This window comes from Mirounga angustirostris, unplaced genomic scaffold (genome assembly GCF_029215605.1).
Source record: "Mirounga angustirostris isolate CCGP_5_RB_7025 unplaced genomic scaffold, mMirAng1.0.hap1 SCAF_11, whole genome shotgun sequence".
NCBI classification, from domain to species: domain Eukaryota; kingdom Metazoa; phylum Chordata; class Mammalia; order Carnivora; family Phocidae; genus Mirounga; species Mirounga angustirostris.
This window is the reverse complement of record NW_026991719.1, coordinates 44,608,952-44,728,819: the sequence shown is the minus strand read 5'-3', so window position 1 is coordinate 44,728,819 and position 119,868 is coordinate 44,608,952. Positions and strand designations below refer to the sequence as shown.

At 51.5% G+C, this 119,868-nt stretch overlaps 2 protein-coding genes and 1 pseudogene across 17 annotated transcripts; 2 read left to right on the top strand and 1 right to left on the bottom strand.

Moving 5' to 3' along the window:
- LOC123843858 (small ribosomal subunit protein uS2-like) overlaps positions 1 to 1,128 on the bottom strand; it is a 3,889-nt pseudogene extending 2,761 nt beyond the window's left edge.
- Positions 1,129 to 2,765: 1,637 nt separating this feature from the next.
- Positions 2,766 to 80,921, top strand: IQSEC2 (IQ motif and Sec7 domain ArfGEF 2). Of its 6 annotated transcripts, XM_045878283.3 has the most exons (15): positions 2,766 to 3,713; positions 26,854 to 26,883; positions 59,183 to 59,444; positions 60,377 to 60,778; positions 62,571 to 63,466; positions 64,933 to 65,094; positions 65,570 to 65,692; positions 66,664 to 66,830; positions 69,274 to 69,413; positions 70,124 to 70,249; positions 72,168 to 72,267; positions 72,838 to 72,999; positions 74,593 to 74,766; positions 75,257 to 75,306; positions 75,891 to 80,921. In XM_045878283.3, exons 1-15 carry the CDS (start codon positions 3,007 to 3,009, stop codon positions 76,854 to 76,856), a joined length of 4,467 nt encoding a protein of 1,488 aa, XP_045734239.1. In that variant the 5' UTR covers positions 2,766 to 3,006; the 3' UTR covers positions 76,857 to 80,921. The 6 variants fall into 6 exon arrangements, with proteins under 6 accessions (XP_045734239.1, XP_045734223.1, XP_054364055.1 ...); XM_045878267.3 differs by lacking the exon at positions 75,257 to 75,306 and having other exon boundaries at positions 2,767 to 3,713; positions 75,891 to 76,055; XM_045878276.3 differs by lacking the exons at positions 2,766 to 3,713; positions 26,854 to 26,883; positions 75,257 to 75,306 and adding exons at positions 37,272 to 37,428; positions 39,229 to 39,324 and having other exon boundaries at positions 75,891 to 76,055.
- Positions 80,922 to 84,800: 3,879 nt separating this feature from the next.
- KDM5C (lysine demethylase 5C) lies at positions 84,801 to 116,689 on the top strand. 11 transcript variants are annotated; one of them, XM_045878238.3, is made up of 27 exons: positions 84,803 to 85,465; positions 89,414 to 89,491; positions 91,756 to 91,878; positions 92,187 to 92,357; positions 92,888 to 93,022; positions 93,764 to 93,887; positions 93,998 to 94,179; positions 95,227 to 95,385; positions 97,194 to 97,313; positions 97,445 to 97,603; positions 98,206 to 98,387; positions 98,482 to 98,644; positions 104,903 to 105,022; positions 105,132 to 105,326; positions 108,911 to 109,092; positions 109,181 to 109,305; positions 109,437 to 109,584; positions 110,163 to 110,268; positions 110,936 to 111,294; positions 111,898 to 112,036; positions 112,482 to 112,661; positions 112,808 to 112,945; positions 113,137 to 113,736; positions 114,015 to 114,093; positions 114,226 to 114,425; positions 114,530 to 114,655; positions 115,807 to 116,689. In XM_045878238.3, the coding sequence occupies exons 1-27, from the start codon at positions 85,316 to 85,318 to the stop codon at positions 115,915 to 115,917; spliced, it is 4,554 nt and encodes a 1,517-aa protein (XP_045734194.1). In that variant the 5' UTR covers positions 84,803 to 85,315; the 3' UTR covers positions 115,918 to 116,689. The 11 variants fall into 11 exon arrangements, with proteins under 11 accessions (XP_045734203.1, XP_045734167.1, XP_064430147.1 ...); XM_045878211.3 differs by lacking the exon at positions 115,807 to 116,689 and having other exon boundaries at positions 84,802 to 85,465; positions 92,891 to 93,022; positions 114,530 to 115,776; XM_064574077.1 differs by lacking the exon at positions 115,807 to 116,689 and having other exon boundaries at positions 84,802 to 85,465; positions 110,172 to 110,268; positions 114,530 to 115,776.
- The last annotated feature ends 3,179 nt before the right edge of the window (positions 116,690 to 119,868 follow it).

The following is a 119,868-nucleotide window of genomic DNA, read 5'->3' as shown; positions in this document are numbered from 1 at the left end:
ATATGGTGCATTTTGTTTGCCCATTCATCAACAGATGAACATTTGATTATTTCTACTTTTTGGTTATTACAGATAATGCTGCTATGAACATTCATGTACATGTTTCTTGGTGGACATATGTTTTCATTTCTCTTGGCTATATACCTAGGAGTGGAATTCCCGGGTCATGTGGTAACTCTATGTTTAACATTTTGAGAAAATTTCAAACTGTTTTCCCAAGTGGCCACACCATTTTGCATCCCCAAAGACCACCCAATGGTTGTTCCTATCCATTCAGTGGCCAAAGCAGTGGGAGATGCGGACCAGTCTTCTGTAGTGGGCTGAGCGCTCCAGTCTTCAATAGGGAACTTCTGGAAAGGCACCAAGGGCACATGCACACCTTCAGACCAGTTTGTGACCTTGGGTTGAGTAACAGTAAACTCAGGAGCTGGAGCAGTCCATTCACCTCGAAATGCCTCCTTGGACACAGCCTTTTCAGCAGTGGCCTGCTCTTCCTCTTCAACCTCTTCAGGATCGCTGTAGAAGTAGAGATCAGGCATGACCTCCCCTGGGTGCTCATGGGAGATGATGGCACGCATGCGCAGAAAGAACTTCCTGGCCCAGCACCCACCACATCAGACCCACTGAGGGTTCTGCCTTGTTGTTGCACGGGATGGCAATGCCCACATGGCCCAGAGGAGAGTCTGTGTTCCACAGAGCGATGGCAGGCAGGTTAACATAAGACACCTCTGTGACAGGCCGGTGGTCAGCCCTGGGACCGGTCACCACCAGAAGTCATGGCTCCTGGGAGGCTGCCGCCAGCTGGCTAGGGAAGCTTCCAGGAGTGAAGCGGCCAGCAGTAGGAGTGGCTCCGGTAGCAACAGCAAACTTCAGCACAGCTCGCTGGCCACTATTCCTGGACGATATGACACTGGCATCAGCCAGGTTTTCAGTGGCAAAAATGGTACAAGCCACCAGCAGAAGGTTCTCCCAGGTTCTCTTCAGATTTAAGATGTAGATGCCTTCACTTTTCCTTTTGTAGATGTACTGTTCCACTTGGAAGTCAAGCTTGGTGCCACCTAGAAGGGTTCCTGCTGCAAGGAATTTAAGGACAGCCTCCTCCTTCATCTACAGGACACCAAGGGCTCTGGAAATCGTGAAAGTTATGACAGGAACCCAGAACAACACCGTGTGGGTAGCACAGAAAGCTCAGTGTGTGTGTGTGTGTGTGTGTGTGTGTGTGTTTCTCATTGTGGTTTTTGATCTGTGTTTCTCTGGTGGCTAATGGTGGTGAGCGTCTTTTCATGAGCCTATCGGTCCTTTGTACCTCAGAGCAATGTCTCTTCAAATTCTTCGCCCATTCAAAAAAAATGGGTCGTCTTCTTTGTTGTTGGGCTCTAAGAGTTCTTTGTGTATTTTGAACACAAAACACTTATCAGATATACCATTTGCAAATATTTTCTCCTATTCTGTGGGTTTTGTTCTCTGTGCCCAATGATTTTACCTGCTTTTTTCCAAGACCACTCCTGTGAGGCAGGTGTTATTATTTGGGGGAAATGGAAGTTCAGAGAGGAGAAGATAGAATTTAAATCCATTTTTGTCTGACTGTAAAATGGATGCTTTCTCCTCTACCCCAACCTGCTCACAAAGATGAATGAAGACATGTTTCTGGCTTTAAGGAGCTCAGCCTGGCAGGGGACATAAAACAAAGAACACAAACGAATGTGCTTTAAAGCAGAGTTCCACTTGTCCCACAGTACCCCAGGAGAAGTGTAGAGAAGTGCAATGGGAGGTTGAGAGGAGAGCGAAAGCAAGCGCTTCTGGCCAGGGAAATCGAGGTTGGCTTCAGTAAGGTGACATTTAAGTCTTGAAGGATGGCTACAGTTCCACTGGCTGAAGACGATGGACAGAGTGGAGAAGAACATTTCCAAAGGAGGGCAGAAAGTGAGAGTTGAATGAATGAATGGAGCTTTGATCCTAAGACCAACTGCCATGGGGAGTCCCAGAACTCGTTGGGATGGGATCCTGGGACTGCCTTGGTTGGAGCACCCCAGGACCAGCCAACCTTGGCGATCCTGGGGTTCACTGGGGTAGGGGATCTGGATGCTGCCTTGGATGGAGAGTTTAGGAACTGGCTGGAGTGGGGGGGGGGGATGACTGTGATGTTGTGTGTGCGGAAAAGGGGGTGATGTTCCGGGGGCTGCCTGGGAAGGGGGAGCTGTGGACTGCCTGGGCTGGAGGGACACGGGGCTGGCTGGGATGGAAGAATGGTCCACGGACTAGCGAGGATGAGAGATCCTGGGACTACCCGGGATGTGGGCGGGAGGGAGGTCGCCTGAGATAGGACGTCCAGGGGTTGGCTGGGATGGGGAATCTGACACTTGGGATTGGCAGACCCAGGGCATGCGGAGTCCGTGGGGGTGTCCGGACCCGGAGGCTGTCGGAGACGGGGGTTCCAGGGATGTCTTGGATGAGGATCTCGGGCTGAGAGGACCCGAGGGACACTGGAACGGACCGGGATGGAGGGCTTCGTTGGGCTGCGTTAGGCGAAGACCCTGGGAGCGGTGGCACGGAGAGATCTCCCGCAGCCTGTGATGCGGCCGGCCCCGGCCTGGCGCGGGTGTCTCGGGGCGGGTCCGCCTTCGGGCGCGGGTGGCGGCGGCAGGTGGGGCGCGCGGGGGCGGGCCGGGCGCGCGGGGTGGGGGCAGGGGCGGGGGGCGGGCCGGCGGCCGGGGCGGTCCCGCGCGGCCGCGCTGCGCAGTGACTCCGCAGCGGGCGGAGCGCCGTGGGCCGCGTCCTCCTGAGCCGTGGCGGTGGCGGCGGCAGCGGTAGCCTCAGCTCCTGCTCCCCGTGCCGCCGGCCCCAGAGCTGTCTCCCGGGCCCCCCCGGGCCCCCGGGCCCTCGAGCCCGGTGCGCGCCCTCGCGTCCCGCCGGCCCCCTCCCCCGGCTGGGCCCGGGGGAGGGTGGCGCCGTGAGCGAGCGGGGACCGGGCTCTCCTGCCCCTTCCCCTGCCCCTGGGCCGCCAGGATGGAGGCGGGGTCGGGGCCCCCGGGCGGTCCGGGATCCGAGAGCCCCAACCGGGCGGTGGAGTACCTGCTGGAGCTGAACAACATCATCGAGAGCCAGCAGCAGCTGCTGGAGACCCAGCGGCGGCGCATTGAAGAGCTGGAGGGCCAGCTGGACCAGCTCACCCAGGAGAACCGCGACCTGAGGGAGGAGAGCCAGCTGCACCGCGGGGAGCTGCACCGGGACCCCCACGGCGCGCGGGATAGCCCCGGCCGCGAGAGCCAGTACCAGAACCTGCGCGAGACCCAGTTCCACCACCGCGAGCTGCGGGAGAGCCAGTTCCACCAGGCGGCTCGGGACGTGGGCTACCCGAACCGGGACGGCGCCTACCAGAACCGGGAGGCAGTGTATCGGGACAAGGAGCGGGACGCCGCCTACCCGCTCCAGGACACTACCGGCTACCCAGCCCGCGAGCGCGACGTGGCCCAGTGCCACCTGCACCACGAGAACCCAGCCCTGGGTCGCGAGCGTGGCGGGCGGGAGACGGGGCCAGCTCACCCGGGCCGCGAGAAGGAAGCCGGCTATTCGGCGGCGGTGGGCGTGGGGCCCCGGCCACCGCGGGAGCGGGGCCAGATGAGCCGTGGCGCATCCAGGAGCTCCAGCCCCGGGGCCGGCGGCGGCCACAGCACCAGTACCAGCACCAGCCCGGCCACAACCCTCCAGAGAAAGTAAGGAACGTGTGTTCGTAAACCACCCCCCGCCCCGACTCCGTTCACCCCAGCTCTTCCCCTCTAGTTCCCTCTCCAACTTGTCCGGCTGATAAAGTAAGAAGCCCGTGCCTGATGCCATGTCCTCCTCTCCCGTCCCAGCCTGTCAGGAGGAGCTGGGTCCTCCTCCAGGAGCCGCCACCCCTTCTCTAGCCACCCCAGCCTGGGTTGGCCAGATGAGTGCAGGTGTCTCTTCTTGCTCAAAACCACTGCCAGTGAGGGCCTACAGCAGTCCTCGCCCCTCCACTTCTTCACCCCCTTAGCTGTACCCTTGCCAGGGGATGGCTTTTCGTTTATTTATTTATTTTGGATGTGCTGCTTGGGATTTCTATTATCTGATGGTGTCACCTCAGAGCCCCAAGGGAAAGAAAGCCCCCATCCTCCCCCCACCCCCACTTTGGGTCTCCTCTGCAGGTCCTGAGTGCAGGCCTGATCTTGTCTCTGGCGGCCTCAGCCCCATCCTTTCCCAGAGAGGCAGGTGGGGACCGGAATGGCTGCTGGAGGCTGAGACGTCCCTCTGAGGGGAACTGCAGCACATCCTGGCCAGGGGAGCAAAGATGGAGGCCAGGCCCTTGGTTAGTTCCTCAAAGACCACCCCCTCTCCACCCTGGAGAAAAACACCCCCCAGTTAAAGAGCTACCAGGAAGGGAAGTCTACAGAGCTTCCCTCTAGTTGGATCAGTGCCAGTTTCTGTGCTGGGGTCTGTGTGTTGGCCTATTTGGGACACCTTGGCAGTATCTCTTGGGTTGGTGGGCCATGGGCTGGGTCCACTTCTTCCCTGCAGACACTACCAAGAGCTGGTCGGGATAAATGTCAGGCTAAGAGAGTCAAGGGCATGCAGGCTCACAGGGCTGCCCTGAAGGCTCCCTGCTTTCCCTTTTGCTGTATTGGAAAGAACACTGAACCGGGAGTTAGCAGACCTGGGTTCCCCTTCCAGCTGTGCTGTAGACTGACTTCGTGACCTTGACTGAGTCCCTTCCTCTCTCAGGCCATCAGGTCCCCCCATATCTTGTCTGCCTTGAATGCTCTTTAAGGTCCCCCAGCTTAGATTTGAGGGTTCTGTGACTAATCCAGCCACACTACCGAGCAAGTCTGAAGTCCTCTAGCGAATGGACAGCCTTCCCCTTCCTCTCACTGCTCAGCTGGTCCTACCATGTGCCACAACCAGTGGAGTGTCTCTTGGAGGCTGGGCTGGGGGTGGGGAAGCCTTCTGCCTCAGGAAATCTGCCGGGAGACAGCTCTCTGCAACTCCCCCGTGGTGAGGCAGCAGGCTGGGGTGCTGGGTTGAGATGGCTGGGCCCCAGGAGCTGCAGCTGCAGCTCGACGGCTCAGCTGGGCTCCACTGCAGTGCACCCTCAGCTGAGTTTTGGTGTGGACTGCCCCAGAGTAGTCCGGGGCCGAGGGAGATGGGTTCTCCTGTCCAGGCGTGGTTGCTGGGAGCCCATTCCCCGTAGACTGCCTGCGTGGGTCCCACACTGGAGGAAGGGGCCAGACCCACCAAGCGAGGCTGTTTCAGGAGAGGGCCATGGTGGGGGTGGGAGCAGGAGACTGGATGGGCCTGGTGGCCCTTGAGCCTGGCTACGGACGACTTTTCTAGAGTGGTCACGCCTGCGACAGCCTCATTATGTGTGGCTCCAGGGAGCAGAACCAGGAGCAGGGGGAAATTGGGGGGTTAATCAGGGAGTACTTTGCAACCTGGCTGTCGGGTGATGCAGTGGACTGACTCAAGAGGTGGGGGGTGGGAGCTGCCTGGACGTGTCCGGCAGAGGCCCAGTGGGTGTCGGAAAGAGCTGGAGAAAGCACCGTTCCTGAATCGGGTGTAAAGCCCAGTGAAGTGACCTGGGTCTTCCCCAATTCCAGGATTCCATTACCCTCAGATTCTCCATCCTGCAGACGTGGATCTGAATCTCTTGGCTGGCTGGAAGCCCATTTGCTCTTGATCTCTGTGCTTCTGCCATCCGCACAGGCCTGTCTCTAGGTCTGTCCCTCTTTTGTGCACCCTCCCGGCTGTTCCTTGGATTTCTTTGCCTCACATTTCCTACTGGATTAATAAGAGGGTTTAGATGGTACTGTGACTCTCTCTTAACCATATATTAAATATTTGCACATCCATTATTGCCTCTTCGGGGCCTCACAACAGGCCCTGTGCGGTGAGCAGTAGCAACTCCATTTTAGAGACGGGGAAACTGAGGCTCCAAAACGAAAGGGTTTTGTGCAAGGTTATGCTGCTGGCTCCCAGTGGAGCTGGGACTTGAACCCACGTCCACCTGTCTCCGAGGCCTGTCATTTTTCCACCAGAGCTTCCAACCCACAGGAGTCTCTTGGCTTCAGGACCTGGCCAGGTCACGAGCTGGGAGAGGCCGGGAGAGCCTTAGGTACCTAGAGGACTTGAGCAGGAGGAGCTGACTCTGGGAGGAGTGGGGGCGCCGACGGGGGAGGGAAGAAGGCTGTGTCTCCCTCCCGGCTGGGCATCAAGAGGGGGCCCGTGGATGCAGTAGTCACTCCGCCGCCGCAGCTGCCAAGGAGAGGCCCCTGCCAGGCCCGTCCTGGGTTTGCAAGGAGCGGGTGAGAAGGTTACAGCTGGAAGCCGGGCAGCAGAGGCTGCAGCGCGGGAGGGGGGCGGGGGGGGGGTAGGTAGAGCGGGTACAGGCTATAGGCGTTTCTGGTCCCCAGGCTCCCTCTGGCGGAGGAAGGGGGGAGAGAGGGGGCCGGGGCCCAGCTGCTGCTTGGTGAGGGTCCCGTGTGCCCGGGGACTTAATTTAATCCTCCCTGCGACCCTGTGGGGCTGCCACCACGATCCACATTTTCTAGCCGAAGAAACTGAGGGGGCTCAGAGGAGGGAAGCGACACGCCAGAGGTCACACTCGCCCGAAGACGGACTCTCGGTCCTGTGAACTGTCCATCTACTGCAGCTGATAGCCGCGGTCGTGTCCACCCCCCACCCGTGTCATAGCCCCAGGATTCCCACATCCTCCCGCGCTGTCTCCTCTGGACAGGTTCCCGGATGCCAGTCTGCCTTCTGCTGTGCTCTGGGTGTGGCCTTTTTCGTGCAGCAGAGAGCGAGACGAGGCTCAACCTCCTTCTGGCCACTGGTCTTCTGGATGTGAGGGCTTCGCTTGTTTGTTTGCTTGCTTGTTTGTTTGTTAGTCGCTGCTGGTCTCCACCAACGTTCCTTCGGGTCTTTTATCCTTGGCATCGTCACCCGTCTCCAGATGATTGGAGAAGAGCTCTGCGTTCGTTGTTGGCCCTGGCCTGGCCCCCCTCGCAGCTCTGGCGCCTGGAATGATTTACGGGTGTGCTGGGGGCCACTGCTAAGGCGCTCCACACTGAAGAGAGCTGGATTTCCCACGCTCTTTGCATGGGCCCAGCCCCGGCTCTGCTGTAGGCGGTGGTGGGCTGAAGCTGGTGTGGTGGTAACTCTACATCCTCTGCCCCCGCCCGGCCTGCACACAATGCCCCCCCCCCCCCCCGCCCACCCTGCAAGCTGGCTCACACTGGGGGACAGCAACCAGAGGGCCTGGCCTGGTGTTCCTGACAGCCAGGGCAATGCGTGGTCTACTGCTTGGCTGCTGGGCTGTGTCAGTGTGTGCTTCCTGCGGGGGCGAGGACACCGGGAGGGAGTGTGGTGGGGGCGGGGGGAGTGAGCCCGGGGAGGGGGCCCTGGGGAAGTCTGTCTCCTCTGGGGTCTAGGGTGCTTTTCCCGGGGAGGAGGGTTTCTCCTTCTTCCCAGGAGGGTAAGCCATTTATTTTCCCCCCACTGTGTTAGGAGCATTATACTTGTGTGGGAGGAAATGATAATGTCGAGTTGAATGAGAATTAGAGGAATCTTGCTTCTCTGTCTAGATCTGGGGCAAGAATGGGGTTGTTGTCATCCACAAACATTTCTTGGCTGCATGCACAGAGCAGGAGGGGCCACCAGGCTGAGTAAACACCATGCTCTCTGCGCTTGCAGAGCCCCTTCTTCCTGGCCAGAGATGCAGGGTTCCAGGCTCAGCCCACCATAGCAACAGTGCTCAGCACAAAACGAGCAGCAAGGGTGGTGGGGTGTGGAGGTTCTGGGAGGAAGGAAGGATCAGGGCAGGGTAGGCCACTGGCCGAGGACCCGGCTGGAGGGCTTTGAAGAGAGTGGGTGTCAGATGGGGGCCTAGGCAGGAGGAAGACTGGACCCAGGCTTGCCCTCTGTTACTCTTTCATCTCACAACCCGCCCCCCCGCCCCCCGCCTTGCCTACTGGGGCCTCTGAATTTGCTGAGAGCATAGTAAAGGCCCGGAGCATAGAGAAGAGGCCACACACGTGCTGAGTGAGTCTCAGCCTTCTGTGTTCCAGGCACCACCCTCTGTGGCTTTATGTAATAATAGCTAGCACTTTTTTTTTTTTTTTACTGCATTTACTGTGTGCCAAGCACTATTTGTTCTAAGTGCTTTCCATGCATTAATTCATTCAGTCTTCATGTGAATCCTTTGATGTGGATATTGTTATTAAATCCATTTCACAGATGAGGAAACTGAGGCCCAGAAAGGTTGGTTAACTTACCCAAGGTCACTCACTGAATAAGCAGCAGGACTGAGAAAGAGCTCGAAGGAGCCCAGGTGGCCAGGCTCCAGAGTCCATCTGCAGCATTCTCACCCACCATGCAGTCCGGCTGCTTATCTCACTTGCAGAGTCCCTGCCAGGTGGGGGTTAGTATTATCCTCATTGTTCTGACAGGGAAACGAGGATCAGAGAGGTGCAGTGACCTGCCTGAGGTTACACAACCGCATGGGGCCCAGAAGTGTCTGGTTCAAGTCTGTGCACACCATTGCCTCCCGCAGGCAAGGTGGAAAGACGTTAAAGACACTCCAGGCTCGGCTCCGGCCTCCCCCATCCCCCCGAGCAGAGCTGCTGAGACCACTGCTGGAGTCAGGGTCCGTCAGGGCCGCCTGGATTTTTGCCACAGTCTTCTCTCACAGATGCCGCCCCTGCTCTTGCTCTGACAAGCCTCTGGTGACACGCAGCCAGGCCAAGCTTTCTGCAGGGCTCCCGGGGTTTCGCTCTGCCTTCGGCCTGTGGGAGAATGTTCCCACTCCTCCACCCGCCACGCGGGGCCCTCTTAGGAGCGGGATCCAACTCGCCGCTCTCCTCTCATCTTCCTCCAGGCCCCTTCCCACAGACCATGCTCCAGCCAGAAGGACTGGTGTACCCCCCGCGTTAGCCCACTCAGCCTGCTGATGGTCTCACGGGCTTTACTCATGCTGCCTCCTTCTCCTGGGCTGCAGCTCCATCCACTTCCCAAGGCTGAGCTGCACTGTCCCCTCTCGCATGTTGGTTTGCTGGTTTATCTCCGACCCGTGAAATGAGCACTTCGCCCCTTTTGATACCTTTCTGGTTCTTTGTTTGCATCTCATGTCCTCCCTACTGGATCGAGGGTCCCTTCAGATTGAGATTTAACTGACATGTATCGAGAGCATGTTTGTGCAGGTGCTCTGGGCATGAGTGCGAGAGCAAGCAACTTGGAAACACACAGCACAGCACAGCGCATAGTAGCTGCCCAGTAAATGTCGAATAGACAAATGAATGTCAGCTTAAGCCTCAGTGCACTAATGGCCAGAGGGGCCCACATCTTTCCCCATTCCGGGGCTCCTGCGGCACGAGATGGCTCCACTGCGGGTTCCTCCTGGCTCCTCTGTGGCCTTGTCCTCATGCTCCCAGGAGTGGTTTGGCCTCCGCTCTGTGCGTTTCACACTCACCCATTTTGCCAGCTGCTAGGATGTCAGGGTAGCAGAGTCAGATGAACCTTCGGGGACATCGAGGCCAATCTGCTCATCGTTACCTCTCCCTCCCATGCCGTGGCCATGTCATACCATGGTCTTGACCCTCAGTGCAAGGTGTTCTGCTCTGAAAGGAGCCAAGAGACACGCATAGGACCTGCGTGCAGTCTACCTAGTCTAGTGGAAAGTGCCTTCTTTTCCATTGAGTCTTTATTGGGCTCAGACCCTGGGCCGGGCGTGGGGTCTTAGAGTCAAAATGAGATGCAGCCCCTTTGGCTCTTTCCCTGCTGCGTTCTCTGGCAGAAATGATAAACCCTGGTCATGGGGAAGAATGATGAGTAAATGGCTTGTTTCCACTTTTGATGTAACTCACTTAGGACCAGGTAATTTGCTAGTTACTCCGACTTTCTCCTAGAAGGAGATGCTCTCCAAGCATCCACGTTGAAAGCATTTACGTGGGAAGCCTGTTCTCAAGCACTTAAGAGCCAAATCTCTCTAGGGGCCTTAGTAGTCAGGGAAAGTACAGGGCCGTGGAAGGAGGACTTTTCTGCGACTCTGGGCAAGTCATTTAACTTTGAGAGCCTCGGTTTTCTCAAGTAGCAGATGAGGATAAAACTATGTTTTCTGATAGATAAGATTCATGTTGTGCCTCTCCCCCGCCCCCCAACCCCGCCGCCAAATATATCAGAAAATTCCCTGTCTGCCTAACATACCCATCAAGGTTCTGATCAGGATGGAAACCTGAGAGACAAGGATGGAAAATAATCTGTGGGGCTGCCCTGCCCCCTAGAGGTGTAATGTAGCAAACAAAACAATTCCACCAAGATCCTCGCCTCACATCTTCAAAACAAAGGTAACAAGCCAGAGCTCTGCGGGCTCATCAGGATGATTCCTCTAACATTTTGGAAGGAAATTTATCATAATTAGCACCTGATATGTATCATTTCCCTAATATCAGTGCATTTCTTTGTAGCTATGTGATTTTTATACCCTTTTAAAGGGAGAATATGACCGCATGTCTGGGCCCTGTGATTTCCTACTGGATTCCAGGATGCTGCACTCACCTGAATAAAGCCAATATTTTCCTCTCTATAGCCACTTTAGAATCATTGTCATCATATCCGTGATGAAAACTACCTAAATTGTATTCCTTCCCCCAAATTCCCTTATAAACACTGGGAGGGAGGCAGTTGTCCATCTGATAGGCTGGCCAATTCCTAAATGGTTATAAATCTTCTCATGATCGTCGTGCAAATTAAATAAGATGACATAGGTGAAGTGTTTAGCACACAGTGTCTGCTTACTTAGCGATAGGCATTATTTTTATTAATAACTTTGCCAAACTCTGTGCTGCAGAAGAGCCAGAGGGAGAGGCCATGTGGGAGCTCACCGCGTTTCTGAAAGAGAGGTCAGTCCAGTGAGTATCGCGGGCCTCGTACGCGCCATGCCTTGTCCTACTGCAGGCAGGAAGTTCCGTGGTTACTATTATACAGCTCCCGGCTTCACGGCATTCTCAGTTGGGTAGCGAAGATGAAGGTACTGGGGTTTCCTGTGTGCTGGGCCAGAGGGGAGCACAGGGGGCTGTGGGTGCCCAAAGGAGGGACATCTACCTAGACCGTCGGGGAGAGCTTCCTGGAGGAGGTGATGCCTGAGCTGAGACTTGGGGGATGAGTAGGAGTGAGTTAGATGAAGAAGGATGGTATGTGGGTTGGTGGAAATGGAGAGCAAAGGGGAGGCTAAGGCAGAGGGACTGCATGAGTGAATGTGCAGAGACATGGAACCAGCAGGGTGTGTGTGTGTGGCGGGGGGAGCACTTTTATGAGGTCAGTACAAACTAAAGCACAAACAGCGAGGCGGGAAGGGTCTGGAGGAGGGTCTGAAGAGTCAGCCAGCCCAGATCAGGAGGACACTTGAATAGCAGGATAAGGAGCTTTATTCCGTTGGGAATTGGGAGCCAAGATAGGGTTTTATCCCAGCATAAAAGCCAAGAAACTTGGAGCTAGAAGGACCCTTAAAAATCATCCTGCTCAAGCTGTTCATTTCACAGATGAGAAGGCTGAGGCCCAGAGAGAAAGGACTTGTCCGAGGCCGCTTGATGTGTGAGCAGAAGAGTCACGTCAGTGTTAATGCCAGTGGTCAAAGGACCGTTCCTTAAGTGTGCAGTTTTATGCCTTGAGATCCTGGGAAGGTTGCAAGGCTCCTTGTCTTTGTGTCCTACAGATGAGAAAACCGGGGCTCAAGGAGGTTTGGTAACTTGCTGGGCAGGAAGCCATGAAGAGGAGGCATCACCCAAAGAAAGGGTCTCTTGCTTCCATGGCAGACAGACCCTCCGCTTTGTCTGGCTCAGCCCCTCAGAAACCTGATCTTCTAGATTCACAGTGAGGGAGGGGGCACAGATTTTTCCCTTTCTCCACCCAGGCCCACCTTTTTTCCTGCCGCTCTCCTCTGCCTTCGGGGTCCTCATTTAATGTAACAGGCAGCTCAGAAGCAGTTTTCCGCCTGAGAGCCAGGCCTGTCATCCATCCCTCTTTTTTCTGTCTTCATGGAAGAGGGCGGGCTTGCGTCTGTCATCACTTCTGTGCCCATTGCCTTGGGCAGAGCATCTCCAGCCCGGATGCCTTGGTTTTGAGGCCCCACCGTATGATACACAAAGAATGAGCTTTGGAGACAGACAGACCTAAGTTTGTCTCTGCTTTGTTTTGTTTTGAATGCAGTGGACACACAGTGTTACATTCGTTTTCAGGTGTAGGACACGGTGACTCCACAAGTTTATACGCTATGCTATGCTCACCACAAGTGTGGCTACCAGCAGACAGACCTGAGTTTGAATCTCGGCTGCGCCCCAGCCCACTGGAGGACCTCAGCTATGTCATCAGGATTAACTGAGATCATTTGAATGGCGTTCCCTGATACTTGTAGGTGCTTAATAGTCATTTCCAGGGGGAAGAAAACCTGTGAAATAATGCAAGATTGTGCCAAAGCACATGCTCTTATACTTTAATTTCTTTTTTTTTTTTGTATTTTTAAAAAGATTTTATTTATTCATTTGAGAGAGAGAGAGAGAACAAGTTGGTGGGGGGAGGGAGAGGGAGAGGGAGAAGCAGACTCCCCGCTGAGCAGGGAACCCCATGTGGGGCTCAATCCCAGGACCCCAGGATCATGACTGGAGCTGAAGGCAGATGCTTAATCAACTGAGCCACCCAGGTATCCCTCTTATACCTCATTTTTATAATCATGGTGTTACCTGAGATTCTTTAGTTTTTATAGGAGATAACTCATCCAAAAATCTGGATAACACATCATTAAAGTAGGACAAATTAAGTTTAAAAAACAAAACTTTCTTTCTCCTTCATGAAATCTCCCATGGACAGTGAATTGCAAAATTCCGTGCCTGGCAAAGATTTGCATCCCCTGAGAATGGGTGTATTTCCTCCTTCCTAATATGAGGCTATCATGGCTCATTGTATCTCGTTCTTCTTCCCCGGCTACCAGCCAATTTGAAATACAGTTTGAGCATCTTTGTTGATCTCTTTTTCTGAGCTCCTATTTTCTAGTTCATTTTTTTATTCTTTCTTTATCTGTGTTATTGGAGTAAGCCACCTCAAATCCTTTGTGACTCAGGCAGGTATAAATAACTAACGGGTGTAAATAGTCAAATGAATGGAAGGCTGGGGAGGCCGGACGGGTGATGGTGGGGCTGGAAGGGGACCGGAGAGCAGTGCTGGCTGGGGCAGCTGAGAAGGCATCCTCACGGACTACTGAGGTTCCAGAAGGAATTGAGGTGTTAGTTGGGGGGGGGCATCAGCCCTTCACTTGCCTGTCTCATTCCTGCTCTAAAAAGAAGCCGGCATTGGAGAACAGGACCTCACATCACGTGGAATCATCACCCTCCCTCTTTTGTCCGTCCCATGCAGGAGACTGAGGTCCAAAGAAAGAGGAGGGACTTGTCTTTTAAAATTAAATTAAAGCAGTACATATACATATTTTAAAAAGGCAAACAATGGGGTGCCAGACTGGCTCAGGCAGTAGAGCATATGACTCCTGATCTTGGGGGTTGTTGGGTTTGAGCCTCACGTTGGGCGGAGAGATTACTTAAAAATAAAATCTTAAAAAAAAAAAAAAAGGCAATGAGTACACAAAGACCTGTGTAGTAAAAAGCTGATGTCTCCCTGTCTCCCCCCTTTCTGGCCCCCAGAGGTGACTGCTTTTACCATTTAGGTTTTCTGGTGGCGATTTCATCTCTCTAAATAACATGCTTCAATGGTTATTTCTTCATTTATCAACTTTATCTTTTTTAAACATTTTATTTATTTATTAGAGAGAGCACGCGAGAAAGAGAGGGAGATCACAAGCGGGGGGAGGGTCAGAGGGAGAAGCAGACTCCCTGCTGAGTAGGAAGCCTGGATGCAGTACTCCATCCCAGGACCCCGGGATCATGACCTGAGCCAAAGGCAGACGCTTAACCAACTGAGCCACCCAGGCACCCTTCATTTATCAACTTTAAACATTATCTACTGACTTCTTTCTACTAGGACAAATGAGGATTTAGCTTATTTACAACACCTGACTCTTTCTCTCCCTCTCAGGTTGTGATAGTTACATTACCACTTTGGTTCCTCTGTTAGTTACCTTTGTAACTTTATTAAGTGGTGTTTTAAACTGCGATTTCCTATTCCATCCATTTTCCACAGTATCTCTTCACCGCTCGGTCTGTAAGACCTAGTTATTAGGGTCTCATCCTTCCCTCCATCTCTCCTCCACCCTTGCACCTCCCACATTCTGTGCTCCGTACTTTTGCATTCCGCAAGGTTGATTGCATTTGCATCCTATAATCATTAGGTCTTCGGTGCTTTATCAAGACAAATTGTTTTAAAAGTTGACCACCAATACGCCGTGTTTATGTGCTTATGACTATAATTGCACCTCGGCTTCCATGGTCCACTGTCGCAACCTCTGTACTCCCAGGAAGGTTTCCTAGCGTCAAGAGCAAATGAGTTTTCCTTTCTTATGCTCTGCGACATGGTTCAAAATCATACCACTGTTTACTTGGTTTTATATTTGGGACCAGGACTTTCTTTCTACCTTGTTTGCTCGCTTGCTCACTTGTGTTGTTACTGTTGTGTGGAGTTCCTTGAAACTGCAGGAGAATCATAGCATATCTTCTGGGGACAGTTGGCTTGGCAATTTCTAGAAGAAGGTTTTTGTTTTGTTTTTTTTTTTAAACATCACACTAAAATATATATAATATGCCTACAGAAAAGTGCTCATGTCACTAATGAATAGCTTGGTCAATTTTTACAAGCCAAACACACCTATGTAACCAGCTCTGTAACCACCTATGTAACCTATGTAATCAGTTCAAGGTCTGTTTTCCATTCACCTGACCTGGTACTCAGTGAGTCCATTCAATCGGATGCCTTTTGTCTTTTCTTACATAATTTCTTTGGTAGTTTCCTCCCCTTCGTTTTCTCTGTTTCCTCTTTCTGGAATGTCCGCTAGTTAGATGTGGAACTACCCGGATTGATCCTCGAGGCTGCCTGTCTTTTCTCTCATACTTTGTATTTTATAGTTTCTGACTGAGTTAGGAGAAAGTCTGATTGAGATGTCTGTATATCCAGGCTGGCTTGTCCACTTGCTGGCTTTATTTTAGGTGAGTCTCCAGGGGGCTGGCTGTTATAATGGGTGCCCCCTAAATTCCCGAATGAAAAGCACTTCATTCTGGGTACACCAGCATGCCCCTGGGTACCCTAATTCATCCCAGATTGTTTAATTCCCTTAGCCAGGAGCTCTCTGATATTTTGCCATACCAGGCAGCTTGGATTCTGGATTTGGGGGTTAGAGGAGCAGGGGAGAATTTCATGTACTTACCTTCAGCATATCCCCCCTGCCCCCCGTTTTCAGATCCTGATCATTTCTGCCCTTCCTCGTACCTACCATCTCTGAGTCTGGAGTCTCTCTGGGCCCATGCTGGCCCGATTGGCTCCCACCCTGGCTGCAACCCCCTGAGTGGCGTCCCTGGCTCTCCTTCAACTATGAACACTCTTCTTTTTGTTGTTGTTGTTGTTTTGGCTTCCAGAAATTTGTTGAAGTCTCTCATCCATTGATACTGCTCTCTTCCATCCCCTTCACTGTTATGACTTCATACCTTATTTTATTTTTTACATTCATTTTAGTGGGCTCCTGGGAGCGCAGCCCAGCCTCCTTTGCTTAGGCAGTGGGAGCAGGTAGGCCAGAGATGGGCCCCTAGCATGCAGGAGGGGGCTTTGAGGCTGAGCTGAGGCTTCTGCAACAGGGAGCTGCTCTAAGCTGCTCCCCCTCCCACCCACTCTCCTCCCCATCATGGCTGAACCTCCATCCCTCTGCCTCTAGCAGAGGGAGGCAGGAAGGGAGGGCTGGAGAGAACCAGTTCCATTATCCTTTTCTCTCTCTCTCCCCCTTCTTCTATTTTTTTTTTTTTTTTTGGCATAATGCTGAGCTGATCTGGGCTGCAATACCTGTGCCTAACCCCACCTTCCCTTTTTGGTGCTCCCCCTCTGACCTTGAATGATTGTTTCTTCCAGAAGCTCATCCCCCCCCAATGCTCACTGGCAGGGGGCGGGGGGAGGGGGCGGGCTTGGGCGGCTTGGGCTGCATTGTGTGTAGGGGAGATTGGAGCCAGGTAAGGGAGAGAGGCCAAGCTCACAGGCTGGTATGGGAGATGAAGTGCCACTTGGCTCTGACATGACAGAAGGAAACCACAGCTGTAGCAGTTAAAAGCATTGGTTTTAAAGTCAGACCAACCCAGACTTGAATCTCAGCTCTACTGCTCATTAGCTGTGTAACTCTAGGCAAATCACATCGCTGCCCTGAGCCTGAGTATTCACATCTATACAATGGCAAGAAGAATAACCATCTCGCCCAGCTGTCAAGAACCTAACACAAGCCCCGAACCGTCGTAGGTGCTTAATAAATAGTTCCTTTATTCTTTTTGGATTACTAGAAGGCAAAATATGCTAAAGACCAAATAAAGCCTGCTTGACAGGAAGGAGCATGAGGTTTGGGGAAGCAGCATTTGACCTGATCAGTCCTAGGGCTGAGCCCCCCAAGTGCTCCCCAGAAATTATAGGACAATACATTGTTGCCTGGTATTCAAGGCTCTTTGTCATAGTCTCTGCCTGTCTTCTTTTTAAAATAAAAATGTGAAGTGGCACTTGCCTCGTTATTTCCCAAGGAAGAAATTTAAAAAGTGATTGCCAAATATTTCCTCTGAAGTATGCAGCCATCTTCATCATCATCCTCAGCATCCTTGGCCTCCCAGAACTTGTTCAATGAGTAGTGGTGATCAAGGACCGTGGGAAGAGTAATCACCAGCAAAAGGATAACTGGCCCTCAAAATTGCCATGGCCTTCATTTTGCATCCCTGCCACCATCTCAGCCTTCAACGTCAGGTGGATCCATTGCTGAAAGTGGTTTCATTATCCAACAAGCTTTCTGATTTTTCCAGTGATTCATCTGGTTGTTCTCTCTTATTAACCTTTATGAGATTTTCTTGCATGTCACCATTCTGTCATCCTCCTGACCTCTCTACCTGCCTCTGTGTCATTTCTAGGTCTGATTCTGGGCTCAGATGGGTCCCCTAGGCAGGAGTCTTCTTCTCCAGCTGAATTATCTTTCAAAAGGTTTTTACAGTCACTTTTCACATTGTCATGATTTAGGTGACTCTTGAACTTGAAAGGTATCTTTGCCTCTCCCCGAGGGCTTTTCCATTCCCTGGCCATCATCACATGTAAGTCTTTACACCATTTGTGGTCTAGGAAAGCTCTTGTGTGCCCCTTTTGGCCAGGCCATGGCTCCACTCATCTCTCTAGCTACGGTCTTCCCTTTCTGACCAGTACTCAAGTTGGATTGAACTGTCTAGGGTTCCCTAAGCATAGTGGACTTCTTTGTGACCCCATGCCTATATTCTGGCTATTTTATTAGCCAAGAATGCCTTTTTACCCCTAAGTAGCAGATTATCTACTTAACTGTAGGAGAACATCTTCTCTGTTCACCTTGTTCTAGGTACTTGGACACAGTGAACAAAACAGATAAAATCTCTGCCCTGCAGAGCTGATATTCTAGTGTGTGTATGTCAGGGGTCAGGGGCAGAAAAGAAACAAGAAGATACAGAATATGTCCTATAGTTGTCAGGGCTATGGCAAAGAATAAAGCTGGGCAGGGGGATGGGGAGTACAGAAGGCCCCATCAACTCCACCATAACCAATATTTGCACAACGATTATTAAGCAGCCTTTCCTCATTTAAGCATTTTCCAATGTTATTACATATTCTTTACAACCACAATCCTTCCAACAACTCTATTGGATTAATATTATTGTTATCTCCATTATACTGAGGAGCAAACTGAGCCTTACAGATGTAAATCACATAGTTACGAGGGGCAGAGCTGTGATTGAGGCCTAGGCCTGTCTGACCCAAAGCCTGTGCTCATAACCACTAGGCCATTGTGTCCCCAGCAAGCCTCACCACAACCCTCTAAAGTTGGAATTACTATACCTATTTTATAGTTGGGGAAACTGAGGTTCAGAGAAAGGAATGGACTCATTCATGGTCGCACAGCAAATAAGTGGATTTGAACGCAGATCTGTCCACCTCTCAGTGTTAGGCCTTTTTATAAACCCTGAGGCCTAAGGACCTATGGACTTGCCTACCTCTACTTCTGCAGGGCCCAGGCAAGGTACCAGCTGAGGCCCTTGGCCCTCCCCCCTTCTCTTCCCACCTGTGGTTCATATAGAACCTTGAGATGTATGTGGACACTCCAGGCCACATCAAAGCCCTGCCTCCCTCCAACTTTCCCTTGGCCACCTGTTGGGCCTAGCAGATGGACCTGGATAAGACCACACAATTCTTGCAAATAAGCTCAAGAGATACAGGCAGGGAATTCTGGGGTTCTGGGTACCTGGAGTGCAGTCTAGAAGACAGAGGACCAAAGATCCTGATGGTCATATTCCCTTGGCCCCACAGACCCTTTACCTCATGGAGAGGGGCATCTGAAGTTTGGGGCCCAGTGTAGGGGCCTCTGTTTCCCAGTATGGCCTATGGTGTTGCGATTTGTAAGAAGCTAGACTCCAAGATCCTCCTCCTTTGGCTTCCTGAGCTAGGTCCTGCTTTTGCAGTGAGAGGGGTTGGTGTTCTGTGGGCCTGAGTCTTCAAGGCCTCTGGACGGTGGAGAACAGAGCCTTCCCAGCAAGCACTGTTGGGCCTGCACACAGACTCTTAGGTACCCCTCACAGTGTTTTCTCCATAGCATTCTCAGGACATTTACCTTCGTTTCTTAGGAGCCTTTTTTAAAATTAGACATTTAATGCATTCTTGCATTAGAAAATGTCGAAGAACTCGGAAAAGTAGAGGAGAAAAACATTACCCTTAATTACAGCACACAAAGGCGGCCACTGTGAGCATTTGGTGTATTTCCCTTGTTCTTTTTATTCTTTTCATATAGCTGAAATGATACAGCACATACAAGTTTTTCTTGCTTCCTTTCACTTGAGCGTTTCCCCCATGTAATTGCATATTCTTCACGAGCATTATTTTTAACAGCAACTGATATACCATAATGTACTTAACCATCCTCTGAATGTAGGGCATAGAAGCTGGGCCCGTTTTTCCACGGCTTTAGATCATGCTGCAGTGGGCAAGTGAGCGCATATAGCTTTTAGGGAACTTGCGGCTTTTAGGGAACTGGCTTTGGAGAGAAACAATCGTCTTCAGCTTATTTCCCTTTCTGGATGGTCTGATTCATTCTGGTAGTCATTCATTTATTCATTCATTCTATCACTGCATAGTGGCTCTGTACCTCTGTGGGCCAGAACCCGAGATCCGGGGGGGGGGGGGGGGCGCAGGCGTGACTAAGTCACAGCCCCAGACTGCCAGGGGCTCCCAATCTATACGGAGAGTCGGGCATGGAAATGGACACTTTAAGAACAGTTTGATCGGGGCTGTGATGGAAGCAAGAAAGGGACACTGCGGGAGAACAGAGGAGGGCCTCCTCATCCAGCCTAGAGACATTAAGATAAGCTTTCTGGAGGAGGTCTTGCCTAAATGAGTCACGGAATATGAATAGGAGTTGGCTGCAGTAAGAAGAGGAACTTCCTGTTAAACATAATGAGTTGAATAAACTTATTTATCTCTGCTGCTTCCCCAAATCCAACTGAAATATGAGTAAAGAAATAAAAAAGGTAGAAACACACAGGGTCCGGGATGCTGACCAAAAGTAAATCATTACGCCCAGAGAGCCCCAGAAATGCTTAGGATTCAGAGGTGCTAGGAACCACAGAAGGCTGGGTGAGGTGTGGAATTGAAAACAGGGAGAATATTGAAAGTCTGTGAACAGACCCTCTCGTCCCCGCCCTGGCCCCATCTAGTGAGGAACCTCCACCACCAAGCCCCATCTCTGCAGATGGGGGTTGATCCTTTGGAGAAATTGAAGTTAAGAAGCCCTGGGCTTGGGGATACCAGGCACAATGAAGGGTGGGATGAAACAGGGTTATAAGCAAAGGGATCTCCATCCTAAAACAGTGGGACCCCAACCTCCTGCCACTCTCCTACTGCCAGGACACCAAAGTCAGGAGCATACAAGAGAACAAAGTAGTCTTCTCTGAGGAAAGTGAGAGGCTCTAGAAAAAGGCCTCAAAATGATGACATGTGGGAGTCTTTCAACAAAAGAACAGGCTTCAGCCCAGCAACTGTAGTGAAGCCGACTACTTGGCAAGTTCCGTCTATACACAGAGCTTCCCATCTGCTTGTTAGTGTCATGGGAACCAATCGCCAAGGATCACCAGCCAAGGACCCTTAAGATAGGTATATTTGATTTTATGTACATTAAACTCAGTACAACTGACACTTAACACACGCACACACACACACACAGACACCCCACCGGTAAGCCTTAGGTATTAGGTAGCTAGAGATGATCAGATAGTACAAGGGTATTTGAACCTATAAGAGTGACCAAAAAAGCAAGCAACAAACAGAAAACAAAGGAACTTGGAAGGAACAGAGGTCAGGAAGGAGGAGAAGAAACCTGGGAAATTAAAGATAGTGAGAGTCAAAGATTTCAGCAAGAAGGATTAGAAAATAAAAGGAGACAAAATATCCTAGGAAGCAGAATAACAAGACGAAGAAATAGACAACAGAAGAGAAAAGATGAGAAAATTGGAGGATCAGTTGAGGAACTCCAACATCCAACAACAGGAGTTCCAGAAATAGAGAGTGGAGGAAACAGCAGGAAGGAAGTGATCAAAGCCAAAATACAAGAACATGTTCCAGAACTGAAGGAATGAAAATCACACTGAGTAACTAGCAAAATAAATGATAAAAAGACCCACACCAAGGTATCCCTGTGGAATTCCAGAATACCAGGGATAACAAGAAGATCCTGAAAGGTTCCAGGAAAAAAAAACCAACATTTCATGAACAAAGGATCAAGAAAGTGAATGGCATTGGATTTCTCAACAGCAACACTGCAAGCTAGGAAACAGTGGAGCAGTGTTCTCAAAATTCTGAGTGAACATAATTTCCAACCTCTAGAAGTCTATACTCAGTTGAATTATCAGTCAAGGTGGAGGGTGTAAGGAAGACATTTTCAGAGAGATGAGGTCTAAAGATTTTGTGTCCCAGGCCTCTTTTCTCAGGGGGAGCGCTAGAGAATGTGCTCCAGCAATATGTGGACATAAAGTCGGAAAAAAGGCCAAGGGATCTAGAAAACAGGAAATCCAACGCAGAAGAGAGGTGGAAGGAATCCCAGAGTGACGGGGCGGGGACAAGATCCTCTGTGCACCCTTATGCAGGTCTAGAGAGCGCCCAGCCTGAATTGCAGTCAGGACAATGTCTCGAAGGGAAAAAGAAAATCTGATGGATTATCTGAGGTGTCAAAAACACATTGAGAGGAGAAATGCACTCCTGACAGAGTTTGGGGAGAACCGATCATAGATATGAAGAAAACTAAGCAAGCAAAGTCATCATCACCATCAACACCATCAACACCAGGGAAAAGGAAAAGTTGTATGGGAAGGGAAATGTAGTTACAGCATATGCTATGGCGAGCAGGAGCAGGGGAGGGGAGGGAAGGGGAACGGAGGGGCAGAGGAACCTGATGAGGGACTCCACCCCAGGACCCTGAGATCATGACCTGAGCCAAAGGCAGGCACTTTTAAGGAACTGAGCCAACCAGGTGCCCTGCATGGGTTCTTTAGAAATGAGGAGGCAAATACCTGAACAAGCAGTTTAAAGAGTTGAAGAGGGTTTGTCTCTCAGAGTGGGGGTTGGGTGTAGGAAGGGGGTAGAGTGGGGAATTTAAGTTTTCTGTTATAATTCTCGAAGTCCCTGTAACTTGAAAATCCACATACATGTATTGCTTTGGCAAAAAAAAAAAAAATTGTAAAAGGACACACAAGAAAATAAATTTCACAAGAGATTAGCAATATAATATGAACATATACTTTAGAAATCTGAAAGTGAACTCAAAAAAAATAATGTTGAAAAGGAGTTTCATTCTGTTGAGATCCTTTTACAATTTGACTTTTATTTATTTTTTTAAAGATTTTATTTATTCATCTGACAGAGAGAGACACAGCGAGAGAGGGAACACAAGCAGGGGGAGTGGGAGAGGGAACACAAGCAGGGAGAGTGGGAGAGGGAGAAGCAGGCTTCCGGCAGAGCAGGGAGCCCAATTCGGGGCTCGATCCCAGGACCCTGGGATCATGACCTGAGCCGAAGGCTGATGCTTAACAACTGAGCCACCCAGGTGCCGCTACAATTTGACTTTTAAAACTATTTCACATATCACTTTAATACAATTAAAAGACCTAAAGAGGGGCAGGGGTTGTCCAGGTAGCAAATGCCTGATGTGCTAGAAAAGTCGATGGGAGGGCAGAGTGAGATGGAGAGCTTTGGAGAGTTTGGGCTGGACAGGCAGGAAGTCAATTGGGCGGGGGGTGTTACTGAATACTTGAAGCAGGAGAACCACGTCAGCTGATTTGCCTTTTAGAGATGTTCCTTTAGCAGTGAGAAGGGGGTTCCCCATTGAAGAGACTTGCAGTTAGACAAGGTGATGCCTAGGAGAGAGGGTGCCTGACTGCCCCACGGCTGGTTCTCAGCTTTTTGAGAGACCTGTGAGATCCCTGGGCCAGGGTACCAACCTCTTTCTCCTCAGGGCACTGCTGGAAGGAGCCCTGTTCACAGTTGTCTTCAAGCCTCCTTTTTTTTTTTTTTTTTAAGATTTTATTTATTTATTTGAGAGAGAGCATGAGCAGGGGGAGGAGCAGACTCTTTGATGAGCAGGGAGCCCGATGCGGGGCTGGATCCCAGGACTCCGGGATCCTGACCTGAGCTGAAGGCAGATGCTTAACCAATTATGCCACCCAGGCGCCCCTCCTTCAAGCCTCCTTTAAAAAAAAAAAAATCTACATCCATGGTAGATTTCTCCTCTCTGTTGGACACCTGAATTTTTAGACATGTTACTCAACTCAAATCCTGACTCGAGGACCTGTCTCTTTCGGGTAACTTTGCATGTGTCATTTCTGATGTATTTTATGTTTATTAGTTTAGCTCTCAGAGGGTGGTCTTGTTTATCTAATTCCAGGTTCTTGGGGTGAGACACCTTATTGTTTCCCCAGATACTGTTTACAGGTGGCTCAGAGGACCAAACCCAGAGGCAGGGAACCAGTCAGGAGGCGAGGGTAGAAACCCCAACATGGCAACTCAAGAGCTTACCTTCTTTTCCATTATTCTGCCCTGTTATCCCCCTAAGTCCCCGAAAGGTTCAGGAACTTTCAATATTTTGCCATTTATTGTCCCATCTGCCAGATTGCTTCTTGTACCTGGAAGCAGCAGGGTCAAAATCTTTGGTCAGAAGAGCATGAGACTCTTGATCTCGGGGTCATGAGTTTGAGCCCCACATTGGGGGTAGAGATGACTTAAAATCCTAGGTCAGATTACATAGCCAAGTTTTTGGTTCAGAAAATGTGGTCACTGTACTCGCAGGCTTCAATAAGTTACTGTTTATTGAGAACCACTCCTGAGGTTAGGAATTGGCCCCGCTAAACCTTTTGAGAACCCCGGCGTCCTAAGTGGCCTTTCATTAGGAGAAGGCTGTGGGAGTAGCAGGAGAGATGGATCTCTTCTCCTGATATGGACTGATAAAGGGAGGCCTGGTACCTTGGGTCTTTGGGTCTCTATGTAGGCAGCTGAACCCAGTTGATACAAAAGAGAAACTGGCATTCTGAAGAAACGAAATATTTTAGGGCTTGATGATTGCCTGGAACTCAACTCGCATAGCCCCATTGTTTATAGATGAGGAACCAAAGTCCAGACAGCAGTGACTTATCCAAGTCTGTGCTGCCTCCCAAAGAATGGTGGCTCAGCTCCATGGAGTAAGAGGTAGACTGATCATTAGGCAGGGCATTAGCCCCAAAGAGGTAAAGCGCAGCAATAGTGATGATTGTTATCTACACATAATAATATACTAAGTGCATAAGGGGCTGTAAACCTCTGAGGTGGGATGCACCCCTACATTGAGGGTCACACGATGCCATACACTCTCAAACTAGTAAGAATCAGTCCACAGTGAGGAGAACTGGTTAATTCATTCTGCATCATGGCTCGGAGCTCTTTTGCTCCCTTAGCTGCCGTCTTGAGGACCGTAACACATCATATAGAAATGCTTTTGGAGGGGCGCCTGGGTGGCTCAGTCGGTTAAGCGTCTGCCTTCAGCTCAGGTCAGGATCTCAGGGTCCTGGGATGGAGCCCCGAGCCCCGCTCCCTCACCCAAGCCCTGCGTTGGGCTCCCAGCTCAGCAGGGAGTCTGCTTCTCCCTCTCCCTCTTCCCTCCCCCCACCCACTCGTGCTCTCCCTCTCTCAAATAAATATATAAAATCTTAAAAAAAGAGAGAAATGCTTTTGGAACAGAGGTGCATATGTGATAACCTCTCAGAACAAAGAACCCTAGAGAGGAAGAGTCGGTCTTGACATTAGGGAAGTAGGATAAGGGAACTCACCTTAACCGTGCATATGTGCCCAGCACTGAGCCCCTGGTACAGTGGAGGGTGGTGGTAAGAGCACAAGATTTGGGCTTCATGCCAAGCTCCCCTACTTGTATGATGCATGGCAAATCATTTCCACCTCTCTGAGTCTCAGTTTCGTCATCTTAAAATTGGACGAGCAGTTCCCACATTGCAGGACCAAAGTAAATAACATAAGGAAAGAGCCTGACACTGTGCCTGGTGCATAGCAGGGGCTCAGTGATCAGTCACATGATGATGGAGATGATTATATAGGTGGCTGATGCTCTCAAGTAGATTGGGGCAAAGGGGCCAGCCCGTGAGCTCCTGGAAGGTTCATATTCCCAGGTCTGGGTCTGATTAAGTGTGTGCTGGGGGTTGGGGATGGGGTGGGGGTGTGGCGAGAAGACGAGCCTGCCTGGAGCAGAGGACTAGTGTCAGGGAGAGTGGCTGAGGGGCTTGGCCTCAATTCTGTTGGCAGGTGGGGAGTCGTTGAAGTCAGACCCCTCCCACCTGGCACCTGTGAATAATTGGGCTGAGTCTCAGAAGCAATTTTGCTGCTGCAGAGTGAGATGGAAAGTTTTAATAAATGTGAAAAGGTGCTCTGTGGCCCTGGTCCTCTGTCCCTTTAGGGGGCTGTGAAGGCCAAAGGTTAGTGCCACCATCCTTGGCTGAACACGCATCATGTGCCACGCGGACACTGTGCTGGGTGGAGCCTCACAGCCACCTGAATCTCCCCCACCCCATTTTCCAAGTGAAAAAGCCGAGGCTGGGCATAGGGGAGTGCCTTCCCCAGGATTATGTGGCTAGTAAGTAGCAGAACTGGGTGCCTGGGTGGCTCAGATGGTTAGGCATCTGCCTTTGGCTCAGGTCATGATCTCCAGGTCTTGGGATCGAGCCCCACGTCCAGCTCCAGGCTTAGTGGGAAGTCCGGGGAGTCTGCTTCTCCTTCTCCCTCTGCCTCTCCCCCCTGCTCATGCTCTCTCTCTCTCTCTCTCTCTCTCTCTCTCTCTGTATCTCTCTGTCTCAAATGAATAAATGAAATCTTAAAAAAAAAAAAAAAAAAAGAACTGGGAGGGCTGTACTCACCCAGTTAGAGCTCCAGCACCCTGATGCTTGCCTGCCCCCCCTCACCCGTGAGGGCTCCATTCACTCTTCTAACAAGTACTCCCTGCTGAGGTCCACCTCCCCTCCCTGTGCATCCCTCTATCATTTTGCACCCAACGTAGATGATGCTCCTCTCACTGAGGTTGAGTCTTGGTTCCCTCACCTAAGGACAGAGCCGATGATGATACGTGTTATCTCTGTATTCTCCGCAGGGCAAAGGCAGGGCGGGGAGTGGGGAGGGGTGTAAAGGAGGAGGAAGAAGACTAAGGGGATGAGAAAGGCGGCTTCCCACAGTTTCCCACTTCTTCCAAGTTCCCTGGTCCTTCTTCCTCCCCTTCCCCACCCCCAAGGCACGGGCTCCACTGTCCCAATCCTCCCCCCAACCCACCACACACACCCCTCTGAAGAGAAGCAACCAGAGGGGTGTGGTTCAGATTTCGCTCATCCCCTCAGTTCCTTCAAAGCTGTCCTCCACTCCATTCTCTTCTCTCGCCCTTCCTTCACCTCTGAGGGGGCCTCACAATGAAGAAGGCAGACCAATGTAGTAGAAAGGAGCCCAGCAGCTGACTCACTTACCCCCTCAGCCTCTTTCTCTTCATCTAGAAAATAAGCAGGTTGGACCAGGCAATTGGCAAAGCCTTTTCTATGTTGTTAATAATACCTGGCATTTGTCTGCTGGGTTCCAAAGGGCTTAATCATCCCAACAGCCCTGCCAGGATTGGCCTTGGGTTCCAAGTGGGGAGACTGAGGCTCAGGTCCTGAGAAGGGAAGGGGCTTGCTTGGGTCACAGGGCTGGTATGTGGCAGAACCAATTTCCCAGGCTAGGTCTCTCTGTGTTTAAAGCTTCGGCTGTGCCCTGGCCCATAGCTGCAGGCTGCCTCTTAGCCACTTGGGTTTGGGCCTCACTTCTCCCTCCTGAGCCACCAGGCTCCACATGGTTGGTTCCTGGCACCTCTCTGACCTCACCGCCTACCACTCCTCTCCTTGCTCGGTCCACCCCAGCCACACTGTCCCCCTCCCTTTCCCAACAACCCGGCCAGGTCCTTCACCATCTCCCAACCTCCGCACTGGCTCTTCTCTGCATGAAACACCCTACCCCTCACGTTCGTGACATGTGTTGGGCCGCAAGGCCATTGCATAGGGCACAGGGAGAAGAAGCATGGAGAGCATATGGCTGATTGTTGGGTTTTTTCTTCTGTTTCCCTTTCAGATCTGACGGTGAGAATTCCAGGACAGTCAGGTCAGTACCCCCTTTCTCTAGTAGCAGTTGGGAGATGGGACAGGGACTCGGGTGGGGCCCTCTGGTTTGTTACGTGGGGAAGCCACGGGCAGGGGTGGGGGTCAACCCCAGGGGTTTTGTCCCATTGGTATTAGGAGCAGGTATGGAGCCAAGTGGGAGGGCTGGGGTGAGTGTGGCAGGCGTGGGCAGGAGGTTGAAAACTGTTCCTCAGTCTCTCTGACCCTAGCTCCTCTGGGCTGGGCTGAACCTCAAAGGGGCTCATGGTTGCTGCCCTGATGGGGAAGCCAACCCACAGAGAGGCTGACTCTGGACCTGGGACCTTCTCCACCTTCTTTCAGGAGAAGGGGGCATGAGAGAAGCAGGGCTTCCCTGGTCTAGTGTTGGTGCTCCACCCCGAACTGCGCTGGCCCTGAGTAGTGGGATCCGGGTGGACTTTCGATGTGACACATTCTACACATTAGAAACACACATTATGGTGACAAGGGCACATTTTTTATTTATGTGCTTGCTAAAAAGGGCTTACAAGCTTCAGTAAGTTGTCACGGTGCGAGCAATCTGCCACTTGGGGAGGTGGGAGTAAAACTGGGGTAAACACAGGGGCTCTTTGTACCTTTCCCAGGCCTTAGCCCATCAGAGGCCTCGTGAAGACACAAGTATCAAGGACAGGGTCTAAATGGGAATGATGGGGGACTCAGGCTAGGGCCCATTCAGTCTTAGCATCTAGGCCAGGGGCGATGCAGTGGGCCTCTGAGAAGAGAGGGGCCCAGGCAACCGAGGCATGGGATGGGTACACTGTGTCCCAGCCAGGGCTGCCCAGTGCCTAGCTAGCATACACGGTGCCTTTGGGAAGGGTGGAATCCACTGAGCAGATCAGTGGGAGGAATGTGTCCTTCTTACACGGATACTGCGGCCTCTCACCAGGATTCCCGGCTCAGTGAGCAGAGCACAGGTTGCATGTCAGCCCCCGTTTGTGGCCTCTTGTCTGTGAACCCTTGCGCAGGGCACAACTTACCCAACCGTATGCAGCAGCCCGGGTCCTGCCATTCAGGCAGTGGATGTGGGAAGGGGAGCTGAGGATCCCAGCATACGGCCGGGAGTGTGTAATGGGACACACCGTGTCCTGGCATCCCAGGCAGGGGCCGTGGGATCAGCCTGCTGATGCCTAGGGCCAAGGTAGGGGCTGTGGCCGTGTGGGAAAGCAGGGGACTGTGAGGGAGGCAGTCAGGCCCAGTGTCCCGGCAAAGAGTATGTGACAAGATGCAATTAGTCCCAGCACGCAGCCAAGGAGTAAGGCATGGGCACAGCCTGTCCTAGCATTTAGGAAGGTACTAGTCTAGCAAAGGCACGGATCCTACTGTCCCACTGCGGGTTTGGAGAAAGGCAACGGGGCATGGCTCTGAGCACAGGCCCACAGGCCTCCCCACTGATAGCCCTGCTACTCGTCAAGGAACCTGATCAAAGGCATCTCCAGCTCCCAGCTCTCCCCAGCAGGGAAGTTCCTGGGACCTGTAGCTTGGGGTATTTACTACTGCTCATAATCATGAGTCATGATGACATGCCTTGGGCCTTTACAACTTACAGAAGTTGTCAGGGACTTTCTTTTGTTTGATCCTCCCAGTGACCTTGTAGGTGGAACCTGGGCTGGCCTTATCATCGCTGTTTTATAGTTGAAGAAACTGAAGCTTGGGCTGGTTATGGGTTTTGCCCACAGCCACGCAACGAAGAGATAGATGGCTGGGCCAGGATTCAAACCCAGGTCTGCCTGGCACCAAGCCCAGAGCCCTGCCCACACTGCCACTGCGGGGGCTCTTGACAGCCTTGCAGATAATAATAATCCTCCTCATCATCATCCTAATATTAGTAATAATAGTGGCTATCATTTGCTTCTCACATATTAAGAACTCTGAACATGATCTTATTGAATGCTCACAACAGCCCTGTTAGACGGGGATTGGGATCCCTGATTTACAGATGAGGAAAATGAGGTGCCCCAGAGGGTCACCGCCTTGCCCGAGGAAAGAAGAGCAAGAGGTCAGGGTGGCATCACCCTGACTCACACCTTGTGCTGTCTGGTTCTAAAGCCAGCATTTGTTTTACTAAGACATGCTTCCTGACATCCGTCCCGGGCCCACAGTCCAGGAGGCTACGGGGGTCTTGAGGACTCAGCAGTTGAGAAGCAAGGGTCACACCGGGCTGTGGGAGGGTCCTAAAGCATAGCACCTGTGGGGCAAGATCTGCCAAACGCGGTAGGAAGACCCCGGACCTTGGAACCAGGGCTGGGGTGGGGCCGTGTGGGGATGCTCCCAGGACCGCACATAGATTCTTGAGCTTACTTCAGTGAGGGGCCCGGGAGAGCTTCCTGGAGAAGGCAGAATCTGATCCGAGCTGTGGAGGACTGACAGGCCGACTCTGCATGGCGTCGGCGGTGGTGGTGGGGGGGGTTTGACATCCCTGCAAGTGGGACCAGCGTGCATCAGAAGCGAGGACAGGATCAGAGAGGGCACAGTGGGTTGGGTTGAAACAGATCTGGGCAGGAAAAGAGGTAATGTTAAAGTTGCGAACACGGACAGGGGCTGGTCAGATACCGTCTGTCATCGGTGGGAGCCAGGGAAGGCTGGAGGAGAGAGACTGGGCTCTGCAGGGTAGCAAGGGCAGTGACTGGATCCGGGCAAAGGGCTCCATTTCTGGCCAGGTCACTTTCTAGTTATGTGACTTTGGACAAATCTGTTCATTCCCTTTGGTTTAGGTGGGGAGAAGACCCGCCAAGGAGAGGGGCTAGGCCTTGGCTATTGTGGCAGCAAAACAGCAAGGAGGGAGCAGGGTCAGTAGATCGAAAACCAGCGGGGCCTGAGGGCTTCTAAGTATGGGGTGCCAGAGGAAGTGTGGAGTCTAATTAGAGCTGAACAGCTGGTGTTGTGTGAGGGCTGTGGCCAGAGGAAGGTGCCCGGACTTCCTGTGGATTTGGGAGAAGTTGTCAAGCCTACGGGCACTTGAAACCGAGGTCCGCAGAGGGCATTGGCTCAAGTTCACAAAGCATGGCTCTCAGCGGAGCCTGCCTCCTAGCTGTGCGCTCTCTGCAAAGTCCCTGAACTTCTCTGATCCTTGGCTTCCTCATTGGTGAAATGGGGACAACAATTCTGACTTCTCTGGGTTAGATGAGAGAAATGAAAGTAAAACAGTGTTCAGCATATAATAGTGCTCAATACAGGGTAGTGCCCTCTGCCCTCCTCTACCCATTGTCTTTTACTGGATAGTCAAGCTTGAGGAATGTGGAGATGCCTCCCTCCCTCAGAGGTAGGAGGGGCCGATACCTCTGCCCCCAGAAGCCAGAAGCCGAGGGATCCTAGGTTTGAAGGCCCTGCCGCGGTAGGGAGGGCCAGGCTGAAACTAGGGGGCCTTGGGGACCAGGCTGGGGTTGCCAGGCACGCAAGGATGAGAGCCGAGGAGGTGGCCTGTTGCTAGGGAAGGAGGGAGGAGGTGGGGGGAGCCACTGACACCCGCAGAGCCTGGGATGTCCCCATGGCAACGGCAGCGGGGAGGAGAAGTGGGAGGAGGAGCCCCTGCTGGCTCGGTTCCCAGAGGAGGCCTCCCACTCTGGGCCTCAGTGCCCCCATCTGTCCGACGAGAGTTTGCATTAGATAATCTCCAAGATTCTTCCTTGCTTTGACCTCCTGGCAATCTGGGGTGGCTGAGACCTCATGGACCTTCCGAGGCTCCCGCGGCCACATGTCTGAGACGCCACCAGTCCCTGGAGGCGAGCCAGCTTGTCTAAGTCTTCCCTCCCATGCTGCGTCCACCTCCTGTTCGGTGGCGTAACCTGCTTGCCCGCCCTGCCCAGCTCCCTGTTCCCAACACGTCCTGTGCCTGGAACCCTGTCACTTAGTGTCTGCTGAATGCTTTCTGGCTCTGGGGGCTCAACTCTAGTCCTGCTCACTCTGGGAAGCCTCCCCTGGCTGCCCTGGTCCACCCCGCCTGCTTCCTCCCTCCTGGGATGCTCTGGCCCCAAAGGTCTGAGCTCCTCCTTGCTGCCATTTACCTGGCAGCTTCTAAGGGCTGGGCTCCACCCGGGATGCTTGACAGGCTCAAATCTTTACAGTAGCTCTCTGGCGTCACATCACGAGTCCCCTTTGGCCTATGAGGCAGTGCTCCGTGAGCTTATGTGACTTTGTTTGAGGTTCCCCGGGCACTGCGTGGCAGGACCGGGCCTGGAACCTGGCTCTGTGTCATTGCCACTCCGCCAGGCCTGAGGTGGGGTGTCAGGAGCAGCTGCATTTAGTGAGTGCTATTGCTGAAGCTGTCATATGCCGGGCACCCTGCTGGCCACTTTACCTATACTTTCTCATTTAATCTCCATAATAATGCTGGCGGCTGTATATTCTTGTCATTTTACCGGTGAGGAGACTAATGGGAGCTGAAGTTATTTACCCCGCAGGAGAACTAGGATAGGCATTCAGACCATCAGAGTTGCCGTCCCCACACTATACTGGAGTCAACCCGACTGTATTCCAGAAGCACATGGACAGGTGTACTAGACCTGTGTTGGGTGGTCTGTCGGGGGCGGGGGTGGCAGGACAAAAGCGGGGTACAGACACCAATGAGCCGGCTCTGGCAAGCCCATATGGGAGCGTGCTGAAGAGGAGAAGCCAGTTGTAAGGACTAGAGTCGGGAGTGGGTAGAGCTGGAACGACAGTGGGATAGAGGAGGATGGGGGGGGGATGTTGGGTAATTTTCCCAAAGGAGGTGCCATTCCAGGAAGCTCCTGAGGGACAAGAAGGGGTAAGAGGGTCTTCCCTCCCTTCCTGTTTTGCGTTCCCCTGCCTCTGCCTGGCCCAGCCCCAGGAAGCGGGTGACCCCTGAGCTGGCTGTGTGCCTGGTTGGCACCAAAATAAACTTGCCTTCTCTCTCTTCCCCTCCCCTTGCCTCTGTCCCCTCTGTCCTGGCTTTAATTAGCAGCCCTGGGGATGAGTCATTTGGCAGCTGGGGCGGGAGGCTGCACAGAGCCCAGCCAAGCCTCGCCTCCTGCCCCGAGCCTCGCGGGCCGTGCCACCGTGTTCACGCGTGTCGGCGCGCTCCTGTGTGCCACCCGGTTCCGTGTCCATGTGGGTGTGGAGAGCACAGGGGTGCTGGCACGTGGCCATGTGCGTCTGGGTGTCTGCATCCCGGCATATCCAGCCATCGCTGCCTTTGTTTCTGCGTGCCACTGAATGTCAGCGTGTGTGAGTGCGTGGCTGTAGCGTGTGTCTGGGGTAGCAAGTGTCAGGAAATGAGGGAGCAATCACAAACACTTTAGAATTGCATTCCCCCCTCCCTGCATAATGTTCCCTATGCGGTCTGGCTTATGCAAGCCCTGCACTTATATCCCCAGTTTTCCCTTGTCTTAGTCTGGGTACATTTTGTTGCAGGGAACAGAAACCCACTCAAACTTGCTCCAGAATAAAGAGTGGTGGTGGTGGGGGGGGGGACTATTGTGAGACTACCTCTCACAGAATCTGAGAAATGAAGTGTATATATAGCCAGGCCTTACACCAACTGGAAGCAGGACCACGAAGTCAAGGACCAAGATTTCTCTCTCTCTCTCTCTGTACCTCCCGGGCCCATGTCTCGTCTATGTATCTCATGGCTTGCTTGGTCCCTGTCATCTCTTTGTCACTGACTCGTCTCTCTGGACTAGCCTCCTCTGCTTTCCCACGACCTGCTCTGACTGCCAGCCCGCAGGCTACGTGACCTTCTAGCCTAAGCGTCCATTCCCTATGACCGCAGTGTTTCTGTCCAGCTTGTGGTAACACAAGACAGCAAGGGGCTGTCGGTGGGAGTCCGTTCCCTTAGAAGTGGATGAGGAGAGAGAGGTCAAATACTTTTCACGGTGAGCAGTTTTCTGGGTACACAAGTGAGGTCAGCGCCTGGGGCGGGGACAGCCTGCTCAGAGCCCATGGTGGTTAAGGTTGCCCATCCATCAAGACTTCCGCTCCTACTCTAATGCAAGTTGACCTTTCCTCGCTGTGCTTTCAAGTTCCGTGCTCTTGCCTCAAAACACCCTATTTTATTGAAATAATTCCCCCCTTTAAATGCCAGAACAGCTTTTAAGTGCACAGTGAGTATTACCATTGCTACCAGTGTGTGGTGATTTTCATAGCCTCAGAACAACTGGCATAAATGCTACTCATGATACCAGCTGCTACCAAGTTCTTGGGTGCTTTGGGAATTTTCACATTTTATTAGCACAGCAACTGAATTTATAGTTATCTGCAGTATATAATTACAAGCACACATTATCAATATTATCAGCTTGACGCTTGAGCTTACTTTTCCATTAATACAAACCCCTGCAGTTTTTGCATTAATTAAGAGAGAATTAATGACCTCTTAGACAAGTTTTCACCTATGAGTAAAGAGTTTGGAACCAGCTGTGCCCATTATGACTGCTCTCCAGACGCAGGGGCAATGCCCACAGCTCTGACTTTGGCCTTGGCCTCACATCCTCTGGCTGAGATTTAGAGGCTGCCCACCGCCTCCCCAGGGGCCTCCTGTTTCTGGCCTGGCACACGGAAGGTGCTGTTGTTTATTTTTAAACAAGAATGATAGTTTTCTCATGATCGTTAAAGCCATCTTCCACGTGTAAATGGTAAATGTGAGTGGGAGAGATCATCCCAGGTTCAGGGCAGAGTCTCCTTCAATTTCTCCCCTCCCCTCCTTTTTTTTTTTTTTTTTTCTGTTTTTTTACTATTCCAAATATTAATAATTGCTTTGATCCACAAAATGTCTGTTGTGTATTAGGTACTGTTAGGGAGCATTCGGCACACATTCTCTCTAAGCCTCCTGGCCACCCTGCCAAGTAGGGGTGATTGTGTGCACTTCACAGCTGTGGGGAAACTGAAGCCTGTGGAGGTAAAGTGACTTGCCAGAGTCATCCATCCATCCATCCACCCACCCACCTGTCCACCCACCCATCCATCCATTCATCCATCGATCCATTCACTCACTCAAGGATGGTTTGTTGAGTACATCCAATGTGCCAGGCACTGTGCTAAATTAGATGCAGTTGATACAACGATGAATAATAGAGTCCTGCTCTGAGGAAACTCACTGGCCAGTAGGAAAACAGACGAGAAAACAGACTATAACCGGGGAAGCGCAGGGCGGGAGCATCTCAGAAGCGTACCCAATGCAGCCTGAGGGTCAGGGAGGCTTCTCTAAGCAGACATCTAAGCTGAGACTTGGAGGGCGAGTAGGAGTTGGCCAGGTGAGGAGCGGGGTGGGGTGAGGTGAAGTGGAGAGTGTCTGGGGCAGAGCAGAAAATGTATGCCACGACTGTGGGAGGCGTGTTTGGCGCCTGCACTTGTGAAGAACTAAAGCTGTATCTGCAGAGGAAAGGGGCTGTCGTGAGAAATGGTCTGGAACGGGAGCAGAAGGTAATTTGGGAGGCTGTAACTGGGACCCTGGTCAATTAGGCCCAGAGCTGAGGAGCTGCAGGCCCTAGGAGCAGAGTCTCCCTGCTTCCCTGCACACCTGGTCCTGGGGCCTGCCTTGGGTCTGCCTGGGCAGCCTCCGGCCAGGATTCCAGTGACCGCAGTGCCCTCTAGTGTCTAGCAGCCCATCTTGCAGCCTCCGCCACAGGGTGGATTGTCTACCCCCAACCACCACTTACTGACCTGTGTGACTAGGTGCCCTGTGCTGGGTGCTGGGGACACAGGGATAAATAAGCCCCAGCCCCTGTCCCCACAGGGCCTCTGGCCCAGAAGGAGCATCAGCATGTGAACAGACGATGCTGAGACAAGCGTGGAGAGGGAAGGAAACAGGGGAGGGGTTAGGGCGAGTTCCCAGAGGGCACCCTCTAAGCTGACTTGTGAAGAACAAGGGGGAGCTAGCCAGGTGGAGAGGGGGGAGTGGGGGCGGGGTGGGGAATGGCTTTTTGAGCCAAGACAAAGAGAAGGCTTGGACAGCCCTGTGGCTGAGAATGTAAATGCTTCTGTCTGGGTGGAGCACTGATTGAAGATGGGGGGGGGGGCGGCGGGGGAAGGCTGAGACTAGCTGGAGGGTTGGGGGGGTAGCAGCCAGCTCAGAGAAGGTTCTAGGCTGCCTGCCCCTAGCTTATGGTTGGCGCTAAGTGAACAGAATCATATTAGGAGCTTCCCTGCCCTTTGGGGATCATAAACCCGTCTGCTCTCCCCCCAGACATGCTGTTACTCGTTAATATTTTCCATACAACTTCAGGGGCTTCAGAGATACTCCCCCTTCCCCACAGTGGGGGCACCCACGAACCACAGCCTGCCAAACTGCTCTTAGTATCAATATGGAAACTTTATCGTGGCCTCCGAGGCTCTGCATGATTGGACCCCTGCCTACGTCTCTAGTCTCGCCTCTCTCCCCTTTGCTTTTTCCACTCAGCTGCATTGGCCTCCTCGCAGTTCCTAGAAATACCGCCTCAGGTCCTTTGTCCAAGTTGTTCCCTCAGCCTGGAACATTCTCCCCTGCTACCTCCACTTTTTGCCCAGCTTCGCTCCATTCATTGGTGAATGTCTGTCTCCTCTCAGATACAGGCTCCATGAGATCAGGCCCAGTGCCTGGTCCACAGGATCTGTTGAATAACTGAGTGAAGGCCCCATCAGTGCCCTGCAGCTGGGGTCAAGCTCCTCACCCTTAATTCCTCTTCCTTTCGGCCCACTGGGTCATCCCATGAGTCTACCCAACATGCTCAGATATGTCTGAATTCCAGGAGTGGCTCAGAGAGATTTTCCGAGAATTCTCCCCTTCCCTGAGACAAATAGGCTTCCCCGTGGGTCTCCCCTGTCTTCCTGGGAGAGGGGTCAGACTCTTTCAGGCTCAAGCTGACTCTTCATTATATATGCACATTCGTTTCACTGAATTCTCACAAGAACCCATGAGGTAGAAATTGCCACTTGTCTCTTAGAGATAAGGAAACTGAGCCTCAGAGGGGTTATCCAGCTAGAAAGTGGTAGAGCTGGGACTTGGCACTCACTCTACCAGGCACCCGGGTGTAGGCTCTTTGCCTCACTACAGAGGGAAGGAGCTTGCCCCGGGTCGCACAACCTCAGCCTTAAGGCCGGGACTAGAATTTCTATCTCTCAGCTCCTACCAGGCCAAGAGGAAGGTCTGGGTCAGGGGTGCTTGGGCACAAGGCACAGCTGGCTGCAGGAGCAAGAAGGGCTGCTGAAGGAGAAAGAAAAAAGCAGGGGTTGAGGCCAGAGCTGAGCCCCGAGGACCAGGGGCTTTAGAGGGTGGGAGGAGGAAGAGGAGGCCACAACCAACCGGCCCACAGATGCCAACTTTGCGGTGGTCTGGAGGGCCTATCTCTCTCAGCGGCTTTGGCTTTCTTGAGAGGAACCAGCTGCCCCGGCAGGGAGGCAGGAAGACAGGAAGGCTGGCCTGTTGCCTGTCAGTTCCTATTCCTTCTAGATCACTGCCCCCCCGGCCCCTCCCAGGGCCGCCTTCTGCTCAGAACAGCCAGGGACCTGGGCTCTGGGGCCGTGAAATGACAGGAGCGCTCTGAGCTGGAGCTGTGGGACTTTTCAGGAGCACCCCCCCCCTCAGTCCTTCACACCACCCAAATTCTCTCCTTTCTCCAGCCCCACCCATGTGGAGGAGAAAGAAAGAGAGAGAGAGATTACTGTGATAGGTAGGTAGGGAGTCAGGGCATCTGGATTCTAGTCTGACTGGCTATGTGAACATTAGCAAGACTCTGCCCTTCTCTAGGCCTCGGTTTCCCCATCTGTCAAGTCAGGCAGGGCAGTTTCCTTGGGAGAAGAGCCTCTTGGTCCAGAACAGCGTTTCTTCTGATTTTTTTTTTTTTTTTTTTGCTTTTCTGTTCACGGAACATTTCTCTTAGCCAGTCCAGGAAACAACACAGAAGAGAATGAGAGCTTATTGCGGTGCTCAGGAATCTTGGCCAGGGCCTCATCTTGATTTCCCCAAATGGTTGATTTAAATATTACTTGATCTGGAGCATCTGGGCACAACAACAAAACAGAGTCTCTTTGTGCAGAAGATGAGAATGTTTGTTGAAAAGCTTCTGTGGAAAGTTTTCTGTATTCACGAGGCAGCAATATGGCCGAGGGGACAGAATCCCGATCCGGGGAATGGTCAAACCAGGCCCTGATCTTGAGGTTCTGCCGCTTAGTAGCTGTAGAACCTGTGCCCAGTGACTTAATGTCTCTCTCTCCCGCTCAGTTTTCTCCTCAGGAGAATAGGGCTAGTGACACATACTTGAGAGGGTGCTTAGGGAGATTCCAGCAAAGATGCGTGTGGGGAGCCTAGCCTGGGTTTGGCCCGGAGGAGTCACTGTGAGTTCTCAAAACTGCTTCCTCTTACTTGGAGTTCCCAGCCCTCCTGGGGGAGCAGGGGAAGGAGCAGAGTTTCCAGTTGCAGTCTGGCCTACCGCCCGGCTGGCCTGGCCCCGCCTCCTTGGTTCCTCCTTCTAGGGAAGGGCTGGGCAGGAGGGGGTGGTGATACAGTGGAGGCACCGGCTGGCCAGGGGGCCTGCCCTCGGGACAGGTCCAGACCCATGGAGCCCCCCGGGTGGAGTAGCAGGTAGGAGCCTAGCGCCCCCTCCCACCCTGCAGCCTGACCCCCTCCTTCCCTGCCCCGGCCTGGACTCGGTCCTTGGGCTGCTGATTCAGCAGCCTCCTGGCTTCCTGGTTCCTGGCTTCCCCTCTTGGACTCCTGGAGGCCTTTGGCTTGGGGAGGGAGTTAGCGAGAGCGGACATCTGGGTGCCCGGCCCTGCGAGGACTCTGGAGCCCTAAGCAGCACAGTCCGTGGCCCATGAGGGGTGTAACTGTGGCTGCCTTGGCATGCTGGCCTGGCTTAGCACTGCAGGTCTCCCCACGGCCGCTAAGAGTCTCTGAGGCGAACATTCCAGCAGCCCAAGGGGCTCTGCTTCTCAGGTTTAATGAGATAATGAGTCAAGAACTGGGGCTGGTGACGGGCACCTAGATGGCACTTGAGAAACAGTCGTTCTGATGATGACGATTACTTCAGGGTCTCAGATTCTAAGATCTCTAGAAGGATCTAAGATTTGGGCATCCTCAAAATCACAAGTGAGATGCTGGGTAGCTGGAATGGCCTGCAGCCACATTTCCTGGTCTTTACTTGGGCTCTGGAATGGCTAGGCCCTGACCCGCAACCTGCCTTCAGGGGCTTGTGGGGGACAGGGGCTGGCTGACCTGGAAGGGCCAGCTCCACTCCCAGCATCCACCCTGCACTGCATAAACCAGGCCCTCAGCCTCACTAACCTCCTGTCCAGCTCCCCCCACCACCCATTCTCTGGACTTTAATCGTGGGAAGCAGGAGGCACAGGGGCCTTTGGACCCTGCACTAGGGGTGGGGGCAGAGCGCTGCAGGGTGGAGTGTGGGCCCTGCTCTGGGCTGGGGGCACAGCACTGGCCTTGGAAGCCAAGACTCCTGCTGGGAACCACCCTGTCCCCTGGCTCACTGGGCCCCACCCACCCACTCAGCCCCAGTCCCATCCTGTCACCTAGACCACTGAGACCTTGTCAGCTCTCCTCCGCCCTCGCCTCGCCTCTCCTCTGCTCTGGCGCTCTCTGCCTCTCCCTGTCTTCTTTCTGTGTCTTTTGTCTCGCCCTTTCTCTGTCTTCCTCTTGCTCTTTCTCCTTTTCTGTCTCACCCTTTCCTTGTCTCTTTCGGTTTCTCTCTGTCCCTTTCCCTCTCCTCCTACAGTGTTTCCTCCACCCACCTGGCCTGGGTTCTTCCCCCTCTTTGGATACAGAGCTCTTCGCTCTCCATCCCTTCCTCCCTTCTTATAAGGGGGAGCCCCCCCATGCAGCTTTTCCCTTTCTCTTTCATCCCCCCTCCCCTCCCCTCTTCCCTACCCGTGTGGCGTCTGGTGTGAGGAGGGCTCCCTTCCCCCTTCCCTGCTGTGGTGTCCCAGTGTCTCCGTGGCTCAGGTCCCCACGGAGTCACCTGGATCACAGGAGGCCCAGACCGGCTCTTTTGTCTCTGCTGCCCCCTGTTGTCGTTGTGTTCTGTTTGTGGTTCGAGTGCCGTCCTCTCTTTCTTGACTTTGTGGTTTTTTTCTTTTTTTCTTCCTTCCTTCCTTCCTTCCTTCCTTCCTTCCTTCCTTCCTTCCTTCCTTCCTTCCTTCCTTCCTTCCTTCCTTCCCTCTCTTCCTTCTCTCCCTCCTGCCCTGCCTCCCCACCTCCCAACCCTCCTCTTCCATTCCCAATCCTCTGCCACCCATTCCTCCCAGTCTTCCTTCTCCCCTTCCCCACTCGCTCTCTATTCCTTGTCCTTCCTCCCCACCCTGCCTCTCCCCTCCCTCCCTGTCTCTCTCTCGGTCTCTCTTTCTCTCTCTGTCTCTTGCTGTCTCTCAGGTCCACAGCGTCTCATACTCTACACCAGTATTGCTGTCCTACTCAGGTCCTTGACTCCATGAAGCTTACCCCCTCAGGCAGGCTGGCAGAGAGCAGGTAAGAGCTAGACCCATCCCTCCCCCCATCCTAAACCCTTCCGGACAAATCTGCCATAGCATTGCCAGACCTCTTCCCCCATCTCCCTCTAGCCCCTGGAATGAATGTGGAATGGATGTCTGAGCATGTGAGGAGAGTGACTGGGAGACCAGGTAGGAGACCAAAGAGGACATTCAGATTCTGTTTGTAGTTTGCCCTTCCTTAAAAATCCTTCCCTAGATACCTGCCCCCCAAAGTGGGAGCGGTTGGTTCTAGGATATGTAATATTTGAGCTGCTTTGAAGGATGAGTAAGAGTTGGCCAGTTGGATAGGATGGGGAAGGGTGTTTAGGCAGAGGGAAAAATTGCCCACACCTTTGAGAACAACATGATTTCCAAGGTAATTGGAAATCACATTTTACATTTTCTAATTATAATGCAATATCATGAAATATTCACAGCAACGGCAAAAAAGGTCAGGCCTACTTGAAAGTTGAAAAAATACTTGGGTGAAAGAGGAAATAAGAATGGAATTTATAGACTATTTAGGGTAAGTATCAATTATAGGCTATTTGGAATAAATGTCAATGGGAATACTATATACCAAAACCTACGGGATGTGACCATGGGGGATTCCCAGAGGAAAATTTATAGTCTTAAATGCTTTTATTAGAGAACAAGACAGTTTAAATTAAATGAACTAATTATTTCACTCAAGAATTTAGAAAAAGAACAACCAAAAGAAAGCAGAATAAAGTAATTATTATAGATAAAACCAGAAATTAATGAAATATGAAACAAAGGACTTGATAAACTAAGAGGTGGTTTTTTAAAAGACCAGTAAACTAGACAGACAGTCCTCTGACAGATATGACAGAGAAAAAGGCAAGAAAGACATAAATAAAATAAGGTATGGTGAAGGGGATTTAACCACAGATTTTGAAGAGATGAAAAAAGTCATAAAAGATGCTTTGTATAATTTTATACCAATAAATGTGAAACTCTAGATGAAATGGGTGGTTTTATAGGAAAATATAAATCACCGAAATGACTTAAGGAATGACAGAAAAGCTGACTAGAATAGAACAATATAGAAGAAGTTAAAAATATGGTCAAAGTTTTCTCTTCAGAAATGGTACCAGGGCCCAGTTGGTATTATGGAAGTTCTGGTATGATGGAAGTTCTATCAAATCTGGAAAGATCGGATAATAGAAAAAAATGGACAGCCTCCTAGTTCATTCCAGAAAGCTAGTATAACTGGATAGGTTTAGACAAAAAAAAAATGAAAACTATAGCCTAATCTCATATATTAATACAGTCACAAATATTTTAAATAAAAGAGTATCAAACTGAATCCATCAGTGTATTGAAAGAAGAATGTATCTTGACAAATGAAGGTTTGTCCCAGGAGGGCAGGAATTGTTCAACATTAGGAAAGCTGTGATTGTAATGGATTACATTAATAGATTAAATAGAACATATAACTATCTCCATAAATGCTGAAAAAATAATCTGATAGAATTACACATCAATTCTTGATTTTAGAACTCTTAGTAAGTGTCCTAGTTATTTCTTGCTGTATTGGGGTAATTTGTTACACAGCAATAGATAACTAGTACAGTAAGCTATCAGTGAAAACATCCTTAAATTGGTAAAGAATTTTTTATCAGAAACCAAAGACAATCATCAAATGTAATAGTGAAATACTAGATAAATTGCCATTAAGTTCGGGAACAAAAGAAGTATGACTGCCATCACTGTCACTAACCAACATTTTTTCTAGAAGTTTTAACCAGTGGGGTTAAAAAACAGAAATAAGTTGTATAAATGTTAGAAAGAAAGACTCAGAATTAGCACTCTTTGAAGATGATGTGGTTGTCTACTTAGATAATCAAAGAGAATAAAAGGAAAAATTTATTAGAACTAATAAGAAAATTATGTGAGATGGCTAGATACAAGAGAAATATACACCTAAACCATTAGCGTCTCTGAATACCAGCAACAACTAATTAGAAGAAAAAATAGAAAAAGATTTCCTTCACAATAATAGCAAAAATGATAAAATTCCTAGGAATTGACAAGAAACATGAAATGCTTCTCTGTAGAAAACTGTAAAATTTCATCAGAGGCTGTGGGAAGACTTGAACAGTCAAGCGTCCTATCCTGTTCCTGGATGGGAAGATTGAATATGGTAAAAATGACAATTTTTTCCCCTCAGTTTGGTCAAAAGGTTCAACACATTTCTCATTAAAATTTCAGTGGTATTTTCTTTGGGGGTTGGGCAATTGGATTTTAAAGTTCATTTGGAAGAGTAAATGCCCATGCATTACAAAGAAAATTTTGGAAAAGAAGAACAATGAGGGGAACTTGTCCTATTAAATACAAAACTTACCATAAAGCTGCAGAAATTACATATATTAACACAGAAATAGAGGATGACATACATGGAACAAAATAGAGATTTTAGAAACAAACCCATATATTCATATGGGAATTTAATTTATGATAAAAAAAAAACACATGTCAAATCAGTAGGGACTCAGTAAGTGGGATAGGACCATCAGCTTATCAGTTGGGAAAAAGTGAAGTTAAACCCCTGTCTCATATAAAATCAAATACAAAGGATAGAATTATAAATGTACCAGAAGAAAATACAGAATATTTTTATAATATTAGGGTGGAAGAGCCTTTCTGAGCATGATGGAAGAACCCAGAAGCAATAAAGTAAAGAACAGTAATTTCGGCTACAGTGAAGTTAAGGACTCCTGTGTGGAGAAAGATACTATACACAAAATTGAAACATAACAGGCTAGGAAAAGGTATTTGCTACATAGATATCAGGCAAAGGTTAATATCTCTGTCTATACATCATCACCTGGAAATCAATAAGAAAAAGATGTATACCACATTTAGAATAGAAAAATAACGTGATCTGGCAATTCAGCAAAGAAATCGACATCCATTAGCTGATGAATGAGAAAGGATACTCGAGCTTGCCAATAGCTGAAGAAATGTAACTAAAACAATAACGAAGTACCAATTTTAAAGTGCCAAAATTGAGAGGATTGAAAGAGTTGTGAAGAAACAGAACCTCTCACATTCCTTGACTGGAGTGCAAATTGGTGCGATTTTTTATGGCACCTTTTTGTTAGTTGCCCCCAGAATCTTACATGTGCATATACTTCTAACCTGAGAGCCATATCTTAGAGGTAGATTTCTCTAAGGCTTTACTACGAGATGGTCCCCCAACCAGAGGTCTTTTCTAAAACATTCAGTCCCAACTGCAAGCATAAACCATACTGCGCAACTCTTTGTCACATGCCCTTGTAGGATCACATTCTCAGCCAGCTCTTAATGAAAAGGTTGCATGATGTATGCTACTCAAAATAAAGACAGGATTATGTGAGTAGGAATAATCTTTTAGCCAGTCTATAAAAATGTTAAAGCAACAGAAATAACTTTTAGCTACATTTTAAACAAAATGTGCATTCCTTTGGCCCAGCAATTCAACTTTTAAGAGCTTATCCTTCAAAGCCACTTCCAGGCATACACAAAGATATTCACTGCAGCATTGTTTATAATAGCAAAAAATTAAAACAACCTTCATGTCCATCAATAGAGAGCAACTTTTCCTTCATGATTCACCCCTACTATGGAATACTCTTACAGATCAAAAGAAAAAGGTCTATCTCTGTATACTGGCATGGAAGGATCTCCAAGACTTATTGTTATATGAAAAAAAGCAAGTTGCAGAACAGGGCTTGTAGTATTATCCCATTGTTGTAAGGAAAAGAAAATCCACATAACAATGATGAAAACATGTTATGCACATCCTGTCATAATTTAAAAATCACTGGCCTTTTTCCTTGGTCCCATTTCCTTGCTTTTACTAATTTATTTCCTTCTTCCTCTGTACCATTTCCCTATGTCCAGTTGTTCAGATCTTGCTTTTCCTTTTAATAACTAGCTCAAATACCACCTTATTCATTCAGCGAGATTTGTCTTGCCTACCCTTGGTTAGGCCTTGTGCTGAACCTTTGTGGGATACAGGACTGAATTGTATCTGGTCCTGCCATTAGGGAGCTCAAGTCTAGAAGGGAGAGACACATAGACAATGACAGCATAGTGTGGTTTGGTATGGGACAGAAGTAGGTTCAGAGGAAGGGCACCTAATCCCATCTGTCCTCTACAGGGGGGGACATGAGTACTGAGTCTTGAAGAATAATAGCTTTCCTTCATCCCCCAACCCTGCCAGAAGTGGTCTTGCCTACTTTTTGGCTCTTCCAAGCAGGATGACCTAATGGGGGAAAGTAGCTGAGTCAGTACCTTTCTTTATTCAAATCTAAGTCTGACCACTTACCAACTCTATGACTGTGGCAGGCCATTTAACCTCTGAGCCTCTGTTTCCTCATCTATGTAGTGAGGAGAATGCCTACTTACCTCTCCGGGCTGATTTAGGATTGGAGATGGTACATGTAAAATTCCTGGGTGACTGTCAGCTCTTGAAGGGAAGGGACCACCCGTGTCTTCTGTTCCTCATAGCCAAGTGTGTAGCATTGGATTGGATTGGATCTGGGGATGGTTCTGGAGCAAAGAATGGGCCTGACCATAGTGGGGCTTTGAGATGAGAAGGCTGAGAGTAGTGCATGGGATGGAGGGGATTGCACTATAAGAAGAGAGAGCCACATCTCTGGTCTTGCCATGAAGGTGACACAGGAGGGAAAAAAATGGGCAGGTGGCCTGGGAAATGGAGCCCAGACAGGGCATTCTGGCCCTGGCTGTTGGCCCTGTTCTTCTATTGCTCCCCTCTTCCAGTCTCACAGTCCAGGGCAGGGAAGTATGGTGGGCCAGTATTTGCACTGGTGCCAACACATCTCCATTTCATTCCCAGTTCTTTCACTCACTAGCTGGGTGACCATAAACAACTCCCCTCACATCTCTGAGCCTAGTTCCTTATCTGTTGAAAGAAACACAATACCACCAACATCAGGGGTTTGATAGATGAGATCAGTTGCTGAGTGCCTGGCACATAATGGGCACTCAAAAAAAGCATAGCTTTTCTTAGTGTTCATCTCAGTAGACACTTACGGAGTTCTGCTGTAGCCAGGGCCTATGCTAGGTAATGGTTCTTGCCTTCCACAAGTCCCCAGTTAGTTGGGGAGACCAAGGATGTCTATGATAGAGGGGCTCATGGCGGGGGGTGGGTGCTGTGGAAGCCCAAAGGAAGGGATCTGGCCTGGTCCAGGACCGCTGCAGGTCAGCTCAGCCTAAGAGCTGAGTCTTAGAGGATGAGTAAGAGGTAGTCAGGGACAGAAGGGTGAAGTGTGGAAGAACATTTCAGGCAGAAGGAGTGGCATATGCAGAAGAACCTAGATGTTATTGGGTAGGGCCAGAGGTTCTGAACCTGGGTGGCATGGGCTTCAGGTGGTCCATGAGTCTCCTGAATTGAGTGCAAAATGTTTTGTGTGTGCACCTATGGGCTTTTTTGTTGTTGTTGTTGTTGTTGGGGAGATGTTCCATGGCTTTTGTTATATGCATAAAGGGTTTGTGTTACTCCAAAAAGGTCAAGAACCAATGTTGCTAGTGACAAAGTGTCATGGGAATGGATTCTAAATAGGAGAGAAATTTGGTAAAATTTGTGTTTTAGAAACATCACATTAGCAGTCGGTATGAGAAATGGATTGTATGCATGGGGGCCAGCTGGAGGGCCTAAACTGGGGTATTGGCACAGAAGGGAATGGATTTGAGCAGAACTACCCTGTTGCACTACTCCACTGGGCACTGGTCATATAGAAACATTTTAATTTCAAATTATGGAATCAAAAGCCTTTGAGGGTTATTAATGAGAGACCCAATAGAAGGTGAAGGAAAGGGAAGAGACAAGGATATGTTGGCATTAGCAGAGGGCCACAGGGACATGAATCCAGGGTAATAGTGCAAGAGGAAAAGGGAACCTCTATTAATGCTTACCCAGCACTCAATGTCCTTGGTGGTTACTAACTTCCATCCTACTCGGTTGTTGGAGATCCCAGAGCGACACTGGAGATGCTTAACACTCTATGGACTTTGGAGAGGATTTATGTCTGGTTTGTGAGTCAGGTTGTTTCCTGAAGAAAGTGGTGTTTGAGTCAATCATTCAAGGTCCATAAAGATTTGGAGAGCTAGAGATGGGGGAGGATGCTCTGAGAGAGCACACCAAGGCCCAGGGGTGAGGGATGGTGAAACTGAACGAGGGAGGGGGCGGAGCTTAGGCCTGCTTCCTTCTTCACTGTAGGCAGCTGGGAAGCCTTGAGCAGTTCTTGAGGAGGCAAAATGACACTAGTCGAAGAGGCTTTTTAGAGGAAGGGAAACTAGGGAGGAGGCTGCTGTGGTAATCCAAGAGAGAGATAAGCTGGGGTAGTTAGTGGCTGTGGGGAGAGAGCAGAGGAGATGCATTTGAGAGGTGACTGGGAGGAGGAGAGAACTGGAGTAGTAGGCTGAATAAATGGTGGGGGTGGGAGGGAGTGGAGATGGCAGAGGTTGGAATTCACAGTGAGTTTCAGTGTTCAGGTCTGGCAGTGGAGTCATTCATTCAACAAATATTTATTGAGCGCCAGACGCTGTGCTGGGCATTGGGAATACAGCACTGAACAGAACAGATGCTGGTCCTGATGGATCTTACGGTGGGTGGATGGATAATAAATAAATAAGCAACCAAATGTATAGAATGTGTCTGGTGCCACGCCTCTCTGGGGGATGATGTTCCAGACAGAAGGAACGTGGAGCGCAAAGGCCCCGAGGCAAGAGTGTGCGGGTCATGTTCGAGGGACAGCAGGGAGACCAGTGTGATTGGAGAAAGAGCCAACAAGGAGTGAGAGGAATAGAAGATGAGGAGGTGGAATCGGCAGAATTTGGTGACTGACTTGTTAAGGGAGCATGCAACCTAGCATGACTCCCAGGTGTGTTTTGGGCTTGGGCAACTGGGTGGATGGTGGTGCTTTTCACTAAGGTGCAACATGCAGAGGACAGGTTTGCAGTGGTAAGATGCTGAGTTTGAGGTCCCCGTGAGCTCTGAAGGCCCTAAAGGCCATCCTGGTGGAGCTTCCTGCAAGCATTAGGCTTGATGGGTCTGAGACCCAGGAGAGAGATCCATGAGACAGAGATGGGGATGGGGGAGGGGTCCTAAGCCATCCCTGAGGTTAAGCAATGGAGTGAGACTGCTGGCAAAGGGTATGGAATGAAAGAGAAGAGGACCAGAGCAGAACTGGGGAAGAGGGACCAACACAGAAGAGATGGGGAGAGGAAGAAGAGATGGGGGTGGTCAGAGAAGTAGGAGGAAAACCAGCAGGGAGTGGGCTCACGGAAGCAGAGGAAGGAAGGAGCCATCCGCGTGCACAGGAGGGGCTTGTTAAGAGTGGCAAATGTTACAGCTGGGGGAAGGAAGATGAGGGTGGGAGAGAGTCTATTGGCTTTAACCACTAGGAGGTCCTCGGCGACCTGGCTAAGAACGGTTTCGGTGGCAGGGTGGGCGCATGAGGCAGATTGCAGTGGGTTGGAGAGCTCGTGGGAGGTACTGAAGTGGAGATGGCCAGTGGAGATGAATTTCTCAAGAAGCTTAGCTGTGAAGAGGAGAGAGGGACAGTGATTGCTAGAGGGAGATGTGGGGGCAGATAGAGGGTTTTTATTCCCAGATGGGAGAGACTTGAGCTTCTATAAATGTTGGTAAGAAGGAGGCAACAGAAAGAGAGAGAGAGAGGTTGAAACACAGGAGGGAGAGGGGATGATTGTTGTGGAGGAGGTAGCAGGGGTGGGCACCAGAGCCCGAGTGGAGGGGCTGGCCTTAAATAATATGGGGGCCCTCTCTTTCTCACAGAGAGGCAGAGCAGGGGTAGTGGGGGCGAAGACAAGGGCGTTGAGGGGGTTGGTGAAAGAAATGCTTCAGTGGAGTTTGGAGCAACCGCCAAGGGCAGGAATGGGGGAGCTAGGAGGAAGCAAGGGATACTTCTGCTTGAGAGTCAGGGAGGACTTCCTGCAGGAAGCAGCATTTAAGCTGGGCCATAATGTTCAGATGGGATTTCAGTAGCGGAAGATGTGTGCAGAAGGAAGAAACAGAGTCAGCGAAGGCACAGAGATGTGAAAAGGCCAGCCATCCTGATGGAATAATGAACGAGCTGGTTTGATGAAGTCTGAGCATGAAATGAGCCACTGATACTGAAAGTAATAATAACAGTTACTGTGTATGAAGCACCAAACCTACCCTGTAGCAGGTGCTCGATATACTTGAATCCATTTATTCCCACCACTCCCTGTGGAATGGGCATTTGCTCACTTTGTAGGTGAGGAACATAAGTCCTAGAGAAGTAAAGAAGTGGACCCGAGGTCACCCAGCTGGTAGGAGGTGGGGCTGATAGTCATACCCAGGTCTGTCATACTCTAAAGCCCATGCTTTCTCCACCGGATGAGGAAGGCCAAGTGAGGCCATATGGTGGGGGAGCCTTGAATGCCAAGTTGAAGAGTCTGACCTTTTATCCAGGAAGCATCGGGGAGCCAAGGTGGGTGTCTAAGCAGAGACAAGCAAGAGATTCATGCTTGCTGACTTTATTAGGAAGGCTAATGGGTCCAAAAGAGTAGAGAGAAGAAATCAGGAGGTGACCGCAGGGCCGGGGTGAGGGGTGGCAGAGGCCTGACCTGGATGCAAGGGGAGGGGGGTGTGGCCTGGAAGATCACTTGTCCTCCGTGACAGCCTTGAGAGGTGTGGCGTTTTCTCCTTTTCTAGATAAGGAATGGGAGACTCAGAAAGGGCGAGCTGCTTGCCCCGGGCTTGAGCTCTGCTTCACGTGGTTCTGCTGACTCAGTGACTCTGTGGAACAATGTGTCAGAGAGAGCTTTGAGTATGAAGAGTGGGGTGTGCGTGTGTGCGTGTGTGTGCGTGTGTGTGTTATGTGCACGTGTGTGGGCTCGTCTGCCTGTCCGATGGACAGCAGTGCCTTCCCTTGCCTGTCCCTGTCCTCTTTCCTTCTCATCTCTTCCCAATCCTCCAGTCGCCTGGCTTCCATACCTCCTGCCTCTCTTGAGCCAAGGGGTCTGGGAGCAGGGCAATACTGTTTCATCAGCTATCTCCAGAGGAGCAGCCTTTCCATTCCCAAGGCAGCTGGACCCCCTGAGCCCTACTGTCCATCCATCCACGCCGCGCAACCATAGCCCGGCTCCAGGGCCTGCTGCACGCAGACTGGCTCCCGGTAGCCGTCCACAGTACCCCAGGGACAGGAGCTTGCTCCCTCACCATCTCCTCCCTGCCACCGTGGCGCTTCCGTGTGGGTGCCAGTGGCCGCCTTGGGAAACAGATTCAGTTCCCGAGCAGTTAACAAGAACCGCCACCATGTTCCTGTTGCTCTTCTCTGCCAGGCACTTGACGTATGTTCCAGTCCTTGCAACAGTCCCGTGGGGTTGGCATCACGAGCCCCGTTTTTACAGATGAGGACCCTGAGGCTTCAAGAGGGGCAATAGCATGCCTGGGCACATAGCCTGGAAGCACTTGCAGAGCTGGTGTTGGAACCCAGGTCCATTTGCTTCCAAAGCTGTGGGCTTTCCACACCCCATCTCTGAGCATCACCAATTTCCCCGACCCTGAGCGTTCAGGAGATACAAATCTTTGTCCTTCAAGGGCAGGGTAGATTTCTAGAGATAGTGCCAAGTTCACCTCAAGGACCCAGTGGGATGAGCCTGAGACTTGGAGCTCTGAGAACTCCAGGCTGAACTCCCGACTCTACCACCCACCCAGCTATGTGACCTTGGGCAGGTTATCTCAGCCTCTCTGAGCTTCAATTCCCTCATCTCTAAAATGTTGCCGTGTTGTTGCAGGGGTTAAATGAGTGATGTCTGCAAAGAGCCAGCACCGAGCACGCTGCTACTATTTCTTTTCAAATGAAGGTTGGGCCGCCTGTCAGGTCCGAAATGGAATTGGTATTCTCTGGGCATGACCTTAAGCCAGCCCAGCTTGGGTGTGGGGGAGGGCTGTTGCAGCTCCTTGGAGACTGAGTTGGGCGTGGCCCTAGATAATCTGTGACAGTGGACTCCCCATCCAGACCCCCATCCTAGCCCCGCCACCCTGGTTCCAAAGCCGTTCATGTATCTCCCCTGCTCTGCAAACTAATGCCTCTGCCTCTCTCTGTCACCCGCCCGCCTGTGGCCTCTACCCTGCCCTTCCTGGCCCCAGGGAAGAGGAGGAGGAGGAGGAGACTGAGGAAGAGGAAGAGGAAGACGCTCATCAGTTCTGCTGTCCGGCCTCCGAGTGCAGTAGTCCCTCCTCTCGGTAACTGAGAGGACAAGGGTCATTTTCTATGCAGAAGCAAAAGCCTTAACCAGCCCCCCCGGCCCGCGATCCCCCATGGGACCCTGTCCCTGCTTCAGGATGGGCAAGCATCGTGCCCCTTCCTCCCCCACCTCCTTGGAATTCCCACACACACCCCCACTGCTGTCTCCCCTGGACTCCAGCCCCCCAATTATAAAGGCTGGAGCCCTAGGTCTGACTAAAATGTGGGAGCAGCAGAGCTTGGAGCTTGGAACCTGGACCCTCCCGCACCCGCACCCCACTTCCCAGGCACCCTGGAGCCTGCCACTCCTGGAGAGGTCTCCAAATGACATCCCAAGGACCTACCTCTGTCCTCTGTGAGCACAAACAGAGATGCAGGGTGCCTAGGGCTCAGAGGACCAGACGGGGGCGGGACCCGGCCTGCCTAGTTCCCCGTTGCTCGTTCCCTCGCTGTGGCCATTGCTGCCATCCCCTCTGCTGCTTGAAGGCCTCGTCCCCATGCCCCCTGCCACTCCCACAGCGCTCTGTAAGTGTGGTCAGGAGGAAAAGGCCTTTCAGAGTGCGCGTGTCGCTGTGTACAAAGGAATTGCCATCAATAAAAGCTGATCTCTTCTCTCTGTCTGATGTATGTTCCACCCTTCCCCCCACTTCCCTCTCCGCATCCCCACCAGGGCTTTCCCTTCTTTCCTATCCAGGGCTGGGGACAGGGCCTGGGAGAGAGAGTAGGGTTCGATTCTTGGTATTGCCAGCACCCAAGAGGCAGGCACTCACTCACTCAATGAATGAGTGCTGTGGCGCTCTCACCACGGGCAAGCCTGCTGCCTTCTCCAGCCCGTCAGCCTGGCCAGCCGGGACACGCTGCTTGGCCCCTGTGCTACCTAGTTTCTGCCCCCCCCCCACCCCTGCTGTGTGTGAAAGGAGGAGGGGGGTTGGATCAGAGGATCTCCAAGGGCTCCTCCAGCTCCAACATTCTTTTGATCTCAAATGCGACAGTTTTAAGGAAGTATGATTACATGCGTTTAAAATATAATTCAATGACACATTCCATGCAATTCTGTGGTTTCTATTTCCACAACACTGCGATTTGGGGAAGTCTCCAATCCTGTGGATTTCATGATTCTATTATTTTAAAAAGTTTCTGATGGTATGATTTTAATATTCTGTGATGGTAAGAGTCCTTGATTCTGTACTTTCAAGGTTCCGATTCTACAACTTTAGGGGTCTCTGAATCTAAGGGGAAGCCATTTCCTCCAGATGCAATGACCTAAATATTTCCTGCACCTTCCTGGAGCGAGTTCTAAGAATTCCTGGAGGCTGTTGGCAGGAGGGTGGAAGGTATCCTTTTCGGACTGTAGGACCCACACCTTCCATAATGTGTCTTCGGTGGGAGCAAAGTCAGGAGACCGCCCCCCCCCCCCCCAAAGCGGGCACATACCCCGGCTCTCCCTTTCTAAGCCTTTGGCATTGAGCAAATCTGAGTTTACCTTCTGGTTCTCTCACTTATTGCCTGTGTAATCCTGAGCAAGTATTTTCTTCTCCTTGAGCTTCATTTTCCTCCCGAGCGCAGTGAGAATGTATCTACCTCTGTGGGTTATCGTGAAGATTAACAAGGAAACACAAGGAGCCCAGCATAGGGTCTGATGCACAGTTGGGCAAGTATGCAGTGACGGGTGGCTCTTGCTTTGATTAGAGCCCACGAGAGAGTCCCCCCCCCCGCCCCGTCCTTTCTTTCAGCCCTCCCTTCAGCATCCCCATCACATTGGTCCTGTCCTTTCCCCAGAGGCTCACCTTATTCCCTCACTCTCTGTTTCACTCAGCCTCTCAACTCATCTACTCACTTACTCTTTCAAATTCTAATTTATTTCTCATCTCCCTCTGGACTTTCCTCTGTCGCTCCCCCTCTCTCTTCCTCTTCTCCCTCCTTTACTGTTCCAGAAGGCATTGCTTGAGCACCTAACTGTGGGCAAGGCTTTATTTTATTATTTTATTTTTTAAAGATTTTATTTATTTATTTGTCAGAGAGAGGGAGAGCTGCAGGCAGAGGGAGAAGCAGGCTCCCCCCTGAGCAAGGAGCCCAATACGGGACCCGATCCCAGGACCCTGGGATCATGACCTGAGCCGAAGGCGGACGCTTAACCGACTGAGCCACCCAGGCACCCCCTGACGAGGCTTTAAGCTAAATTCTGTGAGGGCTCCAAAAGAAGACAGTGGCTGTGTTCTCCCTAAGTTCTCCGTCACCCAGGGGAGAGGAGAATTCCTTTGGAAAAATAGGCAGGGCCTGAGGGGCAGAAATAATGGAGTAGATACGGCTTCACTGGTGAGCAGCATCTGTTCGTGGCCCAAAGAGGAGGGGGTATGTCAGGGTGGGCTAGGGAGGATGGTGGTGTCAGGGAGGGCTTGCTGGAGGAGGAGGGGCAAGAAGCGGAAGGCTGGGAAGGGTTTGAGAGGCATCACAGGAGACAGGCACAGCCTGGACAAAACTCTGGCAGGGAGCCCCAGGGTTGTGCTGGGGAATGGTGTCTAGATTGCTCTGTCCAACTGGCTCTCCAGGGAGTGGGAGGCTGGATGACCTGTGGCTAGAGAGACCATTCTACCCTTTATCTGACTGGAGATACAAGGAAGTAGGGTGGGGGTGGGAGTTCAACTAAATGGAGGCAGAGGGCAAGCCAAGGTCAGGTGATCACCGTGGGAGCCAATGAGGTATGGACTTCTGTGTAGGCAACTGAATTGGCCGAGGGCCTGTGCTGGGGGGCGGGGGAAGGTTTCTGTCAGCTGTGAGGGAAGTGTGTGTGCCTGTGCATACGTGCGCGTGTCCTTACGTGCGGCGGGCAGGTGGAGCAGTACTGAGAGGCCGGGCCTTGTTATGTATCTAAGGGGATGTGATTGTGTGTGGCCGGGTGTGAGCAATTCTGAGTGTGTGTGTGAGTTTGACTGTGTGAGGGGCTGGCCTTCTGTGCCTGGCAGGCTCTCTGTGTCGCCGGGTAGAGATAATCACGAGACCGGGTGTGGGTGGCTTTTGAGCAGGTGGGGCTGTGGCTTTTAGGGTGACGGTTGTCAGGCAGGATGGTCACACACACTCAGACACACACGACTGCCACCTGTCTTAGGGGACCAAGGTGGCTGCTGAGCACGTGCCGTGTGCTGGGCCCTGGCGCGGGCATGCAGGGTCCACAGAGATGTGACGCATACCCGGCCACTGCCGTTGGGAGACAGGAGCAGGGAAGGGGAGGGACACTTCAAGGGGGTATCACAAGTTAGCTGCCAATAAGGACCCCCCGTGACGTGAGGGTGCACAAGACGCAGAGGAGGGAGTAGCTGACCCTGTCAGGTTCTGTGGGGGAGTGGGAAGTGAGTCAGGATTGACTTTCCGGAAGGGCTCACCTGCTCAGAGTGCTGCGAGATGCAGATGAGGTCTGGGGCCAAGGGGAGAGGGAGGCCATCCTGGGCAGAAGAAACAAAGGAAGAGTATGAGCACGGGCACTGGGCTCGCTAGCCTGGCAAGGGCAAGTTGCCTGCCTTTGCCCAGCTGTTGTCTGGGAACTTCAAGGCACAGGGCTTGCGGGGAGCTGGACAGATTCAAGGCGCCGCTCACACTAAAAGCAGGGACACTGGCCTGGAAGGTAGGGTATTTGGGTTCTCATTCTTCGCGACCCTGGGCACGTCACTTTGACTTTGTGGGCCGCAGTTTGGATCTTGGGGATTGGACGGTTCATAAAGCCCATCCCCGTTCTGTGGCTCTTCTCCCCGTGGCCAGTCAAACCCATGACTCACTGTTCTCGAAGTCAGGCACTTCTTCCATCTAACCTCAGTCTTTCCTGCTTCCTCCTGGGTTGCTTCTTCTCACACTCCACAGATATTTACCCAGCATCTGGCCCTCTGCATGTCACTGTGGGAAGGCACAGGGAGCTGGAGAATGCAGACCAGACCTGGGAGGGGCAGTTCAGTGTCGGGGGCGGGCGGTGGGGGGGGAGCTGGCGGGTAAGAACAGGAGTGTTGATTTGGCTCCTGGCTCCACCACTGCTGAGCTTTGAGATTTTGGGCAAGTTACTTCATCCCTCTGCACTTCAGTCTCTTCATCTGCTATCTCCTTCAGGGAGAACAACCCGGACCTTGCAGAGTGGCTAGGCCTAGCCAAAAGCAGGTACTCATTAAAGAACAGCAATTCTTTTTAGGGCTGCAAAGAAGTAGAGCTGGGATTCAAGCCCAGGTCTGTGTGCCCCCAAGCTCACGTTTGCCTGCTGTCTCCCCAGTCAGCCCCTATGATGGCTGCCTCCCCTGCCAGCCCCTGTGCCAAGCCGGGCTGGCCTCAGGTTTGGAATCTCCACGGCACTGGGATTGGGCAGCAGAAACAGCTTGCAGAAGAACCATCAGAGGAGACGGAGGTGATTGGGGTCCCTCTGCCCCTCTGCCCCACCCACCCCTTTGTCCGGTCTCCTGACAGGGTCTTCCTCCAGGGCCCAAAGCCCCTGCTCTCATCTAGGTGCGCTGACCTCCTCCTCTGGTTTTCTTGTCTCCCACTTCCGGTCCCCCGCCCCTTCCAGCCTAAGTTGTCATGGGGATAGTCCTCAGCATCCCTAGCTTCCTCTTGCCCTCATCTTATGGTATCCATAGCGACAGCCCCCATTCATTTCCATGGCAACTGCATCCTGATCCTGTCCCCTGCTGGCTGCCTGGCTCCGGGCAGTGCCAATAAAGGGAAGGAGGGAAAGAGACCTCCCATTAGGAGCAGCATCTGGGGAGAGTCAATGCCCCATGCCTTGGGCAGGCCACCCTAAATCCCTACAGAATGTCATGCCCTGCTTCTCCCCATCTTAGTGCCTTGGCTCACACAAGGTCACTCACTCACTTCTACCAGCTCCTCCTAGGCAAGGCCCTGGTCAACGCTTTCTCCCCAGGGAAGCCTCTAAGGCAGCAGGGGAACTAGTCCAGGCTCTGGGCTTTGGATTCCTGTTCTGCAACATGCTAACTCTGAGACCTTTGGCAATTACTTTCCCCCTCAGAGCCTTTTTCCTCACCTGCAAAATAGGAATCCTAATTCTTCCTTCACGTTTGTCATGCAGATTAAATAATGTGCGGAAAATGCCTGACACAGGGAAGGTGCACTGTAAGTGTGAGTTTATTTTTATTCTGCTCAGCCACCCCCAAGCCGAAGGAATCTCTCTCCTGAGCTCCCCCAGCACTTCCTCTGTTCCCCAGCCTTGAGAACTTTCAGCTTTGTACTGTGGTTATTTGTGTAACGTGGTTTATTTCCCCCGCTGCAGAGGATGCGCTTCAGTTTCCCGCACAGAATGGCCCAGAAGACAGTGCACATAGGCACATGTGTGTGTCTGTGTGTATCTGTATTCTTGTGTTCTTTGCTCCTGGTGGGGAGGAGTCTGGGGTGGGGGGGGGGCTCCCAGGCCCTTTCTGAAGTCCAGGAATCCAAAGAGGGAATTGCATTTCCCTCTAGCCCTGCACAGATGAAAAACAAGTGCAGAGAGGTAAAGGGACATGCCCAGGCTCACACGGCTGGTAAATGGCACTCAAGACTTGAAGCCAGGCTTCCCAGCTTTTTCCTGCCCGTATTATGAGTGTGTGTGTGCATGCGCGCACATACCTGTGAGTGCATATGAGAGAGAGAGGAGAGATTTTCCATGCGATCAGCATTGCCCTCGGTGTTTTGGGGGCCCTGAGTAAAGGGATTTCACATGCCCAGGTCTGGTCTCTTCAGCAGTATGTATGATATCAGGAAAAACACCCTCAAACACTGTCCTTTTTGCCAGGCCCTCTTGGGGGAGGCTGTGCTGACAGCCTGACCCCCCTGCCACTCTTCCCTTGGCAACCAAAGTTGGGGGCCAGCTCCGAAGGGAAGAATTGCCAACGAGTGGAGAACCAGGGGCAGCATGGAGCCAGAAGTGGCGAGAGGCAGCGAGATGTCATGAAAAAACAGCCTGGGCCCTGTGTTTGCATCCTGACTTTCTCACTTAATAGGCTGTGTGACCTTAAGCAAGTTTATATCACCTCTCTGAGCCTCCATGTCCTCATCTATAACACGGGGCTAATGGCGTCTTCCTCGATAAGTTTCAAGGGTTCAGTCAGCTCATTAATGCTCTTGCCCTAGGGATAGAGGTGACCATAGAGCCCTATGGCAGCAGAGGAAGGACCTGTAAGCCAACCCGTGTGGAGGGGGCAGGTCGGCATGGAAGGGCACACGTGAGCTAAATGTTGAAGGGTGAGCAGGAGGTAGCCAGGTTGAAGTCATGGGGCAGAAGGTATATGAGGCAGGGGTCAGGTCAGGAGAGCCATCCACCGCTCTGCTGAGGTAGTTGGAGGTTATCCCCTGGGTGATGATTCCTATAAAGCCTAAGGTAGATCACATCCCTCTTCTGCTCATCTCAATCAGAGCAAAAGCCAAAGTCTTTATCGCGGGCTCAATGTCCTTCACGATTTGGTCCCCATTCCCCCTCTGATCTTACCTCCTCTCACTCTCCCCTCATTCACCCCGCTCCAGCAATACTGGCCTCCTTGCTGTTTCTCAAACATGCCGGGCATTGCTCTACCTTAACGTCTTTGCACTGGCTCTACCTTCTGTCTGGATTCCTTTGGCCTCAGGTGACCCCAGCACTCACTCCCTCACTTCCATCTGGGCTCAGCTTATATGCCATTTCTTCAAAAAGACCTTCCCTGACCGCCATGTTGAAAACAGCACCTTGGATCACTCTGCCGTATTTTCCTTCCTAGCACTTATCTCTACCTGAAATGATAGTGTATATTCACAGTCTGCCTCTCCCACTAGAATGTCACCTCCCCTAGGGAACACATCTTGTGTGTCTTGTTCACTATTATATACCCAGCACCCAGCACTGTGCCTGGCACATGGAAAATGCTCAACTGTTGCTCATTGAATGAGTTCTGAGGAGCTGTGGGAGGGTTCTAGTGGGAGAGTAAAATGGTCAGATCTGTACTTTGGAGGGCTCTCTCTGGCCGCAGGCTGGAGAATGGATAGGAAGAGGACACTGGCGGCGGAGGTCAAGGCTCAGGTGGGAGGATTTATTAGCACAGCCACCAGAGCTCATTCATTGACTCCTTCACTCCAGAAGCTTTTATCGAGCTACTCTGTTCCAGGCCTTGTGCTCGGTGCTGGCAACAGATTACCAAATTCTCTTCCTGTGCTGGGATTCTGGGAGTTATGAACACAAATAGCTGTCACGCTTTGCCAATGCTAACCTGTACCATAAAAAGAAGGACAGACATGTGCTGTGTGTGGGAGCTCTGAACAGGATCAGCAATAATTTCTGGCTGGAGGCGGGCTTCAGGAGGGCTTCTTAGTGGTGGCATATGACCTGAATCTTGATAGAAGTAGGGTGTGGGGGGATTTCTCAGATTGCAGATGGCAGAGATGATAGGGACTGCATTCCAGGTGGAAGGTACTGTATGAGCAGTTTGGGAGGTGGGAAGCAGAGGAGTATTTGGGAGAAACAGGATCTGGGCCAGGCTGGAGGGAAGGGTAGATGGATGGGGTGGGGGGCTGGCAGCTCACCCTGCAGACTGGCTGAATGTTTAAGAGTGTGAGCTCTGGAGTCAGACTGCCTGGATTTGAATCCTGGCTCCAGCATCAGTAGCTGTGAGAGCACTGATAAGTTACTTACCCTCTCTGGGCCTCAGTTTCTGGATGTATAAAATGAAGTTAAATCACAATATCTATCTCGTAGGGTTGTTTTGAAGAGTAAACAGGTTACTAAACGTGAAGTGGTAAGAACAGTGCGTGACGTGCTAAGTGCTCTATAAGCATTAGCTATTGTATCTTTGAGAAACCTCAAGTGCCAGAATGAGAAACTTGGGCTATCTCTTGTGGGCAGCGGGAGCTATGGATGGTTCATGAACAGAGGAGACAATTGGATCAAACCGGTGTTTGAGCTGTGTGCTGAGAGGGAGAGGTTTGGAAGATTGGTGGGCGGGATCCTTCAGTCCTGAGGAGCATCTTAGATGCCGGGGTTGGTTGGGGAGGGGCTAGACTAGGTCTGACCCCCAAAGTGGGACTTCACAAGCCCCTGAGACCCAGGAGGAGAGAGGATTTGGGGTAGAGGGCAGTTCCCCAGTCTGTTTCTGCCTTGCTCCTGGCAATGTTATAGACTGACGTTGGGAGGGTGGAGGATGAATGGTGGGCGGGGGGGCGCCCCTCTAGGGTGGAGCTGAGCTCTACCCCTGCAGCCCAGGACCTGGCCTGATGGGTGGGTGCAGCCTCCCCCCTGCACCCAGCCCCCAGCCCAAAGTGCTCTCCCACAAGGCTGGCAGGTCTTCAGCTTAAGTTCCTACACAGGTAGGGAGTTCCCCTACATCCAGCCCAGCTTGCCCTGCCCTGCGCCCTGGCCTCTGCTAAGTAGGGGTTGGGGAGTGGCCCCTTAAGCCTTTCCAGCCAAGAGCCCCCTCAACCATGTGCCTGCCCAAACCAGACCATTGTCTGGGCTCCACCACACCCATTCCCCCCACAACCCCCATGCCTCACCCACCTGTCCCTTCCCTCCTGGCCCCCCCTCCTCTGTTGTCCTCACCTCTGTGGCTCCTCACCTTGCCTGCTAGGCTCAGGGCGCCTGGGCGCTGTCGCCACCTGGGTTCCCTGGCAGCCTGGTTGCCATGGCACCATGGGAGCAGGTCTGGCGGAACAACAGCTCTGGGCAACCAGGGCAGGCAAGGCCCAGTGCCCCGCTCCTGCCAGTCTTCAACCTCAAGACTTTTGCGCCCCCCTCAGCTGAGCAGAGGAGGCCATGAGGAGAAAAAAGAAATTGCCCCGCAGGGCAGCTCTCTACCTGTGAGGATGCTGAATTGGAGGCGCCCTCGCTGTCTCGGAGCCTGAGCCCTTGCAGCCAGGGAACCTGGGAACTGGCTAGGCCAGTGTCCAGGCAGCTGAGGGCAGGGGTGGGGCTATAGGGGGCAGGGCTTGGGAGGGGAGGGGGGAGTCTGGAGGCTCAGGATGCAGGAGTGGGCCCCAGGCCTGGGGTCAGGGCTGATCTGGGGTGGTGCTGGGGGATCAGGGTGGGAGGGAAACTGCAGCACACAGTGTTGGGGACAGAGCCATGGCGGGCTGGAGCTGAGAGGGGAAGGGGACTGGGGGGGTGGGGGCTGTGAGGGAACTGGTCCATGAAGGGAAGGAGGGTTTGGGGATGGAGTTGTTAGGGGCCAGGACTATTAGAAAAAGGGACTTGAGTGGACAAGACTAGGAGGAGACTGGTCTGGGGATAAGGCTGTGAGGGGACGTAGCCATGAAGGGGCCAGGTGTGCGGGGTGAGTAGGAACGGGGACAAGCCTGTGAGAAGACCCAGCCTTGAGGTAAATGAGTCTAAGCAGCTGGAGCTGTGAGCGGTGGGGCGGAAGGGAACTGAGGGTAGGGTTGTGAAGACAAGGGGGCCTGAAGGGAAGGGACTGCAAAGGGCAGCTTGGAGGGGAGGGTAGAACTCCCCTCTGGCCTTTAAAAGTTGGGGTTCCTATGTCTGTGAGGAAGCTGGGGAGGATGGTGTTGTGGGAAGGGGATCTGGTCCACCCACGTTCAGTCTGGCTGAGCAGGCCCATCTCCCGGTCCCACATCCTGGCTCATCTTATCTCATCCCCACAGTGTGGAGGGTGATGCCCCAGGCAGTGACCTGAGCACAGCAGTTGATAGTCCTGGGAGCCAACCCCCCTACCGGCTGAGCCAGCTGCCCCCCACCAGCAGCCACATGGGGGGCCCCCCAGCTGGGGTGGGCCTTCCCTGGGCTCAGCGAGCTCGCCTCCAGCCAGCCAGTGTCGCCCTGAGGAAGCAGGAGGAGGAGGAGATAAAGCGCTCCAAGGCCCTATCGGACAGCTATGAACTCTCCACGGACCTACAGGACAAGAAGGTGCAGAGGAGATGGCTCTGGCTGGGAATGGGAGCTGGGAGTGGGAATGGGGGTGCGAGAGAACCAAGGGAGGGATCGGGATGTGTCATTTGAGGGTGGTATCCAGGGAGGGATAGGGAGCCTAGAATGGGAGACTAGCTCTAAGATCCTTCACCCTACTGGGGATTCACCCACTCATTCACCACCCATCCGCTGAGTCTCCTGTTCACTCAACAAACACCGACTGAGCTCCAAGCCTGCACTGGAGACATAAAGATGAATGAGACCCGGACCCAGTCCTCCAAAAATCTGTCAAATAGGAGAAACACACACATATCTTGACACTTTCAGAAGAGTGTGCTATACTATATCACATATATCACACAAGATATCATTTAGCTTTAAAAAAAGGTGGGGGGGGCATAAAATACCATGTACAGAAAAAAAACAAAAACCAAACCTGGAAGGACATATACCAAAATGTTAATGGTGGTTATTCCTAGGTATCGGGACTTCAGGCAAACCAATCTTCCTTCCTCTCTTTGTTCCTTCCTTCTTTCTTTCCCTCTCTCCCCACTCCCCCTCCCTTCCTTCCTCTCCATCTTCTTTCTCTCTCTTCCTCTTTCCTTTCCTCCTTCCGGCTCTCAATTTATTTCTTACTTTCTCTCCATTTTTGGCTTCTCTGGGTTTTCTTTCGAACTTTTTTTTTTTTTTTGAATAATGTACCTCTACTTCTTGTAAATAAGAAAGAAAACCACAACCCAGCCCCATGTGACAAGCGCTATCGAAGATTACAGTGAGGACACCACACAGAGCCCAGCCTGGCATGTCCAGGCAGCTCTAGGCAGTTCGCTGTGACTGGGGGGGTGGGCGGTGGTGTGGTTGAGGCCCAGGGAGATGAATGAGGCTGGCGTGAGTTTCTCACCTTGCTCCCCTCGACCCTCCCCTGCTAGGTGGAAATGCTGGAGAGGAAGTATGGGGGCTCCTTCCTGAGCCGCAGGGCTGCCAGGACCATCCAGACGGCCTTTCGCCAGTACCGCATGAACAAGAACTTTGAGCGGCTCCGCAGCTCAGCCTCAGAGAGCCGCATGTCCCGCCGCATCATCCTTTCCAACATGAGGATGCAGTTCTCCTTCGAAGAGTACGAGAAGGCACAGAACCCCGCGTACTTCGAGGGCAAGCCTGCCTCGCTGGACGAGGGCGCCATGGCTGGTGCTCGGAGCCACCGGCTCGAACGAGGGCTCCCCTACGGAGGCTCCTGTGGAGGGGGCATCGATGGTGGCGGAAGCTCCGTCACCACATCCGGAGAGTTTTCTAATGACATCACAGAGCTCGAGGACTCCTTCTCCAAACAGGTCAGCATCCCTGCAAAGGGCCTTTCCTTCCCAACCCCATCCCCATGCGCTGGCTACTCCTCCCGCTCTTTACCTATATTCCATACCAAAAGGAGTTGCCTGGCAAGCATTTGAGGAGGGGCTGTGAGATCGATGAGAAAGATTTGGCCAGAGGAAAGGATCAGATCGTTAAAAGAAGCAAGTTAAAAATCTAGGTGTGGAGAACACATAAGAAAATTTACGTTCCCACTCTTTGGAACTTGATCCACTGTCAAGTTCAGGCCTAACTCACAGGTGATGAGCTCCTACTGTGTGCCAGGGGCTGGGTGTGCCTCATAACAGTCTGCAAGACCGGGGTGGGGGGGTGATGGTGGTGGTGGTGTTTTCCCAGTTTTACAGAGAAGGAGACTGAGGCCCCAAGTCCCTGAGAGGCGAAGTGACTGCTCCAAACTGGAGTGGAACTCAGCTCTGTCTGGTTCCAAACTCTGTGCCCTTTCCCTTATACCGCACTCCTAGGGACCAGGCTCTGTGCTGGGTACTGTGACAGAGACAGATGAGAGCCGTCCAGGGTCCTTGTTCTTAAGGATCTACGAGGCCAGTAGGAAATGGCAGACGTGTGTGCGTGGCTGTCTCCTGAAAGGATCAAAGGGAGAAGGGGGGAGAGGGGATCACAGTCTGGTGCAGAGATTGAGGAACCAGGCCTGGGGCCAGCTATCAGTGCTGTCCACATCCAATGGAGAAGTACATTAGTTACATGTGTTAGTTATATTGCTGTGTAACAAATGACCCCAAAATTCAGTAGCTTAAAACTGAACTTAAAGACTGAGCTTAAGCAAGAAACATGTATTACTTCATACAGTTTCTGAGGGCCAGGAACCTGAGCGTGGCTTGGCTGGTGGTTCTGGCTCAGGGTCTCTCATGAGGCTGCAATCAGGCTGTAGGGTGGGACCACAGTCTCTGACGACTTGACTGGGGCTGATGGGTCTGCTTCCAAACTCACTCACTTGACTACTGGCACGAGGATTCAGGTCCTCACCATGGTGGCATCTCCATAGGACTGCTCATGGTGTGGCTTCCCCCAGAGCAAGGGGTCTGAGAGAGAGAGAGAGCACGAGAGCAGAGTGAACAGGAGTGCTCAAGAAGGAAGCTGTAGTCTTTCATAACCTAATCTCAGAAGTGACATGCCATCCCTTCTGCCATATACTGTTGGTTCCACAGACCATGCCTGGGACAGTGTGGTACATAAGGGTGTAGATACCAAGAGGTAGGGATCATTAGAGACCAGTTTGGAGGCTGGATACCACAGAGAAGCCGAGTTACCAGCCATGGTTTGGATTCTCACATAATAAATATTATGCATTTCCTAAGATAGAACCAGACGGAGGGCTCTGGGAGCCCGGAGGAAGCCGAGATTTGGGTTTACCCTGGGGGATGGCAGAGGCAAGAAATACGGATTGAATCAAGGAGGAGGTGGCATTTGGCTTGGGTCTATAGGGACATGAAGGAGGTATTGAGACATTTGAGAAGCGAACTTGGCACCATTACCCAGCTCCTGTGAGCTCACAATGGCTCCCTGGGAGTTGTTTTATATACTGCAGAGAACCTATGGAGGCGGGGGAGGGGACCCACTTCTTCTTGGCTGACCCATTAGGAAGATTCCCCCTTTTCCCCTCCCTCCCATCCTCCCTTCCTCCCTCCCTCCTCCCCTCCCTTTCCCCCTTCCTCATTCCCCCCCTTGCACCATCCCACCCTCCTTCCCTTCATCTTTCCTTCCTTTCTCTCCCTTTCCCCCTTCCCCTTTCCGCCCACACAGGTAAAGTCTCTGGCTGAATCCATTGATGAGGCCCTGAACTGCCACCCATCAGGGCCCATGTCTGAGGAGCCAGGGTCAGCCCAACTGGAGAAGCGGGAGTCAAAGGAACAGCAGGAGGACAGCTCGGCCACATCCTTCAGTGATCTTCCCCTCTACTTGGATGACCCAGTTCCCCCACCATCCCCTGAGCGACTGCCCAGCACAGAGCCCCCACCCCAGGGCCGGCCCGAGTTCTGGGCACCAGCCCCTCTCCCGCCAGTTCCTCCACCAGTGCCACCAGGGACCCGGGAAGATGGTGCCCGTGAGGAAGGCACTCGCAGGGGTCCTGGGTGCTTGGAGTGCCGGGATTTCCGGCTGCGGGCCGCCCACCTTCCCCTGCTTACCATTGAGCCTCCTAGTGACAGCTCCGTGGACCTGAGCGACCGCTCAGATCGCGGCTCTGTCCACCGCCAGCTGGTGTATGAGGCTGATGGCTGCAGCCCCCATGGGACCCTGAAGCACAAGGGGCCACCGGGCAGGGCCCCGATCCCACACCGCCACTACCCAGCCCCGGAGGGCCCAGCCCCAGCCCCGCCAGGGCCCCTGCCCCCAGCCCCCAACAGTGGCACCGGGCCCAGTGGTGTGGCTGGGGGTCGGAGGTTGGGGAAGTGTGAGGCAGCAGGCGAGAACTCTGATGGTGGAGATAATGAGAGCCTCGAGAGCTCCAGCAATTCCAACGAGACCATCAACTGCAGCTCTGGCTCCTCCTCGAGGGACAGCCTGAGGGAGCCTCCAGCCACAGGCCTGTGCAAGCAGACTTACCAGCGGGAGACGCGGCACAGCTGGGACTCGCCAGCCTTTAACAACGACGTGGTGCAGAGGCGGCATTACAGAATTGGCCTCAACCTGTTCAACAAGTACGTGCTCCCTCCCCTGCCTCCTCAGCCCTCCCTCCCCTGCCTCCTCAGCCCTCCCTCCCCTGCTAGGGGCGCTTGGACTGCGGGGGCTGAACTCCAAGCAGAGGCCCTGCTTCCACCGTCTTGTTTTGTGGACGGGCTTTCTCCCTGGCCTTTTCGGGGAAGAGGATGGGCAGCAGGGTGGCCGAAGAGAAAGCCCTCCCCACCACACACACATACACACACACACGCACACACACGCACACGTACGCACACACACCCCTACCTCTGTCAGAGGCAGCTCTAGGCCTAATACTGCCTCTGACTGGCTGTGGGACTTTGGGCAAGAAGATTCCTTCTCCCCAGTTCACTGTCTATAGGGATGGGTTCTGAACCTTGGTTCCCCCACATCCACTTTATGGTGGGGAGGCGATGTGAGGTATCAAGAGCCCTGCCCCGAGTCACAGGAGCCCTGGACCCCTAAACCGACTTCGGCCAAACTCTGTGTGCAGCTCTGGGCAAGGTGTGTTCCTTCCTTGGGCTTCGGAGCTTCCATCTATTGATTAGCAGGGTGTGTATATTTGAGGTGCTGGGGGCCCAAGGTGGGGTGCTGGAGTAGTCCGTGACCATGACCGAGCTCTTTCTAGATGCCTGGTCTTGTGCCAGGTACTTAGGAGCCGGGTGGAAGTGTGACATTTGGTCAGAAAAGAATGAGAAAGCGAGTGGCCTGTGTCTTCATAGTCTAGTAGGCACTGCTACCTGTATTTACTTCTCGAAATAGCTCAGGAAGGGGGGAAGTAGTGTCCCCATTTTAGAGAGAAGGAACTGAGGCTTGGAGAAGTAAAAGGAGTTGTCCTGAGTCATACAACTGGTAAGTAACGGACTTGAGACTCCGGTGGCACCAAAGTCTCTTCCAAATTCCAGCCTCGTGGGGGGGCCTCAGGCTCTGGGGTTCTGAATATGGGACAGTTCAGACCCGGATTTGGCCTCGTGGAAAGCAGGGCGTAACTTGTCGGTTGAACCACCCACAGAGGCTGGGTAATACCTTGTCTGGGCTCAATGTGGGATGCAGACAAAGTAACCTCTTTGCTTTCCTGTTTAGAGGGTCTGTGACCCAGAAAAAAGGGCGTAGCCTGGAGCTCAGGCCTTTTTCCCAGGAGTCCCCTGTGCCTGCTGGGAGTATGGAAGGCCCTGGCATAGAGCAGCCTCTCATTAGATCTTAATTTTCTTTCCATCGTAGTGTGGCTCCCGGGAAGGAAGGAGTTGGGTTGAGGATACCTTGGAATTTGGAAGCTCTGTGAGAGTGGCTTCCTCTCCTTGGGCCTCAGTGTTCCCATCTGTGCCGTGAAGGGATTGGACCAAATTATATATTCAACTTCCTTGGTTCTCCGAGGCTATGGTTGGGCCCCAAATTAGTTCAAGCAGTGGGACAGACAGCCGAGTTCTTCTGAGGACAGTCATCTCATCTACCTCCCCTCTTTCTGCAGGAAGCCAGAGAAGGGCATCCAGTATCTGATTGAGCGGGGCTTCCTGTCAGACACACCGGTGGGAGTGGCTCACTTTATCCTGGAACGGAAAGGCCTGAGCCGGCAGATGATAGGGGAATTCCTAGGGAACCGGCAGAAGCAGTTCAACAGAGACGTGTTGGAGTGAGGACCCCAGGATGGGGAAGACTGGGCCAGGGATTCCTGGAAAACGAGGGCAGGAGGGAGGAAGTGGGCAGCTGGTCCTTTTCACTCCGATAAACCTTACAAAACAGGATGAAGAGATCTTCCTGCTCCCATACCCCTGTATACTTCAAAAAGGTTTGATCTCTCTTAGCCCTATCCCTAAAAGTCTTCTGGGTGGCCCTGCTTGTCCTCTGACCTACTTTGGACCTCAGTTTTCCGAACTCTGAAAAGAGTGGGTCAATGGAAAGGACCCTTAGTAACATGTGTCTGGCCTTGATTTTTCTGGGGTGGATTCCATTTCAAACATTCCATCCTCGTAAGGATGCGAGGGCCATGGGTCCAGATTTTAGCAGTCTGGCCCCGGGGGCGTTTGTCCACTCGGGCAGGTCAGGGTAGGGCAGAGGTTTTTCTACAGAGGACTTGAGAGTGCCATACCTACTTCTTTGCTCCGCAGCTGTGTGGTGGATGAGATGGACTTCTCCTCCATGGATTTGGATGACGCACTCCGGAAGTTCCAATCCCACATCCGGGTTCAAGGCGAGGCCCAGAAAGTAGAGCGACTCATCGAAGCCTTCAGGTGTGCCTGTCTCCCACTCCCGAAGCTGCTTCCCTCCTTCCAGGGGGCTCTTCCCTCACCTCTCTGAGCCCCATACTTTCCTGACCAGAAAATGGCAATCGTAAGTCCTGTCTTGCCAGGCAGTTGTGCAGTTGTGAGGAACAGAGGTAGTGAGCCTAAAGCGTCCAGCTCAGCACCTGGGGTGGGCGTCCAACAGGTGACAAGAGCAGCTACAGCTAGTGCTTATCAACTACTCACCAGGTATCAGGTGCTGAGCTAGGCACTGTATACGATTATTTCGCCAAATACTCCCAACAACCCTACGAGGTAAGGGGCTTTCATTATTATTCCCATGTTGCACGTAAGAAATCGGAAATTTAGAGAGGTTAAGTAACTTGCTCGGGATCATACAGCAAGTAAGACGCGGAGCCAGGATTTGAACTCAGGTGTGTTTGCCTCCGTGACCCAACGCCCTTAGTTCTTCTCCTCTACTGTTCATGCTTTGGGGATCAGGCAGACCTGGATAGAAATCCTGGCTCCACCACGTCAGGGTAGGTAGCAGAGAAACAGAAGAATTGCCAAGAACCTGTTGCCCATAATGGCAGAAGGATTTGCCTTATAGTCAGAAAGATCTGGATTTTCATCTTGTCTTCGCCATTTGCCAGCTCTATTACCTCGGGCAGGTTACCTCTTCTCTTTGGGCCTCATTACTTCCTCTGTAAAATGGGGCTGCTAATCGCTACCTTGCAGGATTGTGATAGGATTACATGACACAATGTACCTAAGTCCCCTAGCAGAGCTCCATAAAAGGTAGTGGTTGTGATTTTTACATGCTAGTCTTGGGGAAACCGAAGGAAGAGGACATGTCCGAAAGGCTTGGGAATATTTCTTGGGGGAGAGGGTTGGGGGCACCAGACTGGGTTGTGGGGGGAGGGATGGTGGGTAGGTGAAGATCACTGGTGCCTGACCTTGGCCCTGATCCTGCCCTGCAGCCAGCGGTACTGTGTGTGTAACCCAGCCCTTGTGCGCCAGTTCCGGAACCCAGACACCATCTTCATCCTTGCTTTCGCTATCATCCTCCTCAATACCGACATGTACAGTCCCAGCGTCAAGGCTGAACGCAAGATGAAACTAGATGACTTCATCAAGAACCTGAGAGGTGACCCCAGACCTCCCTATCGGCTTGTCCCATCCTTCACCTGGGAAGGGAGAGTGGGCAGGGTGGGGGTGGGCTAGGGAAGGAGGGGGGAGATCACACAGGCTCCCTGGAAATGAGCCTGTGATGTTCTCTCATTTTCTGCCAAAGCTGCCACATTCCCCTATTAATTCACTCAAATATCGTTTGTCTGCTCATTCCTGCACCAAATACTGACGTAGTGGGTTCTGGGGTTATTACAGCAGTGAACGTGAGAGAGAAAAGCCCTGGTTCTTACAGAGCTTATACTAATCCACTCATTGACGCATCACTTTCTCTTTCCCACTCCTCTTTACTTATGCCCATAAAGGCTTATTTAATTATTCTCTGTACCCTTTCCTCCATCCATGCATTCACTTAGTCCCTTGACCAGCCAGCCAGCCAGCCAGCCAGCTGAGGCTGAGTGCCTCCCGTGTGCCCGGCCCTGTGATGGGCACTAAGGACACCATGGCCCCTGCCCCAAGAGAGCTTGGGGACAGTCTGTTTGTGGGACAGACTGACTTAGAGGACCAGATACCCAACACAAGAGAAAAAGCGAATCGTGATGTCAGACGGGCCAAAAGTGCAGTCAGAGCTCAGAGGAGGGAGATCCCACCTCCAACACACTTCCTGAAGGAAGTAGCATTTTCATTTTAAGGTGGGCCTTGAAGGCATGGATAATGTGACAGAACAGTAATAGAGGAGGCTTACCTAGCGGTAAGAATACAAAGGCACAGAGGTAGGAAAAGGTGTTGGGAGAACAGTCAGGATGGGAAGGTCAGTGAGAATCAATATGTGAGGGCCTTGAATGCCGGGTGAAAGGTGTCGCCTTGACGTTTTTTTCTTGGTTTATCGTATTGATGTCAAGCCCCGGCATCTCACCAAAGAGCAGCCTACGAAAAATGGCGCAGGCGTTAGGATTATTTAAACAGAAATGAACGAGGGAAATAGAATTGAGGAAAAACAAACAGATGAGACAAATTGGCTGACCGGCAGGCTGTGCGCGGTTGCTGGGCTCAAGCTCTTTGGCAGCTGAGGTAAAAAGGCGGTGTGAGGAAGGATGTTCTCTTAGCACCTGTCCAAGGAGGAGGCGTGGCATTCCCAAAGGAGAAAACATTTTCTCTAGAAGGAGGGTTAGAGGGAAGAGTGAGTGGGTTTCACTCAGCAGACAGTCAGGAGTGGAGAAGGATGGTAGACTTAGGAAGAGGGAGTTAGATCAGAGGCCATCTGGAGCTGTCTCCCAGAATCCTGCTATTAGTCATTCATTCATTCATTCATTCATTTCACCCATCCTCTCTCCCTCCCTCCTCCTCTCTCTGTATGTATGTATGTGTGTGTGTGCACACATTCGTATATGTGCGTGTGCATATATGCGCACATATATATGTGCTTACATGTGTATATGTGCGTACATATATGTGTATATATGTATTGTGTGTGTGTTTGGAGAGGCGGTACCTCTCCAAATATATATACATATATACACATATACATATATACAAATATATATACGTATGCATACATGTATGTATGTACATGTATATGTATATATGTATTATATATGTGTGTTTCTTGCCCCTCCAATTATTAAATAAATAAGCAAACAAACAAATGAAATGAATACTTGTTCATACCCAGAAATTATGGAAATAGAGCAAACGAGAAAAAATTGTTTAATCATCCTGAATTCTGCCCCCTGTTGGCAACCATGGTTGATATTTTGCTGTTTTCTAGTCTTTTTTTCCCTATGCATATGTAACTTTTTATACAGTTAAGATCATGCCAGGAATGTAATTTGTTACCCTGCTCTTCCCACTTACCTTGCTACAGGAATTTTCTCATGCTTTTTGTAAACATCAAGTTTTGAATAGCTGTGAATTATTTTAAGTGGATACACTCAGCTTTAGTTAATTATGCCTCTATTGTGAGAACTTAGGTTGTTTCGAAGTTTTCCTGTAAGTAGCACTCGTACCTGAATCTTTGCACATATTTCTGAGTAATTCCTTAGAGCAGATTCCTAGAAAAAGAATCACGGAATATTTAGGCTTTTGCCAAGTTACCTTCCGAAACAATTATGTTAATATACGTGCCCACTTCCCTGCCCCCTTATTAACACTGGATATATCATTTAACATTATTTTTGCTAGTTAGAAAGGCAAAGCTATCTGATTATTTTCATCACAGTGTGCTCTGAGTTGCCTAGAAAAAAATCCCCACACTGGGAAAGAAAGCAACTTGCTACTATCCAGTTGCTTGGCAAAGGACGCCTTTTCTGGCCCAGTCCTCCTGACCAAGGGACTGAGGGTGCCCGCTCCCTCCAGTCCTAGCCATTGTTTGCACTCCTGCCTCAGTGTGGGACATTGTGGAGAACCCCTGCCACCCACTCCCCACATCATGCAATATATCCCTGTGTCGCTCCCCTCCCCAGGGGTTGACAATGGTGAGGACATCCCCCGAGACCTCCTTGTGGGCATCTACCAGCGTATCCAGGGGCGTGAACTGCGAACCAATGATGACCATGTGTCCCAGGTGCAGGCCGTGGAGCGCATGATTGTGGGCAAGAAACCGGTGAGTGCCTTGGGAGGCTGCAGAGGGGACAGGGTTTGAGTCGGCTTCTGCCACTGAGTGATAGGTAAGTCAGTACCCCTCTCTGAGCCCCAGACTCCCCCCTCTGATGGAGTGGGTGATAATGCATTCCTCAGGGGTCGTGGTGCAGAGTGAGACCCTCTTGGCGGAATGAATCTAGCACACATCCTTCCCACCTGTGGTTTTGCCTCTCCATCCCAGGTGAGGAGCCAAGCTAATAGTTAGCTGATAACCAAAACCAAGAACACCCTCTGGTCTTGTAGTCAACAAACATTTACAGATGCCTTTCCACAGAGCCCAGCATTTCACTAGGGAGTAGGGACACAGATACGAATCAGACAGAGTCTCCATCCTTGGGGGCATTCACAGACTGGGAGTGGGGATGTCAGCCCAATACGTCTGCCTTATCGTCAGTCTAAGGGAGCAGCAAGGAGGGAGAGGTCATTTTCAGTCACTAGAACTGGGGTTTGGAGGAAGAGTGGAATATGGAACTGGGCAAGAAAGGTACTCCAGACAGAGAGAGCTCTACGGACAAAGGCAAGCCCAGGCCTCCGTTGCTCAGACTCCTCGTGTCAGAGTGACAGTGATACAGATCAGAGGTAGACTTCCTCTTGAGGTTGAACGATAAGGTGCCGGAGGCCCGAAGCTGGCGTGCTTGCCTTGCTGACTCCTATTTCCCCATGCCTGCCTAGGTCTTGTCTCTTCCCCACCGTCGACTGGTTTGCTGCTGTCAACTCTATGAGGTGCCAGACCCAAACCGCCCCCAGCGGCTAGGGTTGCATCAGCGGGAAGTCTTCCTCTTCAACGATCTCCTTGTGGTATGAGCACTGGGGCGGTGGGGGGCGGAAACGAAGGGGAGGTGGTGAGCTTGGACCCTGGGTCCGGGGTGAACCATGTTAACGTTGGCGGGTGGGGGCGTGGTGGGTGAGGTGCTTTGCCATGGTATCTGCGCAGTCTCGGATAAGGCACAGGCCCCCTCCGCCCCTCTTTTCCCTCTCGGATCCATTTGGAGGTGGTGACAGTGCCACAGGGGGAGAAAATGTGAGGACCAGGGGAGTTGACAGACATACAACCTGGGAAGCGGTAGGAAAAGTCCCTGTCCATCTCCGTAGCCCAGAGTGTTGGCTGGAAGGAGATGAACCTGTGACCCTGGGGTCACTCTGAAACCTTCGGGTGGTCAGGATGCTGGAAGTGAGTCTTAAAACCAAGCTCGTCACCACTGTAGACGTGCATCTTTTAGAGCTGGGACTCTTAAGGACCCTGCTGGTGGGAAGAGAATTTCAGGGTCTCCCGTCCAACCTCTTTCCCCGGGGCAAGAACCAGTTTCCTGCATGGCCCCCTGCTTGCATCACTGCGGAGACAGTTTCCTGGTTAGACAGCTCTGACTGATAGAAACTGTCTCCCAATGGGTTTCCTCTAACCATCTTCCCTGGGCCCTTGCAATCACAGAGAACAAGTGTTCTCCTGCTCTGAGACAGCTCCTCAGAGATTTGAGGACAGTGACCTGTCTCCCCACCACCACCCCACCCCCGTGGTCTTCTTTAGAACAGCGTCTCTCAATCTCAACACTATTGACATTTGGGGCAGGATAACTCTTCTTTGTTGGGGGGGGGGCGGCGCTATCCTGTGCATTGGAGGACAGCATCCCTGGTCTCGACCTCCTAGATACTAGAAGCACTCCTTCAACCAAAACTGTTTCCAGACGTTGCTAGATGTCCCCCGGGGTTCAAAATCACCCCTAGTTGAGAATTGCCGCTTTAGATGAAGCCCCTCCAATGCCTTCTCTAAGCCTCAATTTCCTCCTCTGTGAAGTGGGGCTAATCCCTATCTCATGGGGTTGTCATGAGGATGGAGTTAAGAAGTCAGATGTGGAATAGCCTAACCCAGAGGAGTGCCTGGCCCACACAGGTGCTGAGTAAATGTCTCACCACCTGTCACGCACTGACGCCTGTGTGTGTCCAGCCCCATGCTAGGCACTGGGTTCACAGAGATGAGTGAGACTCAGTCCTTGCTCTCGGGAGCTCACAGTCTGAAGGACTAAAAAAAAAAAAAAAAAAAAAAAAAAATGCTCTGCATAACCGTGTGCTGTAACTGTCCTGAAATGAAATACTTTACTTTTGAACACCACTTGGAGACTGTCTGAGGTGTTCACAGCCTATGGTGGTCGAATCCAGAGCGCCCAAGTCCTTGATAAAGACCTTGGGCTATTGAGAGGAAGACTCGTTAACTCTAGACATGGGTTCATTGGCATTTGCCATTGTTTGCTGGGTTCTTTGGGGGGGGCGGGGGGGGGGCAAGAAACACGAAAACCAGACTCCTCTTGGCGCTCCCGGTCCAGCAGGGGGCGACCACACCCTCAGAGTGCTCACCTAAAGCCTCATGGTGAAAGGCACCAAAGCAGCACTCTGGAAGCTCCGGGAAGGGAGCAGGGTCGGGGAGTCCGTGTGAGGTGTTAGATAGAACGGGCTTTCTGGAGAGAACAGCACTCAGTTACTTCCTGTAAAAATCGTAAATGCCTGTTGTGCGTTGTCATTACATGAGGAACTTGCATTTTCTCCCGTCTCTCCTGTTCTGCTCCTCAAGCTTCAGTTCTTCCCAACTCGTGGGTATGTGTGTTTGTGTGTTTATGTCTGCTAGTGGCGGTGGGAGGGGAGGGTGGCTATGAGAAATAGGTGTCATGTGGAAATTCCCCACCCCAAACCCTGCCTCTTGTCTTTTTCCCGCCCCCTGCCAAAGGTCACCAAAATTTTCCAGAAGAAGAAGATCTTGGTGACGTACAGCTTCCGTCAGTCCTTTCCTCTCGTGGAAATGCACATGCAGCTCTTCCAGAATTCATGTGAGTCCCTTCTTGGATCCCAGCATCCCAAAAGTCTATGCCATGGCCCCTGTGCTCCTCCTTCATCCATACCAACCACCAGCTTTTTGGAGCCCTTTACAATGGGACTAAGGTGTCCAAAGCACCTACGTGGTCCTGGGATGCAGGGCAGGCTGGGGTGAAGTATAATTGGGGTCCATGCCCTGGGGAACTCGTGGTCTGGCCGAGAACCGCGGTGTGTATGTTTTCTGGTGGGCCGAAGAGATGGTGATCACGCTGCGCTTTGAAGGACTGAGCCAGAGGAGCTTTGTTGGGTGGCAGCAGAAGCAATGTGAGTAGAGGCAGAGGTGTGAAGGAAGGGGTTCGAGAGAGCAGCTCGAGTCCAGCTTGCCTTCGTATCTGGAGTATAGGGAGTAACGGGGCCATGACTACCAGGAGCTTTGGGGGCTTCGGGGGGACAAAGGGGAGCCGCTAAAGATGCTTGAGCCGAGAGGAGGCTGGATCAGAGTTGGACAGTAGAAAAACCAATGCACGTGTGAGCCACTTGGCTTCAGTCCTGACAGAGGTGCCTGACCTCCCCCTTCCGCACAGATTACCAGTTTGGGATCAAGCTGCTGTCCGCAGTACCTGGCGGGGAACGCAAAGTCCTCATCATCTTCAACGCGCCCAGCCTCCAGGATCGGCTGCGCTTCACGTCCGACTTGCGCGAGTCCATTGCCGAGGTGCAGGAGATGGAGAAATACCGCGTGGAGTGTGAGTAGCCCAGCGGCGCCTCTTTCCCCTTTTCCTGACACAGCAGCCTGCAGACACCAAGAATCCTGTCCTCTGAGGATCTCAGAGTTGAGGGTTAGCTTGTCCAGCCTTCCTACCCTCATTCTAGGAACCTTTCAGTGACAAAGGGCTCATTACCTCTGAATGGCTGATTATTACTCCAGGCCCTAATTATGAACCAACTCTTCCTTCTATTGAAAGGCAGCAGGGAGAAGAATCAGGGTTCTGGAGGTAGGACTCCAGTTTCAGATCCCAGGTTTGCTACTCCTTATTTAGGTAAACCGGGGCAAGTTGCCTGACTCCCAGAGCCCCAGTTTCTTCATACATGACATTGGGAAGATGAAATCTCCTTCACAGAGTTGTGGCATTTCGATGAGGTAAGGTAGACAAGGTGTCCTCTTCCCACATTCCAGTTCCTGAGCTGAGTCCCCATCGCCCATCTTTCTGGCCCCCAGAGGGCCACATCAAGTCATTTTCAGCATATATAATGGGAAATAGTGATCACATCTCATTCCACTCGATGCCCTCCAAGTTTTCTCTTCTCCAGGCTAAGCAGTCACAGTTAAGTAACATGGTGTTGAGGAGAAAGAGGCAGGCAGACACAGAGAGAGAAACTGAGGCAGTGGACAGCTGCTTGGTGAGCTCTTCAACATCCCAGGGTCAACGCTACTCCTCAGCAAGGCAGGGTCACACATTTCAGTTCACAAGATCCCTGAGACCCAGGAGAGGGGCGAGCATACCAAGATGAGGGGGAAGGCGATAGAAGTCTCCATGACCTCCTCGGAGAGGTGGGGGTGTAAAGAGGCTGGAGAATGCAGGCTTTGGACTCAGGCAGACCTGCTTCCAGAATATGGGCTCCCCCATTTCCAGCTGTATGACCTTGGGCAAGCTCTGTGACTTCTCAGGTTCTCAGTTTCTTCCTCTGAAAAATGTGGATGATAATACTTAGCTCTGAACTGTTGTGAGATGGAGCAAGATCAAGTATGCACAGCTCCCAGCATACAGCTAGCACATAATAGAGGCTTCGATTCCTGTTGGTTTCCTGCTCCTGTCCTTCCAGGAGCCCTCTGCTGTGGAGCAAGATATCTGAGAACTGAGCGGACTTTGGAAGGATTGCCCTTTGCTGTAATCCACAAGGGCCTTCCTGCCCCTGCTGTGATCAGCAGCTGTGAAGCTCTGTTTTGAAGGGCAGGGGTGGGTTGGGAAGAGCAGACTGAGAGTGGGCAGGGGAGCCGGGAGCAAGAGGGAGCAAGAAGAACGAGAGGAAGGGGGGAGGAGCTGGAGGAGCGGGAAGAGCAAGCACCAGAGGAGGAACAGAGGGAAAACCCAACCAGGGGAGATGGCACAAAACGGGGCTGGGCGCTGTGGGGCGCTGTGGGGCAGGGGGAGGCGGGGGGACTTCAGAGATGGAGCTGAGGTTTGGGGGGAGCATGCTGCCTGTCCAGGGGGCAAAGCAGGAGGCCTGGGGAGAGAGCAGGCAAGGATGGGGAGGGCTCATGGAGGGCTGGGGTCAGTCAGGTGGCCTTTTACTCCTGTCCCTGACCTTCTGTCCCTGTCTCCCCCGCTACTACCCAGCGGAGCTAGAGAAGCAGAAAGGTATGATGCGGACTAACGCCTCACAGCCCGGAGGGGCCAAGGACTCAGTGAATGGCACACTGGCCCGCAGCAGCCTGGAGGACACGTATGGGGCAGGCGATGGGCTCAAACGGGGCGCGCTCAGCAGTTCCCTGCGAGACCTCTCTGACGCAGGCAAGTCTTCGGGGCCCCCACCCTGGCTGGGGAGATGTGGGACCGGGTGTCCTCTCTGCCTCCTGTCACTGGCCGCCAGCCTTCCCTGCACCCGCCACACCTGCACGCACCCTGCCTTTATCCAGAGCCCTGGGCGCGGCGCCACAGGGGGCCCGGGAGCCAGGTCAGATCAGGTGGAGCCCAGAGTCTGGGCCAGGGAGTGTGAAGTGGGGCCACAGTCTTAGCCCCTCTCTCTCGCTGCTCCACCTCTCCTCCTCTCTTTCCTCTTCTATCTCTCCAGCACCACCTCTCCTCCTTCTCCATCTTTTCCTCCTCTCACGCCTCCTCCTCCACCTCTCCTCCTCCCCACCTTCCCCTCTTCAACGGGGGGAAAGGGGATAGGGGTGTCTGTCCCCGGGAGGGGCCCAGGCCTGGTGCCCAGCTCTGGAGCCCAGCAGGGTGGGGAGGGGGGTTGCTGCTCTGACGCTGGGCTCCTTGCTTGTGGGTGCAGGGAAGCGGGGGCGGCGTAACAGCGTGGGATCGCTGGACAGCACCATCGAAGTAAGTGCCAGCTCCTGCCCCACTCGCCCTCTGCATGAGCCCTGCCCTGCCACGGGGCCCCAGAGGAGGCGGGGACCTGTGGCTTCCCCTCTTCCCTGATGGGGACCTCGAGGCTGCCTCTCCCAGCCACCCACTCTCTCCATCTGTCCTCAACTCTGTCTGTCCTCACTCTGCCTGTCTCTCAGTCTGTCTTCCACTCTCCCTAGCCCCCTCTCAACCCCAGGGCCGACTCTGAGTAGAGATGCCCTTGGAGTTGGACCGTGAGAAGCTCTCCCCTCCAAGTCCTGCTCTTTGAGCTGGAGCAAGTCACTCTGTGTCTCGGGGCCTGCAAAAGGGGGATGAGGAGGAGGTCCTACTGATTGTTTCTCTCCCAGCGGAGGCTCAGATGAGATAGTGGATGCGCCAGCAGAGCCCTGCAAGCTGGGGGGCTCCATGTACAAAGCACAGGACTGTTACTGGTTTTCATTACGCCCTGGGCATTCCTGTCTCCCCAGCTCCAGCCCTCAGGGACCGGGTGGAGTTTAGGGTTGGGGGTTTAGGAAATCTAGACTGGCCTGACTTTCCCCCCCCTTCCCCGCTTCCAGGGGTCTGTTATTAGCAGTCCACGCCCTCACCAGAGGATGCCACCTCCACCCCCACCCCCGCCGCCAGAGGAGTACAAGAGCCAGAGGCCCGTCTCCAACTCCTCATCCTTCCTGGGCTCCCTGTTTGGAAGCAAGCGGGGCAAGGGGCCCTTCCAGATGCCACCACCGCCAACGGGCCAGGCCTCTGCCTCCTCCTCATCTGCTTCTTCCACCCACCACCACCACCACCACCACCACCATGGTCACAGCCACGGTGGCCTGGGGGTGCTGCCTGACGGGCAGTCCAAGCTCCAGGCCCTGCATGCCCAATATTGCCAAGGACCAGGCCCTGCCCCGCCGCCCTACCTCCCACCCCAGCAGCCCCCTCTTCCCCCACCTCCTCAGCAGCCCCCACCCCTGCCCCAGCTGGCCTCCATCCCACCACCGCCCGCCTCGGCCCCACCCGTGGGGCCACATCGCCACTTCCATGCCCACGGCCCAGTCCCAGGCCCCCAGCACTATACCTTGGGCCGGCCAGGCAGGGCCCCCAGACGGGGGGCTGGAGGACACCCTCAGTTTGCTCCACATGGCCGCCACCCCCTGCACCAGCCCACATCCCCATTGCCCCTGTACAGTCCTGCCCCCCAGCACCCTCCAGCCCACAAACAGGGCCCCAAGCACTTCATCTTCAGCCACCACCCACAGATGATGCCAGCAGCGGGGGCCACTGGGGGCCCTGGATCCCGGCCACCAGGGGGCTCCTACTCCCACCCTCACCACCCCCAGTCACCCTTGTCACCGCACTCCCCCATCCCACCCCATCCTTCCTACCCACCCCTGCCCCCACCCTCACCCCACACCCCACACTCGCCCCTGCCGCCCACCTCCCCCCATGGCCCACTGCACGCCTCTGGGCCCCCTGGCACGGCCAACCCACCCAGTGCGAACCCCAAGGCCAAGCCAAGCCGGATCAGCACCGTGGTCTGATGAACGGAGGGAGCGAGCTGGGGCCCAGGGAGGTCTGGGGAATCCACAAGAGATTCCCCGGTTTTTCCAAAATATATATACACATAGAGATGTCCTCCTCCCCACTTCCTCCCTGCCTCGGAACCTCTCCTCTAACCCCCAACAGGCGCCGTGGGGTTTCCTTCCAGATTCAAGGATCCTTGCCACTTGAAGCCTGGACACAGGGCTCTCAAGCTCTGGGGAGTGGTGAGGACCTTTTGGAGATCCTCGTCCTTTTTTTTTTATTTTTTTTCCTCTCTCCATCCCCCACCCCGACCCCCGCTCCCCAGAGGTGGCCTCAGACCTCTGGGCCAGTGTGGGCTCCCTGTCAGCTCTGGCTGGTAGAGAAGGGCAGGCAGGTGTCAGGAGCGGTGAGGGTGAAGGCTTCCCCAGAGCACCTCTAGCCACACGGGGCTAGAGGGAGTTCTGTAGAGTTGTGGCCAAACCTCAGCTGGCTCAGCCCTCTCTCAGACCTCAGGGCCTGGCTAAATCCCTCCATGTGTCTCTCCACCTGCCAGAGGAACAGGGCTGTCGGTGCCCTCGGTGGGTGGGCCCCCACTAAGGCTGGCCCCCCAAAGGGGCAGTGCTTCCCCTCCAGAACCAGCCTCTGTCCTTTCTCCAGTGGGCCCCAGCCCAGACCTCTTCAGCTTCAGGACCTTGCCTCTCACAGCAACGTTCTTACCCTGATCAAAGTCCAGACAAGTTTGGGGGGCGGGGGCTCAGGTCTGGGATGAGAAGGGCACTGCCCTCCCTCACCCATATTGCATGCCCCCCCCATTCCCTTACACCTACCCCACCTACAACCGAAGACAATGCACTTTACAGATCTTCTTGCCCACATACACCTCGCTGGGGCAAGGGCACCCAGCATTAGCCCTGGGGAGAGAGGCTCCCAGAGGGCCACCATAAGCCCATGATGTCCTTCCTGAGGCAGATTGAAGCCATCAGAGCGGGGGCTGGGAGCCAGGATGCCTGAGTCCTTCTGTCCGTCAAAATCTCTGCTGCCTCTCCAGCCCCTTTACAGCCCTGTTTATTTATTATAAATATATTTTTTACAAGCCCCAGCTCCTCTTCTTGCCCCGCATACCCAGCTCCTTTCTCAGCTCCTGCCTCCCTCTCCCCCCCTCCACCGTGGGCTGCAGTACAGACAGACAGACCCTGGCTGTATGAAGGTCCAGGGACCCAGGGGCTTGGGGGTGGGGGAGGGCAGCAGCCGGAGGGGCTGTACGGAGAGGAGCTGGGGTTCAGGCATTGTCTTTTTTCCTCCTTGTATATAAGAATGTATATTTGATGCCTCATAAAAGACCTTGTGCTCACCTCCCGCCTCTGCCTCCTACTTATGCCCCCTCCCCCCCGGGGTGGAGCCCATGGAGAGAGAGGCCTTTAGCCCCGGGAGGTGAGGACTAAGGGTAGCAGCCAGGCACCTGGGTGGGTGAGATGCCTTGGTTGGGTGCGAGGTGGGGGAGGAGGGAGGTTTCCCCTTCTCAGCTCATTAACTCACTAACTGCCTGCCGGACCGCAGCAAGGGTGTGGGCTTTGGAGTTGAGCCAGTTCAAATCCTGGGACTTTCCCTCCTGAGGCATGCACACTTGGGAAAAGCACCCTCTCAGTCTCGGTTTTCTTAATTTAAAACTGGAGGTGATGAGCCGTTGCCACAGGGAGTCGCGATGATGACAGGCCGTGACGAATGTCAAGCAGACAGCATGGAGCAGGTGCTCTTGGGAAGTTTAGTTCCCCGCTCTTCCTTTCACAGGTTGGAGACTTCCTTCTGCTCTTGTGCCACCTATGCTCACCCTTCCAGTGGCTGGCCCGGCTATGCCCTGGGGCCTTCCCCACCCAGCACGCCCCCCGCCCCGGGGTGAGCCGTGTTTCTGCCCTTGGGTGGGGGTGGGTAGGTGACCTGAGCCAGGAAGCCAGGGGCTAGATCCATTATAAGAGCTCTTACGTGTATATACTTAGGTTGTCAGGTAACAGATGGCTGGATTTTCCTCAGCTTACACAGGAGGGGACAAGTCCAGAGAAGGGAAGGGTCTTTTCCAAGGCCACACAGCAAGTCGGGACAGGGGTTCCTGACTTCGAGGCCAGGCCACTCTCCAGTCCCCCAAACTGCCCCCCCCCCCCGGAAATGAACATGTTTCCAGCCCCGCCGATTATGTCCTGGCAAAGTCCAGGAGGAATGGGGCAGAGCGTTGGCTCTTGGTTAGGGTCAGCAGGGTCCCCAGAAGCAGCAGCCGGTAAACATTTTTGGTGCCTTCTTAGAGTCTGGAATAGCCTCTTAGAGGGAATGGTTTGAGGGTCCCTCGCTAGCAGCTTGGACCTATGTCTCAGTTTTCATCTTTGTATGCACATTCGAGTGGAAGAAGCAGCTGGGGCCATCTAACCATTTGATGCCTCCTCGAGGACCCAACCTGAGCTTTCGAAGAGCTTAGATCCACAGGGCCCAGAATGAAATCCAATAAGCATTCTGCTTGTTTGTTTCTTCCCTGGTGAGCCAGGCTGGACTCTCCCTTCTCCCACCTTCAACTTGATGCTGGTTTTGTCTTCCCAAAGCTTAGCTGTTAGCACTCGAATCCTGGCTCAGTCTCAGACTTGACCGTGTTGCCTTTGGCAAATCACCTAGCCCCTCAGAGCCTGGTCTTTCACCTGTATAATATGGGTAATAATCTTGCAGGGAAATTGTTAACAGATGCATGTGAAATGCCTGCCTCCTGCCAGACACACAGTAAAGCTGTTCTCTGCCACCTACAGAAACGAACGCAAACTCCTTGTCTTGACACTGGAGGTCCTCCACCACGCGGCCCCAGTCGAACTCCTCATCCTCATTCCTCGCCCACACCTCGACCACCCACTCATTGTTCCCTGAGAAGGCCTGTGCGTAATTTTCCGGCTCCGTATTTTACCTGTGCCTGCCCCCACCCCCGCCAAAAGTGCTCCCCTCCCCCCCCCAGCCTCCCTGAGGAAGTTTTCCTCACTCTGCTGAGATGGGCTTAAAAGGCCCATCCCTCACAAAATGTGCCCTTGATCACATCCTCTGAGATCCTTCATGTCGCTATCTTTCTTCCCCACCAGGCCCTAAGTGGCTCAAGAATGACAACGGTCTGAATCATCGCTGTTTAGAGCGTTGCACAGCACAGATAACACGGAAATTCTGTTGATTTGAATGAATGTATAGTTCTTTCTAAGCTGACTCTTAGAGTAAGGTATCTTTGCATTGGTTGGCTTACTGATTGGTGCAACCTGCGTATCGAGCTTCTGGGCCCCCTGGGACCTCTTCGTGCCTCCTTCAGCTCTTTCCTATGTTCTCCCTGCCCCTCCTCATTGCAGCACCAGCACTGGGCTGTCCCTGCCCCCGCGCCCCCCCCAACTCCCCGGAGCCTCACCATCCAGACTGTGGAGGAGGGGTAATTTGATTCCTCGCCTCCCCATTTCTTTGAGGGCCTGAAGACAAGAAGCCCAGTGGCTGTCTGGCCATCAGAGGCTCTACTGCCAGTCTCTTTGGGGATGTGGATGGGAAGGGGCAACACATAACAAAGGACAAAGGTCCTAGATTCTCACAGAGTTCTTTGTCTTAGACCAGTGCTGTCCAATAAGTCTTTCTGGGATGATGGAAATGTCCTATATTTGTGCTGTCCAGTACAGTAACCCCTAGCAAATGTGCCTATTGGGCACTTGAAATGTGGCCAGTGCAACCGAGGAACTGATTTTTTTTTTAATTTAAATAGAAATAGCCACAGGGCGCCTGGGTGGCTCAGTCGTTAAGCGTCTGCCTTCGGCTCAGGTCATGATCTCAGGGTCCTGGGATCAAGCCCCGCATCAGGCTCCCTGCTCAGCGGGGGGCCTGCTTCTCCCTCTCCCACTCCCCCTGCTTGTGTTCCTGTTCTCGCTGTCTCTCTCTGTCATATAAATAAATAAAATCTTTAAAAAAAAAATAAATAGAAATAGCCACGTGTGGGTGGTGGCTACCATATTGGACAGAGCAGGACAAGACAAGTTCAGGAGGGAACAGCCTGGCAGGGATAATGTCCATGCCATATGATACTAAGTACAGGCCCAGAAGGGAGCAGAGCACCCTTGCCCAGAAGGGGTGCAGAGAAGGGGAAAACCCAACTTGGGGGTGGGGGTGGGTGGGCAAGGAAGGAACTGCCCCTTTAGCTGAGTCTCGAAAGGTGAGTAGGAATCACCCTGGTAAAGAAGGGCATTCGTCAGAGGGAGCAGGGTATACAAAGGCGTGGAGGTGTGTGAGTGTGTGATCGGTTAGTGGCACAGTGAGAAGGAATGGGAGACGGATGCCCAGGGGGTAGGCACGGCATATTCTGGAGCCCGGAGGCTGGCAGGCAGTGTGCCTTCTTTCCTCTGTTGCCAATAGGTTTTTTTCACCCGAGCCTCATGAGGACCTAAAGGAAGACCCGGTGGCACATTGAGCTACACAGTGTTCCCCACTGTAAAGTTACTGTTTTTCCCCTTTGTAGTAAATGAGCAACTCGTAGAGAGCGACGTTGAGATTATGTAAATATCCCGTTCTCAAACTTTCACCCACCTGTATTCACTGATGATTCTCCAGTTGCCAAATGGTGATTTTCAAATGCCATCATTCTTTTGACACGGATTAGTTGGCTTTCCACTGTAAGGAAGAGCTTGCCCCTCTTCTACAAGTATTTGTTTATATCCTCATGGACTCTTGATTGTCTATTGTATTTGAAGGGTTATAACACATTAGTATCATTCTTTATTATGACGTTTAAGATGCCCCAGATTTGGCCAGCAGGAGGCCCTCTGGGAGCTGGCTCTTATGTCCTTTTGGCAGGTCTCCATCTTTTTTTTTTTTTTTTGAGCACTTCCTTGTATTCTGGCACCACAAGATGCTCCAGGCCCATCATGTACTTTCCCTGCCCCAGTCTTGGAATCAGCCACTTTTTCCAAGGAGCCCTGGTTCTTTTTAGTAGAGAATGGCATTTAGGAAGCAAGATTTGGGCCAAGATTTCAGTGTTATAGCTATGTTTTAAGAATTTATTTCTTTGCTTGGAAAAAGTCTGAACATCTGTTGATGATCTTCTTACTCCATCCTTCCTTTAAGGAAAAGCTTTCCTTTTTCCCTCATTTTATTTATGTATATCAGTGTGGAGTCATGGATTTTTATTTCACTCTTCAATGAGTTATAATCCACTATCAATTCATTTGGAATTATTATTTTGAATATATCATTTTATTGTTATGTGTATGGATATATCCATGAATTCACACAGATACCTTGATACCTTGAAGAGGCTCTTTTAATAATCCAGGCTAGAGAGAGTAAGTGGCTCTCAGGGGAATAGAAGAATAGACAATGGTAGAGGGAGGAGGGAATGGATTCCAGAGGTATTCAGGAGTTAGAACTCACAGCTCATACCTGCTTCAGAACTAGAAGGGACCCTATTTTACAAATCAAAAAAGTAAGGTACAGAGAGTCACTCTCATCCTGTCCATTCAGAAAACACGGATGGGGTGAGGGTGGTGGAGAGCCCAGCCTAGGCTTCCAATCACTGTTTTGCACTGGCTCCATGCCAGACTCTCTCTCCCAGGTGGGTGGGTGAGGCCGACCTAGCCCCCAGCCCAGGGTGAGCTCCCTGGTGCTTATCAGTTCTTTACTCTGCAGTGCCCGGATGCCGGTTGATCTCCAGCATGACCCAAGGGTTGGGAAAGGAACCCATTTCCTGAGCACCTCACTGGGGCTGGGGCGGGGGGGAGCACCATCTGAAACTTTTACAGGCAGAATTGTGCAGCAGTCAGACAGACCTAGGTTTGAATTCCAGCTCTGCCACTTACTAGCCACATGCTGTGGTAAGTTCACACTTCCCTGAGCTTCAGTCCCCTTAATGTGTAAAACAGGGATAACAATACCTATTTCATAGCCCTTGGCCCTTGATGAATGGCAGTTATCATTATCTCTAATCTTCATAACTACCCTGTGAGGAAGGGATTACAGAGCCTCATTGGATAAATGAGAAAATCAAGGCTAAGGAAGAAGAGGTACTCGGCAGATCTCTGTTGGTGAATGTCAGCTTCAGGAAAGCAGGGACCATATGTGTCTTGGTCACCATCATATTCCCAGGGCTCAGAAGAGTGCCTGGTGCATAAGAGGAGTTTAATAAATATTTGTGAATGAATGAATTAGATCCAACTGGCTTCAAAGACTCTGTGCAATCTCCATTTGCCCTTCCAAGATGGTGGGTGTGGTGTCTGGGCTAAGGACCTCAGAGAAGGCTATGGGATGTGTGGGCTGAGCTGAGCCCCCAAACCTGGTCTCCTGACTCCTTATTCATTTCTTTGCCCTTCACTGAGCTGCATTTGATGGAAAGGCTGACCTGCCTTCAGCCTAGGATTTGGCATATCTCCCACCTTCTGCATTCTCCTCGCCCTTCTGCCTGGTCCTATTCCTGGTGAGAGCAAATGATAGGAAGAGCATTTGACCAGGAGGTAGCAACTTCCTGGGCAATAGGAGGCAAGTTGTTTAATCTTTCTAGAATTTAGTTCCTCATCTACAGAATGGGTAAGTTAACCTACATCTTTCCCGGGACAAAGGTTAAGGGAAATTGCAAAGATTAATAATAATTAAAATAATTAGGCCTATCTGACACTAGGATGTGAGCTCCTACTGGTGTGCACTGCTCTATCAGGATGTCTTCAGCTCAGTCCTCAAGTAGGCAGAATGATGTACCTAACTGGGACATGGTACAGTTAACTGTTCCTGTTTCAAACATATTCAAGCTTGTAACAGATGCTTAATATACACAGGAAGTATTTGCAAAGAGCATGTATTATTTTCAGTCAATATATGCTAAGGATGCTCAAAAATATATGTTCGTTTTTTCTTTTGTTTACTCAACATTTACTGCTTACCATGACAAGTGCTAGGGATGTATAAAGCCACATGGTCCCTGCCCTTAAGGAATTCAGTCTGATGGGGGAACACAAAATAAGCATTTAATCAGCATGTATACATGTACTTTAATATGTGCACAGGTGTTCAAACTATATGCAATAGGCCCACAACCAAAAAATAACATAATCCTCAAATGCAGCAGATGCCTGATGTGTGGGCAAAGTACTGGTCTGATACTCAAAGTAGTTGCCATAAACCTATTCAGAAACTGCTCAATGAACATGCACACAATAGGAGTAGATGTACACGTAGTAGGTACTCAAATGCATGTGACAGGGGCTAAACACAATAAATACAACCCATGTACACAGATGTTTGATAAGTACGCTGTGGGCTCACAAATGCTGTTTCATACAGTAGGCGCTAGTATGCGATAGGTAAATATGCTGTTGTTAAACATCCAACAATGAAAATATATATACACTCAGGCCTAGTTTATGGGAGTCCATTCTGCAAATGTGCACACAATAAAAGTGCATACAGAAACAGTTCAAAGAGTTCAGTAAAATGCTGACTGACAATGACTCTTTGCGGGGTATGAATGGAAGCCCCATCTCCGAGAGGCCTCTGCACATAACCGTGGATGAAATATATATTTCCTTCCTCTCCTTGGGACCCAGAATTCTAAAAATCCATAATCCCCAGGGGGTGAGCAGCAGCTTGCTCTCCTTGTTTCAAAGCCCCAGAGGTATCCGCGCCTAGGGCTGGGAGCTCCCTAAGTCTTTCCCAACATGCTTGCCAGCATAAGGGATCCTTAGCAATCAGGCACCCAAAGCCGCTTTCGGCGGCTCACACCGGAAAGACCCTGAAGAAGAAAATGTTGGGGCGGGGCCCGCGCCAGAGCTGAGGTCATAGAGGGGGAGCCAGTTTGGGCCCACCACCCACCAACGCCAGCTCCTCTTCCGGTCTGTCTTCATAACGCGCATGCGCACCACTGGCCTTTAAACGTGCGCCGCCGGTCCATCCGGAAAGAGGAGCCGGCAGTTTAATTACAATTTTGCCCCTCCGCCGCCGAGGTGGACTATTTGCTCTCAGTCTGGGAGGTACTTTTGAGTTCCCGCTTCCAATTAGGGAACCTACACATGAGATTCAGCTCGGTCCCCACGGGATGAAAGTTTCCTAGGGCTTGGCCTCACGCACAGTATACGAGGCTCGGAGGGACACACCGCGGAGGGATTCGGTTTGTTGTGGTGTGGGGAGGGGGGAGACGCTGACAAACCAAGATGGCGGCGGCGGCGGTGAAGGCCGTGGCGGCTGGGAGGTAACTGTATTGGTGAAGGCTGAGGTAGTTGGGAGGCAGCGGCAGAGTTTGGAAGGAACGGAGCAGGACGAAGAGGCGGTAGCAGTAGCGCCAGCCTGAGCCTCTCAGAGCGCGGCAGCTACACGCCCCCCAAGGCCCTCGGCGGGCGGCGGCCACCCCGCTTAGGGCCTAGTCCCCGAGCAGTGCCTCGGCTTCATACAGCGGCGTCCGCCATGAGTCCTTAAGGGTGGTCCGAGCCCTCCAGTCCTAGGGCCCACCATGGAGCCGGGGTCCGACGACTTCCTGCCGCCGCCGGAGTGCCCGGTGTTCGAGCCTAGCTGGGCTGAGTTCCGAGACCCTCTAGGCTACATCGCGAAAATCCGGCCCATCGCCGAGAAGTCGGGCATTTGCAAGATCCGCCCACCCGCGGTAAGGCCCGGGGTCTGTGGTCGCCGCCCACGATGCCGGGGATGAAGAACTAGGGTAGCTGGCTGAGAACTCTGGGGCGGAGGGGGCATCTCGAGGTGCGGGGAAATGGGGTGGCTGGGACCGCTGTGGATGTGGCGCGGGGTCGGAGAAAGGGTGATGGGGCCCGGGGCGGGTCCTCTCGTGGTGTGAGGCCCCCAAGGGACCTGGGGGTCAGAGACCCACCCTCGCTTCCACTCCGCCTTTCAGATTCATTCCTGGTAAGGTTCAAAACAGGGATGCCTGGTGGGCCGGGGAGAGTTCAGAGAGGTACCTGCATATCTCTCAGTTACCCTGGACCACCCAGGTCAAGGCTGCCCTGAATAAGGCCATTTTTCCGTTTATTGTCATCGCTTCCCTTAAGGCAGGCAGTGTGGTGTAGTGGAAAGACCACAGCTGTAAATGGAGACAGACCTTAGTTCAAAATTCCACAGTGCAGCTTACCAGCTGTGTGACCTTGGACAAGTAACTTAATCTCTCTGAGCCTGTGAAATGAGTCCCGTGAATGGTTATTTCGAGAATTGGATTAAACTAGGTAGAGTCTGTGTGTAGTAGGCGCTAGATAATTATTGTGACTGCGAAGGTGTTTGATGTGGTCATTGGTTTGCTTCTATGTGGGTTGACTCATATTTACTCACACCCTGCCAGACCAATCCATCTATGATAATGTCCTGGCAGATCAGTCAGGAAATCAGTCTCACAGGGAATGTTCTATCTGACTCCCCTGAGATGGGTTTAGGGAATTGTCCCCTTTTCCTAGTTGAAGGCAATATCCTTCCCTGCACATCACCCCCTAGACTTGACTTCTATGGATAGGCTTGGACCAGTCAGCTTGGCAGTGGGGTATGAGTCCTCCTCAGATTTGTACTATGTTCTGTCCCAGGATGTAGCAGGTCCCAGAGGATAGGGGATTCTTGGACTCCTAAAAACAGAATGGAGCTATGGAAGTCTGTCTCCTGTAGAACACTTGATTCCCAGAGGTCAACGACAAAGGGCATATCTTTGTTCCTAGGCCTGGCTTCAGGCCGCAGGAAGTCCCCCAAGGGCTAGGATAGGCTGCCACCTTGCTGGCATGGAGGAGAAATGATATGTGTTGTTCCGTCTCCACTTGGGATTCCAAAGGCAGGAATTGAGTTTGGAACAGGGTGTTTTTGAGTGGGTGTCTCCTGTCTGAAAAGGGCTGGGAAGCCTCACTGCCACCTGAGGAGGGCACCACAGGCCTCCTTATCCAGCTTGGTGTTTTCTGGTGTTCATCCACAGATCTAGGCTAGTTTCAAATGGATCTTCTGGGAGGTGTTGGGTAAGCTAATTTTTTCCTAGTTGGAGCCTGGCCACAGATCTCTGAGGTATCCTTATTCGTAGTGAAGGAGTGGTATTAGGTAGTGAGAAGTCAGGAAGGCTAGCAGAAAGGAGAGGCTAGAGTCCGGGGCAGCCTTAAGGAGGCACTCCCTGTAGTGATCCAGGAGACCTGTGGGAAAGAAGTGTATCTGACATAGGGGGTGCCTGAGGCCTGCATTTCCATGTTTGTGCCTTGGACTTACGGGCAGGCTGGCCTTGTGCAGGTGTTGTTACCCTTCCTTGGGGGACCAGGAAGGGGAAAAGTGACATGTCCCCTGCGCGTGCGTGTGTCTGTGTGTGTGCGTCTGTGTGTGTGTGTGTGAGAGAGAGAGAGGGAGAGAGGGAGAGAGGGAGAGAGGCAGACCTGCAGGGGGCCATCTTTTGTTGTGCTTCTCGTCTCTACCTCAATAGTGTGCTTCCCTCCGATCCAGGAGACCTGGTCTCCCTGGTTTTGTTCAGTTTTTTTCCTCCTGTAGGGCCGCTCCTACGCCACCTTTAGGCAGCCAGGCCTTGTAGCTGGAATTTGAAGCACTCGTCCAAGTGGTGCTTGGGCCCAGAGTGGGAACCTGTGTATGGGTGGGTGCTTGGAAATTGGAGGTTTGCCTGAGGAAGGGTGATTAGGGTTTTGAGTTGCTAGACGGTTGACTCCTACTAGTCTTAGGGAAGATGGGTGGGAGGAAAAGTGTTGGTACCCTGGTGTAGACCCAGGGGATCTTGGAAGGGCCTTGCTTCCTGCATCAGGTAGCCAACTTTTTTATCACCATCCTGATCATACTGGTGTATTTGGCACACAAGTGTATGAGACCGAAGGCAGGATGAGGGAGCTCGTAGGTCCCAGGGAGAGCCGGGCCGGGAGGTTTGCTGGACCTTCCCCAACTATCTTGCATCTACAGCTCCTGCTCTAGGATTCGATTTTGCTGTTTCCTGTCAGGTTGCTTGATGGTGTACTTATCTAGAACTTGATTCAGCAGGAAAGAAGGGTGCCTGGAGTTTTGGGTTTGAGTACCTTTCTACCTGCACTGAGGGGAGTGCCCTACTGATAGGTGGCAAGAGGGCACGGGGAGCTGGTCTGGGCTTGAGCCATACCATTTTAGTCTTTTCTCTCTCTCCCTCTGTCTCTCTCTCCTTTTTTTTTTTTAATTTTCCCATGCTTCACTGAGCCTCAGCTGTTTGCTGAAAACCTGCTTCAGCTGGGGGCGTGGGGGGAGTATGTGTGCATGCAAGTATGAGTCCTCTGGCCTCTTTTCTAAAAGTGTGTGCGGAAGAGGCCAGCAGCTTTTTCTTCTCTTCTACTACTGCCCGCTTCCATATGTATGCATGTGTGTGTGTGTGTGTGTGTGTGTGAACACTGGTATCCTGGTGTAGTGCAAAGAGCCTTGGACTGGAGGTCAGAAAACATGGGTTCTAGTTTTGGGTCTGCCACTAAATCAGCATGTAATTTTGGAGAAATCGCATTTCTTCTCTGGGCCTCACTTTCCCCATTCATAAAATGAGGGCATTGGTCTAGGTTACTCTAGGTTCTTCTTACCACTCCAGCAGGAGCCGGGGCTCTGGGGAGGAGAGGACTGCATGGGAGGTTTTGGGGGGGAAAGGGCATCAGTGAGGGGCTCTCCGCAGCCACCCTTTGGGTAGGACACAACAAGCTCCAACTTGGCAGGGCAGAGTCACCCCCCACTTTCATTATCTTTCCCTGACTTACTTCCTCCTCCCCAAATCCTCCCATTCTTTGCCACCACAGTTGGGTATTCCATCACTAACCACCCCCTCCCCCCACACCCCGGCTCTTCCTGTACTGGGCAGGTGTTTGAGAGAGGACCCACAGGAAGCCTTCCAGACTGGGCAAGTGATGCAGATTCTTTCTTTTCCCCCGCAGTGTTTGTCTCAGGCCCTTTAAACTGAGAGAACAGACTTTAAAGGCCCAAACCTTTAAATCCTGCCAGAATTGGAGCTGAGCTACCCTGCATGTGTGGGGTCAGCTTAAGATATCAAGTTTTAAGGACGACTCCTTTGGATAACATTTTCATTTGAAAACCAGTTTAATTTTCCATATCAGTCTTATGAGGAAGCCAGGGCAAGTGTTCATATTCCCACCTTACAGATGAGAAAAACAGTCTCAGAAAGGTAAAATCCCATAGCTCTTAAGTAGCAGAGCTAGAACATGAACCAAAGTCTTCTGACTCCAGATCCTTTGTGCTTACCAGTACTTCCAGCCTGTGTCCTACAGCACATGCCTGGGGAACAAGGAGTTAATGTGGATGTAGGGAGAGTTTGGGGTCAACTGTTTTGGGCCCCATCTCTCTATTTCTTGAAATCCTGGCACTGTACTGTTGGAAGGGACTTGGGAGAAATTTCCCAGGACATGTGCTTTGGGCATCGAGTGTGGACTTGAGGGTCTGCTAGGGCCCTGTTGTGAGTTCGGTGGGGTGGGTAGTGGGTTGGGTGTTTGTCAGGTTAGAGGGTCTGGGGTGGTCAGAGGTCTGGAAAGGCACAAATGGGATGCTGAGCTGCTTGTGGTGCCCTCTGGTCTTACACTGTGCTGGAATAACCCAACTCCCTTTCCCCTCTGTACCCCAGGACTGGCAGCCACCCTTTGCTGTAGAAGTGGACAACTTCAGGTTTACTCCCCGAATCCAGAGGCTGAATGAACTAGAGGTGAGAAAACTAGCAGCTGGTGGTGGGGTTGGGTGAATGGATACCTGAGCTCTGATCCCACTTCCCTCATTCCTTCTCGGGCTAAGGTACTTTCCCCGACTCAACCTTTATTCTTTCTTCTGTGAAGTTGCATGGAGGTCATGGAGGAAGCTTTAGAGCTCGGAATATAACCAAGAGCAGGAGCATTTAGCATCTCCAGTGTGATAGCTCAAAGACTGGGCATGTCCGTTTCCCTAAAGCTTTGCTACTTCTGAAGCTCTCCTGCCAGCTAACCTACCATACCTGAGTCAACAAAGGGAAACGGGTTGGCTGAGGCCTTTTCTTGGCCAGCTGAATGTGGCCTCATTATCCAATTCATCCACAGCCCTGTGCTTCCTACCTTCCTTCTGTGGGGCTTGGTAAGGTGGGATGCGAGGTAGATGGTCAGGAACAACACAAGAACCGGTCCGTATGGGGGCTAGAATGGTTATAAATTTGAACCGGGGTCAGGCAGGTAGGCTTTTCCCTCTCCCTTTTGTTCTGCAGGAAGTCCAGGCCCTTTGTATGGATAGGTGAGGTTCTCCACTAAGGGCTTGAGAATGCCCTGGGGTCATGAGAGTGGGTGCTTTGAAGCCAGTTCCAGGGAAGATCCTGGAGTTTCCCACAGAAGATGTGGTTTAGAAGTTTGCTGCCACCTTTCTACCTCACTGTTACATATCCAGGAACCTTACTGGATGACCTGGGGAGGGGACATATTAGGCCCGACTGGAAACCTATGACCTAAAGGCTTACTTGTTTCTAGACCACAGTTCCTCAACCTTGATACTATTGACATTTTGGCCCAGATAATTTTTTGTCGTGGAGGGGCTGTCCTGTGCATTTTAGGATGTGTATCAGCATCCCAGGCTTCTTTCCACCTGTGTTAGATGCCAGTAATACCTTCTCCCAGTAATGGCAACGAAAAATGTCTCCAGGCATTGCTAAATGTCTCCTGCGTTGGGGCGGCGGCGGGGGCGGGGATGCAAAATTGTTCTCCTCACTGAGAACCACTGTTCTCTAGTGAGTCTATGTGCTGTCCTGGTCAGAGCAAAAGTCTTCTCATGGAGGGAGGTATAAGTTTCTTAAAGAAATGGATCTGACCAGGTCTGTGGGGGTACAGCTAGTGCAAGATGTCATCTAGCATGGGACAAGAACAGGTTTTCTAGAGATACTGTGCTGGCTAATGATGGGGAAGAGCAGGGATGAGATTGGAAAGCTAAGGAGTTAAGGTGGAGGGAGTAGAGTTCTTGGCCTCTTCCAGGTTCTCACAGCTAAAGAGCCATAGGTTGTTTCTTTCTACAAATAGACCTTAGTTTTCCCAATCTATGAAAGAGAACTGTTTCTGTTCCTCTAATGGGATCTGAGCAAGGTGGTGAATGGTAATGACTTCTCTAGTTCTCCCTAGAATCAGGCCCTCTGACCCATGCAAGGTGGTTCTAGACTTGGGACCTTGGGGAGCCTTTCTTGGGTCACTGCAATTTCAGGGAAGCATGGTACATGCCTTGTTCCCAGAATCCTCGGACCCGATGTGGACCTGGGTTGGCCAGGTGCTAGTGCTGCTTTGGTACACTATCTCTTAGTTCTTCAGCATGCACTCTCAGCCTTCAGCCACCATGGGACAAGTTTTGTGGTGCATAAAGAAGAGCTAAATGTGCTCTTTTGGAGCCTTCAATCTCTGAAACATGCCTAGAGCTTAGATGCAGTTTTGGAGGTTCCAGAGGGACCTTCACTGTCTTTCTTGTAAGTCCACCCTTCTGGAGTAAGTGGACTGGGCAGTTATTTTATTTCCCTTTTATAATCAGAAGATGGAGGTCCAGAGAGTAGAACCAATTTGTTCAAGGCTATACAGCAAATCAGTAGCAGGGAATAGCTAAAACTTAAGTTATTTGATATTCGGATCTCTTGGTACCTGCTCTGTGACTTAAGGAAGCAGAGGCTCTCTGTAAAAGAGACGATGATACTCACACAGCCCTGTCAGGGAGATTGAGAGGGTGTGCATGTAAAACTGTGGCTCTTCTGACTCGACCTTCTCTGTGTTGGGACCTTGGGCTTATCCTATTGCCTAGAAGGGGGCAGAGATGAGAGAGAGGTGGGCTAAGCACTGCCTAGAGTTTGGGACCCATTTCACTGGGAAAAGCCCTGGATGGTGGGCTGCTCTGTACCCTTTCTCCCCTTGTAAGATTAGGCCAGAAGACAGGGTTCAGGTGGAGGGGGAGGCCGGCCTCTTTGAGCCATTTCTTTTCCAGGCCCAGACAAGAGTGAAGCTGAACTACTTGGACCAGATTGCCAAATTCTGGGAAATCCAGGGCTCCTCCTTAAAGATTCCCAATGTAGAACGGCGGATCTTAGACCTCTACAGCCTCAGTAAAGTAAGAAAGGCTTTTCTCAAACCCCTCCCCACCCCTTAATATCCTTCATACTCTGCGGGCTCCCTTGGTTTGGGATATTAGATCTCTATGCTGCAGTGAAAGGGGCACAGCCTCGTAACACATGAGCTGTCATCGGAACTTCTTGGCATCTCTTACTGCAGTTTGAACCTGAGTGGTGGTGGTAGGAGGAGGGGATAGCCCCCAGTGAGGTGAGGGGCTGGAGTTGTCCTCATCACCCTTTCTGCAGGCCAACTCCCTTATGTACATACACACAGCACATCCACATCCCTTCCTGCTTGTCCCTGCAGATCGTGGTGGAGGAAGGTGGCTATGAAGCCATCTGCAAAGACCGTCGGTGGGCCCGGGTGGCCCAGCGCCTCAACTACCCACCAGGCAAAAACATTGGCTCCCTGCTACGCTCCCACTATGAACGCATCGTTTATCCCTATGAGATGTACCAGTCTGGAGCCAACCTGGTGGTAAGGATGCCAGGCTGGGGTGGAAGAAGCCTTTCCCTGCCACCAGATACAGATTTCTCATACTTGCTCTTAATGGAACTGGTTCAGTGGGCTGGAGACCTGGGAGCTAGACTCTGCCCTTTTCTAGTGGTGCCTATTCTTTTCCCATGCTGCCCAGGGTCAGAGGTCCTGGAGTTGCCCACAGGGCCAACCTACTATCCACTGTGTGACAAGATTGTAACTGATAAAGGAATTCCAAGGAGGGAGAGACATTTGGGGCTTGAGAGGTCTGGGAAGAGATGGCATCTGATTGAGTTAGAGAGATGCTTGTGGAGAGGCGGTTTGAAGGTGGAATGACACAAGCAAAGGCAAGAGAAGAATTCTCAAAGTGTGTGCTGGTGTCATTGGTAACGACCAGTTGAGCAGGGCCTATTGTTGTGGGTCAGGTGGGTGCAGCCACAGTTTCGTTTGCCACTGGGTAAGGATAGAGGGAAGGCATCGTTGGGGGCTGCAGCCCCATACCCTGACCCTTACTCCTCACTTGTCCCCAGCAGTGCAACACACGCCCATTTGATAATGAGGAAAAGGACAAGGAATACAAACCCCACAGTATCCCCCTTCGACAGTCTGTGCAGCCTTCCAAGTTCAATAGCTATGGCCGGCGGGCCAAGAGGCTGCAGCCTGATGTGAGTACTTCTAAGAGCTTCGGGGGTGGGAGTCCACAAAGTTCTGACCAGAGTTCGGTTCCCTGTTGCACTCTCCCTTCACTCTGTTCTCTGAGATCTGAGCAGTAGTGTGCCCCCCTCTGGCTACACTCTTGCTCTTTCCTTTACTCTCAGCTGAGCTTCTGAGCTGGGTCTTGATCTGCTCCTACAATAGCTTTTCTGTGTCTGCCCTTTTTTGCCTGTCTTGTTCTTTCCGGACTCACTCTGCTCCTAGGGCTAGACCTCTTCTTTTCCCTTATACCTATATCCTAGTTTCAGGCAGAAGCTTATGTGCCAGGCATTGTTCTAGGCACTGGGGATACAACAGAGAACAAGACTGACATTGTCCCTGGGCTCACCAGAGCATGTCATTTAGTAGACTGTATTAGTCACTGCCGTTTATTGGTAGTGCCACACACTGTTAGATTTCTTTCTATATGTTATCCCCAAACCCTTTTGTAAACCTGCTTGTAAGGTAGGAGTTAATATTCTCATTTTACAGTTGGGAAAACTGAAATTCCACCTTAATTTCTTTCCAAGAGAGGGATAATGGGGGAGCTCACTTAACCCTAGTCTCCAAAAAGCAGCTCTGAATTCTTGCCCAGGCCTGCCTGTGCCTCCTGGCATGAGCTCAAGTGATATATAGTCCAAGCTATTGTTCTTTTAGGATGGGGCAGTTTGCCTCAGATAGCAGACTTGATTCATTTCCTTTTTCCCTCCCAGCCGGAACCCACGGAGGAAGACATTGAAAAGAATCCGGAGCTGAAGAAGCTACAGATCTATGGGGCAGGCCCCAAGATGATGGGCCTGGGCCTCATGGCCAAGGATAAGACCCTGCGGAAGAAAGGTAAGGCCTGACAGGCTGGGGCAGTGTGAAGGATGGCCTCACCTGGGGAGAGGAGGCGGGGCCCTGACTGTTCTAGACCTGTACTTTAGAGCCCCTCTTCCCTCTCCCAGATAAGGAAGGGCCTGAGTGTCCCCCCACCGTAGTGGTGAAGGAGGAGTCAGGCGGGGATGTGAAGGTGGAGTCAACCTCACCTAAGACCTTCCTGGAGAGCAAGGAGGAGCTGAGTCACAGCCCAGAGCCCTGCACCAAGATGACCATGAGACTGCGGAGGAACCACAGCAATGCCCAGTTTGTAAGGACCCAGCCCTGACTTCTTAATGCTCTGCTTTTCATCCCTTCAGCGAGCATTTCCCCAGCATGGCTCTGGACCAGGTTGCATTAAGCAGAAAAGTGGGCCTGATGGGCCCTGCCCTCAGGTAGCTCACTTAATTGGGGAAACAAGGCCAACTCACATGGAACAAAGGACAAGAAAGGGTGAACAAGTGCTGTCAACAGGAAGTGCTGGAAGGGTCCAGAGAAGGAGGCTCCCTCCATTGCTTCAGGATAAAGGCTAAGCTCCTCATTACCATGCATGATCCAGCCCCTGCTGACCTCTAGCCTCATTCCCCAGCACTGCCCACCTCACTCCTCTGCTATAGCCACACTGAACTACTTGTAGGTATGTTCGTTTTTTCCCCTGAGACGCGCCATGCTCTTTCTTTCCCCCGTCCCTTTGCACCTGCTATCTCTCCCACCTGGAAGAGTTTTCCCCTGGGCTCTGCCCCATTGCCAAACTTCAGTTTGCCTTCAGCTTTCAGTCAGTTTCAGATGTCATTGTTGGGTGTCACCTTTTCAATGAAGTTCTTCCTCAAGGCTCTCCCTCCTTATCTCCAGCCGATTTGAGTGCTCCCTTCTCTAGGGTCCCCTAGTCCCCTCTGTGAACTGGTATCGGCGGTTTCCACATTACCTTTTAATTTTTATGAATATGTGTCTCTGGAGTACTGTGTGCCTGTCGAAGGCAGCTGCCATGTCTTACCCATTGCTGTACTTCAGAGTCCGGCATAGTGTTGAACACCTACGTGCTCAGTGTTTATCGAATTAAAAATGGGAGATTTCACGACTCATGATAAAGACTCTGCTCTCACAGCTCTACCAGTTTATTTGGGGAGATGGTACGTGCATGCAGTTAAACTCCAGAACTAGCACGACTAGCCTGTGACAGGGCCGTGAATGAACGATCTAGCCAACAAGCACGGTGGGTTTCTAATGGAGAGCTCTGTGGACTAGGGTGCTGTCTGGAGGACAGTTTGAAGGCTAGACGAGCTTCGATTGATGAACTGTTGCCTCCTTTTCCTGGCAGATCGAGTCCTATGTATGCCGGATGTGTTCCCGAGGGGATGAGGATGACAAGCTTCTGCTGTGTGATGGCTGTGATGACAACTACCACATCTTCTGCCTGCTGCCGCCTCTGCCTGAGATTCCCAAGGGTGTCTGGCGGTGCCCAAAGTGTGTCATGGCGGTAAGGCCTTCCCAGCCCCAGTTCATGTCTGCCGCAGAGGGCATTCTTGCCTTCCTTCATCAGGCCTTACTGACGGCAGCTTCCCAGCTCAGCCACGGTTTAATGTTTTGGGTCCCTGGGGTGGGGCTAGGCTGGGCCGAGTTCGGGGAGAAAGAAGAGGCGATGTAGCCTTTGCGTATGTCCTCTGGGAGCCCCCAGACCACCTGGGGAGGTGAGGGTCCTGATTGGACAGATTGTATGCCGACGTGTAGTCAGATGCTAGATTATGCGTTAGAAACTGAGGCGTAGAAGTTCAGAGGAGAGGGAAATGACTAAGGGTAGTAATCAGGGAAGGTGTCAGGAATGAGATTTGGAGGACAGGAATATGAAGAAAAAAATTGTTCTTTTGATTTCCAAGTTTTTTATTCTTTGTTTTTTTTAGAAAGCTTGGAAAATAGACAAATTACCTATCATCTCACCACCTAGAGACAACCATTGTTAATAGTCTGGTATATTTTCTTCTCATCTTTTTGTTGTTGCATATATATAGCTATCTTTAACAAGTTTGGGCTCTTATATATTTTCATTTGCTATTTTATAATCATTTTTGTACATCATTACATTTATTCATGGGTAGTGATTTGTGTTTTTTTGTTGTTGTTGGGGGGCCATCATATGGGTATAATAGTTTGTTTTCCTTTTGTTTTGATAATTTGATTAAGTTTGCAGTGATACAGGCTTTAACTAGAAGAGGTGGGCAGGGCTAGTAAACTTGGGGATGGAGGCATGCCAGGACAAGGGTATTTGGCGGGGGGTACTTAGGAGGGCAAGAGGGGCAGTCAGGAGAGCATCTGAAGCAGCAGTGAGGGCTGAGAGGCCCGGTAAGTCGGCCAGGTCCGTTTCATGAGCTTGCTTCCTTCCTTCATCCAAATTCTGGGCGCTCATCTATATTTGTCTCTGGGTTTCTGGAGAGCAGATGTTGATGGTCTCTCGTCTTATGTCAGGGACTCATCTGTGGTCCTAGAGACCAGCTGTGCGTGCGTGCACGCGCGCGCACACACACACACACACACACACAGCTGAGGAAAGAGACCAGGGCAGTGCATAATGGCCTTGGAAGTGGTGGAGATTTCCTTCAGGGAGGAGTTTGGACACCAATAGTATGATAGACAGTGAAGGCTGTCAGCCCTACTTGGCTCTCTTTAAGTGGTTGTGGGCCAGTGGACCAGATTGACATTGATTTTTTTCAGACATGAGTGAGTCTGTCTAACTCTGGGGTACATATAGCTCTCTTCTAAAATCGTGAACCTAGGTACAAAGCGAGGTAGTCTCACGTCCTATCTTCTGAGACCGTCTAAAGAACAGGAATGTTGTAGGGTTTGACGATGTAGAAGCTGGTGCCTTTGACTTCCATCCTCTGAGCTACTAGAATATTCAGTGCCATTTTCCCAGGCTTGTAGTTCCAGTCTGGGCGTAAGAAAGCTTCCTTAGGCATTCTGTTTTAACTCCCTATTTTAGCTCAAGAGGAAAAAGCGGTAGCAGAAGAGCATAGGATAGTGTATTTAAGTCAGAGGTGGTGGTTTCAATAGTAAAGTTCTAAAGGAAGAAGAGCAAAAGCATGGCAGCAGTGCATGTGGGGATGAAAAGACTAAGCTGAAGCGCTGGGAGAAAAAGGTGGAGCTGCAAAGTGAGGCCTGCCTCCGGGGCCTTGAGTGCAGACCTAGGGCTGCTCTTCCTCCCTGCTCCTCCCCCATATTCCAGCTTCGCTTTTGAGGATACTCCACCTCTGTGCCCTCTGTCTTGGTGACATGTTCTCCTTTGGGTTTCAGGAGTGTAAGCGCCCCCCTGAAGCCTTTGGCTTTGAGCAGGCTACCCGGGAGTACACTCTGCAGAGCTTTGGCGAGATGGCTGACTCCTTTAAAGCCGATTACTTCAACATGCCCGTGCACGTAGGTGATGGAGGGCTGGGGTAGCATTAGGGCTAGCATCATAGGTGTTGGTGCCTGATGGGCTTAGCTCTTTTGAGTCACTGGGGCCAGGATGTGATGGGCCATGGTCATCTGCTACCCCTATTCCCCAGATGGTGCCTACAGAACTCGTGGAGAAGGAGTTCTGGCGGCTGGTGAACAGCATTGAGGAAGATGTGACTGTTGAGTATGGGGCTGACATCCATTCCAAAGAATTTGGCAGCGGTTTCCCTGTCAGTGACAGTAAGCGGCACCTAACCCCCGAGGAGGAGGTGAGTGGATGATTCATGGTTATATGTCAGCTGTGTGTGCTTTGGCAAGTCATTTAGTATCTCTGTTGGGTGGGGGTAATTATGCCCGCTTCCCACGGCTGCTGTGCGATTTAGATAAGATGGTATACGTAAAGAACACAGCCCGGTATCTGGCATGGCATCTCTAAGCATGAGATTGGCTATTTCTTTGTAGGATGGGGATCGTATCTACCTTACAAATTTGTTGTAAGAATTAAATGAGAAGGTGTATGAAATACTTGGAAGGGTGCCTGGCTCATTCATAAGAAGTGTTCAGGGACTGGAATATGTGGGAAAAAATGAGGGCCCAGGCCTACCTCCAGAGAAGGGAGCATTTTGGTCCAGAGCGGGGCTTTTAGCTTGCAGGTATTTTGGTGAGTGAGTATATCTGTAAAACTCCCTAAATTGAAGGGAATTGAAATTTTGTGTGTGTGCATTTGGCAGGTAGGAGGTGGAGAACATCTATAATATTTCTCAGACGTGTCAAAGAGGTCTGTGACCTCAAAATTAAGGTTCCCTGGGCTAAAGAGCTCAGCTCCTTAGCATAAGCCTCATCCCCTTTCCACCAATACCCAACCTGACAGGAGTACGCCACCAGCGGCTGGAACCTGAATGTGATGCCAGTCCTGGAGCAGTCCGTGCTGTGCCACATCAATGCGGATATTTCTGGCATGAAGGTGCCCTGGCTCTATGTGGGCATGGTCTTCTCAGCCTTTTGCTGGCATATTGAGGATCACTGGAGTTACTCCATTAACTACCTCCATTGGTGAGTGGGGGTCCTGGGAAGCCAGGGAGGCAGGGTAGGCTCCCTCGGGACCACGTGTGTGACCACTCTGTGTGTCCCCTTTCCACGTGGCCAGGGGTGAGCCGAAGACCTGGTATGGGGTACCCTCCCTTGCGGCAGAACATTTGGAAGAGGTGATGAAGAAGCTGACACCTGAGCTCTTTGATAGCCAGCCTGACCTCCTGCACCAACTTGTCACCCTAATGAATCCCAACACCCTCATGTCCCATGGTGTGCCGGTGAGTGCTCAGGAAACAGGACCAAGGGGTAGAAATGATGTAGCGTGTCCTTCGTGGTGGTTGTGGTCGTGGTTGTGGTGGCTGTGGTGGTGGTCATCATCTGGAATCTACCCCTGCCTCTTTCTCCTTCTTCTTCTATCTTAATTTGACAACTCTAATAGAGACCTCACATCATAGTAGTTAGATAAGCAATGTGATGGTGAGCCCTCTGGGCCATGTGTTTGAGGGCAGCACCTCAGGATGGCTTCTTTTCATGTCTGTATTCTAGCCAGTGGAAGAGCGAAGTGGGAGGACAGGGCAAGACAAGTCTCCTTATTCCTAAAGACGCACATCATTTCCATTCATCTCCTGTTAGTCACAGTTTAGTCACATTGCCACATCTAGCTGCAAGGAAGACTGGAAAATGTGATTCTTACTCTGGATGGTCATGTCCCAGTTACAAATTCATATTGTTGTGAAAGAGGGTGAGAATGAATATTGGGGGGTTACTAGCCGTCTCTGACATGTTCTATATAGTAGCCCTTCTGGGAGCAATGGGTGTTTTTTTTAAATTATGTAATAGGTCGTAAGTTCTACGGTAGTAATTTTTGTTTGCAACATGTAAGTGTATCAAGTCAACATGTTGTACACTTTAAACTTAAACGATTTTATGTCATATCTCAAGCTGGGGGGTGGTACATAACCTCTTCTTTAAAAAGTGCTAATGTCTATCAACATTTAAAATAAAAAAAGTTAAACCCAGAGTCCTAGACTGAACCTGTCCTCCTCCTCTGTGGACTCCTCTCCCACTCCATAAAATGTTTTGCTGCTTATACAGTCTGGCTTGCCTATAAGGGAATTTCTAGCATTAGCATCAGCCGGTTTTCTGATGTGGATCTTAAGACAGCCTGATCAGCACTTCTGTACGAACAGTAATTAGTACATCCTCCACCTGTGTTTTAAGTCTTATTCTGTGCTACTCCTCCTTCCCACTTCCTTCAACCTCCCCCCCGGTGCTCCCCACCACCACAACCTTGGCTGCCCTGCCACTTAGTCTAATGCATAGGACATGGTAGGCAGTCACTGCATATTGAATTAATGTCTCCTTGAGATCCCCACTCATCTGTACAGTAGGGCTTTGGACTAGGCCAGTGGTTCTCACTCAAATTTCTTCTTGCCTTCAGCTTGTTTTGATACACTACATACCTTGTAATATTTTTTATTGTATACTTTAGTGATACTTAGTGATACTTAACTAAGCATTGAGGGATCTAGGGAATTAGAGGAAGTATATCCCACAACAGTTCAGGCAGCCTTTCTCCACTCAAGGTGGTGGGGCGGGTGGGGTATCCTTTTCTCTCACTGCCTCACTCCTTTTAAGAACTATTGGACTCGAGAGGTAGACGTGATCGAGGGCCCTTCCACTTCTGCTCTTCCTAAGTAGGCGTTGGGTCTGACTTTTCCTCACACTCCTTTCTTCCTCACCCACAGCACAGCATTGGTCCTTGCCTACAGTGTCAAGAAACATTTGTAAGAGTGGAAGAGGATCTTTAAGGATTTAGATAGATAAGATATATAGCTGTTTAACTCTTACCTCTTTTTAAGAAAACTTTAATACAGATTTTTAAACATGTGCTCTTTGCTTCCAGCTCCACAGCATTTGTCCTGCTCATGGCTCACCAGCTTCTCTGGCCAGCTGCTGCTTCCCCCCCGCCCCCCACCCCCACCCCCCGGCCCTGCCCCTCCTGTAGGTGGTTCCCAGCATCTCCAGGCTTTCTGGACTTGGCAGTATCCCCTCAATCCAAGGCATCTGATTTTCATATTCTCATGCTGGCAGGCTGCGGTTGTGCCAGCTGAAGCTCCCCAAGGAGCTATCTTTAGCCCACCCCCTCCCCCCTTCCCCTTTGGTGGAAGGCGGCCATTTCTTTTTATAGCTATATAGTGTAAGTATTATCTTCATTATAAAAGAAACCTGCCCCCTTTCCAGAAAATGGAAATTTAGAGTGGTCATCTCTATTTCCTCCACACTTTGTTATGTTTCTGTTATTTTTCTACATAAATTTTGACATAAGAATAATCAGTGTATGGATTTTATAATCTCTTTTTAAGTTTAAATGGTCTAGAACGGCACTGTCCAGTTTGGTAGCCACTAGCTACATGTGGCTGCTGAGCACCTGAAACACGGCTAATCTCATCTGAAATGTTCTGAAAGTATAAAACACATGTTGGATGTCAAGGCTTAGTATGAAAATACCTCACTAATAATACTTTCGTATGCCACATACGCATTGAAATGGTGATACTGTGGATATATTAAATAAAATACATTGAAGTTAGTTTCACCTGTTTCTTTTTACTTTTTTAATGTGGCTACTAGAGAATTTAAAAGTATATATGTGGCTGGCATTATATTTCTGTTGGACAGTGCTGGTCTAGAATGATTTTTGCTTCCTTACTATGAATTGCTTATAACCATCTTTTAAAACAAACAAAAAAACCCCACAACTTTATTGCAGTATAATTTACATACCATAAAATTCACCCATTTTAAGTACACACAGTTCAGTGAATTTACAGAGTTGTGCTACCATCACCACAATCCAGTTTTAGAACATTTGTCACCCCAAAAAGATCCTTCGTGCCCTTTTGTAGTCAGTCTCCATTCCAACCCCGAGTTCCAGGCAACCAGTCATCTGCCTTCTGTCTCTAGAGATTTCCCTTTTCTAGACAGTTCACATACATGGAATAATATGTGGTCTTTTGCATCTGGCTTCTTTCAGTTCACATAATGTTTTCGAGGTTCATCCATGTTGTAGCATGTGTCAGAACTTCATTCCTAAATTTATGGTGGAATACTACATTTTATGGAAGTACCACATTTTGTTTATCCATTCACCACTCGATGAACATTTGGGTCATTTTGAATGACTGCAGAATGTGAGGAGAGCCTTTTTAGATAACTACATAGGAAATGGTAAAGGGACATGGCCAAAGTGAGGGTGCAGGTTGAGATGAAGAGTCAGGAGCCTTAAGTTCTGTTTCTGACCCTGCTACTTGATGCTTCTCTGGAACTCAGTTTTCACATCTATAAAATTAAGGCTGGGTCTAGATCATTCAGCAAGTACTGGCTAGAACTCCCTCTGTGTACGGGCCTTTGGCCAACACCTTGAAGACAAATAAACCGGTCCCTGCCTTTGGGTATGTGCAGTTGAGTGGAGAATAGAGGTGAGTAAATGTTAGAGGTGCTTCAAAAGGACAGCAGACTGGGTCATTGGGGGGGGGGGTGGTCAGGAAAGCATTTGTAGAAGTGGTGATCCTTGAAGGAAGATAAGAGTTGCCTGTTGGAGCCGTGGCTTCATCATGTGGACATGGGGTTTCAAGTAAGGGGTTCTTGGCCATGGCTTTGCCAGTCAGATTTGCGTTTTTTGGAAGATCATTCTAGTGCTTGGTAATGGGGGCCAGTGCAGTAATCCAGGCAAGAAATACTGATGTTGCCCCTAAGTAGGGATAGATTTGAGAAGAAAATGTATTGGAGGTGGGAGCTGATGTATGACCTGAATAAATGTGGAGATGTATTCATGAATGGGCAGATTCAATATTGTGAGGATGTTAATTCTCTCCATAGTAATCTAGAATCCTTACAGAAGAATTGTTGGGTTGAAGGATATAAACATTTTAGGTTCTTGATCTATATTAGCAATTTGGTTTTCCAGAGAGTAGAAGTTACTGGTCCTATTATCAGCACTGCACCTATTTCACTCTGTTCATCAGCATTGAATGTTCATCCTAAAAACCTTTGTGAGACTTCTCCTATAGATGGCAAATTAAACATAACACATGGCTGCTTCCATTCCTTACTGAAACCACTCAAATGGCACAAAGGTTTTTGTTTTTTTTTTTAAGGTTTTTACAAGAGAGGATACAATGATAAAATTCTTGAAACCAGAAAATGGATGAGAAAACTGAATCTTAGGCCAGTATTGAGACATCTGAGAACCAGCCAATCTGATTGATACCTCAGAATTCCCCCAGAGGTTCCGTAGTCAGTGACACCAGGCATTTTCGGAAGAAAGATGAGTGAGGTGAAAATAGGGATTGGTTCATGTCTATATAGGAAGCTGTGAGGTCCCCTTCCACACTGGGCAGCTGGAAATGTGACCCTCCGTCACTAAAGCAAAAGACTTTACTTCTGAAGAGGTAAAAATAAAAGATCTCTGGACTGAGGTCTTCTAGATACAGTTGAGGGTGGAGGTATAGTGAAAATAGTAGGATTCATCATTGTGTCCATAGTGGATGCTGAGGTTCCCAGCTGTCTTCTTTCACTTGGCTCTTAGAACACTGGCAGACAGATCTTTTTCCTCCAGGCAAAAAAATGGGAGAGTTTTCTCTGGAGACTCTGAGTGGCCCGAAAAGAAAGACCTAGAGTTTCCCAAACTGAATGGCGCTTCCAGATCACCCTGCAGTGAAGCTCACAGTTGACAGACTTCACCTATATACTCAGAACTTCCATTTAGCTTTTCCGTTTCTTACTCTTAAAGTTGACAGTCACAGATTAACAGACAGCTGAGGAAACTCTAGAAAATAGAACCAACCAAACAAAACAACTTGGATAAACAGGTTAGGCAGGCAAAGAAGTAAACTTCAAAAAGGGAAAGAAACCTCATGAAGATCTTCAGAGATAAGCATATAGCACAAACTGAAATAAGAACAGGATACTATTTGAAAACACCCTGAAAACAAAAAAGAGCTCTTGGAAATTAAAACTGTGATAGTAAAGGGAAGAAAAAAGTTTAGAAGATCAATAGTTAAGGAACTCTCAGAAAATAGAATAAAAAATAAAGATGGGAAATTACTAAAGTTGAAAGAAGAGATTTTGTTCAGGAGGTTCAATATTCAAATAATGAGTTTTGAAAAGAGAGAATAGATGAAAACAAAGAATCAAATCATTAATGAAATCATTCAAGAAAATTTCCCTGAACCAAAAGGCTGAGTTTTCAGAATCAAAGGGCCTACCCAGTACATGAATGAAAATAGATGCACACCAAGGTATATCTGGTGAATTTTTATATCAAACACTGGGATCAGAAAAATCCTACAAGCTTCCTGAGAGAAAACAGGTTTAATTCAAAGCATTAGAAACCAGAGTGGCTTAAGACTTTTCAAAAGCAACACTAGAATCTAGAAGATTAGAGCCATGCCTTCAAAATGGTTTTCAATTTAGAATTCTGTATGGTCAAATTATGAAGTACAAGAGTAGAATAGAGACTTTTTTTTAAAAAAAAAAGTTCTTCACACCACTTCCTGGGAAGCTATTGGAGGATGTGCTCAAGTATAGCCAAAGAGTAAACACCAAGAAAGAGGAAGACCTGGGATCTAGGGAACAGGAGAGATCATCATGGGAGAGGGACGGTCCAGGGAGGACGACAGCTGGCTCGAGTTGGAACAGATCATAGGGCTCTGCTACAGAAAGGTGAAAACTGATAGGCAAGAGGAGGGTTGGACACTTGTCTTAAAGGTTGGGATTGAATTACTAAGACATGTGCAGAAAACTAAGCAAACTGAGAAATAATAGGAGGCTATCTTTAAAGTCTAGAGGCATGTTATTTAAGGTTGTTAAGGTAAATGCCAAAATAATCAGAAGAGGTGAAAGTGATTGGCTCTGAGAAGTGGAGAATGGCAGGGCCTGCTAACTTTAAAACAAATCTTATAGACCATTTGGCTCTTGGAACTGCCTATGTGACTGATAAAAGTAATTATTAATGAAAAAGCCATTGCCAGCTTAATGAAAAGTGGTATTTTAAATTTTTATAAAAATTAGTAGGAAAGTTGAGATATTTTGGTATGTACATTGCCTACTTTTGACGCAAATGTTCCTATTGCTGCTAACAGATCTCCACTTTGAGAGCCGAGGCCAATGGTCCTTCCTTTTATAATTGGAGGATCTGAGAGTCTATTGTCACGCTGTTCCTTCAGGCTCTCCTTTGTCTCCTTAAGGATCCTGCTTTTTTTTTTTTTTTAAAGATTTTATTTATTTGACAGAGAGAGACACAGCGAGAGAGGGAACACAAGCAGCGGGAGTGGGAGAGGGAGAAGCAGGCTTCCCACTGGAGCAGGGAGCCCGATGTGGGGCTCGATCCCAGGACCCTGGGATCATGACCTGAGCCGAAGGCAGACGCTTAACAACTGAGCCACCCAGGCGCCCTGGATCCTGCTCTTAAATCAAGTTTCTCCCGACCCTGGAAAACCTGTCTCAGTGACCTTGGCCTTTTTCTTCCTCAGGTTGTCCGCACAAACCAGTGTGCAGGAGAATTCGTCATTACCTTCCCTCGTGCTTACCACAGTGGCTTCAACCAAGGCTACAACTTTGCAGAGGCTGTCAACTTTTGCACTGCTGACTGGGTGAGTCTGGAGTGTGGTGGGCTGGCAGGGAGAAGCAGGAGGGTTGTGGGGAAGCTGAGGCACCACGGCCTTCAGACTTGGCCACGCTCAGCCTTGAATCTGTCCACAGTTGCCGGCTGGGCGCCAGTGCATTGAGCACTACCGCCGGCTCCGAAGATACTGCGTCTTCTCCCATGAGGAGCTCATCTGTAAGATGGCTGCCTGCCCAGAGAAGCTGGACCTGAACCTGGCAGCAGCTGTGCATAAGGAGATGTTCATCATGGTGCAGGAGGAACGGCGTCTGCGAAAGGCCCTGCTTGAGAAGGTAGGGTGGAGGGGAGAGGGCCCTGAATTGGGCACGCTATCCTGGCAGAAGTGGGGCAAGGAAGAAGTAGATGTAGCTTCTATTCTTGGGGTATAGTAAAAAGAACTAGATCCATCTGGATTGGAAATCACATTCCTGTGCGCATGGGTGGCTCAGTCAGTTAAGCGTCTGCCTTCGGCTCAGGTCATGATCTCAGGGTCCTGGGATCGAGTTCCGCATTGGGCTCCCTGCTCAGCAGAGAGTGTGCTTGTCTCTCTCCCTCTGCCCCTCCCTCCTGCTTGTGCTCTTTCTAGCTTGCGCTCTCTCTCTCTCTCTCAAATAAATAAATAAAATCTTAAAAAAAAGAAGGAAATCACATTCCATTCTCTGCTCTGCCATTTATCAACAACTGTGAGCAAGTTAATTTACTTCACTGTCAGTATCCGACTCTGAAAAATGGGGATTATGATGTTTATCTTTTGGGATAGTTGAATAGATTAAAGATTATGTTTATTAAGTAACTGACCCGTAGCAAGTGCTGGTGTCACTGCTATTCGTCATTATTTAAATAACCCAACAGGACAGGCTGGCATGTGAAACCTCAACTGCTGATTTAGCTGGGTGACCTTTTCAGGTTATTTAACCTCTGATAGTCTCACTTCCCCACTCTGTAAAATGGGAATAAATACCGAACTTGCAAGGGAATTGTAATTGCTTGAGGAAGGTGATTTATGTCAAAGCATCTGTTAATTGCACTTGCATTGTAATAGCTGCTGTTATTGGTAATAGTAATGCATGAAGAAAATGATTGAAATATGGAACATTTCTTAGGAAATGCCATTTTATTACATTCAGATGATTCAGTAGCTCAAACTAGAGTGCTACTACCAAATACAAGGTGGTCCTCCTTTATTTTTTTTAAAGCAGTCCTCTAATAGATCTCTCATAAGCAAGTGGTCAGTTGTGTTTGTAGGTGAGTGGGACTGCTGCTCATGTAGTTCAACTGCCTTCTTAAAGCTCCACACTTGCGCAGTTAGGAAGTGACTTAGTGAGAGTCCTCTTTAGTATTACAAAGGAATGCTGGTCCTGAGTGACCCCTTGCTGCCCATTTAGGGTAATACTTTCTTATGTTAAAGCTCATTTATAACTTGCCCGTGAGCATGGACTATAAGGAGAATTTCAGCTGTGGTAATGTTGGAAGTTTGTGGTGTTAGTTGGTAAGCCCCTGGGCTTTCCCAGGCATCATTTTCTCTCTCTTGAGTGCTATTATTAAATAATGAACCTGGGGTTGTTCCAGACTGTAAGAAGGAGTTGAAGCAAGGTGGGAGACTAGGTACTCTCATCCAGACATTGAGAATTCTTTATACTTGGCTCTTACCTTAGAGAAGAGTTCTGGACCCCCCCGTCTTAAAAATCTGTAGAAGATTGTGTGTGTGTGTGTGTGTGTGTGTGTGTGTGTGTGTGTGTGTTTGAGTACTTTTATGGGGAGAGGGCTCCTAGCTCGCATCCAGTTCTCAGTGGAATCTATGATCCTAAAATACCTAGGGACTGCATCTGAACTTAGAGCATTCTCTGGCTTTAGAGTCAAAATATACTGTCGCCAGATTCTTACTTTGGGCAGGCTACAGACCCTCTCTCTGAGACTTAGTTTCCTCCTTAGTAAAATGGGATAGGCCTGTGAAATAGGTATCCTTAATCTGCAAATTAGAGCTAATAATAGTATTTGTTGGGTCCCCCAAACTTGTAACTGGTGTGTGCCCTTGACCAACATGTCCCCATTTCCCCCACTCCCCAGCCCTTGCAAACCATCATTCTACTCTTGTTTCTATGAGTTTGGCTTTTTTCGATTCCACGTATAAGTGACATTCTATAGTATTTTGTCTTTCTGTGTCTGACTTACTTGACTTACTATAATGCCCTCAAGGTCCATCCATGTTGTTATAATTGGCAGTATTTCCTTCTTTCTTGTGGCTGGATAATAGTCTTGTATGTAAATACCATGTCTTCTTGATCTGTTCATCCACTGATGGACTCTTAGGTTGTTTCTGTATCTTGGCTATTGTGAATATCTCTTTGAGATTCTGATTTCATTTCCTTTGGATATATATCCAGAAGTGAGATTGCTAGATCATAGGGTAGTTCTGTTTTGAATTTTTTGAGGAACCTCCATACTGTTTTCCAGGTAGCTGAATCAATTTACATTCCCACCAACAGTGCACGAGGGTTCCCTTTGCTTCACATCCCTTGCTAACACTTACTATCTCTTGTCTTTTTGGTAATAGCCATTCTGACAGGTGTAAGGTGATATTTTGATTTGCATTTCCCTGATGATGATGATCGTCACGTTGAGCATCTTTTCGTGTACCTCTTGGCCATTTGTATCTCTTTGGAAAATGTCTGTTTGAGTTCTCTGCCTATTTTTGATCAGATTGTTAGTAGGGGTTTTTTTTGCTATTGATGTTGGATGAGTTCCTTGTATGTTTTGGATGTTATTAGCCCTTTATCAAATAGATGGTGTACCGATACTTTCTCCCACACACTTTCTGTGTGTCTGTTTTTATGCAAGTACCATACTGTTTTAATTACTATAGCTTTGTAGTATAGTTTGAAATCAGGAAGTATGATGCCTCCAGCTTTGTTCTTCCTTGTCAAGATTGTTTTGGCTGTTAGGGATCTTTTGTGGTTCCACTTATTCTAAATGTTCTGATACTTAAAATTTTAAGTCCTTAGTTGCTGTGCCTTTTTAATCTTCATGACAACACAATGAAGATGGTGCCATTATCTCCCATTTTATAAGATGGGGAAACAAACCCAGAGAGGTGTAAATTATTTACTCCATACCACACAACTAGTTAAATAAGTGGCAGAGCGGGATTTGTAATGTACAGCAGACTCCTATCTGATGCAGAGGTTAGATGTTACAGTCAATATAGAACAAAAACTGTTAGTCAGAATTTCCCTTTAAAAATCCCTAAAATTGGCCATAATGCATAGCGTCATACTGTCTTTCAGTTACTTCAGCATAACTGGCTTTTCTCCATTTTTGGAACAGAATGCTTTTTCTTCATCTGAGTAACAGATGAAGTCATTGGCATAGGTTTGGAAGCCATGTTGTTGAAAAAAAAAAAATTGTATCTTTAAACACTGGACACAAGCACAGAGTTTTGTTTCTGTGAGTTCTATATGTGCTTTGCAGTGTGTCCTGCCTGCCAGGTTGCCGGCATGGCGCCTGGAACACGGGCGCTGAGTGACTCAAAGCCAGCCTCGTTCCCCTTGTTCTCAGCCTTTCCCTTGGCCACTCCCACACAGTGCCACCTCTCTGGCGCCTTGGCCCACCGCTTTCCTCACCTCCTCTCACCCTAAAGGCCCTTTCTGGTGATCTGATTCTCACCTGATTTTTTTTTCCTCTCAGCCCACACTGATCTTGCCCTGGTTCATCCTATTTCCCCAGTGTGGAGAGCTTGAACTTCACAGAGGCAGTATGTTCTGTGGGGTTTGCTCTCTAGAACTCTCAGCACAGATTGGAGTCTTAACATGGGGCTCAGTTGTGGCAGAGATAGGGGCCTGTTGTTCTATATAACGCGCGTGGGTTGAATTGCCCCCAGGGCATCACGGAAGCTGAGCGAGAGGCTTTTGAGCTGCTCCCAGATGATGAGCGCCAGTGCATCAAGTGCAAGACCACGTGCTTCCTATCAGCCCTGGCCTGCTATGACTGCCCAGACGGCCTTGTCTGCCTTTCCCACATCAATGACCTCTGCAAGTGCTCCAGTAGCCGGCAGTACCTGCGGTAAGCAGGGGGCCTACTGAAGGAAGCAGGCTGAGGAGGGGGCTGCAGAGCTGGGCCAGATGTGTGCTTCCCTGCCATCTTCCTCCAGGTATCGATACACCTTGGATGAGCTCCCTGCCATGCTGCATAAACTGAAGGTTCGGGCCGAGTCCTTTGACACCTGGGCCAACAAAGTTCGAGTGGCCCTGGAGGTGGAGGATGGGCGGAAGCGCAGTGAGTGATGGGGGGACGGAGGGACTCCACAGGCAAGTTCTCTTCCCTTTTCTTCTGGACCCCACTCCCACCCCCTTCCTCTGCCTTTACTCAGTACTGCCTACTCCTTGCTGCTTTCATTCTCTCTCCAGGCCTTGAAGAGCTGAGGGCGCTAGAGTCTGAGGCCCGTGAGCGGAGGTTCCCAAACAGTGAGCTGCTGCAGCGACTGAAGAACTGCCTGAGCGAGGCGGAGGCTTGCGTGTCCCGGGCTCTGGGACTCGTCAGCGGCCAGGAAGCTGGGTATGGCAGTGGGAGGTGGCGGGCTCAGATTCTGCCTGCTGAGGAGCTGGCACTTAGGAGGAGTGGACTCTGAGCGCCACTGGGCAGATGACAAGCACTGCCGTGTGGGGTGGCCTAAGAGGTGTTGGGAGGGCAAGGAGATCAGGCAACTAGAATGGAGAAGAGTGCTAAGAAAGCTAGAAATGGTCCTTTTTATCAGTACCTGGAGATTTCCGGCAGGCTTAGGGATTTTGTGGGCAAGGAGGAGTTGTGGAAGGTTTAGGGACAAGAAAAGCATCAGCCTGATCAGAGAATTCACGGTAGAGGATGAGTTGAAAAGTCCAGCTTCTGTTACCATCATTTAATTTCTAAACTACCCCCCCCAGCCATATATCCTATATTCCCCCCTTCTCATTTGCTCTCATCATATGAATGTGCTGATATATTAAACCCACCTCCTCTAATCTGGACAGCTGGGGGCACTGTGGAGTAGGAGAGATCAAGGTGGGCAGGTGTGAGGAAAGGCATTGGATCTGAGCACAGAGATGGAGGGAGGGGACTGGGTTTGGACCTGAAACCCCACATGTGAAACTCCATAGCCCCCACAGGGTGGCTGGTCTACAGATGACCCTGGCTGAGCTCCGGGCCTTTCTGGACCAGATGAACAACCTGCCTTGTGCCATGCACCAGATTGGGGATGTCAAGGTGAGGAAGAGTGCACTTGGAGTGCTGATGAGGGTTCAGGGGGATTGGGAGACCTGAGCAGCAGGCGACTCTTGGCTTCCTTAAAAAGCGTCAAACGTTTGGGCAAGACAGGATGCGCCTATTAGAGTAACAGGAGCTGGGAGGCAAAGGGGCGGGTGGCAGGGGTGTAAGTACAGGATGCAGAGTCAAGAGAAGGTGTCCTGGTGGAGGTGGATGAGGAGAAAGGAACAAGGATGTTTGTGGGCCTGGAAAGCTGAGTCAAGTTCAGGAAGGGAGAGGAGAGGTGGGACGAAGAGGGCAGTGGACACCAGTGGAAGCATAGGGGTTTGTGAGGAGGCCAAGCATAGCAGAGTGTTCTTAGGGCAGAGGGTCTCCTGGTGCTGTACATCAGAATCCTCTGGGGACTAAAACAGAGCATAGACTCCTGACCAAACCCTATTAAGACTCTCTAAGGGTGGGGCCCAGGAATCTGTGTTTTAACAAATTCCCCAGGGTATTTTAGTGGGCAGGGAACCTTAGGGCATGGCAGAGGAGGAGAGCTCAGCCCACGTTAGGCTCTCTTCCCAAATACTGGCGGGTAAGAAGGTAGGTGGGGCAAAAGTATTTGGTGGTGGGACCTCCAAGTGGGTCCAGCTGAGGAGTTCGTTCTTCTTCTGTATCCTGGTAGGGTATTCTGGAACAGGTGGAGGCCTACCAGGCTGAGGCCCGTGAGGCCCTGGCCTCACTGCCCTCCAGTCCAGGGCTACTGCAGTCCCTGTTGGAGAGGGGGCAGCAGCTGGGGGTGGAGGTGCCTGAGGCTCAGCAGCTCCAGCGGCAGGTGGAACAGGCACGATGGCTGGATGAGGTGAAGCGCACGCTGGCCCCCTCAGCCCGAAGGGGCACCCTGGCTGTCATGCGGGGACTGTTGGTCGCGGGTGCTAGTGTAGCCCCTAGCCCTGCTGTCGATAAGGCCCGGGCTGAGCTGCAGGAGCTGCTCACCATTGCCGAACGCTGGGAGGAGAAAGCCCACCTCTGCCTGGAGGCCAGGTAGGTCCAGCCGCTCCCCAACCCCCCCTCCCCCGCCCCGACCTTCAAGGTTTAGTGGGAAAGCGGATGGGGTGATTCCCATGGGTGGCCTTGGGTACCAGACTCCAGTACTGGTGTATTGACTTTCTTCCTTTTTTTTGTTCCCTAGCTTATCTTTCTTTCTTTCTTTTTTTTTAAACTACATGTACACATAGAGACAGAGCTAGGCTTACGGGGAAGCAGAGATGGACAGATACAGACATGGATAGAGGACTAACCCCACTGGCTGACATGGGCACACGCACTAACGGGCGGACAGGTGCTGGGCAAAGCCCCGCAGGGCCCCCTGACAGACTGCGGCACCAGGGGAGCCCCGCCGCTTGTTCCGGCCGTGCGAGCAGGCTGACAGGCAGACAAGCCGAGGCGCAGAGGCCACGGCGGAAGTTGGGTGGGGGCATGCGGTCTGGAGCGAGCAGGACTGGCAGCCCCCTGTAGGCAGAGTGCTAGCAAGTAGGCCCAAGTGGCCGCTCCAGGGGCCCCTGCCGATGTATCTGGTGGGCAGGCCAGGCTGCCGGTCAGGCAGATCACTCTAGACTGAGGCCTCTTTTTTCCCCCTACCTTTAGGCAGAAGCATCCACCAGCCACGCTTGAGGCCATAATCCACGAGGCAGAAAACATCCCTGTTCACCTGCCCAACATCCAGGCTCTCAAGGAGGCTCTTGCTAAGGCCCGGGCCTGGATAGCTGACGTGGACGAGATTCAGGTGAGGACCCTGTCGCCCCCTGAACCTCCACCCTAGATCTTCAGTCCAGCCAGGAGAGCTGGCATACATTGGGTTAGGCTGGGTTGGCTAGAGAAGCAGTCCAGCCCAGTGAGAGGAGGCAGAATGTGCTTGGCAGCGAGCCATGGGAGGCCAGCCTGAGGGTGGAGAGGTTGCGGAAAGGGTCGGGAGGGTAGGGGCAGGGAGGGTGGAAGAGGCAGGCCACAACAAAATGATGAGTCCGATGGTCACGGGCACTGACCGGATTACCTGCGGGCTGAGCCGGCGGCTGTGGGGGTTGTAGGGGGCACTTCCCTTAGCATGATCCCTGTCTGGTTCTGCCCAAAGACTGCAAGTCTGGTGCCTCTTCCCGGCTCAGGGCCGGGCATAGAGTAACCTCGGTAGATGCTGGCAAGTTGACTTGAGCTCTCTCTCACCTCTGCCCCAGAATGGCGACCACTACCCCTGCTTGGATGACTTAGAGGGCCTGGTGGCTGTGGGCCGGGACCTACCTGTGGGGTTGGAGGAGCTGAGACAGCTAGAGCTGCAGGTGCTGACAGCGCACTCCTGGAGGGAGAAGGCCTCCAAGACCTTCCTCAAGAAGAACTCTTGCTACACACTGCTGGAGGTGAGGCCTGGGCCCTGACACCCCAGCCTCTCCTGCCTCCAGCCAGCTGTTGCGAGGCGGCTCACAGGAGACTGGGGGGGTTGGGGAGCCCTGGTAGTGGGAGGGAGGGGAGGCCTACTCATCCGCGCCCTGTCTGCCTGCCTTAGGTGCTCTGCCCGTGTGCAGATGCCGGCTCGGATAGCACTAAGCGCAGCCGGTGGATGGAGAAGGAACTGGGGTTGTACAAATCTGACACGGAGCTGCTGGGACTGTCCGCACAGGACCTCAGGGACCCAGGCTCTGTGGTAAGGAGCAAGGAACCACAGTGAGAGGAGAGCCTGGCGGTGATAAGTGTCTGAGTGGGGCCACCCTGGGCGGATCGCTTGCTCCCTGGGCCTCGCTTCTCCTGGTTTGGGAGTAGGGTGTTAATGGGGCCAGAGGAGGGAGGGGACAGACAGGCCGCTGACCTCCTCTCCCGCTGTCCTGGGCATGCCAGATCGTGGCCTTCAAGGAGGGGGAACAGAAGGAGAAGGAGGGTATCCTGCAGCTGCGTCGCACCAACTCCGCCAAGCCCAGTCCACTGGCGTCGTCGGCCACGGCTTCCTCTGGACCCTCTGTCTGTGTGTGTGGGCAGGTGCCGGCTGGGGTGGGAGCGCTGCAGTGTGACCTGTGTCAGGACTGGTTCCATGGGCGATGTGTGTCGGTACCCCGCCTCCTCAGCTCCCCGAGGCCTAGTCCCACCGCGCCCCCACTGCTGGCCTGGTGGGAGTGGGACACCAAATTCTTGTGTCCGCTGTGCATGCGCTCACGGCGCCCGCGCCTGGAGACCATCCTGGCACTGCTGGTGGCCCTGCAGAGACTGCCCGTGCGGCTGCCTGAGGGCGAGGCCCTGCAGTGTCTCACAGAGAGGGCCATCAGCTGGCAAGGCCGCGCCAGGCAGGCTTTGGCCTCTGAGGACGTGACTGCTCTGTTGGGACGGCTGGCTGAGCTTCGCCAGCGGCTGCAGGCTGAGCCCAAGCCTGAGGAACCCCCTACCTACCCTTCAGCCCCTGCCTCTGACCCTCTCAGAGAAGGCAGTGGCAAGGATATGCCCAAGGTGAGCTGCCCGCTCCAGCTCTGGCCCTCACATTCCTGTCTCCTAGCCCCCGCCCCCGTTTACGCTCCAGCCCTGTCCCCGCTCTCTGACTTCTGACCTCTCTCTCAGCCCGGCCTCCCTGCCCCATTCTACATTCTGTCCAGATCCCCCGACTGCTCCCTGCCGCAGCCTTTGTCTGCTCTCCTCCTCCAGGAGGCAGAACGTGCCAAGTCGGGGGTCGGTGGGGAATAGGGCCTGGTTCTTCAGTCACCACCATCCGTTCTCGCTCTCTTTGGCAGGTCCTGGGCTTGCTGGAGAACGGAGACAGTGTGACCAGCCCTGAGAAGGTAGCCCCGGGGGAGGGCTCAGGTAAGAGAGGTAGGTCTAGGTGTGGGTAGGCTGCTGATTGGATATCCCCAGTGCCCCGTGTGCTCCTCGGCTCGGGGGGGGGGGGGGCGGGGGTACAACCCAGAGCAGCCTCTAACCCAGCCTGTCCCCGCAACCCACCAGACCTGGAGCTGCTGTCCTCGCTGTTGCCACAGTTGACTGGCCCCGCGTTAGAGCTGCCTGAGGCCACCCGGGCCCCTCTGGAGGAGCTCATGTTAGAAGGGGACCTGCTTGAGGTGACCCTGGATGAGAACCACAGCATCTGGCAGCTACTGCGGGCTGGGCAGCCTCCAGACATGGAGCGGATCCGCACACTTCTAGAGGTGAGGACAGGGATCATGGACAGGGCCAGGAGGTCAGGCCAAGGAGGCAGGGATCCCAGGCCTGACCACTGGCCCACACCTCTTTCTGCCTGTCTGATACACAGCTGGAGAAGGCAGAGCGCCATGGGAGCCGGGCACGGGGCCGGGCATTGGAGAGGCGGCGACGGCGGAAGGTGGATCGGGGTGGGGAGGGCGATGACCCAGCCCGAGAGGAGCTAGAGCCAAAGAGGGTACGGAGCTCAGGGCCAGAGGCCGAGGAGGCCCAGGAGGAGGAGGAGCTGGAGGAGGAGACTGGGGGTGAGGGCCCCCCCCAACCCCTGCCCACCACTGGCAGCCCCAGCACCCAGGAGAACCAGAATGGCTTGGAGCCGGCGCTAGGGGCCACTTCAGGCCCCTCGGCCCCTTTCTCTACTCTGACTCCTCGGCTGCATGTGCCCTGCCCGCAGCAGCCGCCTCAGCAACAGTTGTGACAGTGGCTGAGCCTAGCACAGACCCCCCACAGAGAAACCCCCTTGGCCTCAAGGATCCTCTTTCTGACCATCAAGCCTGCTTCTTGGGAGGTGGGCAAGAAGGGGGGATGGCCACCCCCCCCACCCCACCCCCCGAGCCCACTCCTGAGTCCCTTGACTTTTATATTCTGACTCCAAGGTATTGTTCAGACCTCAGCTCCTGGGGGCCGGCCCCTGGAGTCCCCCTCCCTGGTAGCCTCTAACCAGCATTCCCAGACACCTGAGGCAGATAGACAGATGGATGGGCAGGTGGGCAGGGGGGTGGCTGGGGCTGGGCCAGCACCATTCCAGAGACAAGGCCAGTGCGTATGCAAACTGGGGGAAAACTCCTCTCCCTTCTCTCCCCAGTTCTGGCCCTGGCCAGGCCATGCTACACTAACCTCACCTCCCTCTCACTCTTTCTCCTCCCTCCCCTTTCCTGCCTCTCCCTCCCACTCCCCCCACCCCGACCCTACTTTCTCCCCCCCTTCCCTCTCCTTTCTCCTCCCCCTTCCCCTGACTGTTCCACCCAGGAGGAGGAAACTTCACATAGCTGTGCTCACAGTTTTTTATTTTAAATGAATTTGGTTGGGGAGCTGAGCAGGCTCCCTGTGATCTGAAGAAAGCTTTTGGTGCTTGTCCTCACAACCACCTTGACCTTCTCTCCCTGTCCTGCCCTGTCTCCTTTCCTCCTCCTGGGTTCATGTTGTAATAAAAGAAGATCGTTGGTGTGTAATTAATTTGTTCAAAAAAAAAAAAAAAAAGCAAAACAAGAAACTTGGTTCCAACTGAAGCCTATTTTAATTTTATTTTATTATTTTCCTCTTGTTAGAAATAAAACCCTTAGCAACATTTTTTGGAAATATGTTTCTGAAGTGCATTTCTCTTTGAAGGGGGAGAACAGTGCCTCCATCACCTGTCAGCGGAGGGCTGAAGTCTGGGAGCTCTGGGTTCTGAAAACAAGTTCTACCGGGTTCTCCTTACCTGTGGGCAAGACATCCTGAGTCTCCCCCCACCCCATCCCCAAACCAGTTTTCCCCATCTCCCAACAGATGGGCCTGACACCTCTCGCCTAAACTTCTGCCCCAGCCCCCTCCCACTTTATGCCCTCCAGTCCGTCCTCAAAGCCCCCCCAGAGGCATTTTTGGTTTTGGCTTTATTGAGATATAATTTATACATCGTAAAGTTTACCTGTTTTAAATGTAAAATTCAGTGATTTAGAGCGATGTTTCTAAAGTACAGAACTGATCATGTCACTCTTGCTGCTTAAAACCATCCATGATGCTTTATTGCCCTTAAGAACAAGGTTATATTTATAATCTCATTCTTTCTGGAATGCTTTCCTGTCCGACCCATATGCCATGTTCAGGGATGCTTCCCTGACTTTTCTCTACCCTAAAGGGTTTCTTTGGCCCCTGTGAATGGAGAGTAAAGCTCAGATGTGTGGTCATTTGCAGCCCAAGTTCACTTTTACAGCTTTATTGTGATATAATTTATATACATGATACAGTTTACCCACTTAAAGTATACAATTCAGTGGCTTTTAGTATATTCTAGTTGTGCAACCGTCACTGCAAAAGATTTTAGAATGTTTTTTCATCATTCCAAAATGAAACCACACTCCTTAGGCATCACATCCCCGTCCCATCCCCCCACCCCCCACCCCATCCCACCCCACTCCCCCCACCCTGTCCCCCTGGCCCTTCAACCCTAGGCTACCACTAATCTATATGGATTTGCCTATTTTGGACATTTTATATAAATGGAATCATACAATTTGTGATCCTTTGTGACTGTGTTCTTTCACTTAGCATAATGGTTTCAAGCTGAGTTCGCTTTTAAATGTAAATATGAATGGTGCCTTTATATTGGACAGTTTTCTCCCCCCCCCCCACCCCCCCTTTCTGGGCCCCGGAGTTCTGTTTTGTTTTGTTTAAGATTTCATTTATTTAGAGAGAGAGCGTGTGTGTGAGCAGGGGGAGGGGCAGAGGGAGAGAGACTCTCAAGCAGACTCCCCACTGAGTGCAGAGCCCCAACCTGGGGCTCAGTCTCACGACCCTGAGATCATGACCTGAGCCGAAACCAAGAGTCGGATGCTCAACCGACTGAGCCACCCGGGTGCCTCCAGAGTCATGAAAATGAGGGTGTTGGACTAGATCGGGGACTATCACTACTCTGCCCTTTCTCATCGTGCGTGTTCACTCAGTGGGTTCATTTTGCTCCATTTCTCCCCCTTCCCAAGATTTCCAGTTGATAAGAACCTAGTGATGAGTGAGAAGGCCCACCCTCTTCTGGTAGCTTTGATTGGTGGGAGGGACTGGCTCAGGCCTGCCTCTAGTCTTCTGGTCAGGAGGCACTGGGCTGTACAAGTGAAGGGGAGGCAGAAGCCAGTGGACACCCCTGTCCTGCACCCAGTTCAACCCCAGGCACCGGTCTAGGGGAAAAGGCTGGCCTTTTGTCTGCCTGCCTGTTTGGAATTGGTCATGAAGGGAGGGTTGTTGGAGACACCTCAGAAGAGACGGGCTTGCGAGCTACGACAGAGACAGGAGGGGGCTCAGGCTCAGCACTTCACTGCCATTCCCACCTGAGGCAGTCTGCCCCCAGAAGCGGCCCAACAGGACAGGAAGAAGGGTACCTGTGACCTCCAGCAGCTTCCAGGCCGGCAAACTGCTGGGCCCAGGCTGGGGTCCTCCAGGTTACGGCCCAGCCCTCAGCGGTTTGCAGAGCACCTTTTCCAGCTCGGCACTGCCCTGCCCCGTGCCTCACAGCGGACATGCATCCTGGGGCTTCTGCCGGAGAGGCCCCCACTCCGAGCCTGTAAGCCCCAGGTTAAACATGGCCTCTTCCAGAGAGCTCGCTCTGGTGGCACAGAGGTCGCCCTTTCCCAGGCACTCACCTAGGAAGGAGTGACTGGCCGTGGCGGGGAGGGGACGAGTGAGGCGGCAGACGAGTGGGGGATGGGGAGAAAGGATCCCGAAAGAAGAGGGTATCCTCACGTCGAAGTTGTTTTCTAGGAGACAGCTCCTTGCGCTGCTGCTGCATCCTCCCAGAGGTTATCGCGTTGCTCAGGATGGCTCCTGAGTCTGCAGGTGGCCAGGAGGGGAAGAGGCCGTACTTCTACTGAGGACTTAGCCCAACTCCTTCTCTCAGGCCCAACTGACTCCTTTCCTCCTCCTAGTGCTTCCACTGTCCCTTGCGTGGCATCTGAAACACTCTAGGATGAATGGGTCTGCTTCTCCCACCATTCCGGGAGCTCCCTGAGGGAGGGCAAGGCCCAGGCCCAAGTCCTCTGTCCCCGCTTCTCCCCAGGCTCCTGCACAGTCAGGGCTCCGAAGGAGGGGGACAGGAGCAGCGTTTGGAGCCCCACTGCATATGAACTCTATTCCCTTCGCACTACATAAATCTCGTTGGTAAAGGTGTTACCCTATGAGAGTGGGGTCTGGACCCCAGGTCCGTGGTCACTGGGGGCCTGAAGGAGCAGACACTGACCGTGCTGCTCAGAAGTCCTGAAATTGTGGGGATGGGAGAAGAGGGATTTCGAGGCAGATACGGCCTCCGCCCCTGGGGCACTCTTTGCAAAGGGAAGGGAGCAGTCCCTTAGGAACCCCCTCCTGGGTGCCAGCTCCATGTGACATTTCACAAAGTTCCCGTCGGACACGCGGGAAGCAGGCCCCTCAAAGAATAGGCCTGGCCTGGGCATGTCAGCCCGGCAGAGCTGGGATTCCCACCAATTCTGAGCCTACAGCTCTGTGCTGCAGGACACAAGGGGCCCAAAGTAATCAGCCTGCACCCAGGAAATATTTCATGGGGGTGGGGGCTCCTTATTGGTCTCTGCCACTGGCAGGTGGGGACTCAGCAATGCTACAGCCAGATCAGCCTTGGTAGGTAGAAGTCCGTGTTGCTGAACTTGTGCGTAACCTTCATGCCTGCCTGTGTTCATTATTGTTGAGTAACAGATTACTCCAAAAACTTGGTGGTTTAAAACCATGACATTTATCTCACAATTCCTGTAGGTCAGGAATCTGGGCACGACTTAGCTGGCTCTCAATTTCGGGGTCTTGCAGGCTGCAGTCAAGGTGTCAGGCGGGCCTGCAGTCATCTCAAGGGTCGACCAGGGAAGGATCTGCTTCCCAGCTCACTCACGTGGGTGTGGGCAGGATTCAATTCCTTGAGGGTGGTTGGACTAGGGCCTCAGTTCCTCACTGCCTGTTGGTTGCCCTGAGGTCCTTGTAATGTGGGCCTTTCTCCATAGGGCAGCTCATAACATGGCCACTTGCTTCATCACACCAGTCAAGTGAGATGAGATCGAGAGAGAAAATTGCATGAGTGCAAGATGGAAGTCAGTCTTGACCCACTCTCTGAAGTGACATCCCACCACTTTTGCAATATTCTCCTCAGTAGGAGTAAGTCACTAGGTTCAGGCCACACTCGAGGGAAGGGGATGACACAAGGGTGTGAATACCAGGAGGTGAAGATCATTGGTGCCATCTTGGCAACTGACTAGTATAGCTCATTCTCTGGCCCCCAATGATTTACATCCCTTCCACTGGCAGAATACATTCACCCAATTCCCGCTCCATTTTGGCGTCACCTCAAAGTCCAGAATCTCATCGAAATTAGGACCAGATGTGAACATGGCCCCTTGGGTGTATTCCTGAAGTATGACTCCTTAAGTACTATTTTTCTCCACCTGTAGATCTGTGAAACTTACGACCCAAGTTTTCTGTCCCCAGCACACCCACCATGCAATGGTGAAACAGGCACAGGGTAACTACCACAGACATTGCACTTCAAAAAGGGGGAAGGTAGGAGACACAAAGGAGTCGTTGGTCTGTAGCAAGTCCGAAATCCAGCTGGGCAAATGGAAGTTCCTTGATTAGGTCATACACACCCACAAGGGACATTGGAAACTGTAGTCCGAATTTGTCCTGAAAAGGAAGAGGAAACAGGTTTAA

Excerpts from the sequence above, each read along its gene's own strand:
- IQSEC2 (XM_045878283.3), top strand. The coding sequence starts at position 3,007 with ATGGAGGCGGGGTCGGGGCCCCCGGGCGGTCCGGGATCCGAGAGCCCC. Across the intron at positions 65,693-66,663 it reads CGACTCATCGAAGCCTTCAG|CCAGCGGTACTGTGTGTGTA; the intron begins GTGTGCCTGTCT and ends CCTGCCCTGCAG. Across the intron at positions 72,268-72,837 it reads GCAGCTCTTCCAGAATTCAT|ATTACCAGTTTGGGATCAAG; the intron begins GTGAGTCCCTTC and ends CCTTCCGCACAG.
- KDM5C (XM_045878203.3), top strand. The coding sequence starts at position 85,316 with ATGGAGCCGGGGTCCGACGACTTCCTGCCGCCGCCGGAGTGCCCGGTG. Across the intron at positions 85,466-89,413 it reads GCAAGATCCGCCCACCCGCG|GACTGGCAGCCACCCTTTGC; the intron begins GTAAGGCCCGGG and ends TCTGTACCCCAG. Across the intron at positions 94,180-95,226 it reads ACCACAGCAATGCCCAGTTT|ATCGAGTCCTATGTATGCCG; the intron begins GTAAGGACCCAG and ends TTTTCCTGGCAG.